General features: G+C 41.2%; 2 protein-coding genes across 14 annotated transcripts; one reads left to right on the top strand and one right to left on the bottom strand.

The window, feature by feature from the left end:
- Window positions 1-10142: 10142 nt before the first annotated feature.
- On the top strand, window positions 10143-61684 carry GSDME (gasdermin E). 9 transcript variants are annotated; one of them, XR_014689841.1, is made up of 14 exons: window positions 10143-10421; window positions 11546-11599; window positions 14592-14822; window positions 15918-16110; window positions 21785-21956; window positions 22968-23088; window positions 32048-32236; window positions 34229-34356; window positions 34473-34653; window positions 36182-36255; window positions 37205-43199; window positions 55009-55152; window positions 58293-58457; window positions 61453-61684. XR_014689841.1 is itself a non-coding variant. In XM_084510338.1 (12 exons), exons 4-12 carry the CDS (start codon window positions 14612-14614, stop codon window positions 37433-37435), a joined length of 1500 nt encoding a protein of 499 aa, XP_084366464.1. In that variant the 5' UTR covers window positions 10145-10421; window positions 11546-11599; window positions 14029-14148; window positions 14592-14611; the 3' UTR covers window positions 37436-45635. The 9 variants fall into 9 exon arrangements, 4 of the variants coding, with proteins under 4 accessions (XP_084366462.1, XP_084366464.1, XP_084366463.1 ...); XR_014689842.1 differs by having other exon boundaries at window positions 37205-43899; XR_014689843.1 differs by lacking the exons at window positions 55009-55152; window positions 58293-58457; window positions 61453-61684 and having other exon boundaries at window positions 37205-37615; window positions 39270-45635.
- Window positions 44969-99219, bottom strand: PALS2 (protein associated with LIN7 2, MAGUK p55 family member). Of its 5 annotated transcripts, none has more exons than XM_084510330.1 (13): window positions 99059-99219; window positions 71776-71864; window positions 69021-69142; window positions 64257-64409; window positions 58974-59126; window positions 58221-58448; window positions 57046-57177; window positions 54960-55059; window positions 54302-54370; window positions 53367-53528; window positions 50684-50886; window positions 50153-50281; window positions 44969-47874 (listed from the first exon to the last, which is right to left on the bottom strand). In XM_084510330.1, the coding sequence occupies exons 3-13, from the start codon at window positions 69135-69137 to the stop codon at window positions 47698-47700; spliced, it is 1623 nt and encodes a 540-aa protein (XP_084366456.1). In that variant the 5' UTR covers window positions 69138-69142; window positions 71776-71864; window positions 99059-99219; the 3' UTR covers window positions 44969-47697. The 5 variants fall into 5 exon arrangements, with proteins under 5 accessions (XP_084366456.1, XP_084366455.1, XP_084366453.1 ...); XM_084510329.1 differs by having other exon boundaries at window positions 69021-69139; XM_084510327.1 differs by lacking the exon at window positions 71776-71864.
- Window positions 99220-115355: the final 16136 nt, after the last annotated feature.

Here is a 115355-nt window from a genome sequence, read left to right as displayed (position 1 = left end):
AGCACTTCTCAGACTCAATGTGTAAAAAAGGTTTGTTGGGAGGAAGCATGGAGGTTCCAGGAAGAGCTGGGAAAATTGGATAAATGAATCTGGTACCCCACAAAACATCTTCAGTTGTATGTGGCAGGATAAGGAGGCCACAGGATAAGGAGAAAGGCCACAAGAAATGCAGCTTTTACATGTATAGTGGGCAAGAATCTTCTGTTCTGTGAAATCCAGCTGTTTTGATAGCATATTGGGCTTTTAACTTTAAAACTTATCATGATGTCATTGGGGATCACTTCATTACTGATTAATTTCAGAGATTTAATCTGCTCTAAGTGGTACCTGAAGCAGCTAACATTTAGTTCACTGGGAAAAAAAAAAAAAAAAAAAAAAGCAGTTTACACAAGTAGTGAATATTTTTTTCATAACTGTAAAAGGGAGAGAAAGATGGCAAAGGATCCTTGTTATTGGTGCCCTGGTCATGAACACCGAGGGCAATAGGAACTTTTCTCACAGAGAAATGGATTTGGGGTGAATTTATCATGATTTACCCTGGAGCTAATATTATGCCAAGTTCCCACCTTGCAGTTAGTGCTAAGATAAAATATGCTCTCTACTCTATAGAAGTACAAGGTGAATGTGGTTCGTGCAGACCTTGCATCCAATTTGTGTTTAATCTCAGTTGTCTGTTCATTTATAGTAATCTCTATTTTAAAGTCAGTGCTTACTGCAAAATGATTCAAACCACCATAGCGTGAGGAAAAACATTGACAGCTGAGCAAAGCTTGCTCTGCTTAGTAACTGTCACATCTTGGCTTCTTCCTTTTTTCAGTGCCTCTGTTACATTTCTTTCGTCTTGCAAGCAATGCTCTCCATGCTCAGATTGTTGATTTTTAACTTAGATACCCCTTCTAGTGCAGCAGATGCATAACAAGTTGTAGGGTTAGTCTAGGTGGTTTTTTGTTTGTTTGATTGTTTGTTTGTTTGTTTTTAAGGGGCTAAAAGCTGTCCAGATATGAGTTTCTTCTCTCTACTTACAAACTTGTATATTTGCTTGCTTTATACCAAGGGATATATTTCAACTTGCTATATGTAAGCCCTCATTTGAAGTAAATCAACATTGCTCTACTGAGCTGAGTATAACTGAGGCTAAAGTTAACTTAGAATTTGACTCTGTGGATTCATTGATGTAAGTTTTTATAGGCTCTTGGAACAATAATAAATTCCTGGAAGACGAGATGTTGCGTATGAATGCATCAGCTGAGGTTCCTGTCTCTAATTTCATAGACTTAGGGAATTACTTGGCTTTCTCTGTTAGGGCACTATTTCTCTTTTAGGATTTTGAGCTATGTTTCAATTGCTATTTTAGCAAGACCAGATGTTAGATTGAAAATATAATTTTCTGCATAGTTAACATTGTTTTCCTTTATAAAGTATTTATTTAATAAAAACTTGACTTCCTAAATTACAGAAATCTTTTTTTTTCTTTTCTTTACACATGTAAAAGAAAAGATGCCTTGATGAAGGGTGCAGTAAAACTACTTTGAATTATTGCAGTACAAGCCTTGAGAAATCTTTTCCTTCTGAGGTTTTATGAGGGTATGTCTGCAATGCCTTGATTGCTGCCTAGAGCAAGGAAGATTATGTAGATTTATCAATAGATGAGAACCTGTCTAAAAGCTGAGAGAGATTTACTGTTTTGTTTACTCTAATGTTTGCTATCATCTCAGCCACTGTCAAACTGAAGATGGAGTGAAGTCAAGAGATCATCCTACTTGTATCACTGTTTGCTACTAGCACTTCAGTCTGTGAAACAAATCTTGTGAAAACAACTAGAGCCATACAATAGCTAAACAGGTTAGGGGGATGGGAAAACCAATTTTCATAGGAAGTTCAAAAATAGTGCACCAAACTCTGACGTCCTGTTGTAGGAGAAATATCTACTGAGAACTTTGCCTGAAAAAGAGCACTGACAGTAGGTCAGTTAGGACAAGTTTGACTTTTTTGGAGTTCTCTAGGTACCAAAAGTTGGTGAGCCTAGCCCGTCCTTAACCTGTTCCCTTTCCTTGTTTTGGGGAGAGTAATACTTCAGCCAAAGTTTGTGGAGGGTAGAGAACTCGATGATACTACATTCTTACCTTTTGTGGATACCAGAAACTGGAAAAGATATCCAGATGTGCTACATCGCAAGAAAGGCTACAGTAGGAGCTCCACTGTATTTTATCTAGCCACAGAGCTTTCTAAACTGATGCTCATGTGAATGTTTTCTTCTCTAATGCTGGCTCCAACGTAGATAACAACAGGAATTATTTTGTTTGAAACGATGGGGGGAAGGAATGAGAGGGAAGAGTACATATTTTTGAAATAAGCTTCTCGGTATTGAAGTTTGCAGTCATGAGGTCCTAGGGAAAAGAATCAGAGCAGCTCACATGTTGCCAGCACTGTTTGCTCATGGTTTCCTTTTGTACTCACACTTCCTTGCAGGATACAGCTGGTCTTCCTTCTCTCTTTCAAGTTGCATTGCTCACACTGTGGTATATTGGCGCTGGTGAGGCTGGAGAGTAACTCTGGAAGAACCAAGTAAAACCTAGGTGACTACAAACAATTCTGTAACAAGAAGAGCATTCCTGTCTCCCAGCTGCAAAGAGGAAGGCTCTGAGAATAAGAAAGTCATCCACCCCAGGTTACTTGCACCACCCCTTACAGATGCTATCAACGAAAGCGATGTGTCACTCAGACAAACAGGGGCAGCACAAGGAGCAAGGACAACGGTCTCAGTCCCATGGCAGAGCACAAAAAATAATAATAATATTTTCAATTGTGAGAGAACAGGCCGGCACATTGTCTTGTAGGTGCTATTTTTTTCCAGCATAATGACTACCTGGTCTATACATGTAATTGTGATATAACAAATAGCATCAATATCCACACAACTAGCAGCCCACACATTTTGGAGCTGCTTGCCAGCCCTTGTTCCTTGTTTTGAAAAGAACTGTTTTCTTCTCGCCCTGCTTCATTTTAGAGCAGTAAAATGAGTATGTTCTTCGCCTACTGTCTGAATTATCATCCCTGTGCAAAACAGGGTGTGTTTTTTTTTTTCCTTTGGACCTCCATTGCCATCTACAGCAGATGATGCAGATGGTCCCTGGCAGCTCCTGCCCCAGATGCTCTGGGGAGCATGGCCTCGCAGCTCCTCTGGACATTCTGGTTTCTTTGCCATTTGCAATCATCTCCTCAGTGCATCTGCTTCTTGTGTGAGCCATGGCCTGCTTCAGAGCTCTCAAAACCAATTTCTCTGTTTCCATCTCTGTAAGTACTGAAAAAAATGCACTTACTTTATTCTTCTGGAAAGACTCCTTTCAATTTGTGCCGGAACAGGAATTCCAGTCATAGTTCAGTTCTGAAAGAGAGACTGAGCTGACAACACGTAGTGAGAATGGAGGTCACAGAGCTGTAAAATAATTGGGAAATACAACAAAGGAACCTCAAAAACCAAAAGGGAGACACAAAAATTTGTTTTAAATCACAATGAAGCTATTGCTAGAAATGTTGCAGGAGATGAAAACACCCATCTGGTGTTATTCAATGAAATATTAATGTTAGCTTCGGAACATTTTGCAAGGTTTGACTACGGCTGTGCTCCAGTTCTGTATCAACGGAACACAAACACCAGCCGGCCTGCTGTCTTGGGAGGAACTGCAGTCCTCTGCGGGTTCTTTGGAAAATTGTGCAAATAATTTGCTCCCATAGTTGGATAACTGTGAAGGTGTTTGTGCACACACATGCATCCTTTCAGAGCATGTAAGAGCACTTGTATCAAACAGGAGAAAAGCTGGGAGTTGATCGAGGATATTTCCCTGTTACAGACAACTGCAGTCATAGACTCTTCCCTGTGGATCCATTAGCTCCTCTTGGTTTGCCAGTGTTGTCCTACACTGTCCGTGTTTTCTTTAGACATGCATTCCTTAGTTCCTCCACCCCCTGTGGCCTGTAGTTTGCCTGTAAGTAACAAAATCAATATGAACTGCATTAATTTTAGGATCATATTTTTATTGATCTGAAAATGTACCAGTAGAACAATGAGTTGAGATATAATTTATTAAATCAATTTTATATTATGCAATCATTTACAGTCAGCTTTACCTAGCTGCCATTCCTACTAGGTGCTGTGCAACTGTCCTTTAAATACTGCGATGTGCTATACAGTTGCATGTCAAAGAACCCTGCCAAAGTGCTTACACTCTGCAAGGTCTATGTGCAGCAATAAAAAGATGTTGGGCTTTATGTTTTGTAGGCTCAATGACAGATGTCCTCTACTTGCAACATTTTTAAGAAGGCATCCTAATATTTCTTACTTTAATACAATTGGTCATTTAACTTTAAAGGTCCTTTTCCAACTGCTCAAAAGCCAAAGCTGTAAAAAAGGAAGAAAGTTAAGAAACAAAGAGATAATTTTAAGATTAATCAAATTAAAGAGCAATAAAATATTTTTAGATTTAATTTCTCATGTCTTTCTTAGACTTTTCTAGTTTAATGTAGAATAATATGCTTTTAAAAGAACTGTGTTTACATAGGACTTACATAAAAGTTTGGGGCTTTTACACAACAGTTCAGTAGCCATTCCTTTTGGTTAGTTTATGATGAAGTTCTGCTGCTGAATAGCTTGAACAATACCACAGCCAGATGGTCTTCGATAAAACATTAATGAGGCCAGATGGTTCATAATAAACTATTATGGAAAAAGAATCCTGAGACATGCAAAAAAATGTTATCTATCCCTATGTCTTCATTTACCATTATCATAAAAGAAACAAAGTTCTGTAGCTGCCATCTAATCTACATTTTAAAGTTAGGAGCATTTAGTTTGTGCAGCTTCATGCAAACTGCCTTCCATGTTATTGTTGGAAGCATCATTAGATGATTCCTTTGGTAACCACAATATGTTAGACGTGAACCTAGCCTAACTTTTCTTACAATTTCCTAAAATTATGGGAAAATCATCAAATGATCACAAGGTTTTCACTGGATGATCTTTGTACAGTTACAGCCACCCTAAAATACAGTCATAGCAGAGAGAAGGTTTTTTTTTCAGTGACAGAGGTGAGTCCTGTGCCAGATACTTTCTACAGAAAGGTAAACGTAGCACCATTTCTCTCTATGCTGATAATACTCCAGACATCGAGAGCTGAGTTACACCGAACCTGTCTGTCTGTCTGACTCTTCTGTGTGTCTCTGTGTGGCACTCTCCAGTTGCTCCTTTCATGGCACTACAAGATCCACTACTGAAACCCTTTTTTCCTCGTACTGTTCCATAAAAGCAGCAGAGATGCACCTGACAATGAAATAGATCACCTCTAAGTTGTGGCCAAACTCATCTCCTGGACAAAATCTTCGAATGTTTAAAGATGCTGCCTTCCCACCGCCTTCCTGAAGAACTTAATGAGCAGAAGCTCACATAAAGGGGTGGAGAAATGCAGCAGAAAGGCTTTCTGGCTACTCTGAGCTCTCACGGTCCCTTCTGGCTTACTGTGCCCTCCCACAGGTCTCCATGAAGCACGATTCAGTAACTTACTGTTAAGCCTGTCACTGAGTGCTGGTGCTTTGGAAAGGGCTGATGACAGCCGAACCAGTGGGACAGCGAGAAGGCTGATGTTTGCAGCCAGAAATGTCTCTCAGCACTGAACGTGAAATGTGAATGTGAATGAAGGTGAAAACTGGAGAACATCCCACCAAAACAGCAGATGAGTCATAATGTAAAATACAAATGAGGCTGGTTAGTTAATTTGAAACAAACAAACAAACCTGTTCAGATTTTTATTCCTGCAAAAGGGAATGAACAGGAAAAAAAAAGGAGTTCATTCTTTTCGTGGTGATTTGGCATATGATGCTGGACACCTTTAAAAAGATTTGCATCACCAAGTGTCTTTGTTTTTGTTTTTGTTTTTTTTTTTTTGTTTTTGTTTTTTTGTAAATAATTTCACACTTCCTTTTCTGCATTTTCTCCACAGAGCTGAAGCCAACAGACCCTTCTGTAGCCAGTACGAGGGGTTAAATAAAGCCTGGCATGCAACAACAGAGAGCTCTGGACAACCTCCTGACATTTCAATAGGATGAATTTTAGTATGCAGTCTCTTGCTGCTGCAGCCTAAAACGACTCCATGATGGCTACAAGGACCATTAGATGGACAATATACCATTAGTATGGCTCTTAATGCCAACCCTGTGAAAGCATTTTAAAAAGTTTTTAAGCTGAAGAGACAAAAACCAACTATTTAAGAAAATCCCCTTTGCAGACAATTTTAGACTAACACCCTATGCTAATGTCAATGACTGGAAAATATAAGAACCCATTATGCCATTACACACACACTGAAAAAAGTAAATCTAATAAATAGTGCTTATAGGGTGCAGACTTCTGTAACTGGTAGGAATAACCATTTTGCAATGCTGACACCTGGTGGTGCTCAATGATTTCTTAGTCTCATGTCTGAGGAATTTCACAGAGATATTTAAAGAGCATGCAGCTATTCTGCTTTTTTCCTTTCAGCCTACTAGCTGCTGTGTCATACGGGTGACTACTTACAGGTGTTATATATAGAGTGGTAATTTGTGTCGAGAAGATGGTTGATATTAGTAAAGAAGGGGGAGATGTGGGAGTGTGGCCATGGGGGCCAGAAAGCCCCGTGGTTGATGATAACATCAGACTGTTAACGATGAGGCCATCAGGGATGTAAAAGAGTTTAGAGGGAACAAAGAAGGGTGATTCAGGAGACTCCATGCAGTCTCGGGTTTCTTGTTCTCCAGCCATTAAGGCATGGAAGTTTCTGGGTGTTTGCTGTTGTTGTTATTTGCAAAGTTGTTTGACCAATGAAAAGTTGTTTTGAAAAGAACTGCTGTGGAGAGAAGGGTATAAGAGGGGAGCCTGCCCTCAAGAGAAAAAAAGGCAACACGATATAATGAAGTTATGTCATCAATGAAGAAGCAGAAAGAAGGAATGAAAAGGAACAGGCTAGCAGAATGGAGACCAGGATGGGAACAGACACGTTGATCACCTCATGAAGATGGGTTCGGCCAAACTCAGCAAACTGCTCAGAGAAGCTCGTACAGAAAGTCACTGGAAACAGGCGCACTGGAGCTGGAGAGAAGCTCGAGCTGAGAAGCGGAGCCGAGCACACAACTGCCCCTCGCTGGTAAGCAGTTGCGCATTATGGGGAATCATACGTCCTTAGAAACAAAGACTGTCCTGGTAACCTTACAGCTTATTCTCCTTATTAACAATCAGACAGTTTATGAGCCTGAAATACGGGACCAAACTGAGGTCAAGGTGTGGGACTCTGCAACTAAAAACAACAAGGTTGCAGTGGAATTGCTCGGCACCTGGCGAGCAGTCTCTGAAGCCTTAAAGAGCCCTGTGGGGCCAAAATCACAAACGTGTGGTTTACCAGACAGTGAGGGAGCTGCGGGCTCCTTTACTGATCCGACTGCTACACCATCGGCCCCCCTAACGCTACTGACATCGAAGGCTTTTGCTTTCCGCCCCCTGTTGACCTGAATGTGCCTTTTGACCCAGGCCCTTTTGGCCTTGAAAAGGATACTGATATGTTTTTCTTCGATGTGGGAAGAACGGGATACATAAGGCCCAAAGACCGAGTTGCTTGACAACTTAAAGCAAGATATATTGTTCAAAAGAAATGGAAAATGGAGACTGTTAAGTCATGGAACTTAAAGGATTGTTTGTTACCTTTTCTGATTGTACATATGTATAGATATATTCGGGTTTAGTATGTAAAAGCAATGTTCTGTATATTTAGAATGTTTGATGTTCATGTGTGCGTGTTGGTGGAGCGTAGACTTCCTGCACACCCAGCGCTGTTTACTTGCCTTTTATACCTTTTATAAATATTCTTTTATAAATATTACTAAATTCAGATTGAGTTGAGACTTCATTTATAACACAGGTGATGTGTATTATTCATTTTTTAAGTTATGGTTGTGAAGTTCTTGTGTAATTTTTCTGTCCCACTTTACTTACTTAACTAAGATAGCCAAGTCTTGCCTGTTTCCAAAGGCAGTTTGTCACGCAGGCAAAACTTTCTGGTTTTCTCCTTCTGCACGTTCTACAAGAGGATCTAAAGCAGAAGGACCTTCTAATGCAGAAGTGATGCACTTCATGTTTTGGCTCCATAGATTCACATCTGTGTGGCAGACAGATCCCAGTGCAGGCTACACTCGCATGTATTTCTGATATTATATTCTCCCTGCTGACTTCCCAGTTAGTCATGAAACTACTGTGTGCTGCAAGTTTTGGCTGTGCAGTATACCTGAAGAGCATTTTCATGAAGACTGAGGGTTCAAGGCATGTGTTCAATTCTAAATGTGTCCCATTTGCAGCCAGTTTTGATATCAGCCTTTGAAACTTTTAGATTAACTGCTGCCTGGCCCCAAAAGTGTCTGTTAATGCCCAGACTAGGTTCTGTCTGTTCTAGTTAATGTAAAGTATCTTAAAACTATCTTATGCTGGCTTGTGTCTATCTTGAAAAGATGGAAATTTCCTTGGTGCAGGCACCCCTTACTTGGTGCACACCAAACCACCAGTAACATCCTTAAACTGACTGGCAAGTTTCACTGTTTTAGTCTCCTCCCTCCCCAGAGAACATTTCCATGGAAATGTGGTTCAGTGCCACTTCCTGGCGTGATTTCTCAAAATCTGCTTTAGCAGGCACTTGCATTGGAAATGAATGACACGTTGCCACTCCACGGGTAAGCACGTGATTACTGATGAAATGTGCTGCTACTAGCCACTGCAGGAGATTATGACTGGAGCTAGTGATCCTGCAACTCGGTGCTGATCCTAGAAAGAGATCTCCTGAGGACTTGAAGGTACTTTTTCTCATGATGAGGCTCTAAGAGTGGGTTTATTTTTATTTCTATTAGCCCATAGAAGCCTAAGAAGAAAAATCTATTTATCATTGATTTACTGAGGGCGTCACTTAGGAGAAACAGAAAGGGATGACAGACTAATATCTGCTAAAATTAACTGGAAGTTTTGGATAATTTATGTAGTTATCAGAATGGATAACTACTTGTACAATATACATTAACTGTTACCTCTCGCTTAGGACTGTTAATTTAAGGGCATCCAGCTTTCAACTTTTCTTCCATAGGCCAGGCTTTACTCCATTAAGATATGGTGATTCAACATGTGTGACTATCCCCCCTAGTCCCAAATGCTCTCTCTTTGACCTAAAAGCGAAGGACCTGGCTTGTGGCATGGTTCACTTGAAAAATATTTCCTTAATGCTCAGTAAATATCTTGAAGAACTACTCCTTATGTTTCCATCAATTTCTTCCTGGGCCAGTCCTATCATAAAGCACCCAAGTTCTATTATTCTGGTGTTGCCTTGCTTTCAGAGAGGTGAGCTATAGTCACAGAGCTCACTGTATTACACTACACTTCATAAACCTGTCTACCACACTCCATTGACCACATTTCTCATTTTGCAGTGCTGTTCAAGGCCTGAACCAGACTGAGAAGAAGAAAACTTGTCTTGGGAACTCCCATTTGGACTGTGGCTTTGACTGGACTCCAGCCATGCCTACAGCATTGACCTCAATGTTGCAAATCTGCAGCTGCACACACGGCAGGGGCATTGCCTCCAGCAGATTTCATATACAAGCTGCTGATCCTCTGACTGTCAGTGATCCCAGTCAGGTTTGAGAGGACATCTCAGGAATGTTGTATGTATGTCATAAAATGCCATCATCTGGCAGTTCTCAGGGAAAAGCTGCCTTTGTTATGTGACTGGAAGTAACCCAGCAAAATGAACTGTTGCCTCCTGTGGCTGAGCTGACAGGAAAATCAAGCCAAATCCACCTCAGCCCCTGTCAGGGCCATGCCACCACACAGGGGTCCCTGCTGCACAGACACCCCCAGCACCAGGGCTCAGCAGGCAGAGCCCACCACGACCAGCAGCCCAGACCCCAGCACAGCTGCCCTTCAACCCCTGAGGAAAGTGAGGGGCACAGACATCCCCGAGGAAGGCGATGGAGCCAGGGACTCTGTGGAAGCTGCTTTGGGGCTTCACTGGCGAACAGCAGCCCCCTCAGGGTGCCAGACCCTGCAGCCATGTGCTGGGCGGCGGCTGCTGAGCCATAAAATGGCGGCGGCGCTCGGTCCCGCCTCACCCCCGCGTCCCGGGGCGCGGGCACCCGGGCGGGGCTTTGCTCCCCCTCGCCTTGCCTCACCCCGCCACGGTGCCGCCTGTGCTTGCGGTGCTTCGCCCATGCTCACGGTGCCTCGGAGCTGACCAGAAGCCTCCCTGCTCCCAGTGCTGCCCCAGGCTCCCCTCGGGGCATCGCCCTCTGCGCCTTGCATCGCATCGGGGCGCGGCACGGTGCATCCCCAGGGCGCGGCAGCGGGGATCAGCGGGGCAGCCGTGAGTACCGGGGTGGGCCCAGGGAGGCGGAGGGGCTGGCGGTGCCAGCAGTGCCCCTACTGAGCCCTCTTCTCCCCGCCAGGGGGCTGGAGGAGTGGGGCTGTAGTGGGGTCCACAGCCTGCGTCCAAGCCCCACTGCCCCATATGCGCGGGGCCACCCCTGTCAGCACCGCTGTGGCAGCCTTGGGGAGAAGCCAGGGTCTGGCTTCCCTTCCGTGCCTGCCCGTGTGTCACCCGGCTGCTTTAAGGAAGAAAAAAAAACCCAAAGCCCAAACCGCAAACCCTAGAGGTTGAATCAGTGCAAATCACGCGTGGCGCGTCAGCGTCGGAGGGGAAGCGCAGCCCTTGGGTGCCCGCTGCAGCTGCCTCAGTGCCAGGCTTGGTGAGGGCGGCACATGGCTGCATGCCCACACGAAGCGCCTCATCCCTTAGGGCCGGCATCCCCAGGTGTGCAGCTGTGGGGTGCTGTGAGACAAGGCTCCCCAAAATGGGACCTCACGGGATGGTGGCATCTGTCCCTGGGGTGAGGGCACCATGGTCCTTGTGGTTGGACATGTTAAATCCAGGGTAGGTTGTGTGGCACCAAGTCATCAGAGGCACGTGCTGGAAGATCCTCAAGGCTTAGAAGAGAGAGCTTGTGAGCTTTTGTGGCTTTTTGTTTAAATATAACTTGCCTGGAAAGCAGGCAAAAATAAGGCTTTGTAATAAAATGCACGTACTGCTTGTCATCTCTTGCTGACTTCAGGAGCCGTTCAGGACAAGCTCTGACTTGGTTAGAATTCAGAGGGTGACACATGGTAAAGTTAAAGTCTGGCAGCTCTTCTGACTGCATGCCTACTGCTTGGGCCTCTTCGGTCTGTGGGAGTTGTCCTTAGCATGCCTTTACAACAAAAGGTGACCTGTTTGGTAGTCCACTCGCTTCCCAGGTTGCCTGTGGACTGTGCCTGGTGTTCTGGGTAATCTTACATTGGATGGAAAAAAGATGTTGGTTTGGGGGGGTTTATTGGTATGTTTTGTAAAGTGCATGTGTATACAGAATGTCAGAAATATTGGGCAGCTGTTCAGAACTTGCTCTTCTGTGCTGAGAAAGGTAAAATCTGATTATTCATTAAATGTGTTTTCAGATTTAATGATCTACTATATCGAGTTATGGAGCTGTGATAAATGAAAGGAGCAGGGTAAGGTTTGTTTCTTTAAATAATTGGTAAAGTTGCTATAAATATCATGTAAATATCTTTACATGATCTCATCCTGTTCATTGAATAATCTGCCCATAGCCCAGGTTCAGGCTAATTTAAAATTTTTTGGTAGGCGAGGAAGCTACTCCTCCATCCTTTTCTGCTTTCACACCTAACTATCAATCTGCAAGAGTGAATTCACTCTGACAGGCTTTTCCTACCAGCTTTGATACCTTCCTTTGTAATTCTCACAAACCAAGCATGGTTCTAACAAAGCTTTTCAGAGCAAGAAACAGCAAAAGGAGAGTTTTCTTAATGCTGTGTCTGTAACAACTCTGTGAGCATTTTGGTCAGGATGCCCTCGATCCTGGTAGTTGCATTAACTCCTAGTACTCTTGTCTTTTTGTGAACAAGTGAAACAAGGTACTTGGGTGCATTTTATAATGAACATTAAAGGCACAATACCCAAAGAAATGTAATTTGGATAGAATATTATTATGGTACTGCTGCACCAGCAAATACACTCATTGCAAAGACATTCCCAACGCAGTGAAGTGTAGATGTTGATATTGTCATCCTGATTGTAAAGACAATACTAGGTATCCTACCTCGTAAGTTTCTGCAGTTTTCATGTGCACTCTGTGGTCTTTCTCAGATATTCTTTTTACCCATCAAAAGCCTGGTAACTGTTTGTGAAGTCAAACCACCATGAATCAGAAAGGAGTCTTATAAAATGTAGTGAGTGTGGAACAGAAAGACAAATCACAACAACTTTTTTTTTTTTTTTTTTTTTTTCTTCTCCAATATCTCTTCTCATAAGCTCCTTAGAATTAGGGGGCCTTTTCCATTTAAGACCGTATGCCCACGTGAGTCTATTGTGTAGAAATGGGATCAGAGTGAATGAGCAATCAATCATATAAAGCACAGAAATGCTTGAAGAAAGGGAACAGCAGCTAATGCAGGGCAAATTGTGATGATGGTCCCCTCCATTACAAATCAGTCATCTGGTTAGTTGTGAAATATAAAGTCATATAAAAGAAGTCCCCAAACCCTCAACCCTCGCTGTTTTCTTTCTTTTTTTTTTTTTTTTTTTTTTTTTCTCTGCTGCAGTAGAGCTACATTGCTTAGTAAAACTACGTTACACTGAGATTAAAATGGGGGAAATTTATGGAGAAGAAATATAAGAAAGCAAAAATCAAACTTGGTTTAGAGCCTAGGAAAAGGTAAGGGAAAAAGAAAGTCAGTGGAAATACTCCTAGTGTGTATAGCTGGGACTGTGCTGTGAGTTTGTTGCAGCCTCTTTTTATAATGAAATCCACAGTAGACTTGAGTAAAATGTTAGGAGACTGACATTGTTCCAGTCCTTTCCCTCAAAATGTTATTGGGAAATGCCCTTTACTTGTTTATGTGGAGAACTAAGAGTGGGCAATGGGGGTTTCATAGGAAGCTTAACATGAATTGGTAAATACTGTGTGAAATATTATCTGAAATGGGATTTGGGGAAAGCTAAGCTTCCATCTGCAAAGAAGGGTTTTCTTCTCTCCTCCAACTGATACTAAAACATGACGCCTGTATTCCAACTGCTAGTATATTGGTTTGCCATTTTCCCTCAGTTGTGAATGGTCACTGCAATATCTTTTTGGTTGTTTGAAATCTGTCTTAGCTAATTCTGGCCTGTGTTTGTAATGGACAAGTCTAACTAATCTCTTTGGAGCAGGATAGGTGATTAATTAATGAAAAACTTGTGGGTAACCTATTTTAAAGAAACGAAATGGGCAGCTAGGACATCTTAGGCTCATAGTTGAACTTTACAGTGTCAGCTGGAGGGTTCAAAGGAATGCTGCCAAATGAAAAAAAAAAAAAAAAAAAAAAAAAGTAAAGTAAAGTAAAACAGCTGGAAAAAAATCTGATGAGACTAAAAAAAGTTTTTTAGATTTGCATGTTTAGCACTTCTGAATGGTCATTTTTACCATGTTTTCTGTGAGTTAAGTCAACTTTCTTGTTAATAGAGCAAAATGCAGTGGTTGGGGTAAGGGAAACCTTACTCAAGAAGAGATGTCAGTGTTTTTAATTTTAAGACAAATTTAAGAGCTAGAATAAGATAATGTAAGTAGCTGTTTAGCAGCTATGAATAACAGTTGCAAGCAACATATTTTATTTAGCTGTAGTTACTCTAATGGGAACCAGAAAATTGGAAAACACTGGAGGTAAAAGGTTCAGAATGGAAAAAAAGGAAACAGGGCTTTCCAGGGGCGGAGTTCAGAAAGAAAACTTAGTCACAAAGCTGCCAGTATAAAAAGCAATATTTGTTGCTTTTTATAAAGGAATTTTTACTATCCCTATATGTGTTAACACACTTAAAACAATCAAGATAATCCGTATGAATAATATTCAATTACCTTCTATGGAATAAGACAATTTTATGTTAGGTAATAAATGAAGAAATCGGTTGAGAGGCATTAATCCTCTGCCACTGCACCTGTGTTCTTCTGATCCTCAGAAGTCTCCTCAGGGTGCTCATTACTGGATACTTTTTCTTAGAACTTCAGGTAGGTTATGTAAGGTTTTTTTTGTTTGTTTGTTTTCCTCCATAGCAAATGAATTATCCATGGGTGTTCTTTGAAGGAATTGTTCAGCTGTAGATTTTAATATTTCCTTTCTCACATATCTTGCTGTCTTCATTATCCGTGTGCTCATGAATTTCATGATTATTGTAATGTTTAAGCCTTCCATATCATGTTTGCAGTGCATTGTTCTTATTCGCTGTTGCTTACTTAAAATTTAAACTAAAATTGTTTCATCTGTTACTGTGAAAACTTTTTTACTTTGAGGGAAGTTGCTTGAAGTGTCATGATTCCCAGCTCAGAGTGGCAAAGATGGGGTGAAAACACTAACTGTTCCTATATTAATACTGTGCAGAACTTCTTAAAGTGAAAATGTAAATATTTGTACTTTCCTGTTGTAGTTCTGAAAAATAGATTTATTCTTGCAGGCTCTAAACGATTCTCCAAGATGTTTGCAAAAGCAACAAAGAATTTTGTGAGAGAAACAGACAGTGGAGGTGACTTAATCCCTGTCTCTCACTTGAATGCCTCGGACAAGCTGCAGCTTCTCAGCTTGGTTACAAAGAGGAAGACATTCTGGTGCTGGCAGAAGCCCAAGTATCATTTCTTGACAGTCTCCTTGAGTGATGTGCTTACAGAAGACAAACCTATAAAACCAGGTAAAGCCCTACTCAGGCAGTACTGTTATTGTACACAATAAGTGTGTGAAGCTGAATCTTTTTTTTTTGTTATTCTCAGTCACGTTACCAGGGGGCTCTTTTCAGAGGAATGCTCTGAAGTATTTTCAATCCTTAGGAATGAGATGGCTGCATCTTTTTCTCACTTGACTGTTCATTTAGCTAGAATAATACTAGGAAACGTTTAAAAAAATGTTTAGATGGACTACTGCAACTGAGTGCTGATAGCTGTCGAGCCACACAGTGCTGCTGTGTTGTGCTGTGTGTGGCCTCAGGAGCTCCACTAGAGTATTTTGGGGAGTTTTCAGTATGTGACAGTAGCATGAAACTCTGCAGTGCTCCAGGTAAAAAAGCACTGAACCAACTGTTCTGCTGGTGGTAGCAGACCAGAAAATGCTTGCAGGTGTTACCATGGCTTCCTTTCTTCTTGCACAGACAGTTAAAAAACACTTATCCTTGTATTTATTTCTCCATCCAGTGCTAAACAGGTAATGGTCTGGAATCCTGTATTTCTGAGCATGACATAATTCTGAATATAGATAAACAGATAAGTACTTATGCGTAGATTTTAATTGTAGCTAGCTCAGAAAATAAGCTGATTCTGAGTCTTTTCTCTGGTTTATTGACATAAGAGATTGAGAGTTTGATTTAAGCCAATTAGATGTTTCCACTGGTTTTCAGTGAGCTTTGGGACAGGGTTATGATGAGATATGTCAAGATAATGGAAAAATATTAAACCTATTATAGGCAGATCTACTTCATAGTTCTCCCTTGTTCCTGAAGTTAATTTCTGTCATGCTTCTTAAGTCTTCCGTAGCATCTGAGCTCAGCATTTCATTCACCAGATGTTTTCCTAAAATGGCAAAATGTAGACGATAGCTGAGCAAAGGCGATAAAAATATGGAGGAAGCAAAAGTTGCAGAGCTGTGAACTTCCCTATTTACCTGTTAAGTACCGTTCTTGCCTTCATTAACATCAACTGTTTGTGTTTTCTGTTAGTTCTTGGTTTTCTAATGACTTCAGGACTGTTTCAGCATTTGTCTTCATGGGTAGAAATTACTTTTATTCTTTTCCTAGTGATTGTGGAGTCTGACTTCGCAAAATACATGGGGAAATTTGAAGACTTTGTTCAAGGAAGTATTGAAACTTCATTTGGAAAGATCAGCCTGGGAGCTGGAGGGAAGGGCTACGTGGAAAGCCAGTCCTCCTTTGGAAACCTGAGGAAGCAGGAAATTGACTTGCAGCAGCTTATGAAAGATGTCAAGGACAGGTATGCTTCAAATACGGGCGTTGCAATGGCCAAGAAAGATTTAGTCTGGAATAAATGTGTGAACCAGACCTGCAAAATCTATGTGCATCTAGTGTCAAAAAAATAACATCAGTCAAGATTTAGAATCTTGTTTCTAAGACTAGATAGGGTGCTACAGAAGAATACGCTAGAATAACTTCTATTTTGAACAATGAGCTTTCACTTGGTTTTCTGGAGTGTGATCTGCTCTGTTCAAACAAATAATCTTCCTGTAGAAAATCAGATTTACCTCAACATATTTTGGGGTTATAATCCTGAATGCAACTAAATACTTACAATTATTTTCTACACTCAGAAGAAGATTATATAAGTGTATATGACTGTAAATAAGTTGCTTGCTGAAATACATTTTTCTGGTGTAAGGACCTGAAAGGTGCCACTGAATTGCTCACATGCTAGACTAGGAAACAGGCTGAGATGCTGACATCTGATGAAGAAGATATTCATATACACTGTCCCACAGGACTGTTAAGTGGGTCTGGCAGTGATATAGTCTAGTTTAATGTGTGTGTGTGCTGTTATGCAAGGAGCTAGTTTTTGGTTCATGGAGTAGATGCTCGGAGCTTATTTAAAGCTTGTGACGCAAATGGTGTAATTGATAGAGTGAGTGGCTTTTGTTGGGTCACTGAAAGTGATGAGGCTAGCAGAATTTTAATTTTATTATTTTTTCTTCAGCATAATTCTGAGGCTTACTGGAAATTGTGGCACTTCCTTACAAATAAAATGCTAGTCACTATTTCATAAATATTCTATGATTTGTGAGAGAACTCATCCATGGGTTCTAGCTTTCGTCTCCTTCATGGAGCATCATGTGGAACTCAGGCATTCAGCATGCAGGAGTGTTGTTGCCTAGAAGTTAGTGATTTGGGATGCAAAGTGTTAAGGTACTAAGAGGATGTTTACTGGTCGGTCCTTTTGGGATGAGGGTCAGCTAAGTGCTCTTGATTTCATCTAATTACATACGTTGCTTGTGCTTGTTATAGAAATAATAAAACCATAATTGCTCTAAATCAAATTGCAATTGAAAGTGTTCTTATATTAGGCTGTTAAATTAAAGTTAGAGATAAATAACAGAAAGCACACCCAAAAATGTCAAAGCTGATACATGTTGTGTACTGTCGTGTGAGTCTTCAGGGTTCAGGAAGCTGGAAGTGCTGAGTGGCAGCAAACTGGTTTCTTGTCAGTTCTCAGGTGAACCTTAAAAAGGATAATCCTGCTGATCCTTAATTAGATTCCAGATGCTGCATTGGCTCTCCTTTTCAGAAAAGGGATGACAGCTGAAGGATGTAGGATGAGATCCCTCCTGATTTGCAAAAGCAGTGTCACTTTGCATACAGAACACACTTATTAACATAATATGCAACAGAAAAATAAATGGTCCCTCTAGGTTTATGAGCTTCACATATTTTATGACACATTATTCTTGCTTTTTGTATTACTTTGTGCCTGTTAGTTCAGAGTACTGAAAAATACTGATTTTAGGGCAGAGTCCTATGCTTTAAACTAGTGGTTTATCTAGTGAGTGGCATCCCTGCCCACAGCAGGGGGCAGGAGTTCCATGATTTTTAAGGTCCCTTCCAACCCGAGCCATTCTGTGGTTCCTGTTTTCAATGTCTTGGGCATTCTTGAAGTCTCACTCCAATGCAGATGTTTTATTTATTCTTTATAACAACTTAAGCATTTATGAGTATGATGAGACAAACATTCATCATTTTTCTACCAAATGTGCCACGTGAGCAATACAAAGTCGCAGCATGTTGGGAGACAGCATTAAGTAAAATCAATTGTGTGTCTGTGATTTAAAACATCAGGAGGATGCTGAATAGAAAATAGAGAAGCTGTCTGTCACTTGCACTCTCACAAGTCTTTGGTATTCTTGAGGAAGTTGTTCTACAAAGTAATTGCCAGGTTATTCTGTGGGGAAAATTGTGAAATGCCATCAATAAGCTGATGTAGCAGATACTTTGTTCTGGTAGGACAGTAAAAAGTGGGTCAGAGAGGTTACATTTGAAACAGGTTAACAACAGAAGTGCGTCTGTGCTTCTTGTGCAGTGCCTGAGCGAGGGCTGATAAATTGTACTCTGGCACTGTTTTAGAGGTCTTTATTTGAGAAGGAACAAAGCTGGGTAAAGGCTGATGCCATGCAACAAGCAGCGTTTGGCTGGGAGACATCAGCATACTGTCGCATGTTACAAACGAAGTGGAGAAGACTGAACAAGCAGAGGATTTCTGGAAAAGCAGTTGAGAGATGTTTTGAAGGCAGGCATGTGGATATTGGGGAAGAAGTTGTGTTTGGAGGTTTGAGAGCTTGCCACCCATGTCTGGGCAGGTGGGTGGGGAGGTGTGTTGAGCTGGCGTGGCCCTGTGCAGGACAGAAAAGGTTCTTCACTCGCATGGATAGCTTGGACTGGGAGGGTTTGAGCAGGCAGGCAAGAGAGCTGACTGTATTGTGATGGCAGCACCCGCAGCTGAAACAGTTCCTGTAGGCAGCTGTAGTGAATCGGTCAGCGTGTTGCTGTGAGGGTTGTGGGACACGGTACTGAGAAGCCTGGGCAGGGTTTGTTGGCAGGACAGTCCTGGCCTTGTTCTGCTGTGAATAGTCTGGCCAGAGACCTGCCCTGCAGGGAAGACCCTCAGTCTCGGCTTTGGGTTTTAGAAGAACAAGCATTAAGCGGTGACAGCCAGGTGTTGTCTGTACTTCTCTTGCCTTCCGTTGGTTTCTCCCTTTCTTCTTTTTTTTCCTGCTTCTGATCTGCAGCAAATTGCCTTTGTGCCTGTTTCTTCTCCACTCCTTTCCTCATGCAAGAAGAAGAAGTTTGATTAATAGTGATGGAAGCCTTTGCATTGTAGGGTAGTGGAGGCGTTAAATCCAATCAGATGTAAAGAGTGAGAGGAGAACTCAGATTCTTTTCTGCTCGTGTTTGACCTGTGGAGCTTCCAGCATAGCAAATCATTGGCCTCAGGAAGGTTGTTTAAGAAGAACAAGCTATCAAACGGAAAACCATCATTCTTATCTTTTAATTGATCTATATTTATCCAGTTTTATACTGTGTGCATTGATAATAGCAAACCAACATCTCATTTTACTTGATAGTGTTTTCTTCTGTGTACTTCAGCTTCTCAAGTGGGGAGAGAGTGCAGTAACAGCACAGGTCACACCAGGCTGCTGAGCGCTCCTGCACAATAGATGGTGAAAGATGGGAAGAGTGAGGGTTGCAGAGCAGAAATAATAGCTTTGAAAAGTGACCTGCTTAAAGAAAATTTGCTTCCATGTGCCTGCATGCCTGTGTTCTCAGGGGTTTAACTCAGCCATCTCGCTCATCTTGCTGTGCTTGATATTGAGAGAGCTGTGGTGGCAAATGAGTTCAGTCCTTGCAAAAGTACACCTGTAGATTCAGCAGCCATTGCCCTGCAATATTTTAGGCTTAGCTTCGACTGTCAAACTTTAACCCTGTGGCATTTTGTCCTTGATGCCTCTTTTCAAGGATAATTTAGATAAGCCAGGTATTTGTTTTACCTCGTGTTGCCTCCTGTTTGAGTCACTGTCCTGTGCTTTCTGTTAAGAAGCGCAGAGCATTTTTTTCCGTCGGCTGTGCTGTGACACCCGTGATGTGCCCGCGCACAAAACACCAGGGCCCAAGGCACTTCAGGGCAGAAAGCTCAGTGCCAGAAGTCTGGAGGAGAGCATTTAAAGAAAAGGCTAACTGTTCATAAGGGTGTGTGGCTTTAAACTCTCCATCCTGTACTCCCTAAACCCAGTGGGGAGAGGCATTTCTGCTGAACTTCAGAGCCAGGAGCGTGAGGGGATCTGAGCCAGTCCCACCTCAGACAGAATGCTGTAGAAGGAAATGGAAGAGAAAGTCTCTGAATTATTGTGGTCATTCACTTGGATAGGATTAAATCAGGCTTTGATATCCCTTTTATGTTAATGTACATTCAGAAACTTCAAACCTGCTTAATCTGTGGCTTTCTGCCTTTGTTTTGTTTCTTTTGCTCTTACTCACAAGTTTGTCACCCTCTAAAGAAGGCAAAAAATATGGCATAGGAAAGCAACTGACAAATTGCTTTTGTACTTCTTCATTATATTTCTTCACTTGTGGCTTCTTGGGTCATATGTTAGAACTTCAAGTTGTCTGTGACTTAATTTATATTTTCGGGGTGCTCAGCCCACCTCTTCAGAATCATAAATAAATACCGTGAAGGATATGATAGGCTTGGTGGTCTTCTATAAGATGTGCTGATAATTAATAGCTCCAGTTTGGCAGACACTTCTGAGAGCAGCAGTGTTTGTGATAGTCTGACATTTCTTCAATTTTTCTTAATCCAAAGATTCATTGCATTCCAAGCATAAAGCATGGCTTTGCACCACACGAAAAGAAAAGTTGTATTAATAATCTCAGGAATGTTTGGGGGTGATTTTCTAGTGGCTGCTGCATTGCTTCAGAGGTATTTTCTTTCCCTTGTTTAAACAATCAACTTTAAGGTTTCCAGACAGTTCATTCCAACTGATTGAACTTTCATATAAGCATGTAACTCTCCAGAGATCAAAAATTGCCTGAGGATATTTTTAATTTAATAAAGAGCCAAGCTGACTTCAGACTTATACAGACTGCATAAATCCAAAACTCCAGAATCTAATAAATCTAAACCCTTTTAATTAAAAGTGGAGATATCTTGATTTAAATAAAGTAGAATCAGAACACGTCTTTCCATCGTATTTTTGGGGAACTGCCATTTAGCCCCATGAAAAGCCATTTACAGTAAAATAGAGAAGAAAAGACTTCAGCCAGGGGTAGCAATGTTTTAATCTTCCAGATATCTTGCAAGAGATGCCTGTTCTTAGGAAATACGACATCCAATGTGAGGACCTCTCCAGTGGGTATATTGCAAAAGTATAACATAATTGACACATTTTAATCAGTCAAATACAGTTAAGTTGCTGTAACTTATCAGAAAGGCTGTTAACACCCCAGAAGACAGGGTAGTAAATTTTGTTTTCTGTTCTTAGAAAATAATTTTCTCTTATAGTTTCTGGGACGTTTTCTTTCTTCTGCGTATTCTAAAAAATACCTTATTGGAGAACAACTTCAGCAACATTTAAAGAAATGCTGAATTATGTTATGTAGCAGGGATGATTTTGTCCCTCTCAAAGTAATATTTTCTTTTGACAACGACAGTCCCAGTCATTAATTTTAAATCATGAGGTCATACAGTTAATTAACACAGGAGTTCATAGTGGGTGGTGGTTTTTTTTTAGGAACTTTTTTTAATTCCCACATCCATGAAATCTTTTGTCTCCCACCTCTGAAGTATGTGGTCAATGCTGATCCTCTCAACCAGGCTAGGGTATAAGTGAATACCAGAACAGGCCTATAGCAAACTGTGAGAGTTGGCTTCAAGCTGTCCCTCTCAGCCTTCATCCCTCAAGGAAAAACTGGTGACTCAGAATTTGGAGCAAGAATCTTCTTGCATGTTATATGCTTGCATGGTTTTTTGTGTGTGTGTGGTAAGGATTTTGAATGTTTTTTTTTTTTTTCTGAGTAAGAATTGCAGATTAAAAGAGTCTTCAAACAATTAAGAATATGTCTCTTCTATGTCCTAGCAGTTTTGTTAATGGTGTCTCTTCTTGTTTCAGAATGATAAATATGAACAGTAGTTTACTGCAACAAGTAATAGAAAGAAAACGTGAAGTACTGTGCATCTTGAGAGAGAAGATAGTAACAACTCAAAAGTGCATGATAGCTGAACATATCCAGACAGAAGAAAAAATCAGTGGTCTGCTGGGATGCAGTACAAAAACCGTAAAGGTAAAAGATACTAAAAGATCTGTATGGAATAGAATAATTGTCTAGTTAAACCTGCAGTTTATCTGTGAAGAAACTCTGATTTCTCTGTGCCAAATAGACTTCAGAGTATTTTTCATTTTTCCTTACCATGTTAAACTCTCAATTGTAAGAAATCACTGCGTTACTTCATTGTGAAACTTCAGAAATACAAACTGCCTTTCCTGTTGCTGCACTGGCAAAAGGTGTCATCTTTTAGTGTGAGCCTGGAATGGGATTTCAATCAATATTGTAGCATTATGATTCAGTTCCTCGAGATTCCTGCCTACAGCAGACCATAAACCACCAATTCAGTGAAAGTTGAAGAGCAGAAAGCATTTGATGAGGCAAATTCAGTTGAAAAGCCAATCATTTATCAAAAATGTTTGCAGTGAGTTTTAATGCTTCTTGAGAAGCTGCTTGTTTTCTATCATGGGAGTAGAGATTAACTGCGTAGTGAGGACATCTGAAAAATTGCTAGTGAATTGAGAGGGAATTACCAAAGTCAAAACATGTGCTCATCCTGCATAATTTTTTTCAAAGCTTCAAATGAATCACTTTTGTGTACAGGGAGTTTCCAGTGGCAGACACCTGGAGTTCAACAACCATCTCTGCAAGTGCCATTGTCCTGGTACCAGTCCCCAGTTGGGCAAAAAGGGTGTCAGGATAGAAGAGGGTAGGGCAGGATACTGAAGTGGGTGCCACTTTTGTAGCAACAGAGTTTCTGATTCACATGGCAAAAGCTGCACCTGAAGGTCAACTTTGTATTTGAACAGGGTAGCTGAGAGTTTGGGAGCTGCTCTCGGCACTTCAGTGCTTTTACCTCACTGCTCGTTTTGTGCTTCTTTCAGATGTTAGATATTAGATGTGCTTTAGTTAGACATAATAGAGTAAAGTATGTTCTTTCTCTGTGTTTTTTTTTTTTTCCCTTGCTCAATTTTGTGTTTAAGCTACACAACAGTTAAATCGAATAAACAGTGAATAAATGTCTCCTAGGTTTCAGTGAGTGACAGTGTAAGTACAGCGAAGGATTCTAGTGTGATCCTTGAGATTCCTCCTGCAACCACCATTGCCTATGGTGTGATTGAACTCTTCATAAAGTGCAATGGCCAGTTTGGTAAGTATAAAGTTCATTTTCTGTGACACACCATTCAGATGTGAAAAGAATTGTTGTGCAATGGTTTTTCATTCCCCTCCATCAACAAAGGTGTTGATGTCGTATAGTCTCTATTGCCTTGATAGTTATTTGTGTTGTGAAATGTAGCACTTCTGAGGTAGTAATGCTTTTTCATCTGTTTGCATAAGTTATAGGCTCATAGAATAATTGAGGTTTCAGGAGTCCACAGGAGGTCATCTGACCCCAGGCAGGGCCAATTTTCAAAGTCTGATCCAAGTTCAATGTTAGATCAACTTGTTTGTAATCCGTGTCTGTTCAAGTTTGGAACGTCTCCAGAGATGGAGATTCCATAACCCCTCTGGGCAGCCTGTTCTTATGCTTGACCTATATCACAATGATTTTTTTTTTCTCCTTAATCTTTAATGGGATTTTTCCTTTGTTTAAGTTCTCTCTTGCCTGCTCATCCTGTCATCGTACAGAACAGCCTGGCTCTTCCTGCTGCAGGTAGCCATAAGGTCCTCCCTTAGCTGTATTTTCTTGAGGCTGAACAAACCCATTCTCTGAGCCTCTTCTCATACATGACATTCTCCAGCCCGCAGCAGTCTTGGTGGCTCTTTGCCTTCTACTGGCCATTCTCCCAAATGCCAAAATGAAGAATGACTTTCATCAATCTCCTACTACAATCTCCTAGTTCTTGCTAGTACAGCTCTGTACGCAACGAACCTCAAGCAGCAAGAGCACTCAGGTGATCCTCATGAATCTGTTGTCCAGGTCTTTTTCTGCAATTTTACTTCTACCTAGTGACCCTTGGCCTGTGCTGTTCTCTTCACTGTACATATTAGCAGGGACAGTGAACTGGATCCAAATGTACAGTCAACTAGGGATGTTTAGGCCGCAGCTATGCTAAGAAAAGAATTACTCATAGAGCATAGGACTAGAATTTAAACTCTTTTGTCTCATTTACACTTTCTTGTATAGATTTTTCTCTGAATAGTTGCAGAAATGTCCTTACTGTGTTTTCTGGTTGTGGCTTTGCTTTATTTCAGGTCAAATACCTTCAGATGTCAATTTTGAAAATACATTGAAATGGGCTTGGGGAGGAGAAAAGGTAGTAACTCTCCTCTGCAATATCACCTGTTTTTTCTTTCTTCCCTGTCCTCAGATAAACTCCCTAACTTAAAGAAGGTTTCAGGGGATGTTATGCAAGAATGCAGGGAAATCAGATGGGCTGCGTAGGGCTGGAAGTCAGAAAAGAGTGATGTAGAAAGAAACAAGATACAATTGAAGTACATTTGGGATTTGAACCCAGGATGTGCTTGATTTGGCTAAGAAATACAGAAAATAATCTCCATCATTCTCTGTCAATTGACTTCTGATATTAAGGAAGCATACGGGTTCAGGAAAATACATAAATACCACATAACCTGAAAAAAATTAAATCTAAAATGTGAACACACTTCACATATATAGTGAACACAGAGATACACTAGAGGGCATTGACTTTATGGTCGTAATAGAACTGTAATTCAGGGAAATCAGGTGCAATTAAAGCTATTTGACTGTGTAGGCGTGTAGCTGATAGCCTGCTTACATGATTTCTAGATGGAAATTCCTATGTCTTGCTAGCTGATAATAAACACATGGTTGTTGTTAATGTTCTGTATTTTTCTGCTCTTTTTTCATTTGTTTTTCTACTTCTTTTCATATTTCGTGTCACGTCTTTTAAGCTTCAGAAACAACATGACTTGTTTCATGTTTAGTCTCAAACAATGCATGTCTTGCCTCATTTTTTCAATTTGTACTATCTTCCTTTAACTCAGTGCCATTGACAAGGTTAAGTGGAGGAAATAGCATCAAAGTTAAGGACTTTCCAGCAAGAATAAGTACAGTGGAGCCTAGCTTTCAACTTCTTAATGTCTGAGCAATGGCAGATGTCTGTTTATGGAAGTAAAAATAGCCTTTGAAATTAAAACTGGAGACTTATGTAGTCCTTTCTCATAGGACTGAAAGTGGCCAATAGCAGGTGTAACATAACAGGATTCTCGACACAGATAATTATGGAATAAGGTGCATGTACATTTTCTTGTTCCTTTTTCTTTGCTGCTGGCAGTCAGAGCTAGAGTTGCTCGGTAAGGAGGAACAGTACATTAACCTTCTCAAAAATGTCCTGGCTAATGTGACTGCACATTCTTGGACATAAAATCGGATCTTATTTCAATTTCTTTACCACATTTTCCTATAGTCATTCTGTGAGTATGTGATTTCTACATGCTAATTTTCCACTACATGTAAAAGCTGTTCCCATTAAAGGCTTTGTAGTTTTACCTCTCTTCATTTCACTGCAAATCCCCTCCTTCCTTTATAAAACAGGATGCATATAGTAGCACTGGGCTGACCTGCTTTGTTCTGTTCACTGCATGTGTGACATGCTTCCTCCTAAACACCTATAAATTAAACAGCCCTCATCTTTACAGTGTCTCAGTGCAAAGGAATATCGTTGTCTCTGACCGTTTCTGATTGTTTTTATTGATCATTTCTGTATTTCTTCCATTTTTGTTAATGTTTCTGAGTAACTAACAGGATCTGACTGTGCTAGTGGAGGTTTGTCATGGATGAATGTAAGAGAATTCAATAGAAAAAATACTACAGGAGTTTGTATGTTCTTTCATTCATTTATTTTCCCTTCTAAGAGACTGATAAAATTAATCTTACAAGAGATGTTAACAGTCCTGTAAATGCAGAACTTTTCAGAGTCCTACATTTTCCTCTCAGCTGAGTCCTGTTATGAGCTTTCACATCAGGGTCTGTATACTTCTCTCATGATGCTGTGTATTGATTTCCCTTATAATCATCACTCTGCCTTTGGAGGGCAGGTAGTTTATTAGCACTATCTTCCCCCCTCGGGATTCATGTGAAAGCCTTGTCATTATCCACGAAAGTTACGCGAGCATGGTGGCATAGTGGTGCCTTTGCTGCTGTCCTGAGTTGTGTTGCTTTAGGAAGTTCTTTAATTTGGGCTAATCGCTTTCTGCTCCTCTGTAGCTTGCTCTTCTCTCTGAAGGGTTATGCAGGCATAAAGGTCTCTTTCTTTCTCTGTGGCAGAGATTTCTTTGTCTGCTCTCCCTTTGAAAAAGTTTTTTGCTGATGGAGTGCTCTCCATGCTTTCTCATCTGCTTTGAATGTCCTTAATTTGGTGAGACAGACTGTAACAACTGCAGGAAGGTTATATTTAGGTTTTGTGCCTGGTACATGTGAGTACTGTTCTTGATTAGTTATATTTTTTCCCCTTTGCTGTCAGGTATTACTTTAAAATTGGCTTTCTCTTGTTAGCCTGCCTGTGTTCTTCTGCTTAGACCTGCTGCAGAGTGCCAGAGATACAGTTTCAAGTCTTGTGTTTGAGTTGCTAACAGGTGATCCAAATAATGCATAGGACTTTGGTTATATTGTGCCCCAAAAATGCAGAAAATCTGACACACGAGCATGGTAGAGGATGCTCCAGGTTTCTCAGCATAACTTTTAAAAGGCTTGCTGTGAGCCCTATAGAGGTCCGATAGCTTCATGAAGCTGGGGGAAGGGAGAACAAATCAGTGCGGACATAAGCAGTTCTCTTGCGGTAAAGTAGACCAGGGCTTGTGGTTTAAACAGAACGTATTAAAGATGAACCAGAAGGGGCAATCCAGACACAGTGTGTTATTTTGGTTATTTTTCTGTTTGTGTAAAACTGAGGAACAACTTAGCACCTGGGAAGGTGGAACTTTCTGCTCTGAGCCTTTTTCTCAGTCGGGACAGGACAATTTTGTGGCTGCTCCCGTCCCCACCACTTCCCATTGCCATGACAACTCCTCACCCCCAAATGACTTCTCAGCCCCACGTCTCCCTCGGGGACCTGCCACTCACAGCTGCTCCCCGTCAGGAGCAGACATCCCCAAACCAATTCATGGCGGGGGCAGCGGGAGAGGGCTGCGTTCAGCCCCTGCTGCCGAGCGATGCAGGAAGAAGTGCAGGCAGAGGCTTTGCAGGGTGGAAGAGTGGTAATTTATTATTCCTGGGGTAATCGTGGCTGCCACCCCCAGCCCGGCCCCAGGTGAGGCCCGGCCGCCTGCTCAGGCGGGGGGCCCGGCCTGCCGGCCCGCGTGCTCCCCGGCCCCCGGCTCCTCCTGCCGCACCCTGTGCAGCCAGGACGTGTCCCCGACTTCGGCGTCCTGCGGGGAGCGTGGCAGTCTGCGCCCGACCTGCCCCACGTGCCAGGAGAAGCTCCTCTCAAGTCCACGTTCAGTGGAGCGGCTGCGCGCCCTGCGCCGGGGCGACACGCTGCGGGAGCGGTAGTTCGAGGGGCTCCTCTGCCGTTGCTGCTGCTGCTGCCGCCGCCCCAGCCGCGCGTTGCGCTGGAATCTTCCGCGGGGTCTTCGGGCCAGGCGAACAACTGCAACGATGTGCCCACGGCACAGCGGGCAGGTGTCTCTTTGCGCAGCCCACAGCTGGATGCACTCCAGGCAGAAGGAGTGCCTGCAGGGGTCGATGCGGGCTGCGCTGGACAGCGGGCCCAGGCAGATGGGGCACGGCTCGTCCCCGGGGGCCTCCTCGCGCTGCTCCTGCTGTGGCCGCCGGCTCATATTGCCTGCGGCCACCACAACCTGGAGCCGGTCGTCCTCTGGGGAAGGCTGCCTTGGTGCGGGGCGCTCAGCAGCAGCCCGGGGTCTTCAGCACCTCGACGCCTCGTGGGTCGCCTGCAGCACCTCCCTCACCTCGTGTGTCGCTGGCTGGATCTCGACACCTCACAGGACACCAGCAGGACGACTGCAGAAAGAACCAGAAAGAAAATCTTCTAGCAGCAAGAAGACATTAGCTCTCTGGGTTCAACCAATTGTCTGCGGGTAGTACAGCAGCAGCTGTTCTGTGTACGGATTGCAAACATGGCCGTTAGAATGGCAAATCGGCCTGTGATAGCTCCTTCTTGGCAGGGCCACGCTTAGGCCAGATGAGGCCCATGCACGTCTGTAGGTGTGAGAGCATTACCGAAGGGCCTCGATGGCTCGCGTGCAACAAGAATGGCTTCGTGTGTGCCTTGCGCAACACCTCCGCCCGTCTCTCTCTCCTTCCAGCCGTAGCACCTCGAACTCTCGAGCTCCACCAGCTGGACTGGCCGCAGGCACCCCGTGCAGGGCATTTATAGGCAGCCGCCTTCTGTGAGGCCAGAGGTGACATCAGCAGGCTCTTGGGAGGGCAGCACTGACAGTGGGAGGTCACCTGACCAAAGGAAGTCAATGCTGTTGTAAGATGGCTGCTCCATGCTGACAGAAGCCAAGCATGGAGACATGTATCAGGCAAATTGATAAAAGCCATCTCAGAAGAGACCGAACGCAGTAGTGCGCAAAAAGTGGGACATAATTTAGCAAGATTATATTATCACTTCCAATACGTGAGACTCCCACTGAAACACTGCTGCCCATAGGGACGCCCCCAGAGCCTGCTGATGTCACCTCTGGCCTCACAGAAGGCGGCTGCCTATAAATGCCCTGCACGGGGTGCCTGCGGCCAGTCCAGCTGGTGGAGCTCGAGAGTTCGAGGTGCTACGGCTGGAAGGAGAGAGAGACGGGCGGAGGTGTTGCGCAAGGCACACACGAAGCCATTCTTGTTGCACGCGAGCCATCGAGGCCCTTCGGTAATGCTCTCACACCTACAGACGTGCATGGGCCTCATCTGGCCTAAGCGTGGCCCTGCCAAGAAGGAGCTATCACAGGCCGATTTGCCATTCTAACGGCCATGTTTGCAATCCGTACACAGAACAGCTGCTGCTGTACTACCCGCAGACAATTGGTTGAACCCAGAGAGCTAATGTCTTCTTGCTGCTAGAAGATTTTCTTTCTGGTTCTTTCTGCAGTCGTCCTGCTGGTGTCCTGTGAGGTGTCGAGATCCAGCCAGCGACACACGAGGTGAGGGAGGTGCTGCAGGCGACCCACGAGGCGTCGAGGTGCTGAAGACCCCGGGCTGCTGCTGAGCGCCCCGCACCAAGGCAGCCTTCCCCAGAGGACGACCGGCTCCAGGTTGTGGTGGCCGCAGGCAATATGAGCCGGCGGCCACAGCAGGAGCAGCGCGAGGAGGCCCCCGGGGACGAGCCGTGCCCCATCTGCCTGGGCCCGCTGTCCAGCGCAGCCCGCATCGACCCCTGCAGGCACTCCTTCTGCCTGGAGTGCATCCAGCTGTGGGCTGCGCAAAGAGACACCTGCCCGCTGTGCCGTGGGCACATCGTTGCAGTTGTTCGCCTGGCCCGAAGACCCCGCGGAAGATTCCAGCGCAACGCGCGGCTGGGGCGGCGGCAGCAGCAGCAGCAACGGCAGAGGAGCCCCTCGAACTACCGCTCCCGCAGCGTGTCGCCCCGGCGCAGGGCGCGCAGCCGCTCCACTGAACGTGGACTTGAGAGGAGCTTCTCCTGGCACGCGGGGCAGGTCGGGCGCAGACTGCCACGCTCCCCGCAGGACGCCGAAGTCGGGGACACGTCCTGGCTGCACAGGGTGCGGCAGGAGGAGCCGGGGGCCGGGGAGCACGCGGGCCGGCAGGCCGGGCCCCCCGCCTGAGCAGGCGGCCGGGCCTCACCTGGGGCCGGGCTGGGGGTGGCAGCCACGATTACCCCAGGAATAATAAATTACCACTCTTCCACCCTGCAAAGCCTCTGCCTGCACTTCTTCCTGCATCGCTCGGCAGCAGGGGCTGAACGCAGCCCTCTCCCGCTGCCCCCGCCATGAATTGGTTTGGGGATGTCTGCTCCTGACGGGGAGCAGCTGTGAGTGGCAGGTCCCCGAGGGAGACGTGGGGCTGAGAAGTCATTTGGGGGTGAGGAGTTGTCATGGCAATGGGAAGTGGTGGGGACAGGAGCAGCCACAAAGGTTTATACTGCTCAATTGTTTTATCGGCCTCGTGTGATAAGAAGACTCTGCTCTATCTCCAAAGTCCAGGCTGAAGAAGGAATATGGAGTCCAAAGTATCTCTTAAAACAATTAAGTTGGCTGAATTTGCAAAAGATCAATAGTGCTGAACCAGTTAAACAATGATTGAGCACGTGCAAATGGAAAGAAGTACAAGATGACGAAAACTATGAGCCTTCTTCAGAAAGTCCCCAAAGTGTGACCACCAGAGGTTACTGCGCCTGCGACAGCAGGAGGGACAATACGATAATTAGGTCTGAGAAACCATTAGCATAAGTCCTGTCCTTTCCTGTGAACTGCAGGAACATGGATATCACCGTACCATAAATGAGTAGTCTTTGTCTTGCTTAGATGTCCATTTTGGGTGGAATTATCCCCCCTATGCCCTGCGCTGTTAATAAAGAATTCCTGCTTTCTACTTCTCCCAAACGGGTCTTGTAAAGTTACACAGCTTTTTGCGTTCCACCATTGATAAGGACACAACAAGAAGCTGAGGAACAACTTATCACCTGGGAAGGTGGAAATTGGCCAGAGACAGTGGGAACATGCGTGACAAACCTGGTGTTGTTTAGAAACAATCAGGAAGTCGTGCTGTGGATGGGCTGAGCTCCCTGTGGCTGGGCGAGACACTGTGGGGCCGGTATCTGGCAGGGCACCTCTGCTCTTGCACAGCAACCCCAAGAAGAGCTACAGGCTGGGAGAGAAAAACCTGGGAGTATTGGTTGATAGTCAGCTGAATATGAGCCAGCAGTGTGCTCAGGTGGCCAAGAAGGCCAGCAACACCCTGGCTTGTATAAGAAGCACTGTGGCCAGCAGGGCTAGGGAGGTGATCGTCCCCCTGTACTCGGCTCTGGTGAGGCCGCACCTCGAGTACTGTGTTCAGTTTTGGGCCCCTCACTACAAAAAGGACATCGAGGTGCTTGAGCAAGTCCAGAGAAGGGCGACGAAGCTGGTGAAGGGTCTGGAGAATAAGTCCTGTGAGGGGCAGCTGAGGAGCTGAGGTTGTTTAGCCTGGAGAAGAGGAGCCTCAGGTGTGACCTTTTCACACTCTACAGGTGCCTTAAAGGAGGCTGTAGTGAGATGGGGGTTGGTCTGTTCTCCCATGTGCCTGGTGACAGGACAAGGGGGAATGGGCTAAAGTTGCTCCAGTGGATGTTTAGGTTGGATATTAGGAAGAACTTCTTTACTGAAAGGGTTGTGAGGCATTGGAATGGGCTGCCCAGGGATGTGGTTCAGTCACCATCTCCAGAAGTATTTAAAAGATGTTTAGATGCAGAGCTTAGTGATATGGTTTAGTGGTGCACTTGTTAGTGTTAGGCTAGAGGTTGGACTAGATGGTCTTGGAGGTCTCTTCCAACCTAGATGATTCTGTGATTTTCTCCGTGAAGTCTTTGCAAAAAAGACAGTATATGGAAAAGTCGGTGAACATGATTGGGTGCAGTCCCAATTGGGTAGAGACCCTGAAAAGCCCACTATTGTTCACTCATCTGGAGAACCTGAGTATGGACTTGTGGCTTGAGTCAGAGAGAGGTGTCTGTCGATGCCATGACCAGAAGAAGCTCTGTGAGGGACGCTCAGGGCTTTTTATCAATCTCAGAAAGTGCTTTCATGTGTCTCCATTTTCAGTGGATTCTGTTGTTCCTGTTGCAATGCACCTCCTAACTGGTAGAAAATACAACGAAACAAAACAACAAACTCATGTCTGCATCTCCTGTACGCAGCATTCAGGTTTGCAGTGTCTGGGGGAAGTTTTCAGTTTTCGTGTTACTTGGTAGCTCTGTTAATTAAATTCATGGAAGCTGGTGGCACATTCTGTAGCCGGTAGCTGCAGCACAGACCTGTGTTGGTGCACACCGCATCAGACATGAAGGCTGCAGTAATAGCATACAGATAGCAACTGCTGGTATTATCTTCATCTAGAAGAGATGAGGTAGGAAGAAATCACATGTGAGAACACTAGATAACGTAAGCTAGCATCTCATTCAGTAACTGCTTGTATATTTCATGATTTTTTTCAATTGTATTTCTAATTACAGAGTTCTGTCTGCTGGATGAACAACAAGGAGGTTTTGAAAGAGAAAGCACAGAAGGCTCAATTTATCCCCACTCAGCACCGTTCAGAGATGCTTTGTTTCTGTATCAGCCAGATGCTGTTGATAATGGGATGTACTCTGGGGCTAGGAACCTCATTCCCAGTGATGCTTCTTTAAGTGTATTGAAACAAGGTATTACCAGAAATGCTTTATGTGATTACATTACAGAGAGTTAAGCAACAAGATAGAAGGAAATAATCTGGTGTGATAGTACATAAGAAATTGTTGGTTCATTTCCATAGCTCTTATCAGGAATTCCTGGGAGAATGCACTGAAAGAATAGAAAGATTTACTTCTGCAATGGGTACATGCAGAGGACTGTTCCCTAGGAACATACTGAATCCCTTTGCCATTAATATGATCTTAAAATATAACAGAACTGACATAAAAAACTATTACTCTGGGTAAGCTGTGTAAAATTAGTGATGATTTATGCATTCATACAGAAAGGGTCACTGAATGTTCTCGGTAAAGCTCCTTAGTTAAAGGTTATTTTAAGTCTCAAAAGCTACAGAGGCATACCCCACTCCTCTTCCACTTACCCTCATTATTCTCTGAGAAGCTTGAGAGAGATGCTTGGTAGCAGCTAAGGCTGATGAAATTAAAATATGACTTGAGCGGAAGTTTGCAAATTGGTATAGTGGGCCAGGCACAACTTGCTTTTTATAGGGATGAAGGAGGGGCAGGATTATCACAAGAGAAATGAGAAAGGGGAAAACAAATCATGGCCTCGGAACACACTTTACTTTTCATCAGTTCTGGGTAGGGTTCTTACAGCTGTTTCTGGTGATGAACATTACTTCTGTTATCTCTAAATTTCACCCCTTTTCCATGGCTGTTCAGTAGACTAACTGTGACCGAAACAGATATCTATTGTCCTGAAATAAGTTCTCTGATTATCTAATGTAGTCGTGTCTGAGTGGAATGACTATCTCTGTGTGTAGATTTAAAAAGCAAAACAAAACTTTTTTTTTTGTGAAAGAATAAGCCACTGTATCAGTTTTTGGTTTAGCTTGACATATCTTTGTGCCTTTTTTGCTTAAAAGACTTTTAATTAAAGGTTTTCTTTAATTAAAGGTTCCATTTAATTAACGTGCACTTGCTTAGAGAAAAAAATAAAGGATTTTTTTTTCTCCTAAAGCAATTTAAAGTAGGTTTCCTGTTCTGTTATTTGGACAGTCATACCATTGCATCAGATACCCTCAAAAAAATCTGCCTGTGGGTGAGCTTTTTTTTTGTAAAGTAACTTGTAGATATAAAAGGCATCTTTAAAAGAGAATATATCACTGGAGTGACATAAAGGGAAGTGTCTTTGCTCCTCTTAAAACAAGGCTAAGAAAGTTTGAATGCCCGTATTTTTTGGAATGTGGAAAAATACGTTCCAACCTTCCAGTTGGCATCACTGACTTGAAAACTTACTTTCTTTTACATAAATGGCAATTTGATGTCATAAAATTCTTTGTTGTAGTGTCGTAACCGAATTGTGGAAAAAAATGCAGTGATCTCTCATTTGCTTCTGTTATCTATGCTGTAATGAATTCGGTGTTTGAATCAAAAAAATACATTTGTCATGAAGTGCAATAGGTATTTTTAGGTTAGGGCTGAAAGGGTGTAATTCTTGGATCTGTTTGATAAAATATGAAGACCTTGACAATTTATCGTCACAACAGGACCTTCTGATTGTGTGTGTACTCACACCAATGTCTTGGTAATTCATATTAACCCTCAGATTTAAAAAATTGGGTTATGAGCAGAACACTTAATTCTGCCTTATAAATGAACGTCCTCTGGAGATGACCATCCAGGCAAGACACTTAGCATATGGTTAATTCAGCAAACATTAAAATACCGACTTCTAAATACTAAAAATACTGAATGCTGAACATTGATCCTTAGTGGTGGTATTTTTGTATTTCAGTATTTTCACTGATGTTTCAGTGATCCATTAGGGAAATGCATTCGGATGTGTTCCAGCCTTTCATTATGACTCACGCTGATGGAAATGGGGATGTCAAGATGCAGTGATACACCAGCTTAAGAAATGCACAGCAAAAATGCTAACTGTTCTTACTGGCATTTGTGTAGCACTGCTTACTTTTACTTTTTACTGCTTTCTTGGAAAAGATCTATCATGGTTGAAGGCTCAGTTCCAGCCCTTTGCAAAGCTCCCAGAAGAAAAGCAAAGAGCTTTATATAAAAGCCTGTGTGAACTCCTGCTCCGTGAAGAAATGGTAACTGCCTTGGAGGATGTGGTAAGATAAAGAAACTTCTGCTTGCTTCCTAAAAGTAATTTCTGAGTAGAGCTAGCACTAGCTTTTGCTCAAACTTCTGTGTTTTCAAGAAGTTTTACTTTTTCTTTTGCTTCCAGTTAGATGATATCTGCACAGGAGACAAGCCAGATCTGAAGGAGCTAAAACCTGCACAACAGCAAGACCTGGTTGACGTCTTGCAGCTCTTAGGGTGCAGTAATGAGGTATTGTTGCAGAACTGTCAGCTTCAGGATGAGGAATTGGTCTCAGCTGCTCACCTCCTCATCAGTGCTCTCTCTGGTATGTTGTGCATGAAGAGAAAAGCCTTTTATTATGATTTTTTTCACCTTTTAAATGCTCCCTCAGTGTAAAACATTTATGGCTCTTTTTGTTGAGCAATTGGTGAGTTTACTGAGTGTAATATGTTCCGTTCCTTTTTCTGCGATTTGTATACTCTGCTAGCCATTCCTGGCTATGAACTAAAGTCAGCCCTTGATCTCTGACAGATTTTGCTTGTAAATACACTTTCCCCCAAGATAGCTCTACTCCAATTTCTGCTGAATGTGGCCATTTCCAGTTTGACAAGCTAATTTCTGTTCTTGATGCTTGCCAGAGTTCTTCTTGCCTAAATGCTGAGAATTACAAATTGGGTGTTGTCTTCTCTGGAGCAGCATATATTGTTGAGGTCCAAACTATATTTAGCAAAAATGAATTTAATGTAGAGACACTGCAATTAGAGGGTTGTTTTGCTGCTACTGAAAAAGCAGATAAAACACAAATGTCAAACAAATGCCATCCTCACAATCTAGTTGGCCCCACAGTGTTAATTAAAAGTCACCTGCAAAATCCGAGATAGAGGAGAAAAAGCCAGGAAAGAGTCTATCTCATACATAAAGTTTCCTGACATTAAGATAACGAAGGGAAGGCAGGTGTGGTATTAGGGAGACATGGCATTGTGCAGCAAATGTCACTGTGCATCCACGTGTGAGCAGTACACAGGTAGGGAAGCTTAACTCATTTGCAGACACACAAAAGAAATGGAAAACAGAGGCCAGCTGATGTGATAATACTTGTCAGATGCTATTAACAGCGGGGTGCAGTTAATTGAGTGTGTTGCATTATCACCTGGCTTCAGACATGATGGCTACTGCTAACGTCCAGGCGGAACTGTAGCTGGATTGAGAATCAAAAGCTGTTTCCTGCCTGTTGCTTCTATTAGAAATTACAGCCTTGGAGTTACAGAGTTTAAGGGCAGGGCAGGGATCATTTATTCCCTCTCCCTGCCCCCAGCTCTGTCTTTCCTCTCAAATTGAGGTTTTGCTGAAGTCAGCATCTCATACAGATTTTGAGAACGGTGGGTCTTGTTTTGTTCAAGGCCTAAATCATTCAGCTAGCCTGCAGGCTCAGGCTGAAACAGTGGGGAGGTGCCTGGGGAGGAGAAGAGAACACTGGGGAGGAGATCCCCTTTCCTACAAGCTGCCTTTCTGTCAAGGGCAGGGATAGTCAGCGTGGGGTTTGCTTGTACCCATTGCCCATTCCACTTTATTCTGCGGTCTGGGAAGCAGACAAAGGGCTGGATCATCCCCTTCCAAATGCCCAGAAGAGCACTTGTCACAGCTGCCCACGCTGTAGAATCACTTTGGTCTCCAGCGTCCATTTCCACAAAGTGCTGTACCTGCGGGTGGCCTCACAAATGCAGCTCGCCCGTCGCTGCTCAGCAGGAGAGCCCCACAGCAAAGCTCACTGTTAAGCAAGTCCCATCTCCAGCAGCCAGCCTTGCGCTGCATTCACTGGAAATAATCTTTCCCTGTTAATGTCTCCTTCACAGAGCTGTCTGATTACACTCTTGTCCTGCTGCGTGCCTGCTGTGATCTACAGGTTGTTCCGGCATTGTGTTGCTTGGTGAGTAATCAGAAAGTGGCGCGTGGGCACCAGCAGCAGTAATGGCCCAGCTCTGCCTCCTTGTGCTTCTCACCCAGTAAAGAAGGTGTCAGGCTCTGGGGCAGATCTCAGCTGTGGGCACTGCTCAGGCAAGGTCAGAGCCTGATGGTGGCAAACAAAGCAGGGAATTGTTTGCAGGTGGGTACCTGGCCTCTGAAGTGCTCCTGCATGTAAGAGATTCCGTGAGCAAAAGGAAATTGTAATTTTAGCTTGAATTTTAATTTGCTAACAGTACCCCTAACCCATTCTTAAATCTCAGTAACAACACTCACCTGCCCTTGGGAAGCAGAAATTCCCTTTGATAGCAGCAGTGCTTGGGCCTTGGCAGATTTGGAGTGGCAAATCTATGAGGCCATTCATTAAAAACAGCTGAAGGGATGGAGCAGGGCTGGCATTTGCTCTGAATTTCTTAAGCCCAGTGACAAAAATTGCAGTAAAAACCTTCAGATGTGTAGGGACAAGGTGATGCTGCCGTTGGCTCAGAATGAGAGTGAGGTAAATGTAATCTGCAGCAAGAGAGGTTGGACTGGGGAGAAAGCAGAGGGAGAGATGTTTCTCCTTAAAGGGTGCTGCAGAGCAGGTCTGAGGGCTGGGTGTGAGGGCAGTACCCACGCTGGGTGTGAGAGAAGCAGCGCTCCCTGCTCCTCTTTCCAGCTGCCAGCGCAGTGGCTGTCACAACGGAGCATTGTGAAACATGGCTGTGGGGAGGTGAGCTTTGATGAATACAGTGGTGCTCATCCAGCTCCGAAGGTAATGAATGGTAGAGGGAATCTTGCCCTTCTACCACTGCTGTGTAAGTTCTCCAGTGGTTTTGTGAGAAAGAACCAAGCTCTGTGACGCGAAGAACAGTGCTGATTGAAAAGCCTCTCTAATGCCTCTGTTTCTGTCTCTTTCTGTCTTGTAAATACAGCCTAATATCGCTTCAGCTGACGGCACCTTGGCACTGAGCAGTCCGTTGGTGGCTACTCTGACTGACAGAGGAAGATTCAATGTTGTGCAAAGGCTTTTTGCCTCATCAAGCATTAATTTAGAAATGACAGAGTCTTCTGTAAAAGTTGTCACTGCGAGAGAACCTCGCTTCTTCCCCCTCCTCCTTTATGTTGCACTGTACGGACTTCATAGCTTAGGTGGGACTGCGTAGGAGCTTTGCTGTATAGGAGCACTGTCCCAGCCTGTTCTTTCTCTAGCTGTGCAGTAGCCCTGATGTGTGTGAGCTGGCAATAGAGCAGCTGAGTATTGGGGGTCTGCGGAGGCAAGGCAGGCGGCAGTGAGCCCTCTGCTGCTGTAGGAAGGTGAGCTGCTGCTCTGCAATTTCACTAAGGTAACATCTGCAGTGGGAAATACATAAATAAGTAAATAAGAAATGCAGGGGAGGAAGGGAAAAAAAAAAAAAAAAAAAAGACAAGCCTGGAACAGAAATTGAACGTAGCTGTTCTGATAGTTGTCAGATCTGCAGAGCGGTAGAAGCCTGATTGCTCGCATTAATATGCGTGGGAGAAAACTGCAAAGTACAAACTGCTTTTTGTAAGCAGGCTGTGGAAATCCAGGGTTCTGCAGCACAGTGTATGTTTTGCTCATTTGAGACCTGAGGTGCAGAATGCCTTCAGTCTGGAGGAGGCGAAGTGGAGGGCTCTGGAAGAGGTACTTAATTAGGTGTTCGTTTATTAAGTGTAGTTTGGCATCAAGCCATGTGAACTGCAAGCTGCAGGAAATAATAAACTCTTTTTTTTTTTTTTTTTTTTTTTTTTCAAAAAACTAAGACCACCTTAGGGATTTATGCCTCTGTTTTCAACCAAGTTTTTGCTAAGTGTAGCAGGTTTCAGCTGTTCAAATTACATTTTGAACTTTCTCTTTGAGGTATTGTGATGCCTTCTGGTACGTGTGTACAAAATGTCCCTGCAGCACTCCACCACAGCAATGGTTTCATCCATGTGACATTTTCAGCGCGGGTGTTTTGCTTGTCTTTGACTAATAGCAGAGAGTTAGCAAAGCACTTTGTGCTTTGAGCTGTTTTGTCTTTTTTTTTTTTTTTTTTTTTTTTTTTTTTATCATACTTTTCTGTGATCGTGTGAATGGGACAGAAGCACAGCAGAGATCAATGTAAATGTGGGCTGGGGAAGATGATGCTCCAGATAAGTGGAATATCCGTGCTTTCAGGTAAGACTGAGATGGCTGACAAGGAAGCAAGCATGCATCTGTAGGGAGGGCTGGTTAGTGCACAGGCCCTGCAGCTTACAGATTGGGTAGGAATCCTGGCTTCAGTTTCCTTCTCTGTTCCTAGATGGTCTTGAGCCCAAGAGGTCTTCAAAAGCTCGTGTCAGTTAAGCTTTCCCTGAGAAAATTGACTTTGCAAAAAAAAGCACCTTGGTACCTTTCCATACCTGAGAGCGCAAGATACGTTTGCAGACTGAAGTGTTGGTGTTCCTGTGTCTCTGTGTAAAAGGAAGCTCACGGTGTTGCCCAAACATCGCACTGGTGGATATGGAAATGTCCTTTTGGGGGGTGGAAGCTCCTGCTTGTGGGAATTACATGTTTGTAAGTGGGAAGGTTTTTTCTCCTGCCAACCACTGCTCAAAAGTTGCCTCTGTAACTAATTTATCAAAAATATGTATTAAATGTCATAGCAAAACAATAGAATTACTTAAAACTTAATGTATGTGAGTACTGCTTATCCTTTTTTGATTCCTGTCATTCCCTTGGCTTTCAAAGTTGGTGCACACACGCAGTAGGAGGACATGTGTGAATCCATGTAGTGCTGCCCTTCGTGTGTCCTGGTCTTCAGAGTCTTGATGGAAGCCTTATGCGTGCTGTGTTGTGTAACTGCTTTCAGGATGGGTGGGCTGTCCTGGATATGTAGGAGACTCTATTTTGGTTAAAAAGACCCCAAGGGGTTCTGCCCCTTCTGCCTCCACTTGCTAGTCTTTTTTTGCTCAGGTCTGTTGGCTCCTCACCACATCTGCCTGCCCCGCTTTTAGCACTGATCCCCTTCCCTGAAGAAGTTGTGCATGGCAGCCACCAGCCTTGGCTCTGTCCTTTACGTGTTTCCTTTCCTCTGGGATCACAGAAGCACCTCTAGACCAACAGATAGCCTGGAGCGCTTTTTGGAAAACAGAGTAGCACAGGTGGGTAAGAACAAGCTGCTAAGGCAATTTATATGCTCATGTCTCTAGTTCTTTCTTGCACGCTCCTGAAAGCAGGATCTTGCGCACATAAATATTCAAAATAACACGGGCTGGGGTTGTGAAGACCCAAGGCAGCAGCTGAGGCAACGTGTCTGTCTGTGTACTTTTTGTCCTGCCCCTTTCCCTAAGCTGGATGAGGATAACCTCTGCATGCACCCAGCCTAAGCTGCACTGATCCAAATGAGTTCAGAATCTGCTCGCTGCATCCTTGATGAAGCTGATTCCTTGTGACAGGCTGGCCTCACGCAGGAACTGCTTCCTCAAGGTTAGGTGGGGTTTCCCTAGAAAACAGAGGTGGTAAAAGGGCACTGGGGTCTTGCAGAGCAGGCTGGCGCTTGCCTCATAAAAGGCTTCGTTGCACTCCCAGCCTGCCCTCCCCAAAACCTTGCTTCCCTCTGATACAATTTTGGTTCCACAACAGAAAGGGAAAGAAGCCTCACCTTTGTGATTTGGGATCAGATCAGCCTGAGGGAAGCTGAGGTCAGTGTCTGCTTTTTAAAGCACGCGCTGTCTCCTGCAGGCTCTGCCTTGTTTCAGTAACCAGCACTCGGCTAGGACAGGCTGCAGGCCTGAGCCACTTGGGCTTTCGTGCACGCCTGAATTACAGAGACAGATGCCCATAGTGCTGGAGTACTTAGGAAATAAGGAAGGAACCCAGCTTCAGCAAAAGCATTTGTAGGATGGCTGGAGAGGCCCAAGGGGCTCCACATTGAATGGGGAAAAGGTGCTGGTGCAATCAAAAAGTTTTATTTCTTAACTGGCAAACATGCATGTGGAACGCCTCACTGCTGCAGCTGAGGTGCAGCCAGGAGCAGAATCTGAGAATCTGAGCCAGGCAAGGAGAGTTGGAGTAGAGAGCTGGGTGCTTACACCCATCTCAGGCAGGAGCAAACCCTAAGGTGGCAGGGTGGCACCTCGAAGCAGAGCTGCCGCGTGGGCTCCAGGGTCTGTAGCCTTTGTGGCAGCTGCCATGGTGTGATTCAGAGCCTGTGCTGAGACACATGTTTTCAAGGGATTTCAGACAGCCCCTTTCTTGGCAGGAAATTACATGATTTCAGAGCAAAGGACACAATATGGAAAAATGAAAAAGCTTTTTAGTTTTCCTTCCTTGGCCTGCTGTCTCAAGAGATGACACTAAGCACAGTAAGTGCAAAGTCAAGATTTTTGTCGTGTTTTAAAGAACGCAAGAGCTTCTTCCAAGCGTACAGAATTTAGCCTCCCCAGCCCCAGTGCAAAGACCAACCTTTGCAGGTGAGCTGGTCAGTGGAGGGTTTGGTACTAGCACCCTAACAGCAGTGTAGCAGGAAATACTTGATGCGGAACTGGATCGCAGCAGTGAAAGATAAAAGGCAGATGTGCTCAGATTGCCTCCTGAGAGCATCTTCACTTAGCTAGAATTCACTGTATGACCAAAAAAACTTCAGAGAAGAAGTTAATTGCAGTTTTTCAGTATTAAATCTTTATTATATACAAAAATATTTTGTTGGGAATTAACAGAATTTCACAATTTTGTACATTAATATTTTTATGCTTGGCTGTGTTTATTGTGAAAATATTAGCTGTGAAAAAGACAATGGGGGCTTTAAAAAACAAGTTACAATTTAAAAATGTCCTACGTATTAGCTGACTTTTTAACATCAAGTCAGAATGCTAACAAGTCCCATCTAGGCCTGCTCTATAGCATTGTATTCAAACAATTAGGTACTAAATCATCTTCACCTTCACATTAGAAATAGTTAAGATTTTCTTTTGCATGATGTTTTCAGCTAGTAAAAAGTATTTATTTATTTTTTACAGGAGAGCAGTTCTTAAAGTTTTAAAAGTGTCAAATCCAGTTTAGTATTCTGTAGAAGGAAAAAAAAAACAACATGCAAAGCTTCCAATAGGGAAAAAAAAAAAAAAAAAAAAAAACACTTTTGTGAGAACAAGCAAGGTAAAGAAATGCACAGTGACAGACTTCCAATACACATTTAAAGCAATACACTTACTTAAACAAGACTTTATAGTTCTTAGCCCAGTTTGGGGTGAGGAGGAGGCAAACTTTCTGTCTTTTAAAACCTAAGGAGGAGGTTCCCCCTTCTATCAGAATACTCAAGTGTTACAAACAGGTAATGTGTAATGCAGGACTTGGGGGAAGGGAAAGCTCAACATGCATTTTTAAAGGGGGAGAAATCCTTTCCAGCAGTTCTCTCTGTACATGTGTGTACAAGACCTAAACCAACAAAAATCAGCCAAAAAAAAATAGCCTAATTTCGGCAGCTGACAGTTTTCCTGCCACTCCCGGAACTGCACAAAGAACTATCATTAGATTTGCTCTATACTATATTTTGTATAAGAGATCAAATAATTGAGAATTTATTTTGGTTTTGGGAAGAGATTTCACTATATTCTAGGTAAAGGCTAGCTACTTACAGAGTGATGACTTGGATCAGCTGTGAAGACAGCCAGACTTGCATGGACAAGCATTAGTGTGGAGCTGATGACATCAAAAGGAAAAGAGTAAGTGGGAGAAAGTGTCTCCAAGCCTACTTTAACCATCTTAGCCTTGCAGCTTGGTCATATTCCACATCCATCCACTGCATTAGCAGCAAAAGCAAATCTATACCCAACTAGCAGGAGAAAAAGTTAAAAAAAAAAAATAAAATAAAATATTGAAAACAAAATTCACATCTACTTTAAATGCAATGTATCCTACAAATTATAAATATTACTGAAGCTCTCCTTAAAGGAAAAAAAAAGTTTGGGTGTGAAACTGCTTAACAGCCTTCACCAAGCTGGAATTTTTGTTTGTTAGTCTGTGCAGGTAAATTCCAGCTTCAGTACCAGTAAATGAACTAAGAATTCAACAGTTCAACAAGTGACGCTCTGTGGAATAGTATCCCACTGTGGTCCAAAATGAAGAGTTCAAGTAAGTTAGCAGACACTGTTTTGAATTTCTTGCAGTATATTAACCCTAATTTATCTATCTACATAGCTCTACTTGTGTGTGAGCGCACTTTGAAACTATTTAGAAGCCAAAGCTGCCTCTTAATACTCGTTACAAGTGTTCTCAATGTATTAGATTGTTTCTTTAGTATTGGAACTGCAAACACTAAGTTACACCATTCTTAAATACCGGTGTCTGTATTGAACACTATTACCTCTACAAGATAAACTGGAATCCCAAACAATTCACATCAGTAAGGTTCTTTAAAATGTGAAAACTGAAGGGTGAGGTTGGGTGTTGTTTGGGGAAGGGGGCCAGGACTTCATTTCACCACCTTCACTAATGACAGTCTGCCAGAGAAAGCAAATGAAAGTACCTTAACTAAAGAAATCCCGAGATTACTGACAGCTAGAGAGAGATTTAAGGCAAGAAGTCTAGCAGACTAGAAGTCTACTAGAAGTCAACTAACCACTACTTAAACAGGGATAAGTTGATCCCTAACACTGTTGCAGAAGTAGTATCATTAAGTTTGGCAATAACGACACAGTGCTTTAGCGCTTCAGAACTTGGGTGAGGCAAGAAACCCTGCATGCAGTAAATAATCCTTCTCCGTTTGCATGGTAGATGTGACAGACTTCCACCTGTAACTGGTCTCACAGCTGTACCTGCAGGCACAACGAGTGGCTGGGAAGCTGTCGCAGTAGGCACTATAGATGCTTTGAGAAGTGGCATCTGCCTCAGCCTTCAATTGGAATGAAAACGATAGATGAAGACTGGATGGAAAACCAAGGGAACAGGTAAAGGAAGTTTGAATTTGTTCTTGTCCACAGTAGCAGTTTGTGTAAAAACAGCAGTAACTCAGATCTCCCAATTTCTGCAGTAGTGCTCTACTTGGTCACTCTATACTGGTCCTTACTTAAGCACAGCAGAGAGGCAAACTTGGCTCCATAGGGTCCCTAGCTAGGAATTTTTTGTGTTTTAAGAGAAAAAAAGTTTCCTATTTATTATCTGAATAACCCTTTAAAAACCAACCACAGACAACTTCCACTGAGCTGCACTGAGCTGCAGGCAACTCATATAGCAAACCACTTAGGTGTGATTTTAGAAGATGCAATGAATTAGAACAGAGGATCAGCAAAATAAAACTGTTCCATTTTGAACCTGTCACAGATGTGACAGTTTGTGTAAACACAAATTCCAGAGTTCAGAGATGATCTGATGTCCTGCTCCAGAAAGCTTTTTTGTATGACCAAGTGCACAGAGCTGCCCTGACCTGAGGACTGTGCACAAATGAGGAATACTGCACTGGGTGCAAATTTATTTCCCATGCCTGGGTCAGTACGTGATTTTACCTTCATTGTATATCTGCAGGTCATTTGTAAAGCCCTTGGTAAGTCCATGCAAGGTGACGTTGTCAAACTGAACTTAATTGCCTACAGCTTGCACATGATGTGGAACCTCAAGTAGGCCTGCCAGTGTAACCTAAGAGACAGCAAGGTAATCAATCACTTGGGTATACACACACCAAAGTATTTACAGTAAAGTTGAGGTTGGTGTATACTTACAGGAATTTTTGGTGCGCTTAAGGAAATAACTTAGGGGTCTTGGTGTACTGGCTGTATTTTTATGTATAACTTTTCATACACAGGGCAACTACAGTGTTTCTTTTATAAGTCTCTCTATATGTACAGAATTTTACAGCACCTCATGCACTGTTTAAAACATAGAAATTACAGATAAATATAGAATTTTTAGATTGAAATATCTGTATATTTAGAAAAATATACATTAGTAAACACAATAAACCAGGTAGAGAAGTGTACCAGTTCTAAAGTCTCACATGCAGGTACATTTCTGGATTAAGTCATGGTAGATAGTAATGTGGTAGCAGACATGAGCATTTGTTGTTTTACCATCCACATACATACATATACACAGACAACTATTTGATAATTCACTTTTCTAAACTACTTAAATAATTATCTTGTGATACATACCACATATCTTAAACATTTAGCAGCATCTTCACCTTGCTCAGACACGCCTATTGTTATTAACAGTCAATGTAAAAACTTTTCCTGTTAACATCTGGAAAATGAATGTTTCATACAGAATGATACATGAAATCCTCGTTATTTGAAATCCCCCAGGAATACTTCACACAGCTGCAATATGAAAAGTTTTCACTTGCTCAAAACTAGCCTTTCAAAGCATCTTTCCCCTAATTGCACAATGTGCAGGTCCCTATATAACTTCTGATCTCCTGTAAAGAACAGGTAGAGTCTATCCCCACTGTGTATATGACTGCAATGGCACCTTTGTTCTGAGAACCTACACAAATGTATCCTTTTGTTTTAATAAAAGTAACTGTTATTCTAGAAATCCTACCAGCTAGTGACAAACTAAACAGAATATCTGATGAAAATCTTATTTCACTTTTAAAAAAATCCAAAATGTTATAAACCTGCCAATCTGGACTCTCAATTTGCATGATTTAACAAACAGATGCAAGGAATGTTACTTTTTTTTTTTTTTTTTTTTTTTAACACTTGCACGTGACCATCCAATTAAAACCTGTGCACGTGACCATCCAATTAAAACCTGCAGTCACTTTGATAATGGTCCTTGACTGCAACCTAAGCAACCCATCTCTTACTGCTTCAGAATCGTACTTCTCATTAGCATCGACATTAACAGCACCGGGTCAGCTGCTAGGCTCTGCTGTGCTAACTTAAATGTGCTAGATTTTAAAACGCTATGTGGAGCTTAAGCACAAGCTGAAGTTTTAGCCTTTAGCAAATGCATGGCTACTTGGAGACTGCTCACTAGGTAGGCATTCTGACAGCGTGATCTCTGCTGAGATGGAAATAGAAGGAGCACGGTTTTCCTTACAAAACCTTGGTGTCCACGTTTCATGTGATTCATTTGGCTAACTGTATGAAAAAAAAATCAGATGAAAATGAGTGATATTTGCAATAGAAACAACAACATCGGAATTGAAGAATCTTCTCATTCCGTTATTTGAGGAAGAGTGAGCTCAGCCCACTTTTGGCATCACAAATAGAGCATTTTCTAACTTACAATGAAAAGGCATCGTATCTGTCCAGTTAGCACGTCTTATTTACAGCATATGTAGGTCTTCTATTACACAGCATACAAACACAGTTCAGTCACGTTCAGCTTGTAGTGCCAAGAGTAAGTCATCAAAATAGTCAAGCAATGGCTCTGCTATCTTTTCTGCTACATAAAACATTTGATCCATTTCTCAAAGCAGCCTCTGAGCGACAGGATCACAGAACGTATCTCCTGGGAAAGGCAAATAAAGGTCTTGTGCTGCTACCACGCTTAAAAGCTCTGCCAAACTTAAACAAAACCAGAGCAAACACATCCTGAAAACTGTAACAATAAAGCAAAGTAGTGGTACAAATTTTCCTTAGAAAATTTCAGATTCCCTCTAAAAGACTGAAATCTCAGTGTTAACAGCTGCACCGACAACCTGTGCTTACACACATTTTTGACTCATATTTTCCAAATACACTGGGATCTCACATTGCTCCCCACCCTCCCCGTTCACCAAACAACCAACTTGATAGGTGTTTTAAATATCATCTGTAGTATACAGGTGGGGTGTTTTTGATTTTGTTTTGTTTCAGATTTACACTTTTCCTATAGTACAAATCAACAGTTTCCCTCATGCACATAGCAGTATTTAAGAGCCCCGAAAACAACACTGATTTCCAGTGTAGAAGCTTCTTTTCCTTCAGAAACAGTTCTGAGGACGTTGCCTTTTTGACAGCATTCTGTGTCACGCTTTGGTGTTGAAAAAGAATTCAGAAGCCAGGTGCCTGTCACCAGGTGGAAGCGCAATTAAGCAAATAGATGACTTGTGTTTAGACACCTAACCTGATAATTGATGGTGTATGTTACTATATACAACAGCTAAGATGGTAATATAAAATGTGAGCACAAAAAGAGCTAGTCTTAGTGACAAGCTATATTTTCATTTTGTTCTTGTCAAGCAGAAATTTACATTAGCGTAAGTTTTGATGAATGAACTTGAAGCTAATATGAGCTGCACTAATGAGCCTACTAAGGGGAGAATTGTCACTAAACCTAAACAAAAATGTTGTAAAACAAAAACGGTATAAACAACATCGCTTTTTAGCAGTAAGCTTCCAATTCACAAGCTATTGGATGAAAAAATCAATTAAAAACACAATGCAACGAAGAGCACAGAAATTCCATTATACCACACTTAAAAATACAACAGTTTATCACACAAATATCCCAAAAGATAATAGAGAACTCAGCTAAATATCACAGGAAATTAAGCCACAGATCACTATATAAATATCAAACGATGTCCTAAGAAAAGAAAATACTGGTTTTTTTCCTTTTTTTTTTTTTTTTTTTAAGCAATGTGTTTTCACAAGTGTGAAAAAACAGTGCTAAACATTAAGCTTCACTCTACAAGGCTCCACATTATCAGGTTCTCTCTAGGCTACTTCACCATTGTACTGAAATACCTTGCGTTCAGGCTTTCTAACGTAGGTACTTCACCCATAACAGGCTAACAGGTTAGCTCCCAAGAACTAACCAAGCTTGCAAGGTATTGCTTTATGTTATTTTAAGAGACACGTATAAGGGAACCTACAGAACAGTACAGTTGTCTAAATCAAGAGACATCAGGAAGTTGTGAAACATCAAGAATGCATCAACATTAAGCAGAAAGAAGCTGGAGCAATGGAGCTGGGTGTTGGTTGTTGCTTTTAGTATTTAGAGTTTTGCTCCCATTACATTATTACTTTTTAAGGAAAAAAACAAGAAGAAAAGAAATTAGTGTTCTTTCCTAATAAAAGCTACAGACTCTTGACCAGTTAAACACTGACATTAACAAGTTTTACAAAAATTGTTTCAAGTATCCTCTTTTTAATCACAGTGAAAATGTAAGACCAAGATGTAAATGTTAAAGTGAATGACTGAAAGTTTCTCAGATGAAAAAGGCAAAGGTACTAAATCAAAACATACAAAATGCTTAAACGCATTTCCTTCATGTGATATGAATAGAAAGGTTATCTGTAAAAAGTTAGAAAAATTAAAATAAATTACATATTTAAGTACACTTTCCCTTCAACATTTTTTTATAAAAAGTCAGAATAGTGTACTTCTGAATATACACAGAGTAAAAACGCACAGGTGCCGCAGGTTATCGTTGGTATCTACACAACATCTTGTCACATTAGTTTATTTGCTGCAGTTGATTTTATTTGTTACTTATGCTCATCTTCAGCAAGCTCAATAGACCCAGCTAATTGGGACCCACTGTGGTTCCAGCCTCAGTTTCTCTATAGCAGTCTGTAGCTTCTCAAAGGCTTTGTCTAGGTTGTCATTTACAATGGTCAGATCAAAATAGTGGTTGTACGCTCGCTGGATCCGGGCACTTTCATCCACTGTTTTTTTCAAATCAGTGTCCTGTTGAAGGCATTTTAGAAATTACTTAGAGCACAAGACTTGGCAAATCCTTATAAATGAAGTACTACTTCATGACACAGTACAACTGACTGTTTAAAGCTCTGTATTGTATATATTGAAAAAATAAGAAAAGGTCTCATTTATAGCAAATCCACACAAAACTCAAGTAAAATGCAGTGACTGGGCTGAAAATGTTGTACAGTGCTAACAGTGTTAATTATGGCAACCAAATGTTGCAAATTTTGTGATTTTTAAGAAAGCCAATAAAAGCACATGAACTGGGGCCTGTATGCACAACAGGCAGCTAATCATCTCGTGTGTGCAACTGACAATTCAATTAAAACTAAATGAATGCTTTAGGAATAATTGGGTCAATCAGTTATGTAAATATATTTATACCTCCTCTCCCCCAAAAAAGGCACCAAAATATCAAAGAAATATTACCACCATTAAATGAAAGACAATGAAAGTCGCATTTCTAGAAAGATCCTCTGGAATACCCTATTGGTTTTAGAGACTACATTTCAGGTTTCCTACTCACACGACATCATTTCTTCATTCCTAAACTGCTGCATTGTTTTATTTCTGACATCAGTTGCAAAATGTTCAGGAAATTTTTATTCCTACACTATGAAGCCTTCATGAAGTGCTGCCAATCAGCATTTTTTCATGTTTCATTAGTCCTGCGTTCTTAGAAGATTCCTCTCCACTGTTACACAAACACAATTTTCTGTAAGCAGTTATGAGATTTGTTACCCTGCCAATATTCATTTGAATGTTTTGAGGTCCCAATGCAATTGTAAATACAAAAGTCAAAATTAAAACTTTGCAAATAGCCTTTCCTTCAGAGTAAATGAAGGAGGCAAGCAAACAAACGTACCATAACAAGCCTCAAAATTTTTTGCTCTGGCCTAGGAAGCTACAAATAATTTTGACAGACCCACTAGACAGCAGGTCATACGCAATAATTCAAAGGTACATTGCTTTTTCATTTGTTCAGGAAGTACAAGATGAAGAAATGAGAAGTCATGCTCTATATACATGTCCACAGATTTGATGTAGAATCTGTACAGATACATAAAAGGATGTCCCTTAGGGAATCATATATTAGGAAGTGCAGGAAATTATTCTTATACTTGTCTAGACAGTTTTAATGTTGCCTTCTTGTATATGCAAGGCAGAAGTCAGTGTTTGTTTGGGGGAGGGAGGAAACACAGAGCACCCCCAGAGGTACTGGAATCCCTAACAACCAGAGACCACAACTGGGACTGGACAGTCTCTCCTGCGGTTAGCAGAAAGGAATCTCACAGGTTTAAAAAAAAAATCAGTGTAAACTGATTCACTGCCCATTTTATTGCTCTGAATGCCCCATCAGCATCATACAAGATATCACTACTATCTGAACTATAGCACTACACCTGTAAGCTGTCAGCATGCCGTGGCTTTTCTTGGATGGGAAAGATGTACTGCTGAGCACAGAGAATGATTTCGTTAACTGTTCAATCTGGCTTTTTTTTTTTTTTTTTACTTTGGTCCTGCACCTGGGAAAGCCCATGTCCATACAGAACACTTATAATTTGCTGTGTTGAAGGACACATGTCTCATTTGCTTCTGCTGTGTCTCAGAAAAGGAGACAGGATCTAATGAATAAAATGTGCCACATCACTTTACATGACAAATCCAAGGAACTTCAGGGGAGGAAAACCTATTCAACACTTCTTTCTCTGGCAGTTCCCAGCCATTTTCAGTGCAGCATGTGCTGCTGCAGCAGTGGAAATGAAGCCTAGTCGGATTCAGGTTGGGTTGTTTTTGTTGTTTTGCTTTGTTGTTTTGTTTTTGCCTTTTAAGACAGTCTGCAGTATCTTTCCTAAGATTACAGATTCCATTTTTAAAGCACACCTATACTATTAGAAGAACCTGAACAAAACTTTTGGGGGGAGAGACGGGGAAGTGAAGGAAAGGCACTTACATAAAAGAATAACTCCTACCGTCAAGTATCTACAATTTGCTGCAAATAATCAAAGGTAGCACTTCCCAAAGAATACATTACAAGTAATTCTTGTAATCAACACTTATCTGTAAGAGGTCTATTTTTAAGAAAGAAGCAATCTGCCTTATACATAGTATTTGATTAACTTCTTAAGTAATCAGCAAAAATCTTGCCTAACTTTTCTTGAAGACTTTAATTTCAGGAAAAAAAAAATCCATCTAAAATGAAAGTTAAAAAAAGTCTAAACATCCTGTTCAAAGCAAACTAAATATAAAACAATCTGCTTACAGTGAGAAGTTTGGTTGTAATTCCAGCATCTACCACAGCCTTATGCATAGCACGCAAAGTCTCCAGCTCCGGAGCAGCAATAAACACTACATAGGGCATGAATTCTGAAGTCCTCAGTATTTTCAGGGCCTAGAAGCAATGAAAAAGGGAAAAAAAAAACAAAACCATGAGAATAAATCACAAGTTCCCATTACCTAAGGGGCACTGCAAAACTAGTCTGCTACAATGAGCAGAAGTACATGATAGGTGAAGATTCTTCTATTTCAGAAATTCCTGCATTGCCTTTTGAAATGCTCAACATCATTTATTTCCTTGGCTAAAAAGATCTACTGCTGCTCTGCAAGGCTCTCATTTCCACGCAGAATCTAAGGTTTTTTCCCCAATCTTTCTAAGTTATTCCAACTAAGTGCCATAAATGCAGAAATCCAGTTGGCAATGCAATCTTTCAACCAGGTAAGAAGCCTTCAGATTTAAAGGCATAGCTCTTCTACATTATACTCCTACTTTTTGAGTGTCACATAAATGATATACCTGTGGATTCACATCCAAGATGCAGGTCCTTCCTGTCTGAACAACTTCAAGGATAGAATCAATTTTAGTGCCATAAAGATTTCCTTCATATTCTCCATGCTCTAGGTATCTGCCAGCTTTAATATCCATCTCCATTTCAGCTCGTGACACAAATCTGTATGCTTGCCCATCCTTTTCATCATCCCTTGGCTTTCGTGAAGTAACTGAACAAAAAATATAAAATATAAGCTGAATTATCTTTTTGTACTTGGAATACATGCAAATGACTGGACAGCTATTAAATCAGGGAAATTATAATATGGAATAATATGTATTTATAATTGTTCCATATACAGATTCATCAATTATTCTAGTTTACATTCCAGAACTAAGCACAGCCTTTCCCATTCTCTTTATTCTTTCCTATATGTTGTTTATTCCCAATTCTTTATTTCCTTTGCATTACTCCTTCAGACCATATACAATATTCATTCATGCCATTTTTTTAATTATTCACTGAAAATAATTCTTTAAGTGACTTTGAAATCAAATGGAACTTTAACTCTCAAAAGCCAAATTTACTTCCGAAAAATCAACTGTGTACCCTTCAGTATACTCCTCTCCCCAAAAACACCATCACATCCCTTCATTCACTCTTCAGAGCAGAATTACCTGAACTAGTTATAAAGAAAAGTTAGCTCATATACCAGAAGAAGCCCAGCCACAGTGGCAAGAAACATAGTGGAGGCCAGCTGATGCTACTTTCCAGGACAACCTATCCTTTAAAGTGAAGAAAATTCATTGCAGAGAAACTGAAGCCCACGCTTAAATATAACATTAGCAGCTAGCTTGGATGTTGGCATGCAGTGTGCAGCACAGATATTATTTAAGTAAGAAAGTGAAAATTAAATTATATAATAAAGTATCAGATTATTACCTCCTTTGCTGCCCTATCATTGTATTACTTGCCCACTATCTGCATTTAATTAGATTTCACTTTAGAATACAGATCCCTTTGGCAATACTGTGATACAAGTAGGAAACATTCTCCCCTCTCCAGGAATTCCTATCCACTTCATTATTATAGAAAACTCAAGCCCCAAAAGCAACGATCTTTTGAAACTGTTAATAATAAAAGTATTACTAGAACTAGAACTAGAACTTAGACAAGATGCTTCAGATTGACTGGAAGTATAATGATTAATATAATACTTAAAAAAAAAAAAAAAATCAGCTTGAAATATACTTTAGAGAATAAGCTATAACAGCTGACAGCCAGATGACCTGACAGTTCAGCTATGAGCACTGCAGAAAAAAACACAGCCACATTTGCTGGATCAGAACTCAAAACCAAGACAACACATGCAGGTATCTCAGGCATTTTCCAACAAACACACGTAAGAAAACATCTTTTGTGAATAACCAGAAGTTTTCCTAATCAAAGAAACTGAGGCCAACTAAAATTACTTATTAACCTACTTAAAATCTTAGTATCATGTATAGAGATGCCATATACAACAAACTATGCACTTCATGATGTGCATGATGAGACTGTCAGATGGCTGGGTTGGAAAAGTTAATTCATATGACTTTATGATTTTAAAGGGCATTCAAAAGCTCTAAATACAAGCATTTTAACATTGTATTACATTACTTATTTGCAGCTATAGTGTTTTAGAGAAATCAGTGATTCTAAGGGCTTTTTAAATGGGAACAAAAAGTTTAAAAAGTAACATAGAGTTTTTTGCTACTTTGGCAATAAAAATAATGGGATTCCCAAGGGAAGGTTTCCTTTAAAGAAATAACACTGCAAAATCAACCTTGTTATTAGTCACAAATTTCAGCTCTTAGTGCACTGGCCAGTTGTAATGTTTAGAAACTGAGCAAATTAGGAAGGGAAATAAACAGAAGGGAACAGATTGTTTTTGAAATTCAGAAGGGCACCTGGCAGAAGGAGAACCGTAGCTAGGGTTGTCTGGTCAGAGGTCAAACAGAAGGGGGACGGTTTAGGAAAATAAAGATCTAAGTGAGCAAAAGCAACTCTGTGACTGGAATGAAGGCAAGAAAACAACTGAATATTTCAGTTAAGTGAGAAGGTTCTTTTTCTGAAGTAGAAAAAGTTCTTTTTCTTTTTAGAAAAAAAAAAGATGATGGGCTTGGGTCTAGATAGAAAAAACTTCAGATTATCATACAGACCTTAAAGATCACAAATGCTGCTATTTTATTGGAAGTTTACTTGTTTCCTTTCCCTAAATTTCTAATGCTGAAGTAACAATTTATAATGCCCAGGGTGCTTCTACAGATGGAAAACTAAACAGCAGACCTGAGAAGCTCCACTGGCTGTTGATCACAGAGACTTCTAACAACTTCCAAAATCCCCTCAAGTGTCTGGGGTGGTGACTGACACTGAGTGAACCTAGCAGATGGGCAGATACTTAATGACTGGCAGATGCACACACAAAAATTGGTTTTCTGCAGCCTCAGTAATGGTTAATTGGGAGTTGCAAATATTTTCACTGTAGTTACATGACAGTCCAGTTGTATGAGAAGTTGAAGAATGTTTTGTCCTTTTGTTTCCCCACTCCCTGTTTTTATACACCGAGAAAATTACTTCTACCATGAATCAATGGGATAAACTTTAGGCATTTTCCAGATAATAAGAAACTTAACACATGGCATTACAATAGGATTGCTGACAACTCACATGGCACTGTAGTTCCAAACCTAGTAGGATTCAGTACTATAAACCTGTTCTTCAAGCTTCTTCGCCCCACTCCTTGGGCGCCAATTAAGACCAGTGTTTTCCTCTGAAAAGGAGGCATTTTGGCTACTTCCTCATATATCTGGATTTCATGACGATCAAATTCTACATTGAGAAGCATACAAAAAATAGTTAACAGAACTTTAAGAAAGAAAAAAAATCAATAAGGACTTCTGCTATATCTGAACAGACCTTTTGTGAATATAAATAGGAGTCAAAGGGCTTTAAGTCTGATATAAGCTTTCTTGCTTTAAACTGGTATGGAGATAGAACTTATTCATGGAAAATGTAAGGTCAGATTATTGTCTTTACTACCAGGGAGAAATTTCTAAATGGACCAGAATGGGAAAATTGTGATTAACAATTCAAGAGCTGCCAAGGAATTTCAGATTGGTTGAGGTTGGAAGGGACCTCTGGAGGTCACCTCGTCCAATGTCCCTGCTCAGGCAGGACCACTTACAGCCACTTACCTGTCCAGATGGCTTTTGAATCTCCCTTTCCAAAGAGGGAGATTCAACAACCACTCTGAGCATTCTCTCTTGACCTAGGCAGCCCAGAACTGGACGCAGGACTCCAGGTGCAGCTTCACCCATGCTGAGCAGCGGGGAAGGATCACTTCCCTCAGCCTGCTGTTAAAAAGGCTTTATTCTTTTTTTCTCTTTGTTAAAAGTTCTTCTCTGACTTCTACCTACTGCAACCTGTATTTAGCACCATCATACCTTCACTGGTTACAACTACTTTTAAACCAAAAACCTACCTGACTTACTGAATGTATAATCAAATATTTTACTGCAAATCTTTCTGCTTTGGATACACCAGGCCATCTGCAAGTTTAGAAGCATAGAGAACTTCAATTCATACATAATATTAAGAGATACCTGCATTTCTTGTAGTGAGATACATCATCTTTTTCTTTTTTTTGCTGCTTATTGTTCCACAGAAAGGCCCTAAAAATAAGAATCGAGACAAACTCATCGTTTTTATTAAATGTTTTTTTCTGGACATTTACATTTCTGATTTACATGAACTTGTGCAAGGTTAGATTAATTATGCTTACAAGGACTATTTTCAAGAAAATACCTTTCTTTTTTAAACCTCTATATATTCTCGGGAAGGAGTTTACAGCTATTTTCATACACATTACACAGTGTAGTAAGAATGGAACAGAGGAAAAAAGTAGTTTTCCAGGGAAATTTTCTAAAAAACATTAGAAAAATACTTCAAAAACATTGAATTTATTAACTTTCAGTGTATACTGTAAGAACATATCTGGAAAAAAGTGCTAATTCTTATCACTTTCCCATCTCATTTAGCTTTTCATCAGCAGGTGGTAAAACTGATTTATGTATCTACGAAGACGCATATACTTTAGACTTTGTCCTTTAGTCAAAGCCCAAACCATACATACATAACAATCAGCATTTAGCATTATTTTAAGTATTCTCATACAGCAGTTTTCTGCTATCTGTGAATGTAGGAAAACCATAACAAATGGAGTCAGAGCAAAATATATTCCTGAAATTCCTTAAATCTCACCTGAGTTGTCCCAGTCCCTCCTAACAAAAGCCTTTCTCTTCTCTTCCAGGAACTGGCTAGGAATAAGCCCCGCACTTCCTCCTTCTTTGACATGACTAGCCTGGAAAAGAATACAATCAAGGGTAACTTGCAAGAAGCATTTTTCTCATGTCATGTTGATGACTGATTTTCACACTGCCAGAGTTTCTTAATGGTGAGTACTGATACATTTATTACTGCGACACACAAAATCAAAGTCAGACATGGACGTTAAAGATCTGTCTTACAGTAACAGTGGTTTGTCACTGAAGTATTAAAACCTTAGGAAACAAATTAGATACAAGTTTTCCCATTCTATTAGTCTGCTTTTAGCCTGCATTAGTCAGCCATAAACTTTTGGCATAAAAATCCTACATAGAATTCAATAGCTCCAGCTCTCAAGTGATAAATCCCAAGACTTTGTAGTACACAGTACACTTATTTTGTATTCTTGATCTGCTCCAAACATCTTCAAGTGCAGCTTATTAACTGTCATTTTATATACTTGGGAATGCCATGAACACACATCTAATCATGCCTTTTGTAATACTTAGCTACATATTTAAATGAGTATTCTTCAGTATTCTTAGTAACAGAAGTTTGGCTAAGATTCTCTGTAAACTCATTTCAGGGTAGGCCAAATTCTCAGCAAGCTTAATGCATACAAACACACCATTAGGAAACGTTACACTTTTCTTCCCCATAACCAGTCAGCCTTGTCACTTGCTTACAGGAGCTGTTTGCTTTTCAAGTTGTACACTTCTACTTATTAGTGACTAATTGATTTTTCACAGCTAGTGAATTCCCAGGAAGATTCTTGGGCACTCTAGCATTTCCAGAATGCCCAAGGAAAAAAGTTTTTCCCCAGCAGCATAATCTGCACAGTATTACCTGCAACACATTATATTGCCTTAATGCATTTAATTTTTGCCATTCATCGAGGGTGTTTATGAGCATTTCTAATTTATTTCTCCTGGATTCCCTCAAGTGGCAAGCTGAAGAAATTTGAAAAATAATATAGAAGACAGCATGTAAGCTAAATGTCAAACTACTCTAGAGTTTTAGTGTTGAACTTCTGAAACAAATTAACTTGGCAGTAATAATTTTTCTGCGCTTCCTCACATTTTTTATTCTCTTTTTTTTCCTGTTATTACCATCACTGACAAGCAACAGAATTCAGCAACAGTTGTTGATGTATATTCAAAAATTTTTGTCGCTCATAATGAGATGTATATATATTGCTCTCAAGTGACATTTGGCTCACTATTGCTTGTTATCTAGCAAAGGGCTTGAAATTTAGGGGTGGAAAGGGAAATTAGTAATGCTAAAATCTTAAGCCTAGCTTGCCACTGCCACTTGCAAAGTTGAGTATCTTGGCTGAGAAAAGTGTCTTAAAGGTTCACTTGTATTTTCAAGGGCACTGATCATGTTCAGCTGTGCAGATAGTGTCTTGAAGAAATAAAGATAGCATAAGCATCTGATTTTGCTTCTACTGAAGGAATGAATGCAGAAACGCAATCTGAACAGTTAATATTTGAAACAGTGACATTTAGATTATAACATGCACGTTATAGCTTACAGACAGTGACCACTGTGAAAAGAAAAGGTACATTTTCTACAGAACAAATATTCTCACCCCTCCTCAGATCCAGCAGGTTAATTTCCCTCTCTCCCCTCAACTCTGGGCTCACAAGGGGTCCACTTCTTCCCCAGTCACTGCCAGGGAGGGCTTACCACAATTTACATAGTCAATCTAAGACTTTATGCTAGAAATTACCCACTTATAACTGATTTTGGAAGATCTTATGACTTATGACACATGAACAAAGACATATAAATAGTAGTATCAGCAAAAACACAGTTTTACACATAATTTATATATGATTTTTAATATTTTGACTTAAGATACTAATAGCTTGAAATTGGATTACACTAAACATTTGTTCTTGTATCTACTGTTAAAAAGAAGTAATTCATTATTTAAAGAGTTTATATTTAAAGTGTTTATTATTAAGGCCGTTAGTGAAGCTCTTTTTTTCTTTTCTTTTTAACTTATTTATTTACCAACCTGCCACCAATTTGGATCTTCACGGTTTACGATCTGAAGAATTTCTCCTTTAGAAAATTTCAAACCTGCTTCTTTGCATGGGATGAGGTTGTCATTATACGGATTATAATCAAAATGACACTTCACAAAAACCTGAAATGTAAAAAAATTTACAATACTTACATGTTACAAAATACATTCTGACTAATTTACCTGTCAAAGCTAAATAGTGTATTTACAGCATAAAAATTTTGACATGATCAGATTTTCATTTCACAAGTAAAATGCAAGCTACAGGAAAAAAAAATGGCAAAGTACAACAGCTGAGAAAGGAGAAATAATCTGCAGTACAAACCTTGGTTGAAAGAGCTTCATGACAAAAATAAAAAGCCAACTGCTCAATTTGGGCAATGTATTCATGTTTGCACTTCAATGTGTCCAACTTTAGCATTCAACTGTAAGTTACTTAAAAATATATACATTAGTCAGGGTGTGAGCACTGTCCTCAAGGTTTGTAGAATCCTAATAATTAATTTTGCCACGAACTCAATATTTGAAGAGAAACAAAATATGTGACTGCTTAAGACTCAGATTTGATGCAAGGGAAGGAACAGTGAGCTGCATCAGTAGATTGGAAACATCTTTGACTTTTTTCTGTCAGCTAGGAGAGCAAAGGAAGCAGCATACCTGCCTCAAATACAGCACAGCAGATAGCGTTTGCTCAGTGCTCAGTCTATTATAATCATGGGCATTAAGACTGTCTGAAGAAGTCCCACAAGATGTTTCAAATGCACTAATTTAGAGCAATAAATCACTTCTGCAGTGGAGAAACTGACAGTCTACAGCAACAACAAAATAGTAAGTAATAGCCACCATCCGAGTTCCTTCCTAAAGTCACAGAATTCAAGCTCTTCTGTTGAATTCAGTGTGTTTCTGAATTCCACAAAACATTACCTGGACGTTGGTCATGTTATAAGCACACGCACTTCAGTGCAGTTTAGTGTGGTTGTGGCTAGGTCATCAGAGGTCACTGTATGTCACAGAAACATGCTTGGAAGCATACAGACACTTAATCTTAGATACTAACAATTTTTTAAGCAGCCTGAGATGTGAGGTGTCAACTTATTCAGAAAACTTATTCAGAAAACACCAAATAGAAGTTCTTTTGACATAATTGTTTGAAATGTGCTACTGACCTGTTGAGGAATAACAGTGTCTCTGTAGCTGGGGAGAATCTTCAGAGTGACACTGCCACTAATATTTTTCAGCAGTTCCTGCAGTTCCTTTGGATTGTTTCCAACTTCATGGCCATTCACCTCTTTAATAATATCACCTACATGCAGAAGACCTTGTCGATCTATCATTCCACCATGGAGAATTCTTGCTATTACCAGATCATTGTTCTCAACTCTGAACGTAACACCCTGAAAGAGGTACGTAACACATAGTTTACCATTGTTTGAATTTCAATTTCATTTTACCTTCATCTCACGCAAAATTACATAGCTTTGGGATACTCTTATCTCCCCCAGTGATAACAGACAATAATAGTTACTATGATATAAGAGTTTATAATATATAGGTAAGTATCAAGTGACACAAAAGTGCCTTCAGACAAGGTTTTCATATGAGGGAACAATGACTGTATTGTTCTTGATTGCACACAGTCCTGTCATTTTGTATCAAGACCAAACAGATGTTGTGTTAGTCAGTTATGCTAGCAAGTAATTCTACCTAATGACTGCCTGTTCACTAAGCCATAACTTCTTTGAGAGAACAGGATGGAGAGCACACAAATACCTTCCTGTTTCAACCTCTCAATACCCATCCAATCTCCCATTAAAGTACACAACATAATAAGGGTAAGAATGAAAACTTAATGCAAGAAATTAAGCACACACAAATGCTTTCACTCACATTTTAAATTAAAGACATCTTCAGTTACTTACCAGTGGTTCTCCTGCTCTTTTGTGAATTCCAAGAATACGAATAGCATCTACTGGAACCATTTGGTTGTTCACTGAAGAATTATTGACTTCTGGGCTAGAAGGGGGGGAATCGTAACATTTTGAAGCCACAATATCATGTGCTTCCAAGAGTGACTGCAAGGGAAAAGAAAAAGCCTTTTTTAAAAATCATGAAATAACCATTTGTAAAAGGGCTTAGTGCTGGAAAACCACTGAAACTACCCTTTGAGATCGGATCTTGAAACTATTATTTCATAAGGAACACAGCAAAAATCAATTTTCACATTTGTATGAAATATGAGTAACTCACATGACCTGCTAACCCTACTGGCTTGGCAAATCTGCTCTCTTTTTGTAAATATAAGTGCTTCTTCTTAAGAAAGCGTAAGAGAAATGTAGTGAATTTGGGAGGAATGTGTGAACTTTAGAGAAGAAGATGGAAAGAGGATGTGTCTACCACAGTGGAGGATGTACCTACAACAGTGTTTCACCTAATGCAACAGTATCCGAGCAAACATTTAAGTAAACAAACATCCCACTGCAAAAAGATGAAGAAACCTCATCATTAGGTACTTGTGTTTAATGTAATAAAGTTTTCCTCCACAGTAATTTGGAAGTAACTCTAAATTAAAGATAATTACAGGTATGTAAGGATTTCTAGCAATCTGCAGAATGAGTGCTTTCTGCTTGCATAAAACCAAGGCAGAATTCTAGCACTGAATGAATCCAAGTTGAAAGAATTCACGTTTAGAAAGCAAGAGTTCAGACTTTATACTTATAGTTAATGGTGTTTTTACCAGTGCATGTATGTAAATACAGACCAAACGGAGGAGATCCAAATAAATATAATCATCTCTGGAAGACAAGGAAATTTAGACTTGATTTTCTGGTAAAAAAGGGGACTTGAAGATTTAAAGAAAAGATCTGTAAGGCACAGGTAGAACAACATAAAACTTGTAAATTAGAGAGCAGAAGCTTTCAGTCCTAAGGAGGAAAAGGGACACCCTACAGCCACCAGATATCATAGCTCAAGATAAAGCGTCTGTGACACACAGTCTCTCTGACAGAGAGAGGAAGAGGAAAACAAGCAAGTAGGAGAGATGTCTGTTAGGCCCATCTTACCTCAAATAACATAGATGGCTTTGTTTCAAACATTGACCTGAGGAGGTATGGTCATGTTCGATTACTGACTGGTGTTAAATAAATAGCTAAAGAGAAGTCACAGAGAACAGGATGTCATACGGCCTATAATGACATGCTCATGCCAAAGGAAAGCAGGAAACAGTACTAGAAAATGGAGTAGGTGGACAGGCCTATGAATTTAACAATTTTGCTGCACTGTCTGCTCCATCCTTCTGTAAGTCACCTCTAACCTAACAGTTGTGCGACCACGTTAGCATAGTGCTAAGCTCAACACGCAAACCTCCAAGTGTCATTTCTGAACAGTCATTTTAGACTGCCTACCACGTAATGACCCTACTGATATCTCAACTTGAGATTAGAAGGAGCTACTAATTCATGGATTCTGCCCCTGCCATTAAGACTGTAAAGACAGCTGCTTATTGTGGCTGCTCTGATACTGTGGACATAAACCAAATCAAATGAAATAGGAAAAACAATCATTTATTTAAATCAAGCAGCTGTCAGATGGTAGCAATTTCTAATTCTTCATTATACAAGGCACATGCAATCCAGAAAACACAGATACTCATTTGCCAATGTTTTCAAGCATCATTATTGGATCTTTCTACATTTCCAAAATGAAGCCAACTAGTATTAACTATGTTTTTTGACACATTACCACAGTCAGAACAAGTAGATGTACCTGTATGACACTTTGTTTTCTCTTTTGGTCACGCGCTAGTAAAAAACTGTTCCCAAAACTCCTGGCCACAAACTACTTAATTTCTTGTGTAGCCTCACACATGAGCATACTTCCACAGCTTGCTGCCCTTAACTGTTATATAATTTATGGATTATAATCTGATTCACAGCCAAAAAAAGTACTAAGCAAACAGTCTGTGCCATCCTCTTCAAATTAACATGCTCCATAACACTTTTCAGTTCTTAAAAGCCTCATCCCATCACTCGCATTCTGATTCTATTTATTCGCTCAGTTTCATGGATAAGCATGAATTCGTTCAACTGCTGCTTAACCATCTCTTGATCACAAAATCTTTTTCCTGCTATTTCCATGATGGCTGAGTCACAAGGGGACTATCAGGGACTGTAAACTGCTGCCCATAATTATAAAATTATTTCTTTGAGACGAGCAATACCATTAATTTGGAAAACATAGAATCAGCCTCTAAAACAGCTACGCAGTACTAACCATGAAATTTTAAGAGAGCTAAGTTCTTCGTGGTGGCTTGTTGTACGCCTTTCCTGAAGTGGAGACAGGAGGCAAATTACATTTTGTGTAATTACAAGTCACACGGAATTTTTTCTTTCTTCCTTACAGATCCCTTCTTGCAGAATTTGGAACATGTCTCCCCGGAACAAATGAGGCAGAAAGGATAGCAATTCTGTAGTAATTAGTTATTTTTCTATTTCCTCGTTAGAGAGGGAGACATAGAGTCTCCCCAAGACTCAAGAAGAGAATTGTATCCACATCCTGGACTGCAAATTTTCTTAGAAGTTCTTCTAGAGTGGTCATTACTATGATATCAGTTAAATAAAAACCCTTGAAATTATGCAACTTTGCCCTTAATTGGTCTTAATGCCTGCCTCCAGATGGGGAACAGCAACACAAAATTAGGGGCCAAAAAGTACACTCTAATTTTAGGCTTCCAAACTGAGTTACATCAGATCTATTTTTACAAAATCAGTAGCTAGCTGCTTTTTGGCTGTATGCAGCAGCCCAAACTGCTCATTGTTTCTGCAAATGAGACTAAATGTCTCACAACAAGCACTTGGAAAATAAAAAATACAAGATTAAGCAGCTTCAGGCTTCTTTTTAAGTGAACTCAGTAATTCTAACAGAGTGAAGGGTAGTTTAATTCTCAAAGGCAGCATTTACCTGTCTTAGCCATTAAGTAGACTTTTTTCTTTAGCTTCCTACCTGACTCTTTGTGTACCATCCAGGTGTTGCAACAAATGAAGTAGGGAGCCCTAGAAATAGCTTATTTCTCTTGCATACCCATGACTCACCCGATGGTACAGTGAAAGGAGCAGGCAACCTTGTTGAGAGTATGTAATAAACATGACATGAATTTTTAAAATAGGTTCCAAAAGAGAATCAAAGAGTGTAACAGTAAGTCTGATATTGATACTAAACTAATTAGAAGATCATGTAAACAAACACACTGAGAATGACTAAAGCATTTTTGCATTGTAACTACCAGTTCCTCCAAACTCATCCTCTCCCTGTCCAGTCCCAATTTCTACTAAGGGGATCTGCGTGAGATCGAAGACTGATTTGAAGATTCATTCAACAGTAAGTCTCCAAATCATAGTCTTAGTCATTGTGGTGTAAATGCCTGAAGTAACTAGGAAAATAAAACTAACATTCACATTTTTAAGGAAAAGGTACAGCATTGAAGAGGCTTTCAGGGTAGGGCATAACTGCATTATCTGAGCGTTCCCTAGGCTCCCAACCTTTGATGCTATCGCACTGGGGAAACTTGGTGTGCTAGCTCTAAGGAACAGCACGGAGTGTAGAGTGGAGTGGAGACACCACGGCTAGGCTCTGTAATCAGATGGGGCCTCAATTGTTCTTGTGCACAAAGCTGCACTTTTTGCCACCCTAAGCCAAAGACCTGTCATGTTTTGACAAATGCTGTACCCTAGTGTACTTTTTGCTCATTATAATATCATTATAATACCAAAACACACCTCCATCCCAAAAGCTACCCGCCTCCAAGGTGCGACCACCCCTCACTGAGCATGCGCTCTGAATTTCTCGGTGCCTATTACTTTAAACGGAGATGGGAAAACTTTACACCAATCATAAGTAAGATATGCTTGACTAGAGCCACTCAAGCTCCACCTAAAAGATAGAAAATAATATAAATTGGCCCAAGAGAAAGGGGATGTTAGGGAAGATACCACCGTCAGGGGAGATACCATCCCGAGGACAACATCCTTAGGACCTCCTGACTCCTGGGATCAGTCGACGGGCTGAGCCTCTCTTCCCCCCCCATTGGGACGCCTTTGGGTGAGATCTGAATACTTGCTTATAAATCTCTATAGAGTCTTTGATCCTTTTAACGCGTTTATTTCTAGGCTGCGCACCTGTAACATCTATAACACCTGTAAACACCTGTAACACCTATAACATCTATAACATCTGTAACATCTATAACACCTGTAACATCTGTAACATCTATAAACATCTATAACACCTGTAACATCTGTAACACCTATAACACCTGTGTATTTTATGCATACTAGCTTGCTTTGCAGACAGTCATTATCGCCGGCAATCCAAAAGAACCTGATTATCTGTTGCTGTAATAAACCATACTTGATTGCATTGTGATAACTCTCATTGAGTGCAACGAGGGTGAGGGTGGTTATCTGTGATAGTTCAGTGTTCTGAATCTAACCAGACCCCCAGGCGGTTAATGCATTTTTGGTGAATGTCCGAACGGACCCCCAGATGGTTAATGCGTTTTTGGTGAATGTCTGAACGGACCCCCAGGCCGTTAATGCGTTGATGGTGAATGTCTGACTGGACCCCCAGACGGTTAATGTGTTTTTGGTGAATGTCCGACTAGTTCAGTATCCTGAATCTGACCAGGCCCGTAACGGTTAATCAGCTACACCCCTTAACGCGACAGTCATGATGCCATTTTGGACAAATAAGAATGCAAGGGAGGCCAACATACTGGTCTCCAGAGCAGGCAGAGGAACTACCAGCAATCCCAACAGCTACTACATTAAAGGCTGAGGTGTTAAAGCGTTCCCTATTTCCATCATGCCTGCGTTAAATGGAAATGCACCTATAACATAAAATTGAAAACTTCAAAAAAAAAAAAAAGCCATATTTTTTTAACTTGTACACCCAAAAATGTTTTTATGACTCTATATGTGTCCGCCAAAAGAAGCACATTTATACTTTGACAAAAGGTTTGCTTATGTTCTTATATAGGAAAGAGGTGATACCAAAGACTAAAATAATGCTCATGCTTAACCTCATGACTAGTTCTTTACCATGCATTCAGAGTAAAATCCTACATTAAAATTGTCTACAGGTCAGTTTAATTATTAAACTTAGATTTGTATGTGTACAGTGATAGAGTGGGTAATATAAACAGGTGGCACCTGAAAATGAGGCTCCTTCAGTATTCCAACCAATTCTGCAATGTTCTCATCTTTATTTATTAAGGGACTGATGTCTTCAAGAATTTCATTCACCAGCTCCAGATTGTTGTCACTGACAGCCTCAAGTTTAGAATCTTCTAGTCGCTCATGAGCCTGTAAAATAAAATAAATATGTAAGACTATGATGTAAGTTTCAAGTAAATAGCACTTGCAATGTATAAACTTTTCAATTATTTTTGATGCACCCTTCTGCAGGAAAGCAGCAACAGTTACATATAGTCCAATACATACATTTTGTTTTTATAAATGCTGAAGGATTTTACATCCTTAACTACTGGACACAACAAAAATTACGAGCAGCACCTGTCAGATATGCTTGCCTGTCCATACTTTCCATAACCTCCATGCTATCTACATACATCAAACAGTCCTCTGAACAGTATCATGTCTCACATCTTTTCTGCTTCAGAACCTAGTACTTGTGTACCTTCTAGAAGGACAAAAAATAAATACAGGATCTGCTCAAAAAGATATAGTCTGCTTTTGAGAAACATTTACCTGAAGCTCCTCCTACTCAGAGACACCTGAATGACAAATTCAACAGGAAAACCTGCATAACTAAGGGAATTCTGAACAAGGTCTGCAGCAAAGAAGAGTAACAGTATGTTGGGCTGGAAGGGTAAGAGTGTTGGCTGCATGCTGAGGAAGGTGATCCTTCCCCTTTGCTCAGCACTGGTGAGGCTGTACCTGGAGTCCTGTGTCTGTTTCTGGGCTACCCAGGTCAAGAGAGACATGGGTGTGCTGGATAGAGTCCAGTGAAGGGCCACTATAATGACAAAGAGACTGAAGCATCTCTCCTGTGAAGAAAGGCTGAGAGAGCTGGGAATGTTTAGCCTGGAGAAGGGAAGGAGCCTCACCCATGTGCAGAAATACCTGAAGTGTGGGTGCAAAGAAGACAGAGACAGGCTCTTTCCATTGGTGCTCACTGGTAGGACGAGGCAAGAGGGACAAACCGACACACAGGAGGATTTGAGTATCAGGAAACACTTTTTTTTAATGTGAGGTTTACTGAGCACTGGCACGGGCTGTTCAGAATGGTGGTGGAGTCTCCTGCCTTGGAGATACCTGAAAGATGTCAGGACATGATCCTGGACAAGCAGCTCTAGGTGGTCATGTTAGGGTTAGGGTTAGCAGGGGCATTAGACAAGACGACCTCCAGAGGTCCCTTCCAACCTCAAGCGTTCTGTGATTCTGGGACTACTTTTTCATCTTTCTAGAGCTATTGCTGCAGATACAACACTTTCCTAAACATTGCAGGCACTTAAATTCAAGGAAAGGTAGGAGATTTGAGCTGCAAGAGAAATGCCTCATAAATTGAAATGCTTTGCTTATTTATTATAGGCAGCACTTTATCAAAAATTAGGGACTAAGAGGAGGCCAAAAATAGCTAAGACTCTCAACACATTCTGAATTAAGAGTTATTTACAACACTGTAGAAACAAGAAGTTAACAATTGCTGTGGCAGGTAAAAACACAAAAAAATAACAGACTAATTTAAGACTCCTCTATATATACTTCTATATATTTATAATTTGTATGTGCATGCATCTACTTGCTTATCAGTGCTTTAAAACAGATGTTAAAATAAAATTTTGCTAAATCCAATAAACTTTGTTCCCTGAAATCAACTGGGTATTGAATCTTACTTCGCATCTATAAAATGCTATTTCTGGAGAAACAATGGTCACTGGAAAGGCTAACTTAACACACAGAAAGGCATTTCAGACATTCCCAAACACCCTCAAACCAAATGACCATGATTACAACATTCATACAGCTTGGCACCTACACACATCCTCCTTAGTAAAGGAATGCTATTTTGTACATAACATGTACAGTAAACAGTATTGTCTTTTAGAAGTTCCCTTCTTTTACAGCAAGTAGAAACCCAAATCTATTGACTTTTAAACGCACTCCAACTTTTACAGGATTAGAGAATTTGGGTTACCTCCTTTGCTACTTTTCTTTAAAATGTTACCACTAACAAGATGATTAATATAAATACAAATATCCCCACTCTTCACCCCAAAATCAAGGCCATCAATATACAGCAGAACAGAAAGTTTGTTCGTCAACAACGTCTTATCCTGTACTATGCTGGGGAGTAGCAGAATATGGAATGGTATGAATATTTAAAATAAAAAGGAATAGCAAACTTAGATACTATATTTTATTTCAGTTCATAATTTCAGCAATGCTAAATCAAGTATTTAAATTCATTAAATGTTCAGGTAATAAGGATTTTGCCTTTAACAATCTGAAATCCTAAATACTGGACACCATCTGTTTATAGATTAGATTAGATATAGATTACATGAAAATGCATTTTACAATGATTTCACTTACTTTCCCTTTCCCCTCAAAAGCCCCTTGAAACACATTTACTTAGGGACATGGTTTAGTGGTTAATATTGGTGGCACGGGCACGGCTGGACCAGATGATCTTGGAGGTCTTTTCCAACCTTAATGATTCTATGGTTTTATTGGAAAAAAGTTCATAGGTAAACACAAACTTCAACACAAAAAAAACTACCCCCCGCTGAAGAATGGAAAGATACAGTAAGTGAACCCTCTCCCAAAAAAACAACTGTAATATCCAACTTAATACCTTTATTCTAGACAGGAGAAGAGTGAAATTACTTTAATGCAACTTGAAAGGATTAGCCAAACTTGCCATTGCAAAATATTATAAGCATATACTACCTTTATTAATTGCCTTAATATTTTAAGGACTGAAAAGAAAAAGGTTTTGGTTTTTTGTTTGGTTGTTTTTGTCCTATTTGACTACAATATAATGATTAGTCTTAATAGCAGACTAACGAGGTGTAAGTTTTAAACTAAAAAGGGTAGGTTTAAATTAGGTATTTGGAAGAAATATGGTGGTGGGGCACGGGAACAAGCTGCACAGAGACGCTGTGGATGCCCCATCCCTGGAACTGTGGAAGGCCAGGCTGGATGGGGCTCTTGGCAGCCTGGTCATAGTGGCAGGTGTCCCTGCCCATGGCAGGGGGTTGGAATTAGGTCTTTAAGGTTCCCTCCAGTCCCAACCATTCTGTGATGCTATCATTCTAATCAAGAAAACTGAAAAGTCTTTTACATTTCTGTCCCTGTCTGAAATGAATGTGCACAACTAATCTGACCATCTCAGGGTCAGGCCAGAATTCACTATTCTGATAAAACTAGCTCTTCTTTCTAATAGAAAAACAAGGTTGATACATTTTCAGAGTCAAACGTGTATGTATGAACTACATACACTTCATGAAATGGGTTATCGTTTTCATTCTTGTCCTTATTTAGCTCTGCTGGTTAGGAGTGGGGTTTAGGGTTCAATTCCGAAATAATTACAAAAGAAAAAAATGAGTGTGGTCATGCCATATGGACACAGTTAAATCTTTCAGCATTCTAGATAAAGCAGGTTTATAGCTAAGATCTTGTCTGTTTCCTTTACAGGCACTTTTTTTTTTTAAACATCTGCTAGTCGTTAAATTCCCCATAATTGGAATTGGCGATTAATGTACAAATTCTTTGTAAGAATAAATGCTTTGCAATGAAAATTTTCTTCATGATAAAATTTAAAGATGAAGTATATAGCAGACACTGAAGCTGGAAAAAAACATAAGCAAGAAAGTGTTTTAACTTACTCCAGTAAATTTAGTACACAAATTTTCCCCTCTGCAGTCATCTCACCAGCAGATGAGACACTTCCAGTATTTGTAAGTTTATTGCTATGCAACTTTTTCCACTTGTAACCCATGGTTTTGAACAGTTAAAGAGAAATGAATTCTTATATGAACTCTTATGAGATGTTTTCTTTTCCAGATATTTTACTGAGCAAAATCCATGCACAACAATTCTTTAGCTTTACAGAGTATTTCATGGATGCCTAGAGGGCATCTCTTCAGATGTCTGTTCATATTAAAGTGATAGCTATATTTAAGTTAACTGTTTTTTCTCATGTAAGGAACCTATTTTTATGAAAAATAAGAAAGAATGTAAGGGCTGTATAATACTAACTGCATCTCCTTATGATAAGCTACATTTTAATTTCAGAAACCGAAGAATTTTTGTAAACATTATCTTACATAATTAGTAGCACTACCATCTAAGAATAAAATATTTGCATAATTCAAGACCACAGCTAAGAACAGTCCACATCTGAGCGCTGCTAATCAAAGGTCCCAGTATTACTCTGAGATCTAGGAAAGGGCCTGGAGAGAATACTCACTGGGTTGACCAGAAAGCCATTTTGAGCCAAAGACAACAAGACCTGTTTACGCCACGGGGGAAAGAAGGTTATTGCTCTCACTTTTCATCGTTAGCAAAAATGCTAGAAGAGGGAAGGCATATGGGTTTTGCACACAACGGTGGTCACAACACTATATTAATACCAACTACTTCTAATTCCAAGCATTTTGATGTTTTCTTCATAAATAATTTTAACACATTATTTCTGGAGTCTCTGAATTTTTCTTTTTCCTCTAGATCTTCCATGTAAAGATCTTACTCTTCCAATAAATCACTGTATGCAGAAGTTAGATTATACCAAATACGCTACATCTGCTTTCAAGAACTCTTTCAAGTCCTTTAACAACACATACCAAACATAAAAGCCACTGCTGATACCTCAGATCCATACTCAATGTTCACACAGTAGTAACAATTGTCATATTCCCAGATTCTACTCAGAGCAGCAATTTGAAATACCTTAGCAAGTGATCTTACAATAGGGTTTTCCATAATTCCTTTGAGAAAAATCAGGTCTATTTCTTCAGCGCCTGTTGAAGTCGGCAGATCAGTAAGGTTATCCAGTACCTGCTGCATGGCTGCTGGTAAGAGGGAAAAAGAAAAAAATTACGTAAGTACCGACCAAAATAGCCTTGGATAAATAGCAAAAACTCTGAAAAATACCACAATATTAAAATTAGAAATTTTAAGTAGCCAACTGCATACTGAGAGCAGTGGAAAAAATGGAAAACTACTTTCTTATTGTAATTAGAAAGATGGAGGGGAGGTATCTATCCAAATCCTTATCACAAGCAACTTAAATCCAGAAGCAGCACATTCCTTTTAACATTCACTACTACTTAAAGACTGAGGAAAAATCATCAAGTATAAACTATGTATATGATATGCATAATATTGCAAATACAATAAAAGCAACTAATTCATGTCTGGTTTTGTCTAATCTTACTTTCAGATAAAAGTTTTCAGCCCTTATGCACACCAAACACCTGCAAGTTTTAAAATGTTTTGTCTTTTCCAACCTAAATGATTCTTGTTTCTATCCCCAACAGTCACTTACAACCTCCAGTTCTGACTTCCTGCACTCTGTGTAAGTGGTGCAGATGCTAACACCAACTGGGCACCACTGCATGCTGCATTGGGAAATATATCCTAGAACTTGAAATATATTTTACCTGCTCAGTGGAGGATTTCCTGGCTATCTACAAACTCACAGAGAGAACTATGGCTACTTGGGTTGACAGTGAGCAACGGTGCCAATGAAAAAGCCTGTAAACCCTACCATCCCAGCTGTCTTGTCCCACAATGTCATTTATGATGTGAATGATGAGAATTTATTGTATAACTGTGTCCTTCAACCCTTTTATTTAAGATGAAGTCAAATAAAATAGATTTTTTTATGTTAGGCAGCAGGTCCAATATGTCCACGTACTGCAGAATTCTTGTGCATTTGGGCACGTAGCCCTTAGCCATTTGTGCAGTAGCTTCCCAGGCTAGTTCCAAGCTTGCAGAGATGAGCATGTGTAAGCTTTGGCTATGCACAAAAGGAGGCAGCACTGAAGGAAGTTATGATGTCCTTCACAAGGCAAACGGACATTTTTTTCCATCTTTTCCAACATACAATTAAACATTCTCATCTTGTTAGTATTATCTTAGTGAATAACCTATACTCTTCTTGTTTTTAACAGTATTCTTTCAAACTCCCGCAGAGTTATGTTGCATGCTCAGACAGACACATTCACAGGCCCACTAAAAATTTTCTGCCAAGACCTTCAAGAAGCTAAAAGTATTAGAAAAACCACTGTGTACTGCAGTGCTCCACATGCTGCACAGCAGTATACATCAAGACAATCAGAAAGCCTATATGTTCCTTCTCCCACACAAGAATTTACCCTTAACTTTCCTCGTGGCTTTATAATGAAAGCCATTATGAAACACAGCAAAGTAAGAGCACAAACAGCATTTCTCAACACCTACTTTCTAATTTGAATACTTCCTAGAAAATTCCATTTCAAGGAAATATTTTCTGGCTGTGCTTGTTCCCAAGTGGAACTGACTTTTCAGCAATCAAATAATCTTATATACCACATTTTAACCACAGCCCTGAATGTCAGAAGACTTCATTTTTTAATAATTTTAACCATACTTCTCGCTTCCAAAAAGTGAGTCCTCTGTGAAACCATGAGTAGGAAGGAAAATGACACTTACATTATGCTTTCAGACTTTGAGGCAATACTGTTTCTACTTTTTTAACAGACAAAGTGCTGTTAGTGATCACACATTGCATAAAGTCACCAAACCAAACAGCTGAATAAAATATAATACCACTAAGTATCTTTTTTTTTTTTTTTTTTTGTTAAACCAGCTATAAGGTAAAGCAATAATTTGGTGTGTGAGAAAAATTTTAAGAAGCTTCAAAAGAGATTATACAGCTGTTACCTGGTACAGTAACAGAACAATGTTTATATGGTTAACTTCATTGCTTTATATTCACCTGGCAAAAAAAAAATATATATTTTTTTTATTAAAAAAATCTGACCACAATCAAATTTTGTTTTGCCAAAAGTCATCAAAAGCATCTTCGAACAGGAATTATGTTATTTTTTATTAAAAAAAAAAAAGAAAAGGCAATAACACACGGAGAAGCAGACAAGCTTTTTGTGATGGACTAGACTAAGCACTTTCATCTCACTTTTGAATTTACTATGCAAGTCATGGACCAACTTCAAATGCAGTTCCCAGTCAATGTGAAATGCTAATATTTGCTCACATGTAAAAATAGCTTTGAAAGTTTAAGCAATATATTTACCTACATATGCCTTTGATCTTCATACATGTATTTTCAAGCAATTTGATTTCCCCACAGACAGTTTAACTGGGGAAAGGAGAGGAAAGGGAAATACACTTTGATAAACGTGATAGATCCAACAGTCCCTTGTTTATTCATTCCTAGGAAAAAGTCTTCCTAAACTACCACCAGCAGGAGATGCATTGTCTCCAGGTTTAATTATAAAGCTCTTTCAGAGCAATGTAAATATACACAGAATTTCAAGTAGCGGTATTAACTGATACTTGAGTTCTTTCAGAAAAGTATCCTCTCTTTGGAGCAGCAGGGATGAAAGCTGAAGATGTAAATACTCACAAAGGGAAGTTGCACTTAAAAGATCAGGTCCCACTCAGAAAGAAATGGAACTAAGGAGTTTAGAGATCATCATACCTAAGTATCCTCTCAAACACTGCCTTTTGAGCCTCCCATCTCTTCTCAACCGGTAAATCTGCCCTTGAAATGTTGCTAGAGGTTTCTTGCTGGAGGAGGCAGAAGAGAAAAGATGAGCAGAACTTAAATGTAAGTCAGGCATGTGAGAACTAAGAACTACAGCGAACAAACACATAGCCTGGTAAACCACCAAATTGCATAAGCCTGGTTCTTGGGAGTGCTTTGGTGCCCAATAGAAAGGAATTGTCTGCTTTTCCTTCAGGGGAATTACCCACTGGGTGTCTTGCCTCTCTCATCCCAGCTTTTAGAAGAAAACTGGTGAGAACAGCCTAACTTTGAGAGCACTACAATTTACCACATTCTCCCTCCAAAGACGAGCTTTTATCTATATCTGTATCTATTCCAAGATATATCTATATATATTCCAAGACCCATCTGGGTAAAACTTCAAATTCTCATCACAACAAAAGATTTGTTTTTGCAAGGACAACAGGTACTAAGTACGGTTAACAAAACCAACTAGGAATACAGACATTACAAGAAACACACCTTGACAACAGCCTCCAGACAGAGCAGTCAGAACTGAGCAGCACAAACAGGCTTTCAGCTGAGACAAGGTGGTGAAATAAAGGGACTCTTAGGGAAAAGTGACAACAGAACCGAGTTTGAGATAGGACTCCTGTGAGGAAATGAGATTACACTCTCCTCTCCAAGCCCCTGGCTTGGTAACAGGGAACACACCCACGCATACAACTGATTTCCACAGTCAATTTTCAGAGAGCATCTTCATAACCATAGAAGGATGAAAGCCCCGAGCAAGACTCAGCAGGAAAGTACTACTCTGCTGTGTACACACGCTGAACGATTTAATCCTGCTACGTATTTGACTCCACACTCAGAGCAGCCAGGTCGCCATTTGAACCCCATATCAGAAAGGGAAAGGCAGATGTGGGGGGAAGGCATGCTGATTGATCTTTGGAGCAATCACTGGGCATCCTGAGGCAAAACACTACAAAAATCCCACTTAGGAATGTGAAACTTACTAACCAGAATTAACTCCTCCTAAATTCACATATAGCTCTTCAGATAGCAAAGAATTCTGCTGCAAAGGTTTAATCTATATACTTTACCTTACAGTGGTGAATTCAGATCAAACAGAGGTAAAATATGCTATGACAGACTCTTCCCTTCCAGCGCTTGGAGGAAAGGCAGGTTTTCAACAAGCTCTCAACTATGATTCTTCCATCAAATTTGATATTTTTTTCAGCGCCTAATTCTTGTCTAGATTAATTCTATGTAGAGGGAAGAGGAAGCATACATTTAAATAAATTTTCCAGATTTGCAGACAGAAGACAAACGTCTCACTCACAGAGGAAAATGAAAGCTTTCTAGAGTGAATATTTTGCACAGACTTTTTTAGCTCAATTGCATTTTATTATTCTCCAAGCTTACAAATCAACAGGGAACTAAAAGCAAATTATGTATAATATACTGAAATAAACGTATGCATATTTATTTTCACAACCTACTAGTTCTTGCAGGGAGGTACAGTGAATACCTCCAGGACCATTTGTGAGGCTGCTGCTTCACACAAAATCTAGAAAGCTAGATTGAAGTCTTGTCTCATACACAAACTTTGGGACCAAGTATCTTATGTGACTGAAAGCCTTTTCAAGATGGAAATATCCAAAAGAAAAGTTTCACAAGACACCCAATATGCACAGACAAAAGAAAAATTGATTTGGCTAGCCTTCGGTTAAAGGCTCATGCAGCCTTTAACCAGTGACAGCTGTTTCCATTTCTTCCATTGGTACTCGTGGTTTTAAAGAAATGGATTTCTGCTTTAACACACTGAAGGAGAAAAAACAAAAAAAAAGTTATTTCGAATCGGCCACTTCTCACCCCAGTTACAAATCCAAACATTTTTTGCAGCCTACGCTTGAGAAAAGGAATACCTATGAACAAATTACCATTTGGATCTAGTACAAACAAGTTCATTCACTACCAGACTACTCACTAAGAATACATGAAACATTGACAAAGCTCTCCATTTCCAGATAAAGTTTCAGAAGCCAGGATAAAGTAAAAAGCTCTGGGAAAGCACTGTGTAGTAAGCACATACAGCATTGTGGTTGCATTGCCACAGCCAGCTGAGTTCACCAAGCAGAGAGCACATTTACAAGTGCCTCCAGACGAGCTACACAAATGCTGTAGGACTGCAGTTTGGTCCCTCTGCCATGCCCAGATCGGTTGCATAATCCCACGCAAAGTATGCCTGCGTTGTTTGCTGGAGTCAGGTACAGTGATCCCTGAGCTCTCGAGCACCCACGAACCGTGCACCTACATCACCAGGAGGCTCCGTCCAGGCTTGCTGACAGAAAACTGCCAAGCAGGGAGCGCTGGGCTGGGGCAGCTACAGTCCTATTGAAAACCAACTGAAGTATTTCTGGGCTGCACTCCACTGGAACATCCTAGAGGCACCTTTTCTAAACAGGATCCTGTTCTCATTCAGAAACTAGAGTGGGCCTACCCTAGAAACACAGTCAGATCACTTCATGAAGGAAGCTGCTGGCTGCAGCACGCGTACCTCATCCCTCACTGCCCCATCAGAGAAATGAAGAGCATGCATGGCTGTGAATTAGGAAAGAAAGAACAGTCTAAACTGCTAAGACCCAATGCTCCTCTGGAAATTCAAATTCTGCTCACTGAATTTTTGCATGTTGAAAAGAAATGACAAATTATTAAAATGATTTTTCTTTACTTCATTTTCTCCACATCTTCTGACAAGCTGAGATCGAGCTATTTTAGCATAACTATAAATAGACACTCAAGCAGCCCATACCCTTATCAAACCCAGCCCAAGTACATCTTACTTGCTCATTTTTGGTCATGACTCTTAAGGTCACGAATGTTACCAGGGAAAAGCAAACACTTCCCATCCTAAATACTACAGCCCTACTTCTTTCAGGTTATTCGGTTTATCTACAAAATCAAGAAGTGCACATTTTGTGATGAACAGATGGACCTCACAGCTGCATCTTTTGGATAGAAAAGGACTGTTTAAAAAAAATTATTTCAGTAGAGATAAAAAGGGAACAAAGAATCACACTTCCAAAAAGAGCTGAATTAAAATATTATTTTTTATTTGCAGAGAAATAACATGACCAACAAGAAGACCTTGCCAACAGATACACAGAAATCCAGTATTGAGGAAACTGTATCAGAAAATGTAAAGAAACAATCTCAATAGTAAAGTACAAAGGCAAATGGCTTAACCTGAAGCTCACTAAGGTTGATGTTTAGATGACAAGCCCGTACAGGTGTTTAAAATGAACAAACCTTGGTAATATTTGTTAGAGAAAGGCTGTTGCAAGCTTCAGGCACAGATGAATTTGGGTTAGAAACTGGCTGGATAGCCGGGCCCAAAGAGTCATGGTGAATGGAGTCAAATCCAGTTGGAGGCCAGTCACTAGTGGCATTCCCCAGGGCTTGGTGCTGGACCAGTCCTCTTTAATATCTTCATCGATGCACCCTCAGTAAGTTCGCAGATGACACCAAGTTAGGTGCGTGTGTCGATCTGCTTGAGGGTAGGAAGGCTCTGCAGGAGGATCTGGATAGGCTGCACCGATGGGCTGAGGTCAACTGCATGAAGTTCAACAAGGCCAAGTGCCGGGTCCTGCACCTGGGGCGCAATAACCCCAAGCAGAGCTACAGGCTGGGAGAGGAATGGTTGGAGAGCTGCCAGGCAGAGAAGGACCTGGGAGTGATGGTGGATAGTCGGCTGAATATGAGCCAGCAGTGTGCTCAGGTGGCCAAGAAGGCCAACAGCATCCTGGCTTGTATAAGAAGCAGTGTGGCCAGCAGGGCTAGGGAGGTGATCGTCCCCCTGTACTCGGTCGGCTCTGGTGAGGCCGCACCTCGAGTACTGTGTTCAGTTTTGGGCCCCTCGCTACAAGAAGGACATCGAGGTGCTTGAGCGGGTCCAGAGAAGGGCGATGAAGCTGGTGAGGGGCCTGGAGAACAAGTCCTACGAGGAGCGGCTGAGGGAGCTGGGCTTGTTCAGCCTGGGGAAAAGGAGGCTCAGGGGGGACCTTATTGCTCTTTACAGAAGTGGTGGAGTCACCATCCCTGGAGGTCTTTAAAAGACATTTAGATGTAGAGCTTAACAATATGATTTAGTGGAGGACTGTTAGTGTTAGGTCAGAGGTTGGACTTGATGATCTTGAGGCCCCTTGTCCACAAATCCAGTCATTTTATGTTGTAAGTCGCTATAGAACAATTAACTAGATCATAATGCCCAGCTTTTATTTTCCAGTGCAAATTTACTATTTGGCAGCAGAAATTGTGATAAAAGCAACAAGCAAAGCTGCATGCTACCATCAAGCAAAATATAACTCATTCTTATCAATCTAGAAACCATACATCATCTGCTGCACATATTACTCACAGTAGCACGAATTCTTATCGGAGACAAATCACGTGGGTCGTACCCCAGAGATCAATTTACCATCTTCATTAAGGACCGGGATGTTGGGGCAGAGTGCATCCTCAGCAAGTTCACAGATGACACAAAACTAGGACGAGTGGTTGATGTACCAAAGGGTTGTGCTGACATTCAGACAGACCTCAGCAGGGTGGAGAAATGGGCTGAGGGGAACCTCGTGAAGTTCAACAAGGGGAAATGCAAAGCCCTGCACCTGAAGAAGGAGCAGCCCCAGACACTGGTACACTTCAGAGCTGCACAGCTGGAAAGCAGCTCTGCCAAGAAGGACCTGTGGATGCACGCAGGTGGGACAGCACAATGAAGATGCGCCAGCAAAGTGTCATTGCAGCAAAGAAGATTAACAGTATTCAGGGCTGCATTAGTAAGGGTGTTGCCAGCAGGCTGAGGGAGGTGATCCTTCCCCTTGGCTCAGCAGTGGTGAGGCCACACCTGGAGTGCTATGTCCAATTCTGGGCTGCCCTGTACAAGGGCATGGGCACACTGGAGATAGTCCAGTGAAGGGCCATGAAGGTGATGAAGGGGCTGGAGCATCTCTCCTGTGACAAAAGACTAAGCTGGGACTCTTCAGCCTAAAGAGAAGGCTCAGGGGGAATCTTAATCCAGCTGGATTCAGTCCTGGACAGCTGCTGGAGCAGGGGGGTTAGACCAGGCCCTCCTAGCTTCAACAGTTCCCTAACTTTGTAATTACTTTCTGGTATTCTTCACCCAGATGGAAAGCTATGCCACATAAATATTACCTTTAAATAAATACTGGTAGCCCTTATTGTTAACTATACTGAAATGGAAATCTCTGCTCTTTCTGTGATATGCAAAGCCTCAGTTTAAACCCACAAACACCATCAGCTCATTTACAGATGCCTGCGTTTCTCGAGGGCATCTCAGGTGACACTGAAACAGCTATGCTGTCACCGGTGGGTTTAAGCTGAATATAAGAATTTTCACAACATTAAAGTAAACAACAAAAAAAAACAGACCTATGCCACCACATGACTAATTAATGAAATACTAAATCGCTAACACGCTATTTTACAGCTTCTAAATACTGTAAATAAATTACTTCTTTTCTGAGAATTTCTGAGAAGGTTATATGTTGCTATGAATATATAAAGCTTTTGCTGTAGCTGAATATTCATGACTATTTGTGTTGATCTTCCCATGGGGTACTACTAAGAATGGAGGCAAGTTTTGAAATTGCTTCCATTTCCCCTCTAAATTTTATATTATATTATACAACTACAAGAAGGCATAGTTTAAAGGAAACCACTAAAAAAAAGTAATCCAGAAATCTAGATGTGTTTGAGGCAGTGGAGGAACAGGAGCTATTCCGTACCTCTGAAAGCCTCTACCTATAGTCCAGACAAGTAGGACAACATATATAAAAGCTTCCATTGCAGGAAAAAAATTAAGCATTCCAGTATGCCAGAAGCTAAAACCTCTGTCTTGTGCCTCAAATTATAGTTGTATTTGAAATAAAATGCAGAAAAAAATGAATGCAAAAGCTTCAGTCACCATACAGAACAATCTACAGTGGGTAAAAGCAAGTCAACTGAAAGCTTTAACAAAAGGCTGAAATAAATTATTTCATTTTTTATAAGTGTTCTTACTTGGCAGCTGCAGATTTTAGGAAGGTATGTATTGATGTCACACGAGCCTAGTGTGATTTAAATGAAAACTAGCATATGTCCAAGAACAGAGTTTGGTTTTGGTGATCAAAGAGTGTATTCCCTTCATGCTTTAACTACTTTAGTACCTCAGATACTAAGGAATATTTTTAGCTGATATTTTTAAAGGAAGGCAAAAAGCATTTGGTGGATATGCAGTCTAAGATACAACCTTGTACCCAATGCTCCAGTACAAATTCAACAAATTCCAGACGGGCATCCTGCACTCCACTCTTAGCTGATACAACAGGCTGAACATATTCCACCACACCAATCGTCCCTGGTATTTTGCAAGAAGCAGCTGGATGAAGAAATGTGTATTCTCTGCAGTCACATCCACAGGCAGCTAATGCCAGTATTTATAGTTCAAAATGCCAGCATACCAGATGCAGCAAAATAGCACATCTTTTGCAGTATGCTTTTCTTTTGTGTTTTAACTTTTCAGTTCTAACACGTACCCTTTTTGAATCAAAGCTTCCTGCCTCTGTATTTCTGTCACAGAACTGACTGACAGAATACTAACACCACAAGTACACCACAAGTAAAAGCTAGTCATATACCCAGGAGCAGGTTATGCGTAACAAAAAATAAATGATTCAGCTTATTGTACTATTTTTCTCAGTGGAAAAGTTAAAGTGAAGACGCACAGAACCATCTATCACGCTGATATCCTAGCTTTATCCCAATTCTGACTGGGAATTGGGAATCAGCGAAGAGACCTTCCTAAATCAGATTCCTTCTTCGTGCAAATATTAAATTTAGTCCTGAAGAAAAACAGTGAATGGTCTTCCAAAGGGAAAGGAGAACTCCACTTTGGATGTGTTACACACCTTTAACCTTGACTGGAGACCAGTCAGCACTGTCACAGTGGGTGAAGGTGAGCTATGAGCTGCAAGTTCTGCCCCACTTCTAAGAGCAGACAGACCAGCAACAACAGAACAGGCAGCTCAAGTTTTGTTATGAACACACATAAGAAGCATTTACATTTTCATCTAGGCACGCTATGTAGGCATATTTCTAAAGGAGGAAGCTAAAACTCACACGGACTGTAAGGTGCTCTATTGACGATGTGAATGTCGAGGCTCAGAACAATGCCTATGTCATGTGCTAGTTTGTAGCACGCTTTGGGTGGTTCTGCAAACAAGACAAGGTATCTTCTAGAATATAAAATTAGGTACTCTATTCACAGCAAAGTAACAGCCTTGTGTACAAGTAGCAGCACTCTTCCAGTCCCGGCACCTCCAGAGGATCCCATGAGGAACCCAAACACTGGAGATCCCACTGGCTTCCCTGGAGGCTGCATCTCAGGGGTCCTTGGGTGCTTCTGCCTGAAGGCACCTGAGCACTCCCATCACCTAACAGAGCATTCCCTTAATCTTGGTCAATACGAAATTTAGCTTAAGCTGTTCTGCTTCCTATTCTTAAGGTTTTTTATAGCTAGGAAATAATGCTTCAGCTTTCATTCCCCTAACATAAATAAGGAATTTTCTCCTCTTCTGTGTCATAAGGAAAGAAGCAAGCCTTGCATAATTCCTCTGTACCCGTTCCAGTCTGCACCTTCTTCCAGCATAGACAGTCCAAATTGTGCAAAGTACACCAGACAGGAGTCTCGGGATTGCCTTGCACAACACCTTTAATATTTCCTTCCCTACTGATACAGATCGATGATGTGATCTATGGTTTTACTTACAGTTACCTTATGCTGTCAGCTCAATCCACTGGTCTGACACACAATAACACAAAAGATCTCTTTGAAACTCTGTCTCCTCCAAACCTTAATTTGTAGCTGAACGGCCCTTTTCCTTAAGTGTAAAACACTGTATCTGTCCCACTACTATTACTCTAGGCTTCAAATCAGTTTCTTCACACTTTTTTTTGGATCTTCTCTTGCTCCAGTGCCAGCTCTTAGAGAAGGAACTCCACCAGAAACAGTCTTTCATCCAGACACTGCTGCTGCTTCTAACACTGCCAGCTGCTACAGGTTGAAGCTGAAGCAGGACACATTAAGGCATGCTAATGATCAAGAATTTTATGGCAAAAGGTTTTGATATTCAGTGACATAAAACTGTATTAACACATTCTCAGACTTATTTCATAGCAACGGCAGAATGTTTTTGAATGTAAAAATACAGCACTTGCAAAAACTGATTGTCCCATCACAATGCGGCCACTCCAAAATCTATCCCTATGCCCTTTCAATACATCACACCCATATATTGACACTTCATGCATGCCCTGCTGCAGCTTTATATTGTTGTGAAGCATTAGTTGAATTATCACTTCTAACCTAAAACACATTTTATGTTCTATTGTAGATGCTGGAAAAGCATTTGGAAATTGCTCAGATTTAAAAAAAAAAAAAAAAAAAAAAAAAAAAAAAAAAAAAAGAATAAAAAAATAGTTAGGAACAAGCACAAAATAAAGGCCCTTTAGAAAGGAGTCGAGGAGTCGGACCATCTCAGTACATTTTTTTGATCAAAAAATGAAGTGACTCGAATTTGAAATAGAAAATATATTTGGTTATTATATGATTCCTACTCCCTTTTTCTAGAAGGAATAAAGACCCATCGTGCATGACTGTTTATGGAGGAGTTCACAGTTAATTCAGAGGGCCATGAGGATGATTAAAAAGCTGGAGCACCTCTGCTATGAAGACGGGCTGAGGGAGTTGGGCTTGTTCAGCCTGGAGAAGAGAAGGCTCCAAGGAGACCTTATAGCAGACTTCCAGTACCTAAAGGGGGCTACAGGAAAGCTGGGGAGGGACTCTGTCATGGGATGTAGGGATAGGACAAGGGGTAATGGCTTTAAACTAAGAGGGGACATTTAGATTAGATATTCTGAAGAAATTCTTTACTCTGAGGGTGGAACAGGTTGCCCAGAGAAGCTGTGGATGCCCCATCCCTGGAGGTGTTCAGGGCCAGGCTGGATGGGGCTTTGGGCAACCTGGTCTGGTGGGAGGTGTCCCTGCCCATGGCAGGGGGTTAGAATTAGATGGTCTTTAAGGCCCCTTCCAACCCAAATCATTATGTAATTCTATAAGCCCACTTAATTTCACTTCAAGTTTCTGCCTGCAAAGCAACGTGTGAGTGAAAAAATTAAGACAGGAGTGAAACTGTAAAAACTAAAATTTACATAGTCTCTGGACCAGGATCTCAGTTTTCAGTTTTAGAGCACCACCTTGTACATTTTCCAGAAGTTTGTTAAGTTCTTGTTAAGAAGCTGCAAAAGCAATTGGCTAAATTAACAGTTTTATAGTTCAGGATGAGTTGCAACAGAAAAAGAAATATTTTATTTACTACCCTTGTTATATGGCGACAGTGCTTGTTTACTCTAGGTAAAGCCTTACCTACAAACACTAACAAACACACAGAAGTTTCCAGAACATACTTCTAAAAAGTTCTAAAAATATTAATGATGTTTTGAATAGAAAATGGCTTTTCCAAATCTGTTTGCAGAACAACATTGCTGACATTTTTTTAAATGGTGAGAAACACCATGTAAAACCTTTTGCACCTTAATACGGAAATGGCAAAACATGATGGCATGCTAAATGCTTACAGGACCTGCATTAGTGCCCCTAACACACCTGTCATTTGAAAAACACACTTCCTCAGTAAGCCTGTGCAAAACTTTTCTTTTAATTAAATGCAGTCATGACTTGCACAATTACCTATTCATTATTCTCAACAGTTATCTTCCTTCAGTTCTATGAAGTGTGTGTTCAAGAACCCTGCAGAAGGAATAAAAAAGATCACCTTGACACTCAGGGAACTGAATAATTCCATGGATTAAGTCACACTGCATTTAGTTCTGTGTTTCATCTCCCAGACTACTTCCCCACAGTACACTGCCAGAATTTATTTAGGATCACAAATGCTTAATTAAAAGGGTGAAATTCAATTTCAATTTCAGAATATCTGTGTGCCACAATGAGGGAAAAGGTTATTTTTAGCGGTCTGGGGACAGCTTACATTAAGAACCACGTTTTTAAGAAAGTTACTACTTTGAATGTTCACCACCTTCACTTTTAAGTCATTTTGTAACTTACTGCTGTGAGCACTGAAAGGCAATTTTCTGTATGTTACAGGGTAGACGCAGACACAGGAGCTGCAAAAGGTACCTTCAAAACAGCGTTACACACTTGTACCTGTGATGCATACTGACAAGTATGAGATTTTCCACTCTATTTCCTCAGAATACTAAGTTTGGTTTCATCAAGTTTTGCACAGGAACTTCTGGATTTTCAGCCATGTACTTGGTCATCCTAACTGATGCAACAAAGAGAAAACTTTTAAGTGAAGGCTTACAGTGAATAACTTGTGATTGAATAGTTTGCAGTCTTCTAATTACACAATGAGTTTTAAACGCCTTTCCATGCAACTCTTCCTTTCGAAATGGGGATACTAGATGACAGAAGCTCGAGGACATAACTGACGCGTCAGACTAGTAGAAGGGTTGCAGTAAACGACAGGGAAATAAAGTATATTTCATGCTCAGAAACATAATAATCAGCTTTCTATATAAACAAAAATCTTGCTTCCAGCAACTATTGATGGCTTCATTCTCAATGCCCGAAGAATGTACTTAAATTAAGTATGAAGTACTTACTTTCAGCTTACTTTCAAGTTTACTACCAGAAGATTGAGAAGTTAGAAGCACGTTATATGCCCAGATGTAATCTGCTGCTATCGTACTGAGCCCACACCATTCGGCATGAAAGTATGCAGAGCCTAATAAGTCCTGCAGTGGAAGGCAGTCACCTCACTTCAGTTTCTTCCTCTTCTTTGATAGCAGTAACCATTCAAGTACTTGCTTCCAGCCACCCACATTACAGAAATCACTCTCTCAATTACTGTAGCACGAGCCAAGTGCTGCACATCTTCAGTTCATTTACTTTCCTCTTTCAAAATAAGTTCTGGCAAATGAAGTGAGAGCTGAACTTTCCTTCTTGGACAGTTCACACCACTGCAAAACTTAATCAAAGAGCACAGTCTATTTAAGGTACTTTCCTAGACGGGTAAATAACTAATACCTGAAAGTAGAAATGTTTAAAACTACAGCTTTTACTTATATATCATGATCTCTTTTGTAACATGCATTTTGTAAAAATGAGGCCACGATCAAAGTTGTTTTTCTGAGTTTATGTGAAACATAAGAAAGCCTACAGAGGGGAAAAATAATAAAAAAGGAACTTTAGGATCATTTATTTCTAGACTCCAAGCTGCAGTTGTCGTTTCTTATAAGCAGTTCATACGTATCCTCCTGGCATGCTAACTCTCTTCAATCCCATTCACAGTGAACTAGTAAAAGCCACAGACTCTTGGCTGTGACCCACGTCCTTTGTTCACTTCTTCCCATTTCTTAGGGGTCTCACAGAAGGGGGGTGGAAAGAGAGACGAGAGGAAGATGTTGGTACGAGCAGTACCTCACTGAGGGATGAACCCCACTCATTTTTTGACACTGGAATCTCTCAGATTTGCCCAAGTTTCTAGGCCCAGTGACTTGGGTATCAGCAGTCAAAATTACTTCAAATATAACTCCACCAACAGAAAAGTGGAGAGGACTCTCAAAATAGCCTATTAAAGTCCTCCCAAGTAAAATCAGCAACAGCAGGTTAGGAACTGTGATTCTTCTGCATCCCCAACCTTGGAATCCCACTGCAACAGATAAATAATTTCATGTTTGGGCTTTTCCACAAGAAGGTTTTATGAAGTCAGGGTCTTGACCTGGAAAAGAGTAATTGCTTTGCCAGTGTCTTCAGCACAGCAGTTAAGAGGACTGTCTCATCACACTAAATGACTTCTCAGGGCAGTCAGTCCCATCCACAGTAGTTGCTGCTTATTATACTCCCCATTAAATTCCTCTTTACCAGAAGTGTATTGGGCCTGAGAGATATATAAAAAGAGAGCGATGTACCCTCCTATGGATAAATTGGTTCCTTGGACAGAACTGGCTTTAAGACTGTGGAATAATTTAACATGAAGTTATCCTCAAGTTCCCGAACGAACTTAAAAGGGCAATGATATCTTCTTCCATAATGCCAAGATACCCAACATTTTCTGGGTGTTACAAGGTCAAGAAAACATTCATAACTTTCATAGCTACTGGCAACAGAGAAAATAAATACTATCTCAGCCATCAGGTCACACGGCACATACAAGGTAGTAAGAATCAAATAGATGAAGTACTCATCGGCTCGTGCAAGCTCAGCATTGAAGCTAAACACCCACGTTCTTTCCCATCATTTTGAAAGGTCTAAAATAAAACCTAGCCTGAGATAATCCATTTTCAGAAAATGCAATTTCCTGTTTGGTTGCTTTTGTTGGTTGTTTTTTTTTTTTTTTTGGACATCTCCCCCTAGCCCCAAGTAATCAGCTATATTTCTTTGATTTTTCACTACATAAGGTCCTGGACACAAACCCAGAATCCAAATGGTTCTGCTTTGACTTTTAGGGTGCCCTGTCTTGTTAGCATCCACCCCAGCATACCTGCACCCATATCGCTGCCCACACAGTGCAGGACAAGGCTCACATTCAGGACAGCAACTGGTTGGCTGCCCCTCCTCAAAAAGCAGCCTGAGCTTGCTCTTAACTACCAGATCGGGATAGCTCAGCTACGAGCATATTACACAGCAGCTACTTACACAGCAGCTACGTGCACGTGCAAAGCTGTAAGGAAGCACACTGGACCTTAGCTTGCTTTTTGGCCCAGCTGCGAGGGGGGAAATAGCTTGAGGAAACAGATGTAAAATAAACTAAGTGCAGATGGACTGCCAGAACACCTGTCCCTGGACAGATCCAATGGCGAAGTCACAAAAGCACAAGCCCAAGCACCCATTCATGCCTGAAACCACTCACTGGACTTACTGGTCCACGTAGCAGCACCAGTCTGCACAGAGGGATCCATCAGAAGGGTCGGATCATCATGCTGAAACTCCTTTTGGAATATTCAGTTTAGAGGAATATCTAGAGGTAATTTTTATTTAGTGTTTAGCACAGTACACTGCTTGGGATTGTTTTTTCCCATTAATATTATTTTCATAAAGCAAGCTTACTGATGGCATCAAGGATTTCTCCACAGAAACTAGCCATTGTAGCAAAAAGCATCGACACTTGACTCCACAAGAAGGAATCTGTGTTCAATGACTAAAGCAGCTGAAACATGAAAGAAGCTTTCTCAACTGCAGAAATGCTGGCAGAGTGTCTGTATTTCTAAATGTGCTGTCAGGATTTAAACACCACATCACTTCTCAGCGTAAGTTTTCAGGCCCAGAGAAGCCAACTTTCATGCAGAAGAAACCAACATTTGCCTTTTAACAGCACAGAGACTGGTCTGAAAAGACCTCCTGTCAGCAGTTGTCCAAAAATAAGCCAAGTCTCTGTATTTAAAACTTAATTTCTCAAATGCATTAGTAGCTTCCTGTCCAGCACAATGGACATCAAAGGCTATGAAGGAAAAAGATATAATCAAGCATGCATCACATCAGCTCGACACAGGATTAAATTATGGCTGAAAGGGCTGAGAATTAAAAAGTCTAGAGGATATTTTTAACAGATTGTCATTACTTGTAACTCACAAATTCAATTACTTAAATTTCACATATGCTCAGAATTGTGATTTTTTTCGTGCGCACGCTAAACAGAATCACAGAATCATACAGAAAGGTTGGAAAAGACCTTCAAGATCATCTGGTCCAGCCATTCATTGCATACAGAACAAGCTGAAGCAGAGTACACCAAGATGCACTGTAATTCCCTGCATCATATGCCTGTTACACCATTTTTGCTGTGACAGTACCTGTAAACGCATACTGGGGCTCCATATAACTGCTCTTCACCTACATTACACACATACGCTGGACTACAAGAATAGAAAGAAGCGTAAGAAGCAAATGGACATGCAGACATCCAAAGATAAGACTGGGCACTTCAAATTTTCAGATTTTCACTCTAAGCGATAAATGGAGTTTGATACCAATGGATTTTACACCTCATTAAACACATGAGGTGTCAGTCTTCTCTGATCCTACAGGTAGCGAGTTCAAATAAAATTAAGCATTATCGAATCCACTGACTGCCTCAGGACAAACAACATCCCTGAATTACCTACGGTTGAATCTAGAATGCTAACAGCAAAGCTAATGCAGCACAGTGTCCTATAATCTTTGAGGAAGGGAAACAGATTCCAGGGAAGACACATACTAAAATAAAAGCACCTAAATCAAATTTTAGAGATCCATTACTTCTGACGCCTAGTACAAAGATGCTTCTAACGGAAGGGCTGGCCGAATTTCATCTTTTGAAGGTTTTGTTGGATAATACTTTGGGGAGGGGTGGGAAACACATCAATTCAGGATCATCTTAGTGTCATTTCTGTACACAGCCTAGGACTGAAAGAGTGCTTCCACTGTGCTGGAAGGGGCAGTGCTCAGATGGGACTGCTGCCTGCTCCACCTGTCACGTATACAGCCTGGCACTTCTGTCTGAAAGATGACATTATGCTGGCTGCTCAGGTCCCCAAGAGCTGAACAGGTTCAACTTGCCACTCATTGTACTGTCATTTCACACTACTGCCTCAAAAAGTTCTTTCTTTTTGTAGACAAAAAGCAGACAGTATTACAGGGAAGTGGGATTCACATTGGAGGCATGCGTTCTTGCTGAAGTATTACTGAAAAGATTGTACATTCCGCTGCAAGCAAGTCAGTAGTCCCAACGACTTCAAAATTAAGGTATCCACTCAAGTTGTTTTGGGGAATTACTGCAGAGAAAAAGAGCAAAAAGGAAGGAAGTGACATACTTGAATGAAAGATTCATTCTGAGGTTTATAATCAGATACCCTGAAAAGTAGCTGACAAGAGGTATTTGCATATGTTTAACTACAAAGCGTGAAATGTCACATAGTATAACTCTTGATTAACCCTCTTTGTGAACAAAGGTCATTCTTTCTCATAACATGCCCAATAAAATGTTTTCGACTATCCTTCCATTCACTGCCTTTCTGTTCACCCAAGAAAACACTCCTCCTGTTTTCTAAGTACACCCAAATGTTTAAAAAAAGAGTGGAAACTAAAATCAAAATGGCTTCTTAGCTGCATTAAAAGGATGAGTAGTTTGATCCAAACAATCTGTGCTATAGACATTTAGAGATCAGCCTAACATGTTTAAATTCTGCTTTAAAAGATGGCCAGAGTCTACAGTCCTGATGACTCTTCACTTCTGTTGCCTCTCTTCACCCAGTTAACTCACTCAGAAGCTGCCAATGAACTCTAAAAACTGTGCAATAAAAGCTTTAGCAGAACTCTAATTTTGATCAGAGATAACCACGTATAGTAACTCTAGATAATACAACCTGAATTTTATTATGCATTCAACATCTTCAAATGCATGAGAGTGGTTTGGGGCATCATTTGAAGAGACAGTATTCAATCTACAGCTAGCAAGAATTTTTATTACTTCCCCTGCCCCATTTCTATACAAGTACATGCACGCTACACTTTATCTTAATTTTCTTCCCAGAGATTTGCTACTTCACCAAGAGAAAAAGACACCTCTAGTCAGCCCTTACTTTCAAGATAACAGAAGATCAAACTATAGCTATTTTTGAGAATGGAAGTTAGATGTAACATTGTCACTTCTGTCAGCAAGAAATAGCAATAGTTAGGGGAAGACCTGCCCTCCTGGTGCAACTTGGGATAAAAAAAAAAAAAAAAAAGTTGGCCTACTTTTTTCTGAGTTCAGCTGTTGCATTACTTTAAAAAAAAAATCCCAAAGAGAACCTCAAGAAGCCTAACAAGTTCTTGATAATGTAACTGCTCCTACCTTTATACACTCACCAACTTATGTCAAGGCTGAGAACTTGTACGTTCCACTTATCCCAAACCAGGGGTTTGCCAGTGACTATACTTCTTGTTCAAAGTTAGTAAGAAAGTCACCTTGAAAAAAAATATTTTTAATCATTTATTGGGGCACTGCTTCTTTATTGCCCCTTGAGCTGACTGATGAAGGGATCAAACACAAGAACCTTGACTTCTGCCAACAAGTGTGGAAAGATGAAACACTGAAAAGCAAAGAGGAAAAAGCCCTTTACATCTCCCTGGATCACTGTCATCACATTTCCCACAGGTAGCACAAACTATTTCTACAGCACCGCGCCTCTGTTCTGTGCAGCAACCACTGCTTGGGTTCTAAGATCTTGTATCAAGCTGACCTCACAGACCAAAATACACTTCCTACTTGCCTTTAACACAAGATAGTCTATAGACCCAACTCCATCCTTCTCATCTGCATCGGAGGACTAAACCAAGAACCTAGCAATAATGTATTTCCTGGTATTTTAAGGGTCACTCTGTATTAACATAAACATGGATGTGTTTTCCAAATAATAGTGATTATAGCAAACTTGAGGAATGCCTGAAGTGAGTGAAAGATGAGCCAGTTGCTACAGTTTGCTGCCAGTTCTGACTCTAGATATAAGACAATGTAAAGAGGGAAAAATGATTTTAATTTAAAACTTAGCACTGTTTCCTTATAATCTCCACATTTCAACAGATTGGTTGAAAATCTGTTTCTAAGCACAGTACTGTCAGTCTGACTTGAAGGAGTATTTCTGTTGCTAATCTAGCAGTCTCCCCTTCAGCTTCAGATGTCCACCCATTATTAGCACAGTGACTCACAGGATTCTCTGATCAACCAACCCCAAACCCAAACTATTAAAATGTTCATTTAACCCCATCCCATCACGTTGCATCGTTTGTGTCTACTAGAACACCACACTGATGGCACAGGAGAGCCTTTAAAGCCACACCGAGATGTTAGCCAGGGCTAGGTCACCTTACACAGGATGCTTGTGTGGAAGATGGGATCAGAAGAAAGATGTCCCACAGCAACAGACAAATTTCTGGAGAGCAGGTAAGTATGCAAACAGGCACATAGTCTCCTGCACTTGCAGGCTAAACTTCTTTCTGCTCTTCCATCTGGACACACTGTTAGGCAGAATGCAGCAATGGACAACAAAAATAAGGAAATAAATCTGTGAAGCATCCTGGTTAGTCTGACACGCTTCCTAAACTACGCGTATGGGTAATCATTAATCTGCAAACTCACCTCTAGCTCTACTGTCAAAACAGGAGCCAGCACTGGCTCAATCCTCATAGCAGGCTACAAAGATACACGTATCACATCTCACTTATCAAGCACTCCAGAGAAAATCTATATCAATTATTTAAACAAACTAAAGAGTAATCCAGTCCAAGGATAAGAGTTTCTCATGTTTAGTCAAACAGATCTCCAGTGCACAAAGGCAGTTTACATATGTATATCAGTCCGTGAAGTTGAGACTAGTTTTGAAATGGAAGCATCACGTAAAAGTACATAACATGAATCACATGAACAATCCACAAACTTCATCTAGTTCAGAAGGGTTTCAATTTAAACATTATCTGGACTCTGGGAGCTTACTTGGGGAAAATATCGTATATGCTTACTTTGTTTTTTCATTCTCCTAGACAGCTAATGGATGCGAGGCTTTTTGTTTATACACAAACATTCTGTTTTTATACATACATACGTGTATACACACATTCTTAACATATAAATACTAGACTTCATAAAAAAATCCCTCCATATATGCACACAGAGTTTTATATGTACATAGGCACACACACACAAATCAAAAATACACATTTTTAAAGAGCATTAATGGACTGCCTGCCTGTCCAACCTGTTAAATAGCACAGCCCCCTTCAGTTCAGAGGGGTAACATCTCAACATTGAGCAGCATCACATTAAGCAGAAGAAAGGTCTCAGGGTTTCTCAGGGTCTGTCTTGAGTGTAATAATAAGGATTAGGAATCTTTTTCTCACAGGCTGCCATACCCACAGCTGCTTACCCGTGGGTGGTATTTTAAGTCATCCTCTTGCCTTTACACTTGCTACTCGGTAACTTATGAAAACATACAGAAAGAATGAATGGCAAAATGTGATGTCTTTTTTGTCCACTAGGTGGACTTTCTCCCTGGAAACTTTCAGTCTTGTGCCTTTAGGATTATCAGTCTTTCTGCTTTCTTAGTTTTCAATCCCCTCCATGAAACAATCAGATTTGAAAGCTGTTCATGTGCAGGTCCAGGACAATTACAAAAGATGTTATCTGAGTTGTGAACCATGATATGCTTCTTTATCTGGAAGCTGAATTTCAGGCTATCCAGACACCACATGCTCTGGTCCCAGCTCCTTCTTGTCAAGAGACATGGATATCCAGAATAAATGTGCTGTGGCTTCTCTTCTATCTTCTTGAACATCTACTCAGAAATAATGTTAGTATGAGCTCCTGGTAGACTCTGAATGCTTTCAGAGGTTGCACTGCATATTGGAAATAGGATATGGAGACCTTTCGATCTGATCCAGTGAAAGCTCTTATCACTTGAAAACCTTACCTTATTAAGGAGTACCCAAATACTTTCAGGTTTGTAACGGAATCAAGTGTTACATAGATGGGCTGCAGGACTTCATTGACAGAGCACGCATAACCAGTTTTATCCATTGATGTTGCATTTAACAATTTTTTTTGCATTAGCATTTAATGCTCCTGCGCTGTGAGACCAGATGCCAGCTACAGAATTAAGATGAACTGCCTCTACATCTATTCAACACAGACAGGAAGTCACGTCCTTAGACCTGAGGACACCACAGATTTCCTCCTCCCTATTTCAAAATAGTGCTGTATTCTCAAACAAGGAGGTTTGCTTACATATTCATCTTGGTAGATTTCTCTGATCTAGTGGTTAAGTGCACAGCTACTTTTGAAACCAATTAAAATCCAATAGAAATGGGCCATTTATGTAAAAGCATTGGACTTCAGAATCAGTGTCCTATCACGGTTCACAATCATCTATCCAGAGAATTGCCCTCCTTGCTGAAGTTCATGAAGAAAAATGGGAAAAATGTTTTCTTGACTGTAGTATTTCCTAAGACTTACTCTGCTTATTAAGTAAATGTTTCCAGTATTTGCAAATTAGGAAACACTACTGCTGAGTCTCAGTGAATATAACAGAAGCTCCAGGAGCAGTCAAAATATCTAAAGGGGGAAAAAGTTACAGGTTAAAAAAACAAACAAACAAACAAACAAACAACAACAACAAAATAAACAAACAAACAAAAAAACGCAAATGTAGCCTTTAAAATGCAAGTATCCTTAGTTATACCACTCTAGTAATAAGAAAGAGTGGAAAGCATCAAAAGTGATCTGAATTTTGAAGTAATTACAGAAAAATAAAACTCAATGTATTAACTCACCCTGAAGGAAAAAAAAAAAAAAAAAAAAAAAGTAATCTAATTCAAACTAGTCTATGGCTGTCCAGAGAGATTACCTTCTGGAAGTACAGTAATTACATTTGTAAAGTAAAATCACTTACGCCTGGGGTGGGGAGGCCCAAGGGATTTTTTTTAAATTTGAAAGGTCTGAAAGTTTCATAATGATTTGAAGACTGAGAGAATAATTTTGTATACGAGAGTACACATTCTGAGTAATGGCCCCTTTTGGTGGTGGTAATCAGGTCTGTGTAACTGGCAAGGCTGCAGAACACCAGATGTCAAGTAGCAATGGCCACACAGTCCCACTTACCCACAGAGTCACCGGGCATGCTAAGCTAAGGAGCAGTGTTTGGGGAACTTCTCACAAAAGTACTTCTTGCCAAATTTGTAATTAGACTAATCCTTACAATTCCAAAGAAAACCTCCTACTGGTTTCACTGAAAGTTTCTCTACAGGGTTTTGTCAGTACCTTACAAATGAGATTACTTTAAAACAAATAAAAGCAGTATATTCTTATGAGCTCTAGCTTGCCTAATAGGCCGCATAAAGCATTTTAACCCAACGACATATCCAGTTATAGCAAGACCAAATAACACCATTCCAACAGTCCCACTGTGACACAAAACTGTCCCAAACTGTTCCTGAACTGCGGTAGCACAGAGCCTGACTGAGGACTGCACAGTGAGCTCGGTAAGAGCTAGACACTTGCTGTGCTGCTGTGTAGTTAGGCGGTGCTGCTTCCAGAGCTATTTGCCAAGATTTGGCAGCTAAACGTGCACCCTTCAATTCAAAGCTGATAAATTCCCTTCGACAGTAAGCTCGCGTGCTTCCAGGAAACAGCAAAACAAAAAAGGTTCCAGCAAACGGACCGCAGCGACTTCCCGAGCAACTGACTGTGCAGATGGGAGACTCCTTTTATGATGCGTTTATGAGGCCGGGACTTCGCGCAGTCCAAATGTTGGCTACAGCAGGATTTTTCAGTGCGCGCAGCTCGCTCACAGGGCCGGGAGCTCCGCACAGCCGCTAGAGGGAGCGGGCTCGCCGCGTTTCCACCCGCAAACCGGAGCGGCTCTGCTCCCTGCTCTCGTGCTTCATGCTGAGAACTTTAAATAAGCCAACCACCACCTTTCCGGACCTCTCAACACCCCAAACCTCTCGCCTTCACACCGGTGAATGCACGTCCAGTTGCTCTCCCGTTCCAGTAGCTAGGGCTGCTAAAGATGCCTTGATCCCTAAGACCTGTAACTTGGGAGGATCTTTTGCCTATGTAATTAGGTGCAAACATTAAGAGGCAATACAGCAGCCAGTTCAGTGCTGTCCAGCCCCTTTCCTAATGTTTCTTCTAGTGCATTCACTGCCTGTCCTCGAAACTGCCCAGCCATTCCTCCCTCTCTGCAAGGGCAACAAGGAACAGACGTGACCCCTGCAGCAGGGTGAGGCGCTCACCCATCAGTCAGAGCAGCTCAAGTACAATCACGATCTCTGTCTGACCAGAACAGATACTACAGAAGTGCTGAGTGAAACACACTAATGCTGGCTACCAGTTTATCTTGCTTCCCAAAAGACAGCGCCTCCAATTTCATCCATCTTACTACTGTTGAGCCAAGACACCTATGAGATGATCACAGAGCTAACGTCAGAAAAATTAGGTGGACAATTTCTCACACAACAGCTTCATGCCAAGGTTGAATCTCTGCAGCAAATGGACCCCCCTGGAGAAAGCTAGGAAAGAATGAAAGAAAAAGCAGAGTCGGCCCCAGTATGGCCAGCACCAGCACCGACCAAATCAAGCACTGCTCACCCCAGGCTGCTCTGCCTTACCAAATGTAGCGTAAGCAGCAAAACTGTACCAGTAGATTGGCAAAGAGCACTAAGTATCTGCATGATTTGCAGTCAGATGACTGCCTTCCAGTCACTCACTCTATAAACATTAAGTTTCAATTAACAGTTTCTCCCGGCCAGCCTGTTCTTTACCAATGAATGCATAAATTGAACTTTCAATTGTTAATTACACATCTCACTCCTGCACTCCTACTGACACCAAGAAATGCAAGTGTAGATGTAAGAAGCAGTGACTACAGTTAACAGCAGCCAAGTAATTTCTGTCCAGCAACGCTATACTTTGCTACAGCACAGCAGTTTGCAATGCTGTAAGCCAGAATTGCTCAGAAAGGTGAAAGAAACTTTTCACCCATTTCATTCACTCGACTGCAGCTTGTCTTCCCAGCTTTAGAACTTCTGCTGTATAAGCACTTGCATCTTGCCAAAAAGACTTCTGTAAACTTCAACAGTGGATCAGGAAAGGCATGGGGAGGAATTTTAATAAGAAGATATGTGAAGGCTGACTTACCAATTGGCCACTGACTTGTGAAAAAAAATAAAGCAATGTCATATACGAAGTTGTTGAGATGTTTGAAATACAGCATATACGAAACCTCTCACATCATAGTTACATATGTATCTCCAAAAATAACACTGGTAACAAACATGGAATCATTTAAAAACAAACAAACAAACAATGGAAGGAAGAAAGCAATAACATAGTTAGAATGGCTGACACATTTTTCTTTCATTCCCCTACAGATTTATTTGAGTGCTCCCCCATACTGTGCTACTAGCCCTAAGAAAAACCTTTACCCTCTCTGTTTACCTCGGTCTATTTACCCTCAATCTACTTTCCTCTATCCTGTTTAGGTATTTAAAGCAGTATCACTTTAACTTTTCATTAATGCACATTTGACCAGTGGGTGGAGATAAAGCTTTAATTAGAAAGCTAAAAACAAACTATTTCAGTAGCTACTCTTACTATAGAAGCAATACTTGAATGCCAACGCTATCTCAGCAAAGAGGCTTAAATGATCTGAAAAAGAAAAGTAAAGCTTTTCTTCTTACCTCCTAATTTTCATTATTTTAACAGTATTTTGACAAAACGTTTGGACTCAAAAAGTGAAGGCTGAAGTTGTTTGAAATCAACAGTTGTGTCTCCACCTACTGGAAAAGTGAATTTCGCTGAAATACCGATCCTTTAATTTGGATATGCGAAGGCTAGAAGAGTAATGTATTAGTGCAATACGCAAAGAACTGGTTCCTTCTTTTTTCCCCCAAGTTTGTGAAAATTACTGACTTTCCCCGCAGTCAGCATGGATTTTTGAGGTTCCTATTCTCAAATGGTTGCTTGTCAGCAGGCAACACTAGTCAATACATTTAAAACAGCAGATCCAAGTAATTTCTTAAATAACATTTGTTGCCAATAAATCTGAAAAGCCATCCAATTTTAATACCTTACTAATTTCCACCATGCTTTCATGAGACCTAGACTCTGGAATGAGTTCTTTAGATAACCGACATGGGTAAACCCACCGAACGGTTGCTAATATCAAGTATTCTCAATATGTAACACCTGTTTGTTTTGTTGGATTTTGTTTATAAGCCAAAGAGTTCTTGGAAATAATAAAACACGAAGTAAAGGTAGAGAAGGTTCCATTTACAAATTTTTCTTATTTAATACAAGTTGTAAATTTACTCACTATCATTTTAAAGACACTAATCAACCCAAAATAGGAATGTAAATGCTTTGATAAGGAAAAGCACCTCTTCCAACCTCTCTTTTTTTGCCTCCATTATTCTTGTAAGAATGGCATCGGACATAATTAAATAATTCAAGCTAGCTTTATTCTGGAAAAAGGCAATTTTTAAGCCACAAAATAGCATATTCACATCACTATGCCTCATTAATCCCCCTGCAAAGGACAACAGTTTGCTCTAGTATAACCTGAGCGTAACTGCAGATGGTTAGTAATAATGACCAGGAAATCAAAGCCAATCTTAAAGGCGATCTAAACTTCTCCCCCTACATCTGAACCTGAACCATCATTCTGACATTCTGTTGAACTCAGACTGTAAAGACTTTATTCACAGCTGTACTGAGCCAGCCAAAAACACCTACTGGTCCAGCTATTTGACACTGCCTTCTCCAAGCTAGCGCACGCACAACTGAAATCTTAGATCAGTTGTGAGCTCTGAAACAATCATTGTCTACTACTCGTCCTGTGACAGAAAAGTCACACTGACACCTCCATGCCCACGAAAACAAACCGTTACATTCCTCTTAGTGTTTGTGGCCCGCACTTCTGTACTTCTAGCTGCCTCTCACGTGCAAGCTTGAAGGAAACTCACTTTTTGCCCAGTACCCTTTGCGAGTTTCTTCTGTTGCAGAGGATGCTAAAACCACTTTCCTCTAACACCCTTGCTCTTAATCCCATGATCGTATTCTACATGCTTCCACACAAATGACCCCAATATCATCCGTGCTGCTCCAGTTGTAGGATATTTCTAAGAAGCCTGTTTTTTTTTAACCACATTTACAAGGCCAAACCCATTCCAGTTTGCCAAAGCGCTGAGTTTATAGATTACATACTGTGTGCTGCATCCCGCTACAGTAACCTGTTTTGCCTGTTAAGAAAGGCTTCTCCCCACACCTCACCTCCTCTGTTGGCTCCCCCTTCCACAAAAGATAAATATGAACATCTCATTCAAGGCCAACTCAAAAAAAAAAAAGAAGTGGCAAAAAGCAAGTTCAGGTGTATGTAGTGTTAAGAACCCATCTGTCCACCCTATCATATATGCCTTCTGCAGCAAATGCTCTCTCCCCATCTAGTAGCACGATCAGTCAATTCCCTCAAACCAGGATGAGTCAATTTTTATCCATCTTTACCTTAAACACAGAGCACAAGAGACAATATCATTTAGACCTGTGTGAATTTGTTGTTAGCCTTCGGATCTTAGGACAGCTTAACTTACTCCACATCTAAATGGAGACTGCAACACCTAAAGCCCTACTATAGGCACTACCATGACCCCAAACACATACTTGCCTCATAAGTAGAAAGAAATCCTCCCCTTTTCAAAAACATGAAGAAAGCTTCACTGGTGTACAGATCAGTGTCCTGCACAGCGTACCAGAGGGCACTCGCAAGAGCCTGCAATGGTCATCAAGTCAGCACTCGGACTCGCTTAGAGCTGCAGCACGAAGCATGGTTTTGAAGGGCACAAAACTTTTTCTAAAACTGCACTGAAACTGTAAGTAATTTCTACAAATAAACACATTTAGAAAAACAGTGTGATTCAGGGACTGAGTCACTGTATGAGTAGACTCATACTGAAGGCTCTTTTGCCTGTCATTATGGTACTACAAAGTTTTCCCCATATCACTGACCCTTCTTTCCACACATAGAAATACCCCACACAAGGACCCAATCTCAAGCTGGAGCTAGGTTCTGATGGAAGAAGCTGAGTTTTTGAGGTCAATGCTCAATCACACCCTTGAAAGCTCAAAATAAAGCCTGCCAAATTATTTGGTAGGTTATTTGCTTTTCCTGCTTTTACTGTGGTTAAACATCAACTAAGATTGCCAAAAGTATTAAGTTAGATTGTCTAGATTTCTGTTTCTTTTTATCTCCCCGAGGTGTATGCTTTAAAGAAGAACCATCCTAAAAATTGCGTGTGTCTTTTTGTTTGGTTTTGGAGATTCATCCTCTGTCAGACCTCTTTTGTATCGGCAAGGAACACTTTCACTACTTTCTCCATTATTTCCATTTTACGTAAAAAATCCATATGTGATTACAGCATGATTTAAGTGCACAGCTTCCATTATTTGTTTAAAGAGAGAAAAGCAATGAGAGGTAGTTCAAGAAAGGTCCAATTGCACATATGTTGCAACAGCTTTTCAATCATTTTGGAGACTTCTGGCATGCACAGTTAGCCCACTAATATAGCAGCAGAACAGACACCATTCCACATAGCTGCGATGGTATATCTGTCAATAATTTCCATATTAAGTAGCTCTTGACAAGCCAAGCTGAAGCAGCAGTGATCCATAGGATCTCAAACACACGCAAGCACACAGAATTCAGAGAAGCTGAACATACGCAGTTTTGGGTCGGATGCTGAAGGTTCCATAAAAAATAATAACGAGGAGGGTGGGAAAGCGTCTCACATAGGCAAGAGATGGAAATAAAAACCTAACGATGGTAGCAGCCTTAGGATGACACCATGCCTCGGTACTGCAGATTTTCCAAAGCAATATGGATCTCAGGTAATCTATATAGTGCAATCCTTCAAGAACAAAATCAGGAGAGCGAGATCATCAAGTCCAAACATTTCAAGGGAGGAAAGAGGAAATTAAAGATTATTTTCTGAAGAGTCGTTTAAAAATCACACTGCAAGTAGCTCGAACCAGACTCCAATTGTTGGCATTTTGGTTAAATGTGAATTTACTGCCCTTTCAAGAGGAATTTTGTGACAAACGTTGCACGGACCAGCCACATCGCAAAGTGTTAAGAGCCAACCACCTCAGCAGAAATAAAAGGAAACATTATGATGCTGCTGTCAACTCAACCAGCTTAACAGACACTAGCTGTTCAGAAGCAGTATGCTAAGATTTGTTCAAAGCCTCCTTTAGTCCGACAGCTATTTATAGCTGCCTAGCCTCTCTACAATTTCTCACAGTCCCTCCTCCTCCCAAAGCCAAGTCGGGGAAGTTTAATGGATGTAATCCCGGGCCTTGTGCCGCAAGATGGTCAGGAGCTCTGCAACTCTCCTCCAGCGATCCCCTGTGCAGCAAGACCAGGAATAATAACGAGAGAATGGTCTAACCTACGCGGGTGCCACATACACGAGATAAACCTTATCTCCACTCCTTCAGAACGAACTCATTTTTCCCCTGCCAGCACGGTGACAGTAACGAACCACATAAGCCTCGGAGCTGATGCGAAAGGTAAATTCCTCCTCGCCACGGCGAAGAGCTGAAACCAACTGCCCTGAAAGCCAGCGGCGAGGCTGTCCAAGCCAGCTCTGACCCCTGGGCAGCAGCAATGTCACCCGCCTGCCTTCCCACTTACATCTCGGCGTGTCACAGCCGTGCCTCCCTCCCCGAGCCGAGGAGGCCGTGGGTGCTTCGGGCTTTTCCCCGTGCAGTGCGCGGTCACCCCCCGGCACCCAGCACCCGGCCGTGCGTGTGCGCCAAGCATCGCTCCAGGCAGGCTCCCTCCTGTCCCCGGGATCTCCCCCGGCAGCCTGGGAGCGTTTCCTTGCCCGGGGCTGAGCTGGGAGCCTGCCCCCCCCCCCCCTCCACCCTGAGCACTCGCACCCAGGCGGGGGGAAAACTCCTCGCCCGCCCGCTCAGGACCACGTTTTCTCCCCTCTCCCAGCTCGGAGGCAGACGGAAGGGGAGGGATGACTTCCTCGGGAGGGAAACGACCGGGGAAAGGCCGGGGCAGAGATCAAGAGGGGAGGAATCAGCCCCGAGCAGAGGGGATAATCCCCGAGGGGGGGGCACGGCGGGGCTGGGGGGGGGGGGATAATCCCACAAGGGGGAGAGGGGGGAGGTAATCCCCGGGGGGAGATAATCCGGGGAGGGGGGGGAGATAATCCCACGGGGAGGGGGCTGGATAATCCCGGGGAGGGGGAGAGGGGAGGGGGACCCGATAATCTCCGGGGGGGGGGGGAGAAAATACGGGCAGGGGGTGGGGAAGGGGGGATAAGCGGGTGAGGAGCGGGGCTCCCGGGGAGGAGGAGGAGGAGGAGGAAAGGGGGGGGGGGGTCAATCCTCGCCCCGGGGGCAGCGAGCCCTCTCCCCCGGCCCCGGCGCTGCCATGTTCGCTGCCCTGCAGGCCCGCCCGCTGCCGGTACCTGCGGGAGGGAGGGAGGGGAGGGAGGGCAGGGCAGGGGGGGGCGGCTCTGCCCGCCTCACACACACACACACACACGGGGCTCCCCCCCTCACACCGCACGCCCCCCGGGGCCGCGACTCACCGGCTCCCGCTCCCCGTCCCCTCCTCAGCGGGCGCCGCTACAGCCCCATGGGCGGGCCCGGCCGCGCGAGGCGCCGCTTGGCGGGGGCACAGCCACAGCCGCGACCGCCACCCCGAGCCCGACCCCGAGCCGCCGCCACCGGCCCCGTCCCCGCCGCTCTGCGCCCGCCTCGGCGCGCGCCGCCGGCCTGCCAGCAGCACGCGCTCGCGCTCCTCCTCCCCCGCCCCCTTCGCCTCCGCGGCGCGCGCGACCCGGCCTCCGCGGCGGCGGCAACGGCGGCAACGGCGGCGGCGCGCGAGCACCTCCCACACCCTCCTCGGCCCCCCTCCACCCCCCCGCGCGCTTCCCGCCCAGCCCGAGCGAACGGCCGGGAGCGTGAGGGGGGGCGCGCGCCCAACCGCCGCCAACCGCCCCGCTGTGTGGGTGTGTGGGTGTGTGGGTGTGTGGCACCGTGTCTGACGCCCTGAGTGTGAGAGAGGGTGTGTGGGAGCGCCAGTGTAGGTGTGGCAGGGTGGGTGTGTGACGGGTGTGTATGTGTGTGTGTGAGGGGGGGACTCTGTGAGTGTGGGGATGTGGCAGGGTCACAGCAGAGCGAGCCTACGTGTGTGCAAGATGGCACACGTGTGCAGGGCACACTCACTTCCCAAAAGGGAAAGATAATTCCCCTGACACCAGCCGTGTCCACAAGCACCACGACGGGAACAACACGGGAACGCTGATTTTCCTGCACTTCTGGTCACTATTGGCTTTCAGCGCTTGGTCTGTGTCGAGTAGCGCTTATAGACTAGCTGTCACTTTCTGCTTCTGGTCGATTTTGCGGAGACTTTCACCTTTGGATATTCTTGGATTTAATGAAATTTGAGTTGCAAATACTAAGGCGCTCCTGCATGCGCAATTCTCGTGGAAGCTGGAGTGTGCATCTCAGGATAGAGTTTGCCCCAGAAAAGAAGGCGTTCGCGTACAAAGCAGCACTTCATTCCTCAGCCTGTTTTCATTCTCTTTTTCCTTCTCTTAACAACGTTCCAATTTTTTTTTTTTTTCAATCCAAGTGTACAGTTCAACTGTAATCTGCTTAATTGTGCTGTTTTAAGAAGACGTGATAGCCTGCTGTAACATATGGTAACCCTTAATAATAGCTGTCTGCAATTCACACTGGCTTTTGCTTCGCAAGCCGTTGGGGAGAAGGAAAAGCTAGAACTACGTGGGGGCTGAGTGCATTTGAACAGAAACTCCACTAGGTATCGATTCACATTTTAACAGGTTCAGGTTGTGCCTTCCTAGCAGATAACAAATAAACTGATTTTTAGGCAACCAAAGATGTCCAAAAAAGCAGCATATATGGGATGGGCATAATTAAAGACATGGTGGAACAGCAGTCAGCAAGTGACTGATAACAGACTGACCGATAAAGATGCATCAAGTAAATAAGATTTTGTCCTTATGTAAGAATCCAGCACGTAGAATTCCCTTATGAATTATTTTTATTTACTCTTCAAAGTGCAGTAGCTACCAAAGACTCTACCCTGAAAAGTTACTGCGCTGAGAGCTTAACAAAGATGCGCAATTATGTATCTCAGGGTCCAAAGAGCTTACAGCCCTCTTTCAGTCTCTCAGTAAAATGTCTAAATCGAACATAGTTTTGATAATTTTCTTCACAAGCAGTTATCTTTCCCCTATTAAACTGAAAGGGAATTTAACATGTCGTGAGGGATTCTCAGCTAAGTAAAGACCTGCCATTCTGCTGGTGCTTAAACCCCTGCAGCTAGAGTGGAAAAACTGACAGGAGTAGAAAATCCTCATGCTCCAAAAAATAACTCCACATCTTTCTCTCTTCTTTGTCCCTCATTTATTTATTTGTTTGTTTGTTTATTTATTTGGTGATGTTCCGTTGGAAAACCTTTTGAGCCAGAGCCACAAAATGCTTAACTGTCACCTCATTCTGCATTTCACAGCTCAATATCTTCTTCTCCTATAGTCCCTGCATTTGAGGAGGCTGAACATTTTTTCTAGTAAGGAGAAAGGGTTGTAGCATTTCATGCTGGCGTCTTTATCCTGACTTTATCCTTCATGGCCAAAGAAAGAAAATCACTTTACTGCAAAACTCAGAGGTTCCTTATTACAGTTCAACACAAAGCTTGAATCCAAACCTGTGAAATGTGATAGCCCATTTTTGGCTGTAGCAGAAATATCTAAACGTGAAGCACTTTGACTGCTCTGGAGCTTTTTGAATGTCTTCCATTCTGGCCTCCACAGCTGCGATTTGGCTATTAAAGCCCCTTTGGGAATGTGCCCCAAATACTTGCACACCGCTTCTTGCCCAATATTTAATCCATTTGACCCATTAGGGTCAAGAAAGAAACAGAGATGTATTGTTTTAGAAGAGAATTTAGAAATTGACTTTTACCCTCTGGTCCGAATGATCATATCTTTTTGGCTTTTTATAGCTTACATTCACATGCCACTCATAACAGAAATCCCCCATTCAAGGATGGTTGATAGGATCCTGATGGTGCAGTTCAATCTGATAGTTCTGCATCGTTCCCAAAGCACAAAATGACTAAGTCTCTTTTACCCATTTAACAGGCAATTACTGCACTTCAGCCAAGCCTCATCCTGTTCCCATTTTAGGGAAGAGAAGAAGGGGACCTGGCCAGGGCTGACTTACGCCCCAGCAATTTCTGGCTAGTGGTCATGGGCAGCCAGGCATAAATTAGAATAGTGCCAAAGCCGAGCTGCTTTATGCCAGGGATTATTTCAGTCTATGTCTAGCTACAGGATTCAGGGACCATAAAAGAGGTAGGTCAGCCCCAGCCCTCGTACTTTGGGGTTGATCAGTTAGTATTTAATTGAACTGGAATTTATGACTCTACAGAGCTTTGTACTCTGCCTTTGAATCTCTGATGGCATGGATCTCACTCAGTTAAGAGGTTTCTCTGAAGCCTGATGCTTCTCTCAGTACAACTGCAGGGATCAGGTTTGCTAATATTGTGAGTTCCCTGCTGGTGCTACCAGTTGCATGGTAGAGGTGCATCTCCAGAGCCTTTTAGTTTTGTTAGGGCTCCTGCCTGGATGTTGAAGGGGTAGAGGAGCAGTCACTCCAGTGTACAAAATGGGGGAATGGGAATGACGTGGTTTTCAGTCCTGTCACAGTTCTGGGTGTACAAATTGAAAACAACAAACAAACAAAAATGCCTATTCACCACCACCACCGCATTTGCTTATTACTGAAGGAATGATCTGATGCCAAGTACACCAACTTTTGCTTTGTCTTATGGTCTGCACAATCCTTTGTCTGATTTCTGAGCATTTCTGTTACTGTTCTGATGACTAGTTTAATGACAAAAGGAACAGATGTACCCACAGAAGAGCTTCTTTGATTTAGGTTCCCATGTCACATTTAATTGTTGTGGAGAATTGTTGTTGAGTACTTTGAGCAAAAGACCTGGAGACAGTACATTTTATAAATGTTGGTTTAAGCTGATTGCTGGCATACTCTGCAAGTCCAATGTTCTGTGTGCTTTAGTTTACCTATGTCTAACAGGGATAATCAGTTATGATCTGTCTTCAGACATCTGTTTTTATCGCCATTATCACCAATCTCATGATGATAATTTGTTTATGCATCCGCTGGCGTACTATCCAAGATCATCATTATCAAAGCAGTGAGACTTTGTGAAGTTCTTTGTGCCAAAGAAATGAGCTAGAGTTTTGGTGGTGTTTTGTTGTTGTAGTTTGGTTGTATGTGTGTTTTTTTGTTTTATTTTCTGTGTGTGTGTTTTGTGTTGTTTTTTTTTTTGGGGGGGGGGGGAGGGTATAATGGTATATGGTATAATTACATATCTGTGCAGAAAACATCATTCAAGACTAAACATTGTTCAAGTTTTAATCTTTGAAAAGATTCAGCAAACATCACAAAATCTGTAAACTACTTTTCATGAGTAATTGCATGATTTTCCAAGCTATCCCAGAGGAACTCATTAAAGGATCACGTGGATGATTACAAATATTGAAGGTAAAATAGAAACAGTTTTCTTTTAGGGAGTTGATCAAAACCACAACAATTAGGAGAATGTTGATGTGCTCGGAAAGGCAGTTTGAAAGAATAAAAGGAGACTATACCTTCAGAGTTAAATGTCTATGCATCTAATTCCTATGCTATTTCCATCACTGAGGTCTGTTTGCATGTGGAATTCAGCTGCACAGGAGGAGATAATCAAGACAAATAGTATGGCTTTATTTTTAAAAGGGGTGGATAATTTCATGGCAGCTTACAACGTTAGTAACTGGGCAAGCTAAGATAATAAGGCTAATCAAATCTCACGCTCCACAGCACTAGTTCCCTGCGGGGTCAGGAAAAATTTTTCCACTATATACAACACTATACAATTAGCAAGGTTATTATTGGGGAGCAGAGGTACAGCCTTCTAGAGCAACAAGCTCTCACCATTATCAGAGAACAGAGGCTGCACTTGGCCAGATAGGGAAAATAGCTTTATTTTCTTGTGCCACTTTTGCTCCTCTTTCCTGTCAGGTCCATATTTTTAGGATTACAATAGTTAGGTTTGCTAAAAAAAAATATAAAAATAAAAAAATCCCCCCAAAACAATTACCTAAGTGCATTACTGCCTGAAATCTGTCAAAAGCTTTCCCACCTGTGACTGGTAGCCCAGTTCAAAACCAACAAGTACTGACTGGACACAGCAATGGTATTGATTAAGTTGTTGCAGGTTAAAAGCTCGTTACCTTCTGGTTAGGTCAGTACAATAACAGAGTTTGCTTTTCAGTAGAGGCTTGGGCAGAAAGACATAGTCCCAAACAACAACCAGCTCTTAGCTAGAAGCTGCAATGACATGTGTTTTGAGTATTTGGTTTTAGAAGTTCTGTTCATTTTCTTTAATTGCCTGAACATATTGTTGTAGGTGTTCTGTCTGTATACTTGAATTTTATTTTCCTTCAGTGTGTGCATCAGAGAAACGATATTAGCTGCAATTGAAAATATTTTGCTATTTTTTTCTGCAAAATATATGTTCTGTATGTGAATGTGATACTCTTTACAAGTTTTTTTGTTGTTTTTGTTATTTTTTTTTAATTATTCCTTACAAGGCAGAGGAAGCACAATAATAGAACAGCATCTTTTGAAAACCCATACTGCAAAAAGAACTTTCTATGAGGTGTGCCTCAGACACAATGAGTAGGCATTTCCTTAACCCCTACCTCAAAGATATTTATTTAAATGTAGCAATTGTTCTAATTGTACTTAAATGACCTTTTCCCCTCTGCACAACCTATGTGCTTTCTCAACTCTCATCTCACATATTACTGAGGAGAAAAAATAAAAAATAAATAATAATTAAAAAAAAAAAAAAGCTTCACCTCCATCTTGAGATTTGGGTTAAATGACAAGAAAATCTAAAAAATAGAGAGTAGCTTACATAAAAATAACTTCAAGCTTTCTTTGCAGGTGCAAAAGTGCTATTTTTTTCTTAAATAAATTATATTTGGGTCCCTTCTTTCCCTTGAATTGTAGAAGTTGTAGAAGAGAAATAAAACATAAATACATAAACATAAATAAAACAAAATGAAATATTATATATAAAAATATAATATATATAAATAAAAATAAAAATTAAAAATATATAAATATAAAAAACATAAACATAAATAATAATTTAAAAAAAAAAAAAACAAAAACAAAAAAAACAAATAAAATTTGTCTTTACTTTTTGGGTATCAGGAACAGATTCAGTAAAGAATCTACTGTCCACAGACTAAAATTCTGAATATAGAACTGGGCACAAAAGATCCACAGGACTGAAGAATGGAAATGCGGGTCTGTTGCCGAATAGGGCAGGTGATGTAGCTGCAACAGACACAGCTAAGTTTGGGGTACTCAGTGCATTCTTTCCCTCATTCTTCACCAACGAGGTCTCCAAGGCCCCTGTGCAAGGAGAAGTACAGGAAGCAGATGAAGATGATGACAGGAATTATTGTGAGAACTCAGCTCGTACAGTTCCATGGGGCCAGATAGGCCACATCTGGGAGAGCTGAGAAGGCTGGCAGATGTCCTTGCAAGGCTGCTCTCTACTGCCTTTGAAAAGCTGTAGAGACCAGAGGAGGCCCCTGACAAAGGAAAAAGGCAGATGTTGCACCCGACTTCAGAAAAGGCCAGCAGGATCATTTGGGCATGTCAAGACCTAAGCAAGACATAAAAGCTTAAAGGACTTCTTCAAGGTTTTTGGCTCTGTCTCCCACAATATCCCTTTACCCGGGTTTATACATTTCAGTCTGGATGAGTGGACAACCAGATGGATTGGATGGTCAGACACAAAGGGCAATGATTAATGTGTTGCACTGTAACAAGAGGCCAGTAGCAAGAGTAATAAAAGTGGAGCACTACAGGCCTGTGCTGTGGGACTCATCCTGTTTAACATCCTTAGCAATGGCCCAGGGTAAGTGACAGAGAGCTGGCTGCTCAACACCTTTGCAGATGAGACCTGCTTGGCGGTGCAGCTGACATGATGGAGGGGAGGGCTGCCATCCAGAGAGACCTGGACATGCCGGGGGAACGGGCCGAAGGGAATGTCACGGAAGTCATCCAGGACGAAGGCTGAGCCCCTCACCTGAGGCCGGCTGACCCCTGGCTGGTACTGCTCCAGGCTGTTGATAGGTAAAACCTTAGTCACTGTTAGTAAGCCGTGGAAGCAGTCGCCAAGAGAAGTTTTGCAGTCTCCATCGTGGGAGGTTTTCCAGACTCAGCTGGATAAAGCCCCGAGCAACCTGGTGCACTCTCATAGCTGTCCCTTTGAGAATGACTGGAGGCCTTGAGGGGTCCCTTCACACCTGAGTAACTCAATGATCCAATGACTCAATAAGTCCACCATGGAGAAAACTAGCTGTGTCTGCAGAAGGAGAAGACCATTCTGGCACACACGGTTTATCCAGTGAAGTGATAAATATTACATTATACTGAGAGCAGGGATGAGAATCCAGGCTAGAACTGCTCATATGTGCTGTGTAACAAATTGGCTGTAGTTTCATACTCCCCCTTGCTTGCTCTCCTTTTGGCCTCAACAACCTTATATTCTTGGCTGCACAGCTTCAGGAAGAAGGTTTGAGTATTTTGAAGTTCTTCATGGACACCAGCAATTTTCTTATTTTTTTCTGTTTCCATAGCCTCCTTACCACAGAAAGGAGGTCCACAGAGTAAAAGAGCAGCCACAGCAAAATTCTGGAAATAATGCTTGCTAGATCTCTTGACAAGTGTTACTGGCATCTGAAAATAACTTCTTTTAAAAATGCAGAAATTCCCCTAGCTCGCAATCCTGTCTTCAGTCCAGACACACAAAGATGAAATTCCATAAAAAAGAAAATGCAGGCATTCTCATTGTCCCCAAGGTTTCCTTTACATTGTTAAAGTGATATTAACACCCACTTCAAAAATCTTTTACATTACATGATGGCTCTAAAGAGTCCTTAATTTAAACAAAAATCAAGTGCCAAGAAATCTTTGTCAGATTCAATAAAATTGGAGTATCAAAGCACAGAATTTTAATTAAAAACCTCAAATAAACTTAAGGGAATAAAATCATTTGCGAACCTAAGCATATCAGAAAAAAAACAACATGGCTTTGTGGCCTACATGAGTAGACGTGACTTACTTCCTAGCAGTATTCTCCACTTTATAAAAAGTATTGCCAGAGAGACCATGTACCCTCATACTTCAAGACAGAATTAATACATGTAGTTAGCTCTGGTCAGGAAGAACTACCCTGTACAGCAGAAAAAAGAGAGGTATCAGCAGCTTCAGACTGCAAGGCCCTCTTCCCTAAGCTCCTTTCTCAAAGTATTTTCCTGCATATCTTTTCAAGACGAAGTACCTTGCTGTTCGTGTCTCCAGCTCAACGGGATACCAGCAAAAAATTGCGTCTCCAGAGAAAATCTAGTAGAAGATGATCAGTGTCAGTAGCAAGTATTACTGTCTGCACCCTGCTATCTGCCATGGCAAATTCATTGCAAGAAACCAACAAGTCAGCCTGGCAAGGCTGACAGTAGCATCAGAGGATGCTTTTCTGCCTGATGAGGATATAAAGAAAAAATAGTGAAGACAAAACATATGATCATTGTAAAAAGTAGAGAGATTGGAAAGGGGAACAAAGGGAGTAATAATTGCTGATTAGGTATTAGTTTTTAGAAATGACTTATTTTACTTACAACAACATTTAGGGATTGAATTATTGTTTTAGACAAGTATAATGTCATGGGAAGAGTAATTAAGGAATTATTCTACCAACATGGATCTCATATAACTCTCTGGTTCCTCTTATTTTTAATATTCATATGTTTTTAAGACAGTAATATGTAATCTTAAAATTTGAGTCCATTTGTCCTAAAAGTATTTGAAAGAAATCCAATTATGGCCAGTACTGCAAAACAAGCTTTAAAAAAAAAAATAAAAATAAATAAAAAATTGATTGTAGGCACATGTAATACAACATTTCCATTTAAAGTCTAATTACTTACACTGCATGGCTTAAACAAACCCCCAAACTGTACTTTCTGTTCCTGCAGTTAATTTCGTTCACAAAATTACGTATCATTGAAGAAAAGCTGGCTCATAGGACTAATGGTATCCTTTTGTTCTGAGTTTTATGTCCAGATAAAACACCACTGTTGCTGTGAAGTGCATTTTGGAACATCAGAGAAGAACTGGGCCTCCTGCACCCATTTGTGCGATTTTTTTTCTGGGGCAAAGGGCTGGTTACCAAGCAGACGTACAGAGCTGTATAGTTCATCTGTTGGAGCTATAGATGAAGGTCTCAATTCCGTGCTTCAGACAAATTTCTGGTAGGGAAGGTAACTGAGGGCAAAGCTGACTAAACACAGAACATCACCTGCCAAAGGGGAGGTACAAACCAGTCACTTTATGCTTCTCGCAGTACAAAGGCTGTTTCATGGATGAATTTCTGGTTATTGGTTAAACTCTGTCATGCAAGATACTATTTTTTTACATTACCTAGGAAAAATGATGGAATTGCCACCACCATCAGCCTTCAAGAACTGTCAGAGTATCTCAGGCATAGCCCACCCTGCTTTGGGACAGGGATATGGACTATTTGACTTGTGAAATCCTTTGCATTCCTAATTTTCAGTCCTTTATAGATAATACTTTATAAACCAAACAGAAATTATATTTAGTCAATGCTTTACATTGCATTGGATTCTTAACATATCATCTAGGACCTTTTACAAAAAGTAATTATATATTTTTAAAAAGCTGTAACTTACAAAAAATCTATCCTTCTTAATTATATTTATAAACCAAATACCCTTTTCCTTATCATTTTTCAGCCTTGTTTATTTACATTTAAGCTCCACAAGGCAAGGATTATCTTCGTTCTGAGTCTTAACAATGCCTATTCTGTTAAAACTCCACTTCTTGTTGGTCCCTAGGCACTCCTATAAATAAAACTACTAAAACTAGTAAATTATGTCTCTTAGTTTTTAACAACACTACATAATGGTCCTTTGTTTGTTTGTTTGTTTGTTTTGATTTTAGCAGACCCTCTTTTTGGTGTTTTAATGCATTTTTATGCCTTTCGAAAGCTATGTACCCACCACAGTGCTTCCCTTCGACACTTCAAAATTTTACTAAAAATCGAATGCTGTAAAGCTAAGGACTTTTTTAATGAAAAAGATAGAAGAAGAAAAAGTTAGAAGAAATCTGAAATCCACAGCATAGTTAATGCTGTCAGACAAAGGTGAAAATATTTTCACTTTTTTAACGGTCTGCCAGTGACTTTTAATATTGCTTCCTTCCTACCCAGATTTTCATTTCCTATTAAAGAAATATCGAAGAAATTAAATACTCCTTCAATCAGAAGTAGAAGTTGAGAGCAGTAGTCTCCCAGGCATAAGACTACTCAAAGCATAGCCAGATAAAGGTGGTAACTACCTACAGCCTTGTAGTGCATTGGACTTCAGCCTAAGAGAGACCAAATTATTTTATAAACTCACACACATGTTATGCAGAGATACTATTTAGTCTACCAATCAAATACTGGAATCTGGAGGGGGGAAGGGAGAAGGAAAGAGGACATGCCATTGATATTTAACGGTGCACAGCTGTTTCAGGGGAAAAAAAAAAAAAAAAAAAAAAAAAAAAAAGACAAGAAGTGAAGATGTATTCAGCTGCAGGTTGGATTTATGAAGGTGGGGCACGAGATTTGGCCAGTCATGAGGCCATGCGATTTCTTCTAATCACAACCAGGGATCAGGTTTCAGATTTTATGTCTTATCTAAATTCCTATCCATGTCTGAAGAATGCAAAACACATCTCAAAGGCAGGGGAAAAGTGACTTACTGCAAGGCCAGGTGCAACCATGCTTTAGATGCACAGGCGTACACAGCCATGTGCCGTATGCAATGTCAAAAGCATGCCATATCCACTGGTACTGTTGCAGAGGCTACAGTTGTGCTGCTTCTGGTTACCTACACTGACTTAGCAGCTGTTTTATCGGGTACAACCGCTCTAGTCTCAGTGCAGGACTAAGTACTGTGTGCAGGCTCCTGGACTGGACTTTGCGGACACTGCTGCTTCTGGGGAAAATGCATTCACTCAGTACTCTTGCTCACAAGAACTGATCTTTCCAGGTGTGCCCCATGTCTCTGCTGGTAAGGCTAGCAGTTGAGGTTGTGTGTCAGCTAATAGACTCCTTCCTCAAGATGGAAATGAATTGGCATCCTCCAAATTCAAAGCCTCCGGTGTCAAAATCAGGGTTCAAATGCCAAACATTGTATTCTAGCATCAGCTACTTAAATAGCTTGAAATTTGTGATTATGAGTTAGGACCCAAGGTTCCCATTCTTTCCCCAGTGGTAAAGGCTGACCTCTGCCACTTCCAGCAAACACAGCCCTTCACAGGGAGGAAAACCAGTGTTGTTCATAACAGCAGTCCCAGGAGTAAGGCATACTTTAGAAAGAAAGGGATGTTGAATCATCATTGGGAGGTATGGCATAAAGTGGCCCTTCCAGGGTTGAAGAATTGTATCTGTGTTGCACTGAAAGCCAATGATTGCCCTGGCAATCCCTACTGTGGATCCATCCTGTTGCTGGGATGTGCAGCTGTCTGCTCTCTTCCACGCACAGAAACAGAAGGGAACATATGGTTTGGTGTATCTATCTTCTGTGTCATGACCTTCTTTCCCCTGTGTAAGGGAAGAGGAGTGTTAAAAAATCTTACCTTTATAGTGGTGTATATATCACCGATTACAAATTCATGACCTAAACACTCGAGTTTGATTTTTATTCAAAAGAAATCTTAGCCCAACAGATGTGATTTGTGATTATCACTTACATTTCCAGTGTGCTGGAGTAAAATGGCATGTTTAAAAAATCATTACCAAGTGCACTAGGAGCTCTTTTCTTCCTTGTTACAATCTATTTTTCCCTAAATAAGAATATGAATTCATTGAAATATATTTCATTAAAATGGATGCTTATTGATAAATACTAGAGAACTACATTATTATAGGAATAATACACAATAAGGCATGTATTAATTGACCATTCATACAGTTCTTGAGTAGATGAAGTTACTCAACCTTGAGCTTCTGGAGGGACATGAGGTGCATTTTAATAGACCATTAAAACATGTCATGTTGTGTCTTATTGCTGAAGCAATACATTATGGGGTGAAACAGGCTGCAGTTCACTGAGAACATATTGACTGCTCGTAGCCTGAAAAATGAATGAGAACACTGTGTTCCATACATGTTGGGAGAACCAGAAAATTGTTGCTTTTCTCCTCAATGATACAGAACTTGATGGAAAGATTTGAGTCATACTGGGTAGGAATCTGTTGCCTAAACTAAGGCATTTTTGACACAGCAGGCAGCCTGCATGGTGTCCAGCTGTCTTTCCAGAAGGTGCCAGTCTCTTGTAGGCCTCTCTTCACGCTCGCTGTCATTTCCATGAAGATGTCTTACATACTTTATGCCATATGAAGAACTTTAAACGCCTGCTTCTCATCACTTGAATGACTACCCTTGCAATATCTGGCTCCCATAATAAACCTGCTAGATCAGTATGTAAGTGCTTCAGCCATGAGCTATGGATGGGCAGCCATATGGGTAGACAGATGAATACGTAAGCTCTCTGCAGCATGATTTTCCAGACTTTCCACAGAGCTTTGTTGTTGATGCATTCTGGTTCTTCCACGGCTATAGGAAGCAGACAACAGAGCTGGTGTCAACGCAATTGTCGCAGCTGTCACTATGCATTTCTGGTGAGAGCTTTTACTACTCACAGGCTAGCTACTGCTAGGCCTTCTCCATGAGGTCTTAGCCCTTCCTCAGAAGGAGAGGAGCTGAGCAAAACTAAACAAACACCTCATGAAGCTTCTCAAGCATCCGCGTCCTGTCTGTGGGTATCTGACAAAGACAATTAAAATTGTCATGGCTGGTTGCATATTTCTTCTCCCTGCACAATTCAGACAGCATGACCAGAGCTCACAGTTAGTTACCACCACTACTGCAGACAGTAGAAAAGAAGGGAAAAAAGCTCTTAGACCAGAACAGAATAATTTCAAAATTGTCTAAATTTGCTTCCTGCTCTAGGGGTCTTAGTACATTTTTTCTTCCATGCCTTTTTGTGTATAAACTTTTACAGTAGAGAGTAGTCTTTACACTTGTGCCAAGTATTTTATCTTATCTTAATAAAAAGATAAGAATAAATAATCCTAAACTGGTATGCTATGATATCTTACAAACAGTGCGATGGTTTTACATTTTCCAGTGCATTAAGAAAAGACTACATTAGTGCTTCAAAAACAGAGTTAGGTAAATAAGCTATGACAGTATAAAGAAAGATTGGAGAGAATGGAATCAAGTTAGGAAAAAAGCTTCTGTGTTTATTCAGAACAGAGTTTGATGTGTTAGCTATTAAACATTAACATATTATCTTGATGGATTTTGTACCTAAACGCTTTAAGATCACGGACAAAAAAGATTTGAAAATAGACTTTTTTTGTAATATGTCTTTCAGTTATTAACAATGTATGGACAAAATAGATTGCATTTTTCATCCTTTTAACATTCTTGTCTTTGTTCTCACAGTGCAAATCACAAATTCTCTTTTGAAGCTGAAAACGAATTGCAGTTGTCATTAAATGTGGGTGTTTACTGATGTTACTAATTGAGAAAATAGTACACTTCTCAACAAGAGAATGCTTCATTTATACTCTAGACAGCTGAAAGCTACCCTAGAAGGAGAGAAGAGCACTTAGAAGCTTTTGAGACACGAAGAACACGGAACATGAAGAACATTCTCTCTGACACACTTTTTTTTTTTTATTAATATATCCTCAAATAGTCTTTAGTGAGTTGCAAATTTCTTTTATCAGATGTCACCAATAACTCTGGCAGGCAAAATAGGGATCTAGTCCTTCTGTGTTTTGAATAGCTCTCACACTTAAAAAAATGAAAACAGATGATGTCCAAGGTAGAGTATGAAAAAAACAGCACCCAAAAACTTCTCAGTCTCCTGTCCCCCCTCTAGTCCCACCAGTGGCTGAATTCCACCAGCTTCCAATGATTTCAGTAGGAGCTTCAAATTCCATTGGTCTCTCAGGATCAGGAACTTTATTTCCTGTGGATATATTTTACTCATGCATTCCTTTAAAATAAATAAATAAATGAATCCTATTTTGAAAAGTATTTTAATCCAGATTTTTTATTTGAACTGCTTTATATACATGGAAATCAGAAGCAGCACTTTTAAGTTGTGATGGGAAACTGAAGGCAGGATTAGCCTGTAATTATCTTGTTCATTCCAAAATAATCTGAATTTTAAAAACATACAATTGAGTCTTCTCTTTCAGGAATCAAAATATAGGCTATTAAGACAGATGTTCCATTAAAGCAGTATGTGTGTAGATTTTGGCATGTAACAGAGAATGAACAAAGTACACAATGAACAATTTCTATACTTAATTTTGAAATTAGCGTGTTGGAGGTTTTCAAAATGTTTCTATTGTTTCGATAGGAAAATAGAGGCTCCTTTGTGGTCAAAACATTATCTTTTATTTTTCTAGGGTGGTATCTTAAACTAGCATATTGGAGTAGTAACAGTATTTATCATTTGTACATTTCAGTATCACAAAATGAAGTGTTGCTATGACTAGCATATGTACCAATATGTCTTCTTCTTTTTTATCCTAATACGTGGTTTTCTACGTCTCTTACTACTTTTCAGAAGGCAAATATAAAGGCAGAAAGTGGTCCATTTACATACAACCAAATAAGTAAAAAACCAACACCGCACAATAAGATGCGTAGCCCAAATCCACACAGCTTCGTATCCTGCAGAGACACTTTCCAGCATTGCAGTGCCTTATAAATATGTGTGTGACAGCTCACTAACAAAGTGTATTCCCAATTTGGATGGACCATTGCAGTTCTGTAGGATGTTGGTTCGTTGTGAGCTTGTCCAGCTGGCAAGTTAATTAATGTCAATCACCCCGAAGAATTCTAAATATCCTCATTCACCACACTCTTCTTTCTGCTTCTTTCAGCCCTATTATGCACAGTGGTTTTGACCTGGGCATGATCACTAGGTTACCTTGAACTGTGTCTTGCTTAAGATGATCATTTACACAGTCAGCCCTTGCTTGCCATGGCTGCTCATTACTGAGGGGTATCTCAGCACAATCCTTTGTGGCTCAGCAGGGGCTTGCAGGCAGATGGTGACTGCTTCAGTGCTTGAAATCGCTTGAAAAATCATGTAACAAAATTGTTTAAATGAGTATCCCACCCTCGCCACATCATTTTTTTGCCAGGATTCTTCAACTGTGATTCCCAAACTGGGGGTCTGATGAACTTTGTCAGGAAAAGGCTCTACTGGGCTTAAAAAATACTGGAAAAAATGTGATTGTACCAAATCAGCTGTTCTTCTCAGACGAGATGGCAGCAGCTCCATGCCTGTAGGGCTGGAAAGGGAGAAGCAGCTGTAATCACGTTTATGCAGCAGCATGGCAAATGCCCTTTATTTGCATTTAACAGCTCAAAGGTCTCTGGTCCATACAGGCGCCAGTACATAAGCGATGTGTACAGCAGCTCCAGTTCTGTGCCCCCCAGGGACTGGGTACCAGCTGGCAGCTCGAGAGCTGCACTCCAAGCTCAGCCAAGCCTGGGTTTAAACTCAGTGAATTTTCAGCCAAAAGCATCCATACAAGTCTTCTCGTGACCTGTATGAAAACTCAGGCCACTTCTCTTGTTTTAATGGGAAATACTGAGCACCACTCGTGTCCCTGTATAAAACATCTAGAGACACCAGGGCAAAGGATACAAGCGTGTGTCGTGAAAGCCCATGGCCAGTGCGCTCCTCATCAGCTAGTCCCCGGTGCTGCCCACTCTGCAAATCCTCTCGGAGCAAGCCCTCTGCCCCCATGCTGTGCTCAGGACCTCAGGCACTTACTGCATCATCCCCCATCCTGCTCTCTGGGCCAAATTCAGGATAGACAGGCATTTCACTGCCACAGTTTAATTGCCCATGTTATTTATTGGCTCCCACCCCTTCTCATCGACTGTGTGTCAGAGCCTCATTTAACAGCAGCGGAGTGATGGGGAACAGAGAGCACCCAGGAGCTTAAGGCATTTGCATTGTTTCCCTAAAATATCCTCAATCAAGCTTGCTTTTTTTTTTTTTTTTTTTTTTCTTTTTTTTTTTCTTTTTTCTTTTTTACAGAATGGGAGAACATACATTAAAATCAGGAATACACATTTTGACACACAAAGTCAAGGAGAGTTTTGCCATCAGCTGCAGTGGAGCATGATTAAACTGTAGCTGACCAGCTGCTAACAAGGGGAAAATACGCTCATATGTTAATACATTTCCATGATGGCCAGATGCGTACATCTACAAGCATGGGAAAGGGCAGGTTTGCTAATGTGAATTACAGTGTGTCTTTCCTAAATTGACAGAAGTGCTACCCTTGCTGCTACTCCTTAATATGGAGCAGATCCTGTCACCTGCCGCGGGACATCTATTCTCTGTGTTCCACTGGATATTTGAGGTATTTATGTAGTGTAATAAGTCAATAAGAGTTTTGCCAATAAAAAACAAACAACAACAAAATCATAATAAACAGAAACATGCAAGTCTAAAGATGCATGTTCTAGGGGAAAGCCTAGATTTCCTATGAATAGAGCTTCACAGAACAGCTGAAGTCAAATTATTGTAAATATGAATGAATAAGGAATGCTCTCACTAAACTAGAGAGTACTCTGGTCATGCAATGGAG

This window comes from Aythya ferina (genome assembly GCF_964211825.1).
Source record: "Aythya ferina genome assembly, chromosome: 2".
Lineage (NCBI taxonomy): Eukaryota > Metazoa > Chordata > Aves > Anseriformes > Anatidae > Aythya > Aythya ferina.
The sequence above is the reverse complement of the archived record's forward strand: the minus strand, read 5'-3'. Positions and strand labels throughout refer to the sequence as shown.

Coding starts and splice junctions, on each gene's coding strand:
- GSDME (XM_084510336.1), top strand. CDS start 14,612: ATGTTTGCAAAAGCAACAAAGAATTTTGTGAGAGAAACAGACAGTGGA. Junction 21,957..22,967: donor GCAGTACAAAAACCGTAAAG/GTAAAAGATACT, acceptor AATGTCTCCTAG/GTTTCAGTGAGTGACAGTGT. Junction 34,654..36,181: donor CCTCATCAGTGCTCTCTCTG/GTATGTTGTGCA, acceptor TCTCCTTCACAG/AGCTGTCTGATTACACTCTT.
- PALS2 (XM_084510330.1), bottom strand. CDS start 69,137: ATGCAGCAGGTACTGGATAACCTTACTGATCTGCCGACTTCAACAGGC. Junction 64,410..69,020: donor TTGTAAGATCACTTGCTAAG/GTATTTCAAATT, acceptor TTTATTTTACAG/GCTCATGAGCGACTAGAAGA. Junction 54,371..54,959: donor GAGGGACTGGGACAACTCAG/GTGAGATTTAAG, acceptor TCTTATTTTTAG/GGCCTTTCTGTGGAACAATA.